Source organism: Molothrus aeneus, chromosome 2 (assembly GCF_037042795.1).
Source record: "Molothrus aeneus isolate 106 chromosome 2, BPBGC_Maene_1.0, whole genome shotgun sequence".
Lineage (NCBI taxonomy): Eukaryota > Metazoa > Chordata > Aves > Passeriformes > Icteridae > Molothrus > Molothrus aeneus.
In genome coordinates this window covers 19,745,261-19,889,439 of record NC_089647.1, presented here as the reverse complement: position 1 = coordinate 19,889,439, position 144,179 = coordinate 19,745,261, and the positions used below count along the sequence as shown (strand labels likewise).

The 144,179-nt window shown below is 39.4% G+C and overlaps 1 protein-coding gene across 2 annotated transcripts; it reads right to left on the bottom strand.

The window, feature by feature from the left end:
* Positions 1-70,485: 70,485 nt before the first annotated feature.
* On the bottom strand, positions 70,486-132,070 carry NECTIN3 (nectin cell adhesion molecule 3). Of its 2 annotated transcripts, XM_066572036.1 has the most exons (10): positions 131,821-132,070; positions 108,005-108,343; positions 100,740-101,036; positions 98,914-99,031; positions 96,675-96,826; positions 88,322-88,459; positions 82,592-82,730; positions 81,158-81,239; positions 73,964-74,026; positions 70,486-73,465 (listed from the first exon to the last, which is right to left on the bottom strand). In XM_066572036.1, the coding sequence occupies exons 1-10, from the start codon at positions 132,020-132,022 to the stop codon at positions 73,289-73,291; spliced, it is 1,707 nt and encodes a 568-aa protein (XP_066428133.1). In that variant the 5' UTR covers positions 132,023-132,070; the 3' UTR covers positions 70,486-73,288. The 2 variants fall into 2 exon arrangements, with proteins under 2 accessions (XP_066428133.1, XP_066428132.1); XM_066572035.1 differs by lacking the exon at positions 88,322-88,459.
* Positions 132,071-144,179: the final 12,109 nt, after the last annotated feature.

The following is a 144,179-nucleotide window of genomic DNA, read 5'->3' as shown; positions in this document are numbered from 1 at the left end:
TTTATGTTTGCCAAAAGCTGCTTAACATTAGCTTCGGTTTTTAATCCTTTGCCACATGAAGGTGCAAATCAAAAGTACTGAACAATTACTAACATTTTACAAAGCATCTTAAGTTGGATGCTTAACTGTCAAGACATTACCAATAATTTCTTCTGATGTTTTCGCATCAGAAAAACCCGTTAACTTTATTTTTATCCACCAACCTATTAAAAACAGCTACTAATGTTACAAAAGCTCCAGTGTCATAAGTAACAAGACATGAAAGGTGAAGTAGCTACAATTAAGTTTAAAGCTTATAACTGGAATATGTTGTTGCTATAACTTAATTAACTGTGAAATTCAACCCACAGCTTAAGAAGGAGCTGTCTTTTCAATTTACACGGGTATGAGAACACTGCTTTGTGCAACAGTATTGTGCATGCAGATATACTGAACTTCAGTTTTGTGGTGCAAATGACTTATTTTAGCTAGTGATGATAGAAATGAGGGAGTTCCTGATGCGTGAGCTTGGAAGCATCTACCATTTCCTGGGGCATCAGCAAGAATGGAAAAACACCTTGGAAATTACTGTTATGTGTATTGTGTGGCAAGAGCCATAGTATTTAATTTAGTTGTGAGTGATGAGAAAGAAACTCAAGTTTGTTATATAATTATAATTGTGGCATAATCAAATCTGTTCCTGCTTGTATGTCCTGTGTCTTTATGTCCTTAATTCCTTGGGTTCCAGGATTTTAACAGATTCATGTTAACAGAACAGGTTAGTTTCTGCACAGAAAAAACAGTGAACTGGTAAGAGAAAAGTGGATCTGAGGTATGGTGTTGACCCAACTCCTAGTCTGTATCACAGCAACACAACTAACTGTCTCAGGAGCTATTCAGGAAGGAATTCTGGAAAATGTTATATTCCCCCAGGTAGATCCCTGCTATGGGTAGGGCAATGTCTGTGCTTCGATGTGCTGATAAATACCCGAGGTGGGAATCTGGCTGTCCCAGGGACTCTCCAGGCAGCTCCTGCTGCATAATTGAACAATTTCTTCATAGGTGAGACTCTTGGAAATAGTAGAAATGTTTTCTGCTAGTGCAGAAATGGTCACCATTGCTTGAACAGATCGGTGCTTTGAGTGTAGTTTAGATAATAGCAATGGATAAAATGCTGATACAAAGGCCCTCCAGTGGAGAGCCCTGTTGCCATACAGACTACAAGCAACCATCCTATTCAAGAGATTTGAGTCCTCCACAGCCATTACCTTTACTCAAAGGATACTCACACCTATCAATGCCATAAGTTTTCAAAATTGGTTTTGTTTTGGTCTGGTTTTTTAAGCACTCCATCCACATCTGCATCACCTGAGTGCAATAGAATTGAACATACTTCTCTCCTCTAGATGGTTCCTCCACTGGATCAGAAAGTCTGAGCATATGCCACAAGTCTCATATTAAACAGAGTTTTCTATTAGCCAGACAAGTCCAACAGATCGTGAAAAACCACAATTTTTTTAATAAAACAAAACTGAAAAACGTGAAGCAACAAGTTTGTTGAACCAGGACATCCCAGAAAGGTCCTTTATTTCATAACCTCTGTATCATCAACATCTACATATCATACTCCAGAGCAAGCTATGGCCAACAAGGCAATGTCAAAAATCACAAATAGAAACATTCCTATTAATTTAAACTTAAAAATAATCTCCATAGCCTGAAATTGATCACTCTTGACATTGAATCAGCTGCTAAACATTAGGCACCAGATCTTCATGATCAGCTTCATGAGTAGAAGCCCAGAGAATAGTCCCTTTCAAAGACAATCCCCACTTTCCTAATTGTTTAATAACTGATGTGGAACAAAATGATCCCTGTAGAGCTGAACACTGTTACCTTTCTTAACCCTAAAATAAACTTTGAGGTTCTTGAAGTGATTTCATTCTCATTGAGACAAAATTAATTGTTAATGTTATGACCCTCAGTGGGATCTGAGACACAGCTTTCTATTATGAAAATTTTTAACTGAGCAAAATAAACTCTAAACCACAAATACAACAAAGTTGTTCAGAAATTAAATAATTCAACAATTTTGTCTGAAAAATGCATTCTCAAATACCGAATTATTTGTATATGTGCCCATCCACACACTGTTTTAATTTTTTTTTATTTACTTGATGCTCTCTGAGTACTTTCTGCTGTAAAATAATTGGGAAAAGCCAATAAAGGAAAATTCAGAAGAAATGAACAAGTATTGTTGCATATAAGGATTTCCAATTAAACATTCTACTAATTAACACATTGCGGCAAAAACTGACAATGAAATTGGCAATTAAATATCATATGCCATTTCTGTTTCTAAATGTATGTAATAATTGTGTTTTTCCTCCCCAGTTCTGCAGTCTGTGCTATAAATATTAGAAATGCATACTCATCCCAAGACACTTGCCAGATATCACTGGATATCTCCGATGGGCATTATGAGCATCAAATCTATTGCACATACACACCAGATGCATTCTCAAAACAGGAGTGTGTGTAAGCACACATCCTGATGGGCTCTGCTGACCCAGCTTCCCTTGGTGAAATGCAGCCAGAATCTCTGCCGTTTACCTTCCCTATCTGAACTCCTTCCCTACAGGGACACCTTAAGTGAGAGTTACCCCTTTAATAACTGGTTCCTTACAGCCATCACCTTAACCTGAACACAGTGAATGGAACACAGCCATCACCACAGACTTTTCTGAGAGAGGCAGAGCATGATCTCTGACCAGCATCTCAGGAAGACTAACCCAAAAATCCATTAAAAGAAGCTACAACATTAAGTTATTGCTGGGGCTGATCACAGAGCCCCTCCTCCTTCTACCTACCCTGGGGCAAGATCTCAGGTTTGCTGTGGTGGTTCTCATGCACATGCCCTGCTTTCCCTGCACAAGTGCCTCCTGGCAACCAATTCACAGGCTGCTGAAAAATAGTTATTTGATTATATGATTGATTAGTTATATGAAAAATAGTTATTTGATTATATTGATTATTATACAACAATCGCTCATTCTCCTTGGAGAAATGCATTTGAATGTACACTGCATCTGACATCATAACACCAATTCACAGGGAAGAATTTCCACTGGAGTTATCCACCTCTGGTAGAGTTAATTTAACTTGTGGTGTGATCCTCTCGAGACACCATTTCCTGCTATCTACTTATGAGTGTATTTTTCAAAGGTACAAAAGGAAAAGTGCAAAGGTATCATTGAAGGGACTTATGATGAATATGAGGTCATGAGCAATCACTGTGTCCTGCTCCTGAACTTTCTGATAATTTACCACTTCATAACTCAGAGATATTTATGACATCCCCATTGCCTAAGCCCATTTTCCCACTTCTAATTTGTATAAATCAGAATGACTGTTATGCATCTGTCCTTCCATAGACATTATGACATTACTTCTAAAATGTGTTAAATTAGGTAGCTAACAAATAACAAGCTCAATCTTTAACAAGTTCAGCTGCAAATCATTGTTGTATCTTCCATGCTTCAGAAAACAGTTTGTCCTGCCTCAAGCAAGCCAGGGAGCTTGTGTTCCGGAAAGAAATCTGTTATTCTGTGTATATAAGAAGAAACACATAAACTTTTCAGATTCCAAACACCCCAACTCTGTTCTCAGCTCCTGCAGGCTTGGTAAGCCTGGTGAACCAGCTTCACCTCTCCATCCTTAAGCTTTCTACTTAGTCGCTATTCCCCCTCCATTTTTCTTCAGGACAGGATCCCTTAATCTTAGCCACCAACTCTGACATAACTGGTTACTTTAGCTATTGATATCCCACACAAGCTTCATGTTGAAGCTACAACAAATAAAAGTGCCAGTTTCAAAGCCAGCTTGGCTTCAAGCCAGCATTTCTCCTGTGGGGTCTGACACAGAGCCACAGGATAAATCAGGCTAGAGGGGAGCCCAGGTGTTTCCAGTCCAGCCTCCTGCCTGAAGTGGTGTATGTCATGGAGGGTTCAAATCCTGAACAAAAGTGAAGGAGATGCTGCAGCACTGCTGTGTGCTGGGAGAAAAAATATATGATCCTAGTGCACAGGCAACAACTTTTAACAGAGATGGATGTTTTGGTCAACTCACCCTTGACCCAACCCCTTCTGAGGCTCTGAAACAGACTTTGCATGGAGGTGCAGCTCTGGCTGAAAAGTAAATTGCTGATAGGAAATACTGTGGGCTTCAGGCTGCTGATCTGGGGAGACTTTCAGAAATTGGCTTCATGCACCTTTGAGTGGTTTTCACCACAGTTATTCATTTGGAAATTTGTGTAACAACTGCAACACTATGCTTTTGCTATAGGTTGTCTTCTGTCACTCTTTTGTCATAAAAAATGTTGGCTCTACCATCTGACCTCACCTTTCTCTGGCTGCTGCTTGAACCTTCACTGGTACAGAGCCTTAAGGACACAATGGCTTGCCTAAAACAGCTTCTTTCCTACAGAGGCACATTAAAAAGCTCATGCATTTTACTGGGTCCTTATCATGTCCTCATGATATATTTCTCATTATTGTAACCTGAAATCTCATTTCCATGTCAATGGCTTTCAGATCTGTCTTAGTTATGAAAAAGCCATAAACTGCTCTGTGATTCCAAGTGCCTTTAGGAAACATAAAGACCGAATCAGTCCAGGCTTTCATTCTCAAATGTGTCCTGCTGAGGCTTCAAATGAGTGCTGTGTGTTCTCAGACTTGGTCCTTGACCACTGCCTACATATTCTGATGCTTCAAAAGCATCACTTGATGTCTGAGCAAAGATCATGTCTGCAGGGAGAAAGCTCATACTGAGCTGATATTCAATTAGCTTTTTAATTAGGCAGACCATCAGAAAGACAAGGCCATCTTTCAGATCACTGTGCTTTTCCAACCAGGTCTGTTGGCAGCTTCCATAAAATCCAGCCTTTGGACATGATAAAAGCAAGACTCATATGGAACACCAGCTCCACGTAAAATGAATTCTCTTCTTTCATCATTATCTTTGCAGCATGGCTGCGACAGAGCATTGGTATGAAAGATGGTTCAGCAAAAGCAGCAACTTTATTTGCAATAGAGAATGTGAAAGGAAGAAAGATTCATTTCAACGTTATGGCGCTAATGTGCAAAATATTTTTAAGGGATAAACACTGATTGTATTTGCAATTTCATATTTGAGTGCAATTTACTTCTGTTATTAATGGTCTAGGTAGTCACTCCTCCTGAGTCTTGACAACCATGTGTCTTAGCAACTATGACTTGCTAGATTTGTGTTCTGTACATAAAAATCTCCCCTGGGAGTCTAAACCTCTGAATACACTCTTTTACTTTTGACTCCTGAATTTTCTCTTTCTATTTATCTTTTTTCCCCTTTTGGAATGGTTGCATTTGGGAGATGCAAGTGCAAATCAGGCTTGCACCAAGCAGGTGTCATGCACTGAAGTAATCAGTTTGGTAAGACTGAACAGTGAGGTTAATAAAATTAATTAATAGCACTGAAGCAAAGGAAAATGTAAAACAAGAAAAACCCATAAACCCACATAGCCATTATGTCTATGTATCCCATTTTAGACTTATTTCTTGCCTTTGCAATTAGTACTGGATTTGCACACCTTGGTCAGATATGGTTGTGGAGAAAGAAAGAACTGAAGTTTGCATGGCAATAAGGACAGGGTAAACACAGGATTCTGAATAGAGTTGGAAACACTTGCCAAACTCCAGCACAGTGCCTCTTTCTACTAGGAAATTAGGTCCAGCATGCAGTGCAATGTCTCCATTGGAAAAATATGTTTAGTCCAAACAAAAAAAAAAACCCAAACTAACCAAATTTGATTAAATTTTATTTGAGTTCAGGTTTCTACTTACTCTGTGGCCAGAACTGAAGTGCTGTGTAATTTACATGATTTACATTAGAGAGAACTTGGTGAAATGCTGGCCAAGAAAGTTTGCAGTCATGCAAAGAAAGGCTTTTTTTTCAAGCCTCTGTGTTTTCAGTTGAGCTTATTATTAGGTGCTGCAAAGAAAGGGGTTTTCCTTCTTTATCAAACACATTAAGTGAGACTGGGAGAATCCTTCTCTTGTTCTTGTTTTGCTTCACACATACCCCGTAAGTCAGATCAAGAGAGCAAACAGCCCACATTGTTTCTAATGAATCCATGTGAATTTTATAATGGAACAGAAAAACTTGATTTATTAATCAGGATAAAATCCAGACAAGGGTCTGAAGGCTTGAAGAAAATCACTCCTGAATGCTGCCATCTGCCTAGGGGCTACACAGGACCATGGATTTCACCTAAACCAAGGCATTTCAAGTCACAGTAGTGCAGGTCGAGAGGGTCATAATATACAGCAAAATGTGAGCAAAGACAACTCCTCACACACTCAGATTGTCCCAATTCCCTCACATGTTTAACCTGAGACAGGGGTCAGCCTCTGCTGAGCACAGGCTGCTTGGTGGGGAACAACTGCTTCGGGTGAAGCAAAGAGGGTAATGCAAGAGTTGCTACAGCAGCAAAGACTGAAATTCTGTGCAAAACATGACACAGGAATAGAGTGCCTTTCCTAATGACAGGTCAGTGGTTCCCACCATGTGTCCAAGCTGTCCGTCTGTTGACAGTAGTAGCCTGCACATGTATTGGGCTCCATAAGCTGAAGGCTCTCCCATCCTACCAAAGGAAAGCTCATCTATCTCTCTGGTCCTACTGCTGAGGTTTACCTGCCTGACTCCAAGTGCTTTCCTGGTTACATGGTACGTAATTCAGATTTGCTTCACTGCTTTGTGCCATGGATGATGATTAAAAGAGCAAGCCATCCTCTTCTTTTCTCAGCATCCTCTTCATTTGTCAGCATTTCATCTCCCATTATCTCAAAAAGTGACAGTTTGATTATAATGTAATTCCTTTTTTTAGTGAACCTAGAGCATAATTTTATTTCCAGATGGATTTATGCTTCTTATATTTAAGCTCATTAGGAACAAGTAGGCTGCACAGGAAAAATACAAAGTAAGCTACCTCTTTTCTTTAAAAGGTGTACATTTTGAAAGACCTACATTGTGAGGGTAAAGATACCAATGTCACATAGTAGAAAAGATTAATTTCAAACATGAGAGCACAAATGAGCTTGAGAGCCCTTTAAGGCATTTACATAGAAATTGAAAGAATAAATGTTTGATTTTCATTGCTTGGAATTTGGTAAAAGCTAACAGGCTGAATAGCTTCAATATCCAAGAATCAAGAGTAGGGATCAGCAAGCGGCTGCAGACAACCATGGCAGGGACAGTGCCAGTTCAGAAATTAGTGAAATGAAAGCCTTTTTATACAGTCAAGTCTCCAAGCCTCCTGTGGCTGGGTACTTGCCAAGGAGCTTGTTTGCAAGTCAAGTATTATTTGTTGATGCTAAGAAGCACAAGCTGATACATTTTGCCAAAACATGTGACAAGAAAATCCATGTAAATCAGTGGTGCTTTGCTGCAGAAAGTGTGGTTCCTCTCTGAAAGCTGTCTTAGTAAAATGGCACCTTGGGGCTTCCTGTTTATTGCATCCCAATAACATCCAAATCAAACATGATTAGCTCAGATGCATGCGATAATGATTTTTTTAACTGCTGCTTCTATGAAAATGGAAATAAAATTGTACAGTCAAGATATGCTATTTGGCTTACACATTGGCAGCGTAGATCCTACAACTTCTATTTTGTCAATAATCCTATTTATGACTCACAATACAGTTTCTTTTCTATCATCCTATTTGCAGTTTATTGGTAGTTATGGGAAAAAATACATCCAGAAGAAAAAAAAAAGTAATGCCAAAGCAAACACATTTACTTATCCCAAAATTGAAATCACATCCTCATAAGGGCCCATTTATTTAGCAATGCTTTTACATCTGCCCAGGCATTTGCTGATGCATCTCTTCTGTCCCAGCTAAGGGGCAAGGCAGTTGCACTTTGTTGATAAAACATTTTCTTCTTCTGAAGTGGGAAATGACTTAAATAAGAACCAATAGAATCGAACGTTTTACAGTATGGATGTAAGACAGGAGCAAGTGATACCTTGAATATAAACACTTCTCATTGTCACTTTGCCATGTGAGACCCTGCAGATGTGGCTGGATAATAGTGACATTTTAAATGTGACTTGTGTAATTGTTGGCACCACTGACCAGACTGCAACCTTGGAGCAAGGGTCCTGCTGCTGAAAACACTATTTCGCTCCTTGCAACACCTCAAGCCTCTTCTTCTTTGAGCAGAGGTTGCTTCAAAACATATTTGCTGAAAATAAGCAGATTATTGCTTTAGAAATATATATATATTTTTTTTCCAAATATATATTTGGAAACAGGCTCCTTTTTCCAAAGTGTTCTGGCCTCATTTCCCCATATTTCCAAGTTTTAGGCTGCTGATAATCCACCTAATCTGTTGAAACAAGAATATCATCTGCTTTTCACGTAATATCTGTCCAGCAGTTCTCCTGGGCATGTAAGATTTTGATATTCCAGGCACGTATTCTACCTTATTCCATTGCTTTGCCACAGACCTCAGTATACCAGCTTAATTGTCCATTTGTCTGGGCCTGTCAATTCCTCCATTTCTGCACTCCCACTTCAGTATGAGCCTTCTGTCAGGTGGTGGGAAAACTCAGAGATTATCACATAGCACAACATCATTTATTTAGTCTATCAAACAGGAACTATTGATTGAATGAGCTTGTTCACCAGCAAACCTGCACCATTATTATAGAAAGAAATGGCTTAGCTCTGCATAAGAACTGGACCCTAGGAATTTAGATAAAAGGTTTGAAACACTACTGCTTTGCTCTTACCTTTGAAGTGAAAAAATTAATACTATAATAACAAAACCTAGACAAGTTAAAAAAACAAAAGGGGAAATAATCTGAGAGAAAAATTAGATATAAAACCAGATTATATTAAAGCCTAACAGTCCCTGAGGGTGTCATGAAAGCTTTTGAATAGATGAAGCATTTCTAGTAATTACAGTGAATTGAACAAATACTGCCAACTTCAGGTTTGCCACAAGATATCTTTTTCTAAAGAAAGGACAACTGAATTTTTTTTTTAAACCAAATCATTGTTATGTTTAAAAGACCAGTATCTGCATACCAGAAAAGCTTTTTTTATGGTATTTTCAACACTTAAGATATAAACAAAAATAATTTTTTAATGTTTTGTAATAGCCCCCCCCCCCCAAAAAAAACCTATTCCCTTCCTCCTCAACCACTGAGATGAGCAGTGTTTGTAGATGAGCCAAAGACCATCAGAAAGCCAGTATCACTATTGAAATTACCTTCTTTAAAAGCAAAGCAACTGGAGGAGGTCAAAGTTTAAATACTCACCATACTTGTGGACAATTAAATTTCATTTTAAAGTCCACAGGAAGACTTAAAACCCTATCCCTGGAGAGACATTCAGACTCCACTTTCCTTTTGTTTCTCTTTTGCCACATATTTTGGCTATTAATCGATGATGAGGCATCAGACCTTTACCTGTTCTCCCATAAGAGGTCACTGAACAGCCCAGCGACAGGAGGCTATGGCTGTAGAGTTCCCAAATCCACAAAACAAAGATTTTGCAGAGGAAAGCCATAGATGGGAATGGAGTGATGAAGTTGGGATCCTCCTCTTTATCCAACACCACAGAGCAGCTCTTGAATTCAACTTGTCTGACTTTTGCCCACCTTCCAGAAATATGAGTCATAGCTGAAGTTGTCTCCTCATGTATTTAACTATTTATTTCTTTGGTTTTGTTCCAGGCTAAAAAAAGAACTGAACTAAGAATTATAATTATCAAGGCAAAAAGAACATTTGAAAGAAGAACTTAGAAAAATATCTGTTTTGAAAATGAAAATGATGCATTTTAAATAAGGCCACAACATTAGTCCTTCAGAAGATAATCTAAAGCAGCTTTCAGCTTCTTCATGTTAATGTAATATGAGAAACTTATTCACAAGTGGCAAAGAAGTAGATAATTTCGCCCTTGTGTTTTCTCCAAACCCAGAATTGGTCCAGAGGTCACAGTCTTATACAACTGAGAAGCCATCAAGATGGAGACAGTTTTACAAAACAAAATGCTGAAGTTTCTGTAAAAAACAGCTCTGTCAAAACAGAAAAAAAAAAGTCCACAATTTTATAGTATGACTACATTAAGAAGATTTTTTAAATCAATACATGGTATACAGCCTACTTAATTCAATTTGAGAAAATTTTAACTGGATTGTACCTTGGCATGATGACCTGTTAGGTAATTTCTAACTCAATTTTTATCTCTCCAAACAATGAACTCTAGAAGGTTAAGAAGTTAGCACTTTAGAGTATGTTTTAGTACAATCAAAGACTTCCTGAGAGGAGACTACTGTACTGAAATTGTCAAAATCCTGTCTGGATAATCATATAGACAAGAACAACCCTAAGAATTGCTATCTATCTGCTAGTTTTCTCTGATAAGATAAAATAAGGCACAGACAAGGTGCTAAAAGAAATGCAGACAGTCATTGCCATTAATGAAAAAGCTTATCCCAAAATGGTTGAAGGAATCTAGGAAAAAAGTAAAGTAATTATTTCCCCTACAAACAACTATAAAGCAAAGAAAATAGAAATCTGTAAGATGTCATTTAAAATATAGGTAAATACCTTTTTTCCACAAGCAATCATTGACTGTTCCTTATTTTTAGTCATAAATGATTGATGTCTTTGAATTGTACTCTTTTCTGTGTGTGTCAAAACCTTTATTCCCTGTTTTTGTTTTGATTTTTAGGGGAGATGTATGTGCAAATCCCAGCATATCTGTTCCCTCTGGCTTGCTTCCACAGACAGAGAGCAGAGGGGAAAGATAATTAAGAGCCAGCCTGACCCATCCTGTTGGAAGGGAGAAGCCCATCATACACGTGTCAGATTCCACAGGCTCATGTTTCAGGCACTCCTTTGAAACCACCAGCAGCTGAAATGCCACCAGGTCCCCAGGTCCTCTGCTCCCAAGCTTCAGCCTCTTTCCTCACCAGGAATTAAATTCTTAGTTCCAGCCCAGAGGAACCCACTTCATTTTGTCCTGTCCAAGAGGACAGGGAGAGTGGAACTCTTTCTGCACCACCACAGTCCTTTATTTACCAACAGGCCACCATGTCCCCAATTTCAGTGATCTATACTGAGCTGCTCACTTCTTCCAGCCCTTCCTGCTGCTGTCCCATCTCCCAGCACCTCATGTCCACAGGAGAAGCTGCCTTGGAAACTGCTGCCCTACCTCTGAGGTCCCATGCCTGTGGTGAGGCCCAGGGGCATGAGTGGGGGCCTGGCTGCCAGCTCCAATGAGTATTTTGGGTAAAGAGCAGATGCTGCAGCAGAACCAATGGTGCCTTGTTCCAGTGGCGCACAGGGTGTGCCGGGTGAATGAGAACTGCATGAGAACTGGGTAGTGCTGCAGCCCATGATTGTGACCCCAGAGGACACTGCTGCCACTGTTGCAAAATGCCATCACTCAGCAGTGCTGCCCCTCAGAGACAATGAAGGCTGATGGATACACAGCTGCCACAGAACAGGGCTCCTCAGGCTCCTCAGGGAGCCATAGCCCAGTGACTTCTGCTCATCTCAGCCAGAACTGCAATCCAAGGGCTTCTTACAGACATAAAATACCACCCATTAACGGTTTGGCATTTCCTGGCTTTTGATATACTCCAGAGCTGATATACATCAAATAGGAAAAGCCTCTGGGAGCTCAGGGAGAAGGATGGCTGTGTTTCTGCAGAGACCCTCAATGGAAACCCCAAAAAGCATTAAAAAGAAGAAATTGGGGCATAATCCCTCCATGGTATGGAAACCACTACAGCCTGCATTTATTATGAATGCTGTATCAGGCTCCAATAAATCTTTTGCTGGTGCCAAAAGACAGGCTATCCATCATCTCTGGCCATCAGCCTCATAACTGTTTCTGGACAGTCTATTTTCCTACTGCCTGATGCAGTTGCATGTGACTTATTTACTCTCTGAGATGAATGGGTAACTTTGGTTATCCAGAAGAAAGGCAATTAAAAATAACATGAGGCCAACCAGACAGAGATAAGTGAACATTAAAGCATCTGGGCAGGCCAGGTGCTTGAAGATACCACTGAAAATGTCTTCAGAAAAAAAAAAAAAAGAAAAAAAAGAAAAAAGGAAAAAAGAAAGAAAAGGAAAAAAAAGACAACAAATTACCACCTTGATAGATTATTAAATGTTTAAAGCTTCTGGCAATAAAAGTTGCTAATAAAGAAGCAGTGTAAACCAGAAGACAGTGGCAGCAACAGTAATTATACAGCAGAATGATTAAAAAGCACACAGCTATAATGACTTTAATCTACTTTATGAGAGAATCTCAAACATTCAGCATTCAAAAAAAAATCAATTAGGGAGCAAGAGAGACGGAAAAAAATCTATTTAAACTGAATTCCTACAATCAAGTGATAAATCAGTCATGAGTAATTGTAGGAATTACTGCAATTCACTACGTTTCGATAACACTGGCTGCTCCACCACAGACTGAAGTTTCTCAGCACCCAAAGGGACTCCATAGAGCAATTTCTGAAAAATTGTTGCGCTCAACAACTTCTGCTGCTTAGCTGGAAGAATATCCAGCATGTCCAAAGTTAAGATCTCAGTGTGGACAACTTTACCTATTTTCATAGCAGGAGAGTAATTTCAGCTCAGTGACACGTAACAGGTAGGCTCCTTGACTCTTAACCACTTGGAGATGTGTTCCAGGCTCTCCCTACCCTCAGCCACCTCAGTCCCCTGTAGCCTCACTGCAGTGACAGCTCCCTGCCCTCAGAATTGCCCTGGGAAAGGAATTCTGTTCACTGCACTCTCACTGGGACCTATACCTGCCAGCAGGGAAGGGGCAGGAAAGAGACACAGGGACTGGTGTGGACAGAAGCCTGGACTTGTGTCATATTCAGCATGCAAAGAAAAAATCTTGTATTGAAATGTTTCTACAGCTGAGTAAAGATCTGTATTATTCTGAAGATAAAAATATGTTACTCGGTTCCCCCCCATGTTACTCTGTTCCCCTCCTTCTCATTCTAGTGAGCTTATTTTGTATATTAAAAATCAGGGCCTTTATAAAGCCTCTGATTTTATTCCTGTAGCTCTTTCCCTCCCATTTGGCAAAAAAAGTTTTGTGACGTAGAAAAGTTGACACTATCAGATACCTGCTTTAGAAATATCACAAAAAAAAATCCAACAGCTCCTACGCTACAAATCAATATAGACATCAATATGTCTGTATGGGAAAGATCTTTACATGGGCTCTTTTTATCATGGTGGTGGTGTTGGTCTGACCTGTCTTGTTTGCTATCATCCTCTTCAAGGTCTGTATGTGCCAGGATGAGATCCCTGTTCCTTCACCTTCAAAAAATGCTTCTGAGAGTAGGGAATTGGATTGGATTAAATGCACCAGATGCAAGGCCTAAATATGAAATATAAATAGCAAGAACATGGATCAGATCACATGAAAAAGCAGTCTGTGTGTTGAGATAAAAACTTAATTTCTCATTTGCTGCTTTCCTGTGTATTTGCTGTTTCCTTCTTTTTGTATTTTAAATAAATACATTAAAGGAATTTTTAATATTATGGCTGAGCACCTCAACTTTCTGTAAAGTAAGCATTACACCATTAACTATCAAATATTTAAAAATTCGATTTCAGAAGAAGGGAGAGATAAATCAACTCGGTTAGTATTTAGCTATGTCAAAGCTGCTCTGCTTCTCAACATCTCCCAGGAAAAAGTAAGCATTGATCATTATCACCATACCATCCCTCCTAGTTTGCTTGATGTTCAGATTTCAGAATGGGATGCAATTAATTAATATGGGCTTACACGTGCTACGTTTTCAGACCTAGTATCTATTGACAGCCACTTGACATTAATTATTTGTATTATTGACCTCTTTGCATCCTAGAAAGCTCTCCAGAGAAGAGCTTGGGAACATGCCAGAGGTGGAGAGGCACAGTTGCCAAAGGCTGGCAGGGAGATGATGCAGTTGCACTTCTGTGGACTGGGAATGCAGGTGTTGCAACTGAGCTCAGGGTGCTTACAACAGGGTGCCATTGTTTTCATCAGTTGTTTTCATCAGTGTTTTCATTCTCAAACCAGGAAAAAGGCAGTCTCCTTGCGTTCAAATCCTTGCATAGTGTGGCCCTACCTGGCCTGGAGATGTGCCTGTGGCACTAAAGACAGTGAGACCCTTCCCTTGCCATGTACACATGAAAAAGCAGCCTAGCCCTCCCCAGCTAGGTGCTCTTGGGCAGGTGAGCTCAAAGTTAGGCAAGTCCCTGAGGTTTCCAATAGAGATGCATACGCACAAAGTTAGCAAATAAATGAGTCAAGCAATGAGCAGAACATTAAACTTCAGAAACAGTACCAGTGAGAAGTTCTAATTTTAGGGACACAATAACAACATAGAAATCAGAAGAATCCAAGCACCAGAGCCACAGGCAGAGCAGCATAGCTCCAATGACAGAAATAGGGCAGGGACCAGTCTGAGGGCAGGTGTGGGGAATCCACACAGACCCACAGTGATTCCTGGAAAACAGTAGCCAGGAGGAGAGCAACACTGACATAACTTGGGGCAGTGTAAGGCCTGCAGCTGTCTGAGAAGGCATCACCCAAAAGCTCACAGTGCTGGGAGGAAATTATCAATGACTAATCTGCCTTAGGTTGATTGCCAGCCTGGTTATGCAGCAAGCAAGGGACTGCTAAGAGACCTTGAGAGCAGGAATCAACTTGAAAAAATAAGAAGGTACAAAAATTTGTGACTGTGGAGAAAAACATTGAAATAGGAGAGTGGTGGTAAAAACCCAGTTAGAAATCCAGCAAGCCATAGTAATTTGATAATGTTTGCATGTCTACTATTGTATTTCAGAGTTGATATTGATCCAGAATGTTTCATTAATTGTTCTTCACTTACTTTTCATTAAAAAAAAAGCGGGTCAAAATGCTTAGATCCTGATTTGATTTAATGACATAAATTGTACAGTGCTTTTCCCGAGAAAGTAGGCAAAAACCACATTAGAAAGTAGGACACACATTACACAGTGAGGAATGTAGGTATCAAAGAAATTACCCAGAGGAACTATTTCCTGTTCACCTGTAGGTATTGAAGTTGGGGTGAGTACTCACCCAATGCTCACATGCCACTGAGAGGAAGTGAGCTGAAGGGAGGCAGGATGCCCACAGGTTTTTCCTTTGCCTTGTTCAGGTAATAGGCCAAAGACAGGAATCAAATAAGAGAAAATTAAGACTTTCCCACTCAGAGGAAAGTTCTCCCCTTAATAAGCAGTAATAAGAAATTCAGCTTTTCCCTCACCCTGTGCGTTAAGTTTTTAGGAAGGTGCAAACAGAGGACATTTAATACCAATACAGGATGCTGCTTCCCAGCCAACAACTTCTCCACAGAGATCACAAGCCACCACTGCAGGTACCACTGCTCTTCAGGTCAAGGGTGAACACACCCCTGCTTTTCATACTCAGGGCTTCTTCTGTGAGCCTACAGAAGAAATAGGAAGCAAAAGCAGGCCACAGAACTGTTTAATGGTGAAATACCTTGCTAATGACCACCAGAACAGATTTAAAAGCTTTAAGCTTTAACAGCTGTCCATATTATCCAATTTATCAGTTACACCCCAAGAAACCCAGAAGAAGAGCCTTTCTTTCCTTCCCACTAGATAAGTTTCCTTATCAGAGTCAGATCCTACACTCCCCATCCTCTCTCTTTGCTTTAAGCACATGATGGAGCTCCCAGAGGTCTGCTGTTATCCTTCACACCCCAAGTGCAAGGTGAATGCTCCCTTTAAGATTGAAATGCACGTTTGTCTCTGGTGGCCTCGCTCCATTTTGTGGCGTGCTTCGACTGCCAGAGCAACCAGCTGGGCCAGTAAGTTAAAGACATTGTTCCCATAGTAACTCATTTTCTCTACCGACTCATTAGATTAACACATTTCAGATCAAAGATAGACATGAAAATGTCTCAGAAATGATAGTCCAAGGCACTGTTAAATATGAACAAAATCCACCTCACTATCTCAAAAAGCACTCACTGCTTGATATCAGAGCATACATCTATAGCTGCTATGCTCATTGTGCTGTTCTGCCTGGAAGTTATCAAAAGCATCTTGGATAGATCCTTTTGTTGCTAGTTTGCAGACAATCTCTTAAGTACAGAAACAAACAGGTACTCCCCTCTATCAAATCAGAGCTAAAACCAAGAAAAGAAGTTCACTGTCTCTGTGCACTCACATTCAGATAATGTTTGCAACTTTGCTACAGAAAAGGTCTGATTCATACTCCCAGTAGCAGCAAATCTCTTATCAGTTTTGCCTTCCCCAAATTCAATTTTGTTACATTTTTAGTACTATAGCATAAGTTGACTTAATGGAAGTTCAAGCCCAAGGAACAGATTAATGTGCCGACACCATGTGCCCACATAATACAAAAAGCCTTTGGACTGCTCCTGCTCTATCATCATACAGCAACTCTGTCATGCACCAGAAAGAACAAGAAAAATCTTGATACTACAGACACCCTTTGCCACTGAAGATTTCCAATAACACCTTCTGGTAAAATACAAAGGACACAGAAGTAAGGAATAAGAAATCTTTAGATAGCTTATATAGTGTATATTTTTGTTTGTTTTTATTTCCTCCCCAGGTGCAACTCTTCAGGTGGAATATGAACAAATTCTTTTGATTGCCATTCATCTCTCCAAACAAATTTAATGGTTCTCAGGAGGCTTCAGCCCATATACATGTATTTATGTGTACTTACACAACAGCTTCAATGCATACTGCTTGCGAAAACTGCAGCTGGAATGATGGGTCCTGAACATGCCTTGTAATGCAAGCAGTAACCACGACCTTGCTAATACCCTGTCTTAACCCTTTGCCAAGACCCAGGTAAAAGACTATTTAGACCTAAAAACATAATTCAGAGACTGATTCACACTGGCATTTTAATGTCAATGTCCACTGTCCATTTGTGTCTGAAAACCAGGATTTCCCAATGACAGCCTCCAATTTCAGCAGTCTGGTCAAATCACCAGTCAAATTGAACTTGGTTCTTTTTTTTTTTTTCTTCCTACAGCTCTCCTTGTCAGAAATCTCATTTGTCAGCTGTGCAGCCTCGATGCACCAGCTCACACCACTGACATCTCACCTTCCTTTTTCTCAGTATTGCTCCTCACAAAAGTGCAATTTACAGGTGACAAAAAATAATTCTCATCTCAGAAAACGGCCCCATAATTCTGGCAAAATTTTATACAAAAGGTGTGATGTATATTAAGAACTCAGACAAGCTGATGCTGTTCATCATTTCTGATGCAAAGTCAGTGCAACCCTTTGCCTGGTGAGATGGGGGAAACTGTTATGCATGTCTTGATTTAGATCTCTCACAGCAGGTCCTGAACACTCTCACCTAATGTCTTCACAGTATAGACTGATTTTAATTTTTTCTCCATTTTCTTTTGTCTCATTGGCTCTCCATCTGTCCTGCCCTCGTCTGCTTTACTTCTACAAGGAAAGGTGTCACTGAATTCTTGGAAAATAGACTACAGGGCTGGATGGTGTATGGATGTCTGCTTTTGTACTGGGGACTCTGCTGTTTTCTGTCACCTGGGGAGATTGAAATTTGGTCCTACTTTTCAAGTAAACTGCAGAAGAAAGAGACTGCCTGCTTTGCTGTGCTGTAACCTTAGGCTAGAGCTTTAAAATATATATGATTTTGGTAATTAAAAAACCCTGCAGCCTATTTCCTGTCATTTATGTTCTCTATACTCTGTGCCTCATTAGAAACATGAGGGGCATACAGGCACTCCAACATGATGGAAATGTCAGCCAAAGCCACTACATTTTGAGTGTTAAAATGCACACAGTAAAGTGGTAACTGAACGTAAAGAACAACCCCATGTTCCTCTGAGCTTTATTATTTTCTGTGTTTAAAGTATAGTAGTCAGAAAAAAATCACAGACTTTTCAAATGATGAAAGGAAGGTGAGTAGGAAAGCTGGCCATGAATTTCATAAATTCCTGCTATTTAATAGCTGTAGCTCACCGGACCGTCACAAGAAAATACATGTCAGCCATGTCACCACCCAGGGAATAACCATCCTCTGACACTTATCTTCCTGCTTCTTTTCATTGGCAGAGGATAACTGGTTAAGCTGCCCTGTTTCTATTGGGAAAAGCTACATATCCTGCTCTCCCAAGGCAGGCAGGCAGCTCCTGATCTGTGTGGCAGCACAGGGAATGAAGGGACATTGCCTGTTCTGAGCTAAGGGCAGTTCCTCAGGAACAAGTGCTGCCATTCTCAGGGCACTGCAGGAAGGGGACATACCTTTGATCATCAGATACCAAGGTAACATTGACGGTTTTCCCTCTCTCCCTAGTCTGATACGTTGCTTTCCTCATTTAAAACATCCAAAATCAAGAGAAGAAAGAGAACAGTTTTCCCCAGAAGTCAGCAATTGCTTTTGCATGTGTGAACTCTTTCTCTTCCTTCTTTTTACAAAAGGCAATGGCCAGCAATTAGCAGGCAGGCAGCACTTTGGGAATAATTTTACTATTCTCTCTGTTTTGGTATTTCAGAAGCTTCCTCTCAGTTAAATTCCCATAAACATCAGATAAATGTCCTTTCAAGTCTGCCTCTGGACTAGATTTGGTGTCTTACATGCCTGTGAATAAGTGGTACTTTCTACTTTGCAGGTGGAAAGTAACCTACTACACAGATTTCAAGGTTAACAGAGCTCTTCAGAGACCCTGAGACTTTATTACAGAAGGGTAAACTCTACTACACAGCTTGTTATGGGCTGAGGAAGAGAATAACCTTCTCTGATGTTTCTGAGGTGGTAATTTTTCAACCCTTATTCAAAATATTGGTGCAATTACCTGGCACACCAACCCCAAAAGAGCTCAATTTTTCTCCCAACTCTTTACTATTGCAAATACTGAGGAAACTCCATCTACCTTTTTTTAAGTCTCTCTAACTCCTTGCCAGCCTCATCTCCTGCAGAACACCTTTTCATCCTCTGAGCCAAGTGATTTTACAGCTGGCAGACAGGAATGGCGCTGTGCTGAGCAGGCTTTGCTGCTTAGCCATGGCCTGTGCAGATGCACGTGCAAAAACCCTATTTCAGTGTCTTCACTTGTATCACTGATTTGCACTTAACTACAGCTTTACTTCAAAGTGCGCTTGGCCCTGGCACAACCTACTTATTTTTATTCTACATTGAACTGCACATAACCCTTAACCAGCATACACATTTTTTTTCCTTTGGAGCATTTTTTTTTTTTTAAGTAGACATTACCAGAGCTGCTCCCAGTGGTTAAACATGTCTCTGATTAAAATGTCATGCTCTGGTACATGATGTTCGTGTTCAGCCCCTGGGATCCCTCCACAAAGCCAATCAATACACCGTGCAGAACACAGATTACAAGAGGTGCCACCCAGACACCTCTGTGCATGCAGTTGCTCTCTCCCCCTGGCAGCATTCCAACAGTCATGCAGATGGCAGACACAGCATAAGGGGGAGCAAAAGTAGTTTATTGGCAGAGATGTGCACTGTCACACAGATTGCAGGCAGCTACCCTGACATATCCTGACAAGGAAGCTCTGATTGGGCTTGACACCTACATGATATACAACTCTGCAACTATACAGGTCCTAAGGGAGACCTTTTCCCTAGGAGAGAACATGCTTCCCAGGTTAACATGCCAAGAGTTAGTCAGCAGTGCTGGTCTCTTGGTAATATAAACAGCAACTTGCCTTAAAGAGGAAAGCACAAAGTGACTTTCACCGCCTGACAGTCAGCAGCCTTAAATCCAGCAACAAACACAACACAACGCCTTACAAGTCCCAGAATGGTTGTTAAAGAGAGCTGGAACATAATAGCCGCCTCCCCCACCGATATCTCAATTCAGCCTTCGACTTTGACTGTGGCGTGTTCTCCTGCTAAACCTTCAGTGGCGATTGCTCCAGCTGCCTGCTGCCTGAGGGCGGTGTCAGCCGCACAGCGAGTGCCCCGCAGGCACACACAGGCTGCGGGGAGCACCCGGGATGGGGCACAACAGCAGCGCCCTGGATGTGTGTGCGCTGCCCAGCGGAATGCATTCCCGAGCTTGCCAAGTGCTCCTGAGCCAAAGGGCTCGGCAAACTCTTCCTACCGCGGGAGAGCAGCCAAGCCCGACGTGAGGAGCCGCCCTGCAGAGACCGGGCACAAAGATGCTGGCGACTTCAGCGCGGCAAGGCTTTCAGCAGAGCAGGTGGCACTGGTGGGAGGAAACGCCTGCCTGACGCAGCCTGCCAGAGTGCGAGCTGCTCTCCAGGCAGCTCCCCGAAGGAGGGAAGCAATCCTGGGAGAAGAACCTCCCAGTGAAGTCAGACAGTGAGCCACTTCTCTGAAGCCAAGAGGCTTTATAAAGGCAGTGCTTGAATTTTAGTCACCTGTTTACTAAAAGCAGTTTGAGTGGGGCTGAGCGATTTCAGGAGGTTTCTCGTAGTTGCAGCACCCAAAAGTGTTTTAGACCCTGATGCTGCTTCCCTCCCCTTTCATGACACAGAGCATTTTCTCTGTAATTGTTGCCTGTATCCTCACAAGCTGGTTTTCATCTTTGTCTCCTAGCATGTCTTCATGACGTAAGAAAACATATTCATAGGTTGTGACACTTTTTCTCTGAACTGCCAACTGCTGACCCATCCCTGTTCCTCCATAAGTTTTTAGGATGAGATTGGGCTTCTCAGAATGACACAGATCATCAGCTTTATCAGCTGATATCAGCCTTTTCAAGCAATAACAATTTTTTAAAGCTGTAAATCAGTAGTGCACAATGTCTGACAGAGACATACATTGTAATATTGTGCTAATATTGTAATAACTCTCCAAACTGCTCTTCTATCTTAGAGAATGTTTTTGAGTTGGCCAGTGACAAGTGTCACATTAGGAACCTTGACCACTGCAGTGGACTGCAAAGCTCAGTTCTGATCACATCTCCTCAGAGGAGGCTGGTCCGCGTCCACCACAGAAGATCACCACACTGTGACCCAGCTTCTGGCAGTGAAATGCCTTAATCATACTTCTTGAGCTCAGCCTGACAGCTGGTAACACACTCAGGCACACTTGGCATTACCTTCCACTTAGCACCATGAAGAGCCTGATGTTTGATAAGATTACAGGTGCCACCAATATGAGCCATCAGTTGAACAGCATTTTTATTCCAATTTACCCAACATGCAGCACCCTAGGAAAAGTCTCTGGCTTAGGTCTACAGAAAAGCATTTTAGGCAAGCATCTCATTGGGGTTTGGTTTAGTTTAATTTTGGTTTTTGGATGAATGGAGGGTAAGGGGATAGACAGGCACATGCAAAAAGAACATTAGAGAGCTGTCAGCTTCCCTTCACTATGATTCATGTGGTCCTGAGACACAGGGTAAAATCTTATGCTGAAGAGTAATACAGCACACCAAAGTGTGCTGTACAAAGTCATCTATTTTTGCTCTTCTGCTGCTTCTCAAGTGACAGTCACTTAATAAAGAAAATCTACAGGAGCTCTCTGAACAAGTACACTAAATGCAGAATTACATACATTTTTATTTCCAGTCCCATCACATCTATGCCATTGCTCTTAAGCCTTCTCATCACAATGGGACCAAAGACATTCTGGTATGTTCTAATATGTTATCATTGGCTCCCTGGCAAATAAATCATGCATAGGAACGCAGCTGTTTTAGTCAGATTCTGTGCTAATGGTCATTCAACTTCAGAAGAGGAAATTCCATTAACTAAAACATATCTCAAGGTAAAGATCAGGTTGAAAAAATATAAATTATTTTGATGATCACTTGGCCAGATCTGAAGTACATTTTTAAATAAAATGCAGAGTACCTCTCAATCTTCATGATCTTCTTGTTTATCAGTCACCAGAAAAAATAAATATTTGATCTCAAAAGCACTTATTTGGCCTTAACCCTGTAGTTTGACATAATAAATCTTTTGTAATGCATCAGGAATAAACTACCCAGGATATCTGGGATACATATACAGGAACTCTCTGTAACCTTACTAAATGTTTTAAATCCTGATTTTTAATTGAGTACATCTAAATGGCATTTTACCTGGCTGAAAGAACAAATTTTATTTTGCTGCTGAAGACTTACATGCTTAGACTTTTGAAGTTCTCTACTATACTATGAACAATCCAGATAAACCATAGGGGAGAGCCAAAGTGTTCTTTTTTTTCCCCCCTACAAAATGTGCAAACACAAACACCAAGCATGCCCTTGCCCCTAACAAAAGACAAACAGGAACAAAAATCCTGTCTTTGCCCCTGGGGAAGTGGGGGACAGCTGCTTGTTGTCTGGGGCTTGGAGGCTGTGTATCTACATGTCACACCTCTGCCCCAGACCCTCTGGCTGGCCTGGGATACACACTTCTCATTCAACTGACAAATCAGTGCAGAAGTTGATGTCCCTTACTAGAGAAGCAACTTTTGATCAGTTCACAGTCTCTGTTTCAGCATATATGAAACAAGAGCTTACAGCACTGCTGGGCTGACAAGACCTGTGAGACCAAACTCCTGAAAAAACCTGAGGTACTGCCTGCAATACAGGCTGGAACCTGCATAAAAAGCCCCACTCGAGCATGAACTGCCTTTTCAGGGCCACCACACTGTGCTTGAGAAGCCCAGCTGCCACCTACCACTGCTTGAGCACAGTGCTAAGCCTGGACTTGCCTTCTGCTATGGAATACAGGGAAGTTGCAATCTCAGGCAGACACCAAAAGGTTATGGAGTTGTCACTGCTCCAAATCAACTCTTGCCCCATCTGCTTCCCTAGCATCTGTTCCCATAGTAGTTCCTGACTCCCCCCAGTGAAGGAAATTGATCTGCTGCACACTGTTGGTACGGAAAGGACAGGAAAGGAGGAAGCAGAACTGGTGCTGTACTAAGCTTGTAAGTATTTTGCAGGCCCTGTTGACAAATCTGTTCTGCGCAGGGAACAAATCACTGGCAGTGATGAAATTTTTACCTACCCCTGAGATCCCTGTGGAAGTGCCAAGCCTGATTTTCACTTTTCTGGTTCCTGGACAGTGGAGCAGAGAAGTGACTGCATTTGGAGAATAATCACCTAAAGTAATTTGTGAATACAGTCATATGTGACTTACTAAAAACTTGAGACATTTTGATTAGGTCCTCACACCTTAACAGCTGCCACAAGTGTGTCAGTAGGGAAAAAAAGCAGAAATGTAGGGATGTACATGAACAATGATGAAGGGCAGGGTGGAAAATGAAGGAAGAAGCAACTAATTTAATTTGAATGGATATCAGAGTAATAGGGAATCATTTGAAACATAGAATTAGACAACTTGATTGCAGTCACGAGCCAGATCATGTTTTATGAAGGTGAACTTACAAATGCAGACGTGGATTAATAGTGTCAAGACTGCATGATGAAAATGACTAGAAAGGGCAAAACAAAACCAAGGCCCCATACTTCAGTTTTGCTCACCAGAGTAAATATGATGTCCTGGCACTTGCTAGAAAACTATGGTGAGTGGGATCCTAGTGATGCCTTTGTAAAGCCAGGGGATCAACTGGAATATTTGGAGCAGCAGTAGCAGCAGCAGTGCTCAAATATCTGAATAAACCCTCTTTCTTACAAGTCTGCTAAAGATCTGTACCTGTAACTCCCCAGATTGTCATTAAATAATTTAGTCTTTCCTTTCAATACTGAACCAAGAGTACAGGCACAGCATTTTAATTAGTGTCTCAATTATCATTTAAAAGTTTGCCTATCAAGTTCAATAAAGATCAAGCGGCTGAATTTTGAGACAAGTGACCGTGTCATCAATGATCTCCCAAGTGGTGACTTATTTGAAGGTTGGAAATTCATGCAGGTGGCTCTCAAAAAGCAGTTAATCAGTATAAATTCTTTGGCTGCAGACCCTGCCTCTGTGAAAATTCATTTGACCTTTATGGACTAGAATGTATTTCACACATCACCAGAACAGACATCCTAAACTGCAGTCATGAGCTTCAGAGACATCATATCTCTAAAAATATGTTCTATCAAGCAATTGTATTGCAGAAAATTAGCAAGTGATTCACCAAAATAACTACATCAGCTACTGAAATAAAGATGTAGAAAGGTGTGCAGCTGCAACCAGCTGCAAATAAGTGTTCTAGTGGCTAGAAATCTGCTTCTCAAAAAAAAACAGTCTTAGATTTGGCTGGTCTCCTTCCAATCATCAGTCATCAGCCTATTTCATGAAACGCTTATTTCTAATCCCTGGAAGGGAAGAAAGACAACAATCCCCAAGCTTATCACATGTTATTGAGCAAAGATGCATTGTCTTTGCTTCTGTCTCTGCGCTGCCTACAAAGTCTGTTACTTGCAGAAATGCGTGAGTTTTCCTTCAGTTTAGAAAGTTGCAGGGACTTTGGAGATTAAGAGAGTGGAGTTCGAGTCTTGGGTGTTACAAGCAAGATACATAAGAAATTTTTCCCATAAAGCAGGCACATTATTTGGAAAGCAAATTAGTGCCAAGATATTCCTAAAGGTTGCCTGGAACTGAAAACTATAACTATCATCTGTTGTCTTCATCCCCCAACAAATACCGCTACAATAGTGACAGTTCAGTGAGCAAACACAGTTAAACTTCCCAGAATAATTTTCAATGTGAAGAGAGAAAGGGAGAACTAAAATCTTCATTCAGTCCCTAAGACTGAATTACTGGAGGTGGAAGGGCCAACAAGGACAAAGAGCTGGGCAGACCAAGCACACCCAGCTGATCCCAGTACAGCACACACACCACAGCTCACTGCCAGGGCAGCCTGGCAGGACACCTCCCACAACCCCATCGTCTCAATCTGATGCAATCCCTGAGCAGACACAAAGCTGCAGAACTGAAGGGAAGGGCTATTCTGCTTTTTGAGGCCACACAAGTGGACAATCTTGATTAGTACTTCCGCAACCTCGTATGTAATGTTTGGTACCCTGCCCCTTCCAAGTTGTATATTGCCTCAGATTTCCAATCATTGGCAAAAGGGCAGAAACATCCAGCAATTCTAAATCAGGAAAAAGCCATCACTATGAGCTCATGAACGACCTCCCATTGACAGGCTGAGGGATGCCAGTAACCATATGAGTTCTGAATTTATCCATTTTTTGGTAACACCTTGTATGATCTAACTAGGGTATTTTTGTTTTGGAGTTTTTATCCAAAGACAAAAATTAGATGTCATATAGCATTTGTAGCCAAATGTCGTGGAGAAATGCAAGTGAACTGTATCAACTCAATTTCTCTTGTTCATCAGATATGCAGTCCCACAGAACAATAAAACTAATTTTACCAAGGCCGTCAATGGACGATGCAGATTTATCATGATAGTTTTAGTCCAAGCTCTGTCTGAATTCTAAATTAACTATTTCATTAAACTGCTGAATTAGCCAATCTACAGTTCCTATTCACCATTTTACATTTATTTACTATCACAAGATTTACCTGTTTCAGGCAGAGATTTGTTTAGCTGTCTGCAAGCAATTATATTTCTTGGAAGCTTCTGTCATAGGTTTTTTCATCAGAATTTTGCAGATTACAAAAGAGGCTTGAAGACAGCAATCAAACTCCAGACTAACATGGCTATTATACTTTCTGCTAATGAAATTGAACTAAAACAGCTTGGCACCACCTGCAACAAGGATATGAAATTGGGCCACACAAATTGTTGATTTCTCAGATTGGTTGCTAACTCAACTTTTTTTTGCCCTAATGTGGTGGTTTGACAGGAAATATGTTTTCTGGGATGCTGTGGTCAGGCCAATGGGTGCTCAGATTTTAATATTGGCACCTAGTGTGGCCATTGGGACATTGGATATGCCTCTGAGAACAAGGGGTTAAAGCAGGGCTCTCGGCCTAGCAGGCTCTCTTGGGTTCCAGTCAGTGAAAGGTTCAGATCTCCCCTGCCTGGCTGCGGACTGGGCGGGGCAGGGGCAGCCATGTGAGGTAGGCTGGGCCCTGGACAGAAGGGAGGGGAAGGCCCCTGCAGGATGGAAGGGTGGAGGAGCACTGAGAGGCATCGGGCAGCCACCCCCCCCGTCCCCCTCCCGTCCCCAGGAGAGACAGAGAGAGAGCTGGTGCCTGTGCTTGTGCCACCTTGAAATTTAATAGTGGCTGGCCGAGAAGGAGAAGGGGGGTGTGGCAAGAAAGTGCCTGGCTGGGCAGCCGTGGGAGTTCTGGACAGACAGAGCCTCAGATTTTTAACCCTTTTCTTGGATGATGGAAACTTTGCAAATGCTAATCCTCCTGGAGCTGAATGAGGAGATAGAGATGAGATAAGAGGAAATGGGCCATGAGAGAAATAGAGAAGAACGCAGGTGGAAGAGATGATGGAGTAGCTTATGCTGGACTCTTTTTGTGTAGCCATGGACAGAGCCATATTTCCTTGTGATACAGGGACTGCATTCTAGGGGGAGGAAATGCCTCAGGACCAAGAGGGTTCAGTGTGGGTACCCCTCGGCCCCAGGGGTGAAAAATATGGGGGGGGAAAGATGTCCCAAAGTTGAGACTCTGCCTTTTTGGAGTGGGACAAAGCATCCTTAAAAGTCAACCCTAGAAGCAGCTCTGGTCTGTGTTCAGTGGTGAGAGCACTGGACATGAAAGGAAGGCACAAGGACTCCTTCTCCTCTTGATGAACTGAGGATTGAGTATTCTGAAGGATGGTGCCGGACCAAGAGTCGATGATTTGGGGGATGTATTGTATTGGGAATTTGGTGGGGAAGAGGAGGAGATGTATTTGTGCAGTTTTCATTTTCCTTGTGTGTTTCTTTTTCTTTCCCTTTCCCTTGTAATTTAGTTAACAATTTTTATTTTTTTTTAAGTGGGAGCCTGCTTTGCTTATTCCTGGTCACATCTCACAGCAGAAACCAGGGAGAGAGTATTCTCATGGGGGTACTGGCATTGTGCTAGTGTCAAACCATAACACCTAATTAGAAGGATTATACCTTTGTCTTTAAAAAAGTCCAATAAATTGAGAAAAGTAGGTTAGTTTTGTTGGTGCTGAAAGAAGCTGCTATGTTTCCATGCTTATGGTTTTAACCCCCACAATGCAATTGAGATTCCATAAGCATTAGTCACCAAAGAAAGGGCAGGAAAGAGCCTGATACCCTTTCTCCTTGATGCACTTTCTCCCCTCTGCAGTCAGGTTTCAGAGGACTCAGTGGAAAACAAGTGAGCCCTTTTGCTGCATGGTAAGGACATGCATTGAAGTCTCCCCATCACTAGGGAGCTGCGGCTGTCAGTCAATCCCCACAGATGTTCACAGCACCCTGATTCATTGGCTCTGCCTCCTCCTTCCACAATGCTCTGAGTTGGGAAGGGACATTTTGTTACTACAGTGCTCTGTTGCACTGTCTACTGTAATTTCTAGGACACTAAGCTAGGACACTATCTCTGAAATAGATGAAGGACCACGAGGTGCCAGCTTGTGGCACATCTCAAGCTCAGGCAATTACCAGCTGGCATAGGTGTGTACAGGTGAGGAGAGGAAGCATTCCCAAGGTGAAAAGCAGCACATCAATGCTTTCAAGAACTCCTCATAGGGAAGTCTGTATCTTTTGTTTGTTTGTTTGTTCAGTCATATGAGTGGTAAATCCATGAGTCAGTTCCCAAACATTTCATGGTAAGGTTATCATTGAATCACAGCCATTGCGAAATGCCCTGTCTCACTTTTCATGCAGCATTTTTCTTCCCTACTGTTTCTGTTGTTGCCTGAGCACTGCAAGCCAGCCTTACAATACAAGAACAGTGCAACTTCCCCACCTCCCATGCATAGAAATAATTTTGCTTCCTGCTAAAAATAGGTTAGAAATTGTTGTAAAATAGTCGATAATTGTTAAGCATGTACTGTTAGTTTGGTTGTTATATTGTAAAAGGGGTTAAAAGGGTTGTTTTAAGAATTAAGGTACTCAATGTACCGTATTACACCTAAGTAAAATGCACCTCTCCCCAAGCGAAACGAGCCAGCCTGGACAGAACTGTAATGGGCCAATCAAGCGCCTAAAACCTTCATGCAAATGAAGAATCCAAAAAGAAACCAATCCAAAGGGACAAAAAACAGTATAAAAATGGGCATCTGCCCCAGGAAGCCATGCCGCACCACCTGGAACATCGGGGACATCTCTGCTGAAGAACACCTAGTGCCGCCACTGCAGCATCCTTGATGGGAATGCTCCTGCTTGGCCAGCAAGCCTCCATGCTTTAGGCTTTTTCTATTAATTATAACAAATGCTGAAATCACTTTTAGTACCGGGAGTCTGGTACTAAAGTCCCATTTTTAACACTCGCCTCATCCCCATGCTGGATGCTCATTCAAAATGTCCCATTTTCAGGGGTCCCTGCCAGACAAATACCTGGGCATCACAATCTCTAATGCTGTTTTAGATGGCAGTTGAAAATTAAAGAACATAATTGTGGGAAGAAAATAGGGTGACACATTCTTTCTCTCTTCCCTGTGCTACTTTTTGCCCCTCAGCCTACCCCTCAAAAATGCTCTTACTTGGACAGAAATGCCACAAATAAACTTCCTGAAGCCCAAATCAATCTGCATTCCGAGGCAGCACACCTGTTTGGGTGCAGCCTGGCTCCTGTGGCTTATGAAAAGGTCTCTGCATAGTGTCCTCTCCCCACTTTTGTTTTGCCTCTGAGTAACTAAGCCTGTTACTTCCTTGTAATAATGCAAGGAAGGTATGCAAACTATCCAACACCTCTTTGGTAAGAGAACAGGCTTATCTGCTGAATTTGCCCTAAGGACAGGCAACACAGTTTCCATGCTAGCCAGGAGCAGGTATTTCCATCTTGTCTTGGTATCATCAACTGTGAGGTATTTTTGTTGACACAGTTCAGGGTTCGGGCCTTAAACATACTTTAAAGAAGGAAGATAAGAAACAGTGCAGCATCCACATCTGCAATCTGTGTAATTCAGCTGCTGTATGAATATGTGTGTTTGGGAATTGAACCCAGCACCAGGGAGAGTGAGCTCCTATGGGACTTTTAACACAGGGAGCTGGTATTTTGGGATAACAGGTTCTAAGCTCCCAAAGGAAAAGGCAAAGTGCAGTCATGCCAGCCCACAGCTGTTCATTCCAAACTGCTTTTTTACAGAAAGCTGACTGCCATGAAAATCTCACCCTAAATCAGAAGGAAAATAACTTGATTAGGCACTGTAGTATATGGTAGAGATAATTCAGGCTATTAATGTATAAAATATTGTAAGATCCAAACTATGTCCTTTGACCATCCTGGCCAGGAGCAGTGTCTTATTCATATACATCTAGTTCCCAGACTTCATTGGGACAACATCGGGGTTTGTAAAAACATAAGAATAGAAGCTTCCAGGCCGATAATCACTGGCTTCCCCGGGTTGCTGGGACCACTCAAGAGTGAGGGGCGCCACCCTGATACATGTGAATGCTGGTCTCCCCGAAGTCTTCTGACAAGATCGAAACACCTGGACTGAGTCCTTGTCTGCCTCTGCACATGTAAAGCCAGGGTTATGCATGTGAAGAGACACAAAGAACTTTTGGTCATCTCTGCCTTGGGCAGAATAAACTGTATAAAAACTCACTGTGCGAGGCAGCATTCATGAACAGGGGGAGACTGACATTCGGGAGGTCAGATCCATGTGTACACCCGGTGCCAATCCCGGGCTTGACGCCGACCCTTGGCTGTGGTGGTTTTTGAAGACCGAACTTAGGTCTCGCGGACAAATTAATAAATCTTTGCTAAATTTTCTTATAAGTTTGGCTTGTAGTAAACCCCATAGATTTAGGAAAAGCACCATGGAGGATATGAACAATAGGAATGCTGAAACAGCAAAAGAAAATTCCTGTTTTCTTGTCCTCCACCCCTTAACCTACCTCTGTAACCCTATAAGGCAATGTCATGTTAACCCCTTACCCATTGGTCAAGCTTGGATCCTTTCCAACCCTATAAAAGAAGCATACTGTACCCCATTAGTTGAGAAAGAAGAAGAGCAGAGACCCTTCACGGACCTCCCCAAATAAAGCCATCTTCGTGGAACAGCCTGCGCCTTCTCCTTCTCCTCTCTCTCCGTCTGCTGCAGCCTCAAGCCCAGGGCACCACTACCTAGCAAGCAGAGCTGAAATCCTGAGAGCTTGCAATCACTATAGAGCTGATAATCACCATGCTTGCTAGATGGTAGCCCTGCGGCCTTGGCATGAGCGAGCTAGCTTTGGGCACCCAGTCCCTACCCAGGGACTGAGCTCCTGAGCCCTAGTGCTCTGCATTATGATAAGGCCAAATAAGAGGCTTTATTATTGGCTCTCGATTTGATAATTTATAACAGCACTTACACTTACTAAGGGTGAATACTAATCTCTGGCTTTATGCATTCTCCTTGCTCTACTGAAACTTCCTTGGTCTTCTGTCTTTTATAGGTGCATGTCGTACTGATGAAAAGCTCTGCCACCAGCACTTTTCCTTCAATAGAGCTCAAAAATACTTGATCAAAATAGGTTGGTTCAGTATTCTTGTTTTAAGTGTAAGGAAACAGACAGAAGGAAGGGATTACATCCCAATCTCTGCAAATCAGCAGCAAATTGGGAAGAAGGCTCTGTCATGCAGCTCTGCCCCAACACTACAAGGAGGCCAACCCAGCACTGCCTCAGCCCCTGGTATGGAAAAAGACCTCTGTCTGTCCATCTATCTCCCTGTCTGTCTTGGGGCATCTGCCGGACAGGCGCTGCCCCACGAGCTGCAGTGAAGTCCTTTCCAAGACTCTCACCAACCTCACATATCAGCAGAAGCCCACAGCTGAAAAAGCCAAATATCAGACCTTATAAGCAATATCTTATAAAGGGTAGAGAGAACAGATGTCCATGTGTTACAGTGCTAATATAAATATCAAGTCCATTGCTTCTGTTACCAGGCATTCTGGTTGTGACTTCAGTTTCCCCACAAAGAGAGCACAGAAGCAAAGCACTGAAGGGAAAATATTAGTAGAATCATAAAAAATAAAAAAGTTATTGCTTTTTTTTTCTGTAAAAGAAAACAGCTTTTCTAGGAAATGGAAATGTAGTTCCAAGCTAAGTGGTTAATATTTTTTTCAAATTCAAATGGAGTGGTGGATCACATTGGTAATTAGGATTTTAAAGGATGCAAAGTCAAGGCAGCAATCCTTCTGGCTTCTGCAAGGGTAATTAATTATCTTTTAAAAAAATCAATATATACCTCTACATTTATAAATATGAGGTAAATTCTACAATAAGGGTTAAAATCTGGTCTTGCTTTTCTAGAAATATATATAACATTGCAGAATCATGTAGCATCATGTGTTTTTTAATTGTAATACATTTCAAGCAGTTTTGTAATCTTTCTTATTTTGTACTGTTACAGCATATTTTATTATTGATCGATTGTTCCTTTCCTCCCATGTTATTGGTTTTGCCCTAGCTGTCCATCTCTCCAAAGATCTGCCCCTCTGTTCCCTGTTCCTCCTCCTATTGAATGTCAATCCTTCCCCAAGCCTGCCCCTTTCTCTAGAAACTTCCCTATCAATCTTGTGTCCTTCAAAACCCCATTGGTTTATTTAAGTAATTCTCCACCCCTGCAGTTCCTTATTGGTTTAATCACTGTATTCCCTGCCTTGTGTTCCACCCCCAATTTCTCCCAATTGGTCAAAGATTGTATCCTTCCCTCGGACCTCCTCCCCCTTATAATCTGATGTATGGCGTTGCGTCTTCTTTTTCTGTTACTGAATCTCCGGGAGTAAACTTCTTTGGAAACCATACAGAAGGCCTCTCCCTGATCCTTGTCCCTACCCTCGGCACAGTCTGCAATCCACCTGAGCCATAGAGCTGCCGTACCCTGCAGCTGCACCCGGGATTGGACAGCTTTCTGGGGGTAGCCCACCCATGCTGTCGGTGTCGGGAGTTGGCCAAAGAAATCTGGCACCGTGGCAGAATCACTCTGATGAAATCTAAAAAAAGACTGATTTTTTTTATTCCATTCCATGTGATGCAAGCTATTTTCCAAGAGTGCTTAAGAGTAAAAATAGGATTTTACCTGGTATTTTTTTAAACTGGTTTTCTTTTTAACCTGAGAATAAATCCCTCAAAATATACAGTCTTCAAGGTAATCTACACATTGTTAATCTTCTGGTAATATATACAGTCACTTATAAAATGTTTAAAGGTACACCCCACAGTGTTAGTAATAATAAAAACAAAAATTTTCTCTAATCTGAAGAAAAGAATTGGACGGTCATATGCAAAGATCAAACTATAGGAGGGACTGAGAGACATTGTAAAGGAAAATAAAACAAAATAGGGAAAATAGCAGTACACTGGCAAAAAAGCAGCTTTGGTTAGAATGACCAAGGCTGCTATTTTTTACATGCTACCAACTCATTGCAGGACCCAGACCTTTGGTTCTGCTGCTTGTACATGGAAAAAGTATGCTTCAAGAGTTTCTGTTACCCTTTACCTCACAGGAGAAGAAATTACCCGCAAAACAAAGGAATTTTAAAGTTACATGACTGCAGCCTCAAAGAACAAGTTGAATCAATAAACCAAACAGTCAGATAAAAGGCTGAGAGTGTAAATAGAAAAGGAAAAATTTAGGGCCTAAGAAGAAAATAAAGTTAATGTCAGCAGATGTGTCCAAACTCAGAAGAAGTTTGTCATTATTTGTCAATAAGAGGCCGTGAGTACAAACTGAAGTGCAGGAGATTATACTTGAACAGAAAAAATAAAATCTCTTTACAGTGAGGGTGGTCAAGCGCTGGAACATGATGCCCAGAGAATCTGTCGTTGGAGTCCCAGTCCTGGACAACTTGCTCTGGCTGACCGCTCTTGAGCAGGGGAACAAAGCTAAATGGTCTCTAGAGGAGCCTTTCAACGTCAACCTTTTGCTGTGTGATTTCATCTAATGGGCAAAACCCTGTCAACGAGGCAGCACTTCCTGCAGGCTGCTTGCCTTAGTCCAGTGTGATCCAAACAAGAGACATCTCTAGCTTCCCAGGCTCTTTTGAACTACACTCCCTCCACCCCATCCCTTGAGATGGCAGGGAAGGAAAGTAATCCTTTTCCTCTCAGATTCTTTAGTAATGTCCTAGACAAACTGCCAAAGCCCTTAATTTTTTTTCTGAGTGAACCAAACAGATTTGCAACACTAACACTTCCCTGGTTATTGCCTGGGGCAATAAGCTTTAAAGTCATCAATGTGAAGTTAAGTTTATGCATTAAGTCTTTGTCTCTACTCTGTGAGGTTGCTCAGGAGATGATTTATTACCACAAAATGTGGCAATGTTAAAGGCTTTTTACATCATTCCTTAAAAACTAAGCTGGGGATAAAACAGACCACAGGACTCAAGTAGCAATAGCAATTAGTCTTTTTCTGCTGAGTTGAGCTAATTCTGGAACATTGTCTAAGTTGTAAGGTTTTCCTTTCACAAGAAATTAAAAAAAAAAAAAAAAGAAGTGAAAGGAATCAATCTAAAGGTGAAGATATATCCTGTACACCAAGTTTATTTGACTGTTAAAGATCAGACAGTGGCAGAGCATTTTGTACGTAGATTTGCTTCAAAAACTGCTCTCTATCTAAACATGTCCCTGATAACCTAGAAAAATCAACTGATAAGATTGACTGTCTCAGTGGGAAAAAAATAATGAAAATAAAATGTACCTTTTCTAATAATTAAATATCAAAGCCTACAAAGTCATGCAAGGTGTCTCTTGCCAGACATCTGGGAAGAAAATTTTGCTCCTTTAAATCTTGCTGCTTTTTCTGAAAAATAATTTAATGGGTGTGATTTCAAAACATACATTAATGTAACATACAATAATTTGCTCTTGCTGCAAATCTGTTTCTACAAGTATGAATTAGCAGAAAGGCAGCTCAAGAGATTTTAAGGGTAGGAGCTGAAAGCAGTGACAGCCCAGCATGTACTTGTGAATGGGAGCAATAGAAATCAAAGCCTTTGCCTTCTGCTTCATGGCTTGATTGACTTGGCAATTACACAGGCCATTGCTCTGATCTGCTACAAACTTTCTCTCACTGTATCAAGTCTCAGTTTTGAAGGGCTTACATTCCTGATCAGATTTATTTTTCAATAAGCACTCCTTTTCATCAAGGAATGCTTGACATATAGTAGAGTGAGGTAGAAGCAAAGAAAGAGAAATTATGTAGGAGCAAATTATAAGAGTCCAAGAACAAATTGGCAGTATTTGTTCAGGTGGAAGAAAATCATATAAAACACTCGCTGTGTTCCAGAACATCACAGAAGGGCACATTGCTGTGTTTTATCAAGGAATTGCATCCTTTTTAAAATCAAAGCCATTGACTTTCTGTTTTTCACAACCTCAACAGCCACACAAAGGCCACCACTTTGGATTTCCAAGCCTGTGAGTCATTTCTACTTGCTCTATCCATAGCCTGGTCTTGCCATCCCTTGGATGGCTATGGTTCCTTTCAATATAAAACTTCTGTACAGAACTTGGAGGTCACGTATTCAAATGACTATACTGCAAGTGAAAAAAGATATACAAAGATTTTATCAGCCTAGGTTTAAAAACAAAACAAAACAAAACAATCCAGTTTTAGAAACTGAGGAGTGTAGAAAAAGATTTTTCTTCCCCTTGTATTAATAAGGAAAAAAATTGTTTCTGAGATTCTCCAGTAAGAATTTGCTACAGAAATACTCCAACATTCTGTGATTGTCTACAAAGGAACACACATTTATTAATCAATCATACTCCCTCACAGACAAAATGAGTGCCAAAGGCTGATGTGCCTATCGACAAATGAAACAACAGCAGAGATAACTTTCATCTTCCTTTGTGGTCCATGTTGAAGCAATTAGACATTAATGCTTTCTAATGGTACCCACAATCTATATGCTGCTCTTGCATGCTTTGACAGCTTGGAATAGGCAGAGCTTAATTTTTTTCCTCATTGAGTGAACAAGAAAATTTTAACTTCTATGAATGAGATGCATACCCTTGTTTTAAAGAATAGAATAGAATTTAAATTCTGCTCTCAGGCAGAAGAAAAATTAGATACTACACTTTTACAATTACACCAAGTGAGGAAAAATGTTTCTCCTTTCAAATGAAGTGAAAGAAATTACTTTGAGTAGTTCATTAGCTAGACCAGGGATGTCTGTGCCCTGATTAGCCCTTGGCTGCACCAGTCTGGACATGATTTTCGAGGCCAGAACCAGGGTGTCTGCTGCCAGGTACTGCCAGATACAGGGTGACTCTCCAGCCTCTGGTGGCCACAGCACTCACACAGCACCAATGAGGACAGAGAAGGGCTGAACTACAAACAAGGCCTAGCTTGCAGTCCCTTATGTCCCTGTTCTCTGTATTCTGTTTGCTTTTTTAACCATCACACAAGACAAGCAAGATGGGCAAGAAGGGGGAACAGCCTTGATCCTTGGTTAGAACAAAACCACAGCACACACATGTCCCCAAGCCAGAAACAGCACCTGCTGACTCAAAGGTTGTGACAGTCAGTTCTTGCCTGAGAAGGCTGGAGACAAGGCAGAGCCCAGGGGTGAGCACACAGCTCCCGAGAGCTCCAGTGAACCCTGGTCTACATCTCCAATCCCTCTGGCTCAGGTGTCCTCACACCCAATTGTGCCCAGTCATGGCTGCGGCAGCAGCTGCAGGGCACAGCAGCATCAGCCTCTGGCACACACCTCACCCTGTACTGTTGTATCCATAACCATGTCCTGGAGTTGGCTTCTCAACATCACTGGTGTTTTAGGCAGTATCGGGGAGAAGTAGGGGAAGAGATAGCCTCAGGAAGAAAAGAAGACAAAATATGAGGCCACTGTGGGGTAACAGTTACCACTAAAAATCTCAGTGTCTTGTAATTCTTCCTGTTTGACTGCTTTGGAAAGCCCACACATTCCATTCCACTGTAGGATCATTACACCTTAGTGGAGATGACTTATTCCAGCTGGGATGGGCTGCCTACCCATGGAAAAACACTTTCTGCTCTGCTGTCACATGAGCTACCACTGGTATCACTCTCAGCACATGGCTTTGTTCTACTTCCAAAATATTCCCAATTGTCTGTCATTTCACACTCTCCTGCCTTCATTTTCCTCATCCTTCCTATTATTTCTTTTCCATCTGACACCTTGTCTTCTTCTTCTATAAAGAAGAACAGCCAAATTGCATAAACCTGTTGCATAAATCCCAACTGCGAACATCCCAAGATGGCTGTCATGATGCCTTGTTTCTGGTATTCTGTTCCTCACTACCCCGCCATCCGCCCCCAATCCCTAATGTTCTCCAGCTTTCTAAGTCTTCAGGCAAGAGCCTTACTATCATTTTTTCCCCCTGGTGTAATGTCAAAGGCCAACTACCTTGCCAGGTTATTAACAGCAATTACTGCAATTACTAATTCATGAATAATTATTTTGCAACTATATTAAATAGCTAAAGCAAGAGCAAGTACATGTGATGAATACCCAAGAGCTGTTAAATCTCTGTGATTAGTACCCTGTTCAGAGCTAAAGAAAAAGCCTTTGAAGCAGCACTGAATTACAGATTTTAAATTTTTTTTACTATATTTCATTGTGGAGTTGGAGAGAGGATAAATCACACAAACATTACAAACTCCAAGACATCTAGGTGCATTCATTACCCAAAATCTTAAACTTCAGAAAACTTATTGCATATTTACTGACCCCATTAGAAAACAGCAGTCAATTTTCATTTCCCTTTTGGTCAATTTGTGCAAAAAAACCAAAAGGAATAAAACCAGACAACTCTGCTGCAATCAAAACTACTTAACTTTTTTGATCTTCTGTTCCCTTCACCATGTTTAAAGCAAAAAGAAAAGGCTTCCAGTCAAGACTTCAGTATCATGCTCAACAATGAGAGACAAAACACTTATTTTATCAGCAATGTATTGACAAGCAATATTCTATTTCCCCTGCTAAGATGGAGTGAAAGCAGTGTATTCTGGTGAACTGCATACAGCCTCTAAACTGGCCGGGCAGTGGGATCAAAACAAGAAGACATGACTCTCCATCTTAGGGCATTTTTTCAAAATCATACTTTTTCTTTCCTTCATGGAGGACCTTGTTAAAAACCTGTTCCAGAGTTTGATCTTTGCCGAAGGTGCAGCATGACAAGTGAATTGTGCAACAACCAGGCTCCATGGGCAAAGTCATTTGTGCTAAACAGCCTCTACTGCCCTGTTTGACAGCTATGGCTGAGGAGCTGCTCCAGATGGGATGGAAATTTCCCCTCTGGGATCAGAGACATTTGTTCATCAGACACCTGCGCCAGCACAGAGGAAGCTGTGCCAGCTGAAGACACCATGGGCATTTGATTCTTGCTGCAGTGTTTATCTCCAGTGCAGGCTGTATTTCTTTATTCTCCCGTAAGGACTGTTTCAGCACCACTACAAGAGTTTGCAAATTAGGCAAATACCTCCTGTTAAATGTTGTCTCAGTTTTCACCCTCATCTTTCTGAGCTTGAATCTCAAGTAGTGAAAGAGCATTTAAGAGTAGGAGCTGTGAGCCCAGCTTTTAAGTGGTCACTCTTGTTAGCAATCTTTCTACATGGAAGATGAAATCATAAAATATTTAGTTAGAAGGGACCCATAAGGATCATCAAGTGCATTTGATATCTCCATTTGATGGATTCAAATCAAATAGTTGATACATGCATTGGTGTACAAAATATTAAACATGTAATAAAAAAACCTAAATGTTTTTCAGCCTGCAGGGAACACCTGTTGGCTGGAGTTGGGAAACCCACACCGGGAGTACATTAAACGAGTGTATTCAATTAAGAGCAATCTTAAAAGCAAAGCTTTCATAATTAAGATACTATAAAAGAGACCCAAATCCTTCAGAGATACCAAAAATGCTTAGCACTGCAGTGCCGTTTGTCTGCAGTCTGTTCTCTGTAGAGAATTTTCCTTTGAGCATTGTCTGCTCATAAAAGGAATATCCGTTCCATCAGAACTTTTTACCATTTGCTGAGCTTTGACAGGCTAGAGAATTATGTCCCCCACAGAGTCAAAATGTGTAAGAACAAAGCTCATATGGCTGTGTTGCATTGTTCTCCTTTCTCTCATCTCTCTCAACAGATAATTTCTGAACACAGATTTGCTAAGACTTTTGAGCTATAATCCGTTGCTAACCAGAAAGAAACCTGGTAAAACTTGCTATCTCCAGCCTCACTTAAAGTTCCTCAAAAAGCACATTGATACCTGGTTTCAAAAGACATCTTTCAGGTCACAGCTTTTTAAGGAAAACTTGACTTTTGCAAAAATTACTATATTCCATCTCATGCTTGCACCTGGTTATTATTCAAGCTGTAGCTTGTTAGCATGAGGACTTCCTACAGTCTTTTATGGTCTGATAAAGCTCCCGGTATGCATTATAGCCTTCACATTAGAGCTGCATAATATCATTAATAACAGAACATGGATGGGCAATTTACTGATCAATGACTGTAATTTAATACACACGATCCACTAAAAACATTTTAAGAGAAAAATACATTACTTATAACAGAAAAATATCATATCATGTTTTAAGAAGGGACTGAAGGCAGCAAGGCAGAGGTAAAAACACCTATTAATAATAGCTATTCCAGACAGTCTCTTTGCTGGCTTGTTTTTAACATTCATTAATGTAGACTCCACAGCCATGCCACTGCATGCCACTTTTGCTGAGGCTTTGCTGTCTTTATCATTAGCAAGCTTTGCTAAAGTCCATACTGAACCTCCTGTGCTGCAGAATGTCCTGTCCATCAAGGAAACAAATTTCCTATATATTGCAATAACTTTTTAAGCATTTGAAGACTACTATTGCGTGCCCTGTTAGTCTGTTCTTTGGGGTGTTTTTGAGTGACCCTAACCCTAACCCTAACCCCAACCCTAACCTTGCCCTCTCAGTTTCATCCTCAAGGCTTCCTCTGATTGATCCTTCTCTTCCTGAAAGTGTGATATTTAAATCTGGATATAGCACCTTTGTTGCAGAGTAAGAGGAGAGATGATCTGCTAGCCAACATCTTTACAAATAATATTTCTATACTTCCCTATTGACTATTGCATCTTCACTGCAGTTAGTGCAAGTGAAGACACAGCAGGTCTGTGTAACCTGAAATCAGATCTTCCACTATAAATTAAATTTAAAATCTCAGCCTCACACTTGAAAAGGATTCTCAGTATTTTGGCAAGCTGATTCATTAATGCTATCTCTTTCTGTTGGAAAGAGACGACTTCTAACTGTGGAGACTTCCCAAATGTTTTTCCCACAGGTTGTCATCTTATTAGGATGGAGTTCTAAGATGTAGGTCTGATCTCTGTTCAGCAACTATTTTCAATGGAAATCCCTGTCTTCAAGGATATTTCTGATCGAACATATCCTCAGAGGTCTGCAAGAATCATGACTATTGCTTATTTGGCATCTTTACCTCAAAAAATGAGGTGGAAAAGAGGACCAGTCACAGGGCTGCTAAGCTAAGTGGATTTTCTCACAACACAACAGTATTAGTGGAGGCACAGGAATTGGACTGCAAATACTAACTAAACTACCAGAAGAAATCAATCACAAAAAATGGATTCAGAGCAAACCAGTTACCTCACATGATCTAGCGCCTCAGCAAAAGGCCAGGAGGTATAAATACAACAAAACTATTTCCATAAAGAAGAATCAAAGCACTTCTGTTTATCTATTCCTACCCACCCCCTAGTTACAGTTTCCTTGGGGTTCATGGAGAGTCTGCTGCTAAAACCAAACAGGTGATGAAATTTCACAGTGATTACAGTAGCACAGTGTGCCAGTTTTCCCCTCTATCCCCTCACTGATGTGCCCAGTAACTGTCATCTCTTGGAATTCAGAGCCAAGAGTCATCCAAAAAGTGGAACACACTTCATTTCATGGCTTTCAAAACATCATTAGGACATGATCACTCATCATTTCCAAATAATCAATCATACCTCCAAGGCTGGATACTTAATGCCATACTTTATGCTTAACCACCTCCCTAAAATAGACTCTCTCCAACAAACTGTCTGCAGGTGGAATATATATCTATGTCAGACCAGCTTCCAAGTAGTACTAAATTCATTAATTCCTATTAAATTTTCCTTTTTTTTTTTAAGTGTTTCTCCATCATTTTAAACACCTTCCCCTTTCCTCAAATTCATTAGATAGATTGCCATGACCAAAAGCTCTAAGATATAACCCTCAAATAATTTTGAGAATATGTATTGGCTTTGCATTTTGGAGCAGTGTTGCCCTGTTCTTCTAAAGTTTTTCTAAGCCTTCTGATGTTTACATTTTTGTCATAGAGTTTCTCACACATTTTTCATGTAAATAATGATTGTTTGGCATTCCTTTCTAGAGAAGGAAAGAATTGATGGACTGTTGGTTTGACCAGTGTGGTTGGAAAAGTAGCAATTTCATCCTCCAATCCATGATCACCTTTGAAATTCTATAAATATTGAAATCGAGAAATAAACGTGCTCTTTTTAGCCTTAAACATCTCAGCATGTGAGTGTCATTCATTTCATGTCATATCGCAACAGAGCAGAGGCATGGTTTTTTGTTTAGTGTTTTTTTTGTGTTTATTCCAGTCATTCATTTCATCTGGGTATAGAAGAATCATTTAATGTCTACCTACAAATTCTAACAAATCTGTGAATAATTCATGCAGTGAAGGAGACCAAATTACTAACCACCTGTACCTGTGGATGTCGAGGGATTAATAATAATTTATAAATTCACTTTTCTCTTAAACTGTGTTCCTGTAGCACGAAACAACACACTTGATGAGCAGCACTGTCAACTTGGGAAAGCGAAACAGATGCATCACTGGAAGGCAAAAGTTCTTTTCTAGATTAAAGATAATTCATGAGGAAGAGACACTGTAAATCACCTCACCCCAGAATTTGAGGTTAACACCTTATTTCATAGCGGAAGAGCAGTATGTCCTTATGCCACAGCTTCAGCCTGGGAGTCCATCTATGCATGAGGGGGAAAAACAAACAGATAAAACCCACAACCCCTGTGTTGTGGAGCTCAGTATACGGCAAAAGGAAATCAATATTTTCCTTTTTTTGTTACCAGTCAGTGAAGCAGGTCTGTCTTGACCCTCTTCCACACACACTGAACAAAGACTTTTGCTGTTCTGCACAAGAAAGTACCAGCTCCCATTGCTAGATCAGATCAATTCCCTTGTGCCTGCTTTGTAAGCAAAGAGGAAAATCTTTTATTCTAGGAGACCTCCTGCTTCAAGAATAGAGCCTGAAGTGCTGTCTCTGTTGTGATGGTGGAGCTCAGGTCTCTCAAGCAGGGATGCTGCACAGTGCAGAGCTCTGTCACAACTCAAGGGTCTCTGCCAGGTTTTGTACCAACCACTGTTGATTGCCCCAGCCATGCCTATGGAGTATTTGATCCAGAGTTGCTTCCTTTTGTGCATTCAGCACACTGGGTTGCCTCCATCCCTCCTGGGGACACTGGCATCTCCCACCCTGGGAGAAGTGTTGCTCCAAGAGTCTTCCTGCCCTGCCCTGCCCTGAGCTTAGGGGTTGTCACTGCAGCCAGGAGAGACTCTCAGCCCTGCACCCTGTCCTGGCTATATGATGCTTGTATCCCCAGTCGTCTGTTGTGTTTATGCTGGATAATAACTTTTGCACCTTTAAGACCTGTTCTGAAAGCAAAGTGGGAAGAGAAGAAGTGCAGTTTGTTATTAGAAACTACTTGCTCCCTAGCATCCTGCTCCTGGACTGTGTTGTCTGTGGATGGACAGAGCTCTCCTTTGCTTTTAGTTAGTTTTTAACTAGTTGAGGCAGAGAGGTTCCCTGGACTGTGGTTTTTTCCTTTTTCTTTGGACCTGTTCAAACCTGCTCTGGACTGAGCACCCAGGGGAGCACCGGCAGCTCACACCTGTGGCCCACCGGGCTGGGCCTGGGCCGCGACATTTCCAGTGCTGGAGGGACTGATAAGAGACTGAGTGAGCTGAGCTACAGCCCATGAAAGGAACTTGCTGAGTTTGTCATCTCTTCGGAGCGGCAAGAGGTTTTATTGCTGAATATTGTTCATTTTTTTTGTGCTGGTGAATGTTTTGCCTGTTAAATAAATCGTTTTTTCTACTTTTCTCCAAGGAAATATTTTTCCTGAACCAGCTGGGAGAGGGGCCACTTGAATTTTTTTTCTAGAGGAAACGCCTTTAGTGGTTTTTCTCCCAAAATTGCCCTGAACCAGGACAACCCATCAGCCACCCACAGAGACACACCCAGCTGAGAACTTGGAGCTGCTGCACCAGTGCCATGTCCTCCACCTCCTCTCCCCATGTGCTAAGGGCCCCTGGCTGCAGAGGATACCATGGGACAAGCCCAGGGACACTACCTGAAGCCCCTCAGTCTGCCTCATGTCCTGAAGACAAGGCACCAAGGGTCACTCATGGTGCATGTGCAAGGGCAGAGCTCAGGCACTTGATGCCCTGCCCACTGCCCAGTTCAAGAGTGACCACTGACACCCCTGGCTGAGCCTGCCAGGCCAGCACAGCTCATGGGCCATGCCAGCTTCTCCTCCTCCCACACCGTGGAAGCACCACGTGAGGTTTCTGCACTATTTCCTGGGTTCATTTGTCTCTCCAGCTGGCAGCGGGCTCCCAGCTGGCTGCTATGCCACCCTTCAGTGAATGCTTGGATCTGGGACTGCCACTGCACTGCTGGCATGCCTCCTCTTGCTGGAAACATGGACAATATTTTCCTGGAGGTTAATGCAGAAAATGCAAATTAGGACAAATTGAATCATTTAGCAATTTTTCCCTTAAATTTGTTTCAAAAGAAACTTAAATTATTAAACATATGGAAAAAAGCTTTCTTCCTCCTTGTTACCAAGGGGCGGGATCTTAATTTCAGTTTAGTATTTTTTTTAAATCCTAAGATTTTTAGAGGTACTATGAAACATATTTTTTCACTACAAGCAGCAAGAAAGTATCCAAGCATGCAAGTTACACTACAGATTTACCTTTTCCACTTGCCTCAAACATATTGTCATTAGTCTGCAGTCATTTACTTTTGCCATGATTGTGGATTGGGGGTTGTTGTTTTTGGGGTTTTTGTTTGGGGGCAGTGTGTTTTATTTTTAAGGTATCTACCCTATGGATAAAACACTCCCCCATATTCATGATGATATATTGAGAATAAAAGGAATAATTTGTTTCCAAATTAAGGATAAACAAGGAACATTTCACCATCTATAGCCTTAAGTAACAATACTCAGTTTCTCTTAGGTGTCTCAGTAAAAGCCAGTAAAGCTCTAAAGCATAAAAGTACCTTTTTCAAGAAGTCTAAGGCCTTCTATTATATCCAAAAAACACATCAGGCTTTGTTTGCTGATTAGGAATAGTCACAATATGTAGCTATAAATTGTTTGACATATGTTGTATTGCACTAAATAGTTTATTTAGTAGTTGTTCTGCACTGGGTAACAGGAATTTTGTACTGAGTGTGGTATGCCATATAGATTATTCCCCCTTTCTCATCCCATGGTTTCTCCCCAGACCCCAGACACCTGGTGGTCTGCCCCATGGATAACCCTCCCCTCGCCCCTCCCCAGTGGCATCCCATTGGCCACGGTCCTCTTTCCCTGCCCCCTTTCCCCTGGGGGATAAAACCCCACTGCAGGTAAGGGTTCGGCCTCTTTTGCCACCTGGCTGGTTGCTGGGATCACCAGTGTCCCATCACAAGCCAATGAACAGGATACTCGTCCCCATGTGGTGGAAGAGCGCTCCTCATTTTTTATCTTCGGTCCATGCAGGTCCCTGTGGGCTTGGGTTCCAGCTAGCCAGATTGGACCCATACAAAGCCCAGAGGACCATGGATTACTGCAGACATAATCTTTTACTCAGTAATTTCAGGTACCAGCATCAGGTAAAGGCACATGTGTATGACTAAAATCACCCTAAAATACCATGGCTACTGGAAGCTATTTACAAACATTGCTTTCATGTGAAAAATGTCTGCTCTGGAACTGGAATATTTCTCAAGGAGGTCAGAATCTGCATGGACAGTGCTGGAGTGAGTCTCCTTCACATCTTCTTACTATCTTCTTACTGACTTATTACAGTTCTGCACCTAATCAGTCAGCTGGCTTTGCCTAAATTTGTGTCTGGTTCTAGTTGATGTCAGCTTCATGTGTATTCCCAATTCTATCACACGGCTGAAATTGCCCATCTGGAAAAAAACCAGACAAACAATAAAACTTATCCTAGGAACATCCAGTGCTTCCACTCCCTGCAAATGAAGCCAATCAACTGTGAGCTAAACTAAGAACAGAAATTGGCATTAACTACCAAGCTATCTCAGCTGAACATTTTTTTCCCATCATCATATCCCTGCTTTACCTAACACAGGAAAATTCTTTCAGACAGCTGTTATTTTTTCTGGCTTCTTTTATACATCACCAGGAACACCTCCCACTGGATTTCTCAGGAGTTGCTAAAATAACATAAGTAATACAGCACAAGTATTCTATCGTTAGTCATTGGGAAGAGGATCATTCTGGCTTTGTCTGCTTCTCTCTGTGATTTCTTTCACTGCATCAGTACAGTCCTTTGTTCTCTGTGAACACACTCATCATTCTTCAGTCCTTGTAGTACCCATGTGACAAGTTATTACACTCAAAGTCTTATTATTGGCAAAAGGGAAAATGCCTCATTTGGGAAGCCAGGAATTCTATATTAGACTAATTAAAATCTTAACAGCCTAACTAAAATTCAGTAAACTGTTATTACAGTGCAGCTGCAATGACACTAACCTTCGGAGTCCCAATTATCTAAACAGCACGATGCATAGCTCAGTAGTGCAAAGATCACTGTATAGGAGTGTTCCCTGATGTTCTGCTCTGCTCTCCCTTACCCTGCCCCTCAGGCTTTCAAGTGTGACATAAATCAGCCTCAAAGATCAGCTCATGGGGAAGGACAGGGGACAAAGGTTGAAACATTTTGTTAGCAGTCCCAGTCCTTTGCTAGAAGGATGTTCATGATGGGGTTTCTTCCTCTCCCTTGCCGGAGATTATGCCACCAATGGCTTCTTTCTTCTCCCTCCAGGGTGCCCATTTGAGTAATTTAATACATTTTCTAGGACAGTTCTACACTTAAATCTTTCTTGCACTGATGTGCAACATTCAGATTTGCTATAGGTAAGAAATTCTCTCCATAAATTGAACACCTCTTCCTTTTCTCTTTATTACGACTAAAACTGGCTTTGTCAAGCTCTACAATTTTTTAACTGAGTGTGTTTGGGCAGTTTTTTAACTGAGACTAGTCAGGCCATCAATAGTCTTAGAGCTTCCAGTATTATCCTTTGCCCCCTCCATTGCCCCATGTCTCTACTCCTTTGTACCATATCCTCTGATCCACTGGTGGCCTCTACTGTCTTACCACACCTACATTATCCCATGTTAATTTATGCTATGATAATAAGTGTTAAATTCAAATAACTGCTTCTTATAATTGCCAGTACAAAATTAAGCTAATTCCACATGCTTATACAAAATTAAGCAAGAGCAAAACAAATTAGTTAACAGCTTCCTTGTCATTAAAAAATAATAAAGAAATATTGCTGCTAAACAAAAAAGACCTAAAGCACTAGGATGGCTAGGATAAAATCAGGAAGAGCCTAACAAGAATCAGTCCTTACTAAGTAAACAGGTTGCAGGGCTATAACAACCAAGATATTCCACTCTTCCCAAAGCATCATTATTCATGTTTTGGTGTTCTGGAGCTTTGTGCACAGCTGCAGCCACTGAAAGGTAGAGTGAACTTGCCTGTGTGGCATCCACTCCCATGCAGCCAATTACATCCCTTCATAGGCAAAGAAAATGTTTCTGAAGTAACTAAAATGATTTAGGAAGAAACACCCCAAATCCAACCACGCAGATCCAGCTATAAATTGATGCAAATGCACCAGGTTCTTTAATTTGCAGCCTTTGCTCCAGATGGTTATTGGGTTTGCTTTGGCTGTTATGATTATGGATCAGGCTGACAGGGGTGGAGATCATGACATGAGCAGCTGGAAAGGTGGAAATCAAACATCTCCACAGTAGGTGGACTACAAGCACCCAGTACAGGTCAGTCACATGTAAGCTTCTCCTGCCTGTGCACCTATTACACTTGTTAGTCAGCCAGTTATGCTTTTTCTTTTTTGCTGGATACAAGATCTTTAACGTTTGTTGATGTGTTTATAATCTGTACTCATTGTGATGAGGTTTCATCCACATAAATTGTCATCTTGTTGCAGCCTCACTTTACACAAGTTTGGCACCAAATTTTAGTCAAACTTGTTGTCAATTCTGCTGAAATATACCATGCAAAAACAAACTGCAGCTTTAGGAGGGCACAAAACAAGCCCATGTCACTTGTCACGCATCCCCTCAATGTCCATCTCCAAGCAGCTGGGAGGGGAAGCTGCTGGTCTACTTTCCTCTCCTGAATACTTGGGCAACATCTAAAGTCTGCAAAGTACTTGCAGATTTTCTTCTCATTTGCCAAGACTAAGCAGCTTTCACAGAAACTAAATATAGTGGATCTTAATCTACAAGGCTGTGAAAAAGTCAGTCAGGTCCTGACACCATAAACCAAATGAAATAGATTTTTTTTTCAAGTATAATGTAGTTTAGAGAAGCAGATGTTACCACCTTCTGGCAGAGAAAAAACCCCACGTTTTCAGGCAAAACAGTGTCTTAATACATATTGAAGAGCCTGCACAGTGGAATACTTGTTGAAATCCAGAAAAGTCCAACTTGTGAAAGCAAGTAATTATCTACATCTCTCCTCTGAAACAAAGAAGAAAAGAAGAAAGCTAGTGAAGAACGTACCCTTCTATGCTCAGCAGTGCCTGCAGTGCTACATCCTCATTATGCCAGGCACCACACAGAGAGCAGCTTGTAAAAGACTGAAGACTGGAGAGAGGAGATCTACTGTTACATATATTCACAAAACCAGAATGGTTGCTCTGCTTTGAGCTAAACCTACTCACCTTATTCCAATTTATACTTAAATAAAGCTGTCCTCATTCAATCTCCAGTGTCACAGAATCCAACTGTATTTTCATAGAATTGTTGAGGTGGGAATGAGACTCTTGAGATCCTTTAGTTCAACCCCTGCTCGGGCAGGGTCAGCTGGAGTGGGTTGCAAAGGACTGCATCCAGTCAGGCTTTGAATATCCCCAAGAATCCAAAATGTCTCTGGACCACCCACACTGTAAAGCGGTGGTTTCTGATGGAATTTTCTGTTTCATTTGTGCACAATTCTTCTTATCCTGCCACAAATTATTATTGAGGATAGTCAGCCTCTGTCTTCTTCACTCCCTATCAGATACACATTGATGAGATCTTCCCAAGCTTCCTCTTCTGGCTGATAAGCCAAAGCTCTTTCACAGCCTTTTCTCATGTGAAAAAAGCTCTGACCCCTTAGTCATCTCTGTGGCCTTTATCTGGACTCTCCAGTATGTCCCTGTCTCTCTTCTTTTGGCCCATCACTGGACATCTCTCTCCAGATGCAGCTTTGCCAGTGCTGAGCAGAGGAGCACCCTGCTGTCCATGTGGACTCCCAGATCCTTGTCTGCAGAACTGTCTTCCAGCGTCATCTGTGATTTGAGCCCATGAACTCATACAAGTGCAGGATAGAGAGTCCTCATTTCTTGCAGAGACCACCCATGTCCACAAGATATGCCAATTGGGATAATGGCACAAGAAGGCTGGACTAGCAAGTACTGGCATTCATTCATTGTCCTTGAGATATTTAGTACAATTTACTTCCCACCAAGGAATGGCACGGAGCAGTTGGAAATCTTTTCAACTCAATTAAAACTGGCTGATGCTTTCTTAAAACACTGTTCCCATGGTCTTCTGTATAAACTACTCTTTCCAGGGAGTCAGAGAACACCTGGCTGTCCACAAGCTTGGTTTACATGCACTAATGTGAGTTCTTGATCCAGAAGCTGAGAAAATGCCTTGAAATTGCCAATTGCAAATTTCAAGCAATTGAAACCACCGACAATCTGAACCTGGTACCCTCAAAGGGCTTAATTTAAGCAAAAAAACTTCCTTGGTTGGTATGGCATTATGCCCACCCTGTGTTTATTTCATTTCCTGTGCTTCAGACTCAGAAGCAGCACCAGGCTGAAAACATCCATTGCTGACAAAGGACAAAAAGCAGGATTAGTCACATTAAAGCATCTGCTTCCATCCCTTCTTAAACCTGGAGAGCCTTTGAGTACTTGCCGAGTTGTTTCTCCTTTCATTTTTATACAAGTCATAGCTGATTCACAGAGGTGGCAGAGGCAAATAATGAGGGAAGCACACATGTTGCAATACTAAAAAAGACATTATTAGTGTAAACAGCCCAGCTGGAAAATGCAAACAACAGAAACATTATGAAACAGTTCGATCTTAAGTTTCCAGTGGAGCTATGTGGATCCTCCCACACACTTGCAGCACTCACCCTTCAGGACTGTTTAGAACTAATTTGCAATTCACCACATGCCATGAGGGCCCGAGTCCATGCTGCATGATCCATGTGAACAAAACTCAACAGCAACCCTTTTTTTCATTTTATTCAAGAGAAAAATCTGTTCTTTCTCTGCTCTGGTTGTGCTGAGCTGGAGACAAATAAAGTGGAGCATTTTAGAGTGGCTTCCTGCTAATGAGCTAATATTTCCAAAGTGGACTCAGGCAGATGCAGCTATAAAGTACTGTAATTCCAATTCATTGGCCTCTAGTAGAAATGAAGCAATGAATAAGACAGCTGCTTAAGAGTGATCCAAGAAAGAAAATTATGATTAATATTTGTCTTATTCCCTTAACATCTTCCTTTTTTTGTTATATGGGGCAACAGGTGTGTTCAATGTAGCATTCAAAGAGAATACTTCATTATTCATATTTCTTCAATCTACAAAGCTAAATATCATCTATATCAAACATGTTCCTGACCTACTGAGGCATGTGGATATGCAATGAGCATGTTTCCTTTCCCTCCAGTATAGCTCTAGTGTTGAAAAGATCACACTTTCCACACCCAAGCCCTTTGAACCTTTAACTTCATATGATATCCAAAGCAACTCCTGCATGATCTAAACTGAATTTGTAAAATGTGCCATCATTCTTTATTCCTCTCATGTAATGCAGTTGTTGTTTGATCAACATGCCATGAAACCGTAAATCATCAACCCACTTGGTACGTAACCAGTAGGCTAAGCAAGGAAAATTCTCACTGCCTTAGTGCCCAGTGACCTGCTTCACCTGCTGGTTACAGTAACATGTAGCAATTTTTCAATACATCAGCCATGATCTGTCCTGGGGCCACAGCCCCTTGAGGGAATTAGCTCTGCCTTTCAGGAGCAGCAGCCTCCGAGCACCAGCCAGCTTGTGGCTCTCCAAACCTCTGGAGCTCTGCAGCCACACAGCTCAGGCTCCCGTGCAGCAGCCAGTGCACAGACACACTCTTTCTAGAGACAACCTCACTTCAGCCTTCTCATTCATCTGGGATCCTTCTCAAATTCTGCTACAGCTGGGGGAAGAAAAGCACAGAAATGCCACCCTCCAGCAGTAGAAGTGGAGGCTGGCATTCAGGCAAGTCCCATTCTCTAAATGAAGCAGAGAGGGATGCAATCCTTTCTTCTAAAAGAATAGCTGCTCTATCAAACGCTTATTTGGGCTTATTTTCTTAAGGCAGAGAGGCTTCTTTGAGCCCTCTGAGACAAACTGCACACACCCTGGGCCCCTGCTAGATAATCTGAGTTAACACATACTCGCAGCAAAGCCTTTTCTGCAGCCACATATTTATTTCCCTTACACCCATATAAGCAAAAATGTGAGGCCACTGTTTGGAAACATTTTTACTTCCCAAGACAGCTTCAGATATAAACTCTAAAAAAAAACCATTATCATATTTTACCAAGTGTTTTAATATTTTCTCCCCTGCACTGGCATCAAAGGCATCACCTGAATCCACACAAGACCTTCATTTAATTTATCAGTAGATAAAACAAAGTGAAGAGATGCAGCACTTTTACATATATAGGTCCCCCTAATGTGCGGACAGGTTGGTAAATACTTGTTTTCTTAGAGGAAGCCATGCATTTCCATGTTCCAGCCCCTTACACCCACAAATATGCCATTATCACCAGAGTCTTTCTAGGCTCTCCCTTTCCTCTATATTTAGCAGGTGGACCAGCAGGTCACCTGCTTCTCTTCTTTTAACCAAATTACATTTGGTTTTTGTTTCTTCCAGGCCTCTTGCTTGAATTTTTGCAGCAGCCACTCCTTTAGTCTTCTATCCCTAGAGACTTTTGGGTGGTATGTAGCAGATCCATCCACAGACTCCATCACCTCCCTGTATCCCACAAGGGCTGACTGAGTCATCTGTATCCCTTGGCCATGTCCTCTGCTCCTCTAGAGAGCTGCTGTCCACATGCAGTCCCCCTCCTGAACACCTAAACAAAGCCAAAGCCAACGAGTCCTCCTACAACCTGCTCAGGACTCTACACCACATTTCATGATACGTGCTCTGAGGTTGAAAAGTCTCAGGAAGAGGCCTTCAATGCCCATTTATACAAATGGAAAAAATTGAATAGAAAAGGGAAAGGGGCATATGACAACAGATTTTGAAGAACCCAATCTGAGCATCTGCAGCAAAAATTAAACTTCATGTGCAATAAGCACCCTGGGACCAGTGTTTGAATTAGAAGTTTCTAAGTTATTTGTCAGATCAATCCCTGTAAGAAACACATTTTTACTGACATTTTTGTAATGCAAACAATTTTTATTACATTCCCCAATGTATTCCAACAGCTGTGCTAGCCATGCCCATGGTTATAGACTTCAGACTCTCCAGTTTGTTTGTATCTGCTATACTGAGGTTTGTTGTTCAAACCTCTTGATCTGACTATTGGCATGACTCATCAATTGTTGGCAGCATATTATTATAACCAATCAGCAACTTACAATTAGAGCCAATGGCTTCTGAATAAAATTGTTGACTGGAATCCTTTTTGAGCCTGTTAGCAGCGGCCATTAGAGAAAAAGCTTTACCATTTCTAATTTTGTGTTATTGATCCAAAAATGTTAGAGATAAAACACTGCTGGAAAACTTCCTGGAGATTATGTCAATACACACTAAGTATTAATACAATAACTTTTAAGTAGCCAGACATAATGATTCATCCCTTGTAACACAAGCCTGGGGTTTGTAATTACCTTTTATGATTTCCTTGTCATTATTTACAATAACAGAAAAACTTACCTTTCTGCCAAAATATTAATTTCAAGTTTTTACAGGAAAATCTATTCCAGACTGAGCAACAGTTTTCCAAGCAGCTTCTTTAAGCGTCCAGGTCTAATAGACTTTGCAACCACACAGGCAACTATGTGTATGTGTTCCATGACGGGCGATTTTGGCAAGTTCCCTGTGCTGCAATTTTCTCTTGATCCAGCTTCACAATGGAGATCAGTCAATGCAATCTCTCGATTTCATTGCCAGTGGAATGAATATCTGCCCAACAGAGCCTGTGAGGAGATTGGAGTGACATTCTACACTGGTGGAAGCCGTGATGCTTGGGGAGAGACAGCAGACTCCAGCTTTGGGCACACGCTGGAGCCAGGTTAGCCAGGAGCCCTGCCTTCTTTTAGGGAGAACACACTGTTTGTTGACTGCTGAGTGGCATCCAAGAGGCAATATTCCAGCTTCTAGCCCTGTTTGTGGGCATGTTTCACCTATAATTTGGCAAGGCAAATCATTATCTGGCACACCAAAAAGGTTACTGACTCCAGGTAGAAGCTATTTTAGAATGCTTTTATGGCAGAATACTTTTTCCTCATTTCCATTATCCAGGGAATAATTTATTGCAAAGAAAAATATATTGCCCTACTATCTTTCCAGAAGAATTCAAATGGGGATTAAGTCAGCATCTTCACAAACAAATCTTTGTTTGCAAGCCAGCATACCAGCACTATCTTCAGAGTGCTAATGAAGTTAATTGATGGCATCGCCCTCCCCAACAAGGCAGGAAACCTTCAAAAAACCCTGTAGAAATTCTGTGAAATCTAGTTTTTTCAACTGTATTGATTATTAATTATTTTAGCTCATGGTCATACAGAATTTGCTGTTTGCCAGCTCACATGGTATTGACTTCATCTACAAGCATTTCTGGCACCCTATGATACCATAACAAGCCAGGGCTACCTGCACAATTCACAACATCTGCAGATCAGCCTCCCCAGACCACTGTCCTGAGCACACGAGTTTTAAATGCTGTCAATCATCACTCCTACTCAAATGATAGCACAAAACCAGTAAGAACACAGAGCTTGGTGCTTTTTTTCTTCCCCTCCCCATCCTTCAAACGATGTCATTTAAGCTCTGTTTTTACTCCAATCCTTGCTGGTGGTACAAAAGTCAGCAGGAGGGTGATGAAAAAAGGTGCAGATCAATCCTGGACCTGCAAAACACAGGAGCACAGATTATGACACATTTCTCAGTAGATCATCTTCTTGAGGGCCTCACATTCCAGCATCACTCCTGTGAGAGTCTGAACATCTTAATTGAGACATTCAAGAGCCTCTGGGACACATCTATACACTATGGAAAATTTGTCCCTCCTTCCCACATGTTGAGTTAGGGAAAGGAAACAAAATGGACATGCTTCATGTGCAGAGGAAATACATCATGTTAGTCTGCACAAGTGGCAGATTCTAGAACACACACTTGGGCTGTTAATATAGGGTTTAAAAGAGCTAATTTAAAAATCACCCAGGATTAAACTGAATGGACTTATTTTAAGTCCTAAAAAAGCGGAAAACTAGTAAACAGGTTCAAACTTCAGTCCAAAAATTGCTGGAAGAAGCTCACATTGACAGAACACTGGACAGCAGGATTTGCAGCAGCACCATCAATTTTATCCTGAAAGGCTTTCCTGCTACTCATTTACCAGAACAATAAGCCAGATCCCAAGCTATAATTTCAAATTGAATTTTCATATGTTAGATTTCATCTTTCACAGATGCTTCTTCTTTGGCTTTTCTATGCAGCCATCACAATCACCTCATGAGAACAGTAACACACACAGGTTTATCAGTTCCTCAGCCTTTTGCAGGATCCAACATTTGTACAGTTGTTATTTCCATTCCAAGCCCAAACCCGTCAGTTCTCCACACCATATTTTCTTCTTGCTTTTCTCCTGAGTTCCAAAGGAGATGGGAAGAAGGAAGACCTCCTCTTCCAAAACATCCTCTTTCCAAGGAAAGCTAAACTGGGTGTGGGCAGCCTGAGCAGTTCCTCAGACTGAACAGTTTCCTTGATGCATACATGTCAGGACAGGATTTCAAATGAGCAGCTAAGTGCTGGAAGTGAACAAATAATTCAGGAGGAGAGATGGCAAGTGTGCCATTCACTAAGATTAATTTATTATGAAAGAAAAAGTTCACAGGAGAAAACTTCTTGGACAATAGATTTTCTATCAGACAGTGATTTGTGCAAGGACTGCATTGGTTAACTTGCATTTTAGAGCTCTTTACAAAAGTGGCTCTTTAATGTGCCTGGTTGCACGTTCACATTTCTGAAATGCTGCACTGCTACAACATGAGCCACACACCAGACTGCCTTGAGCTCAGAGATCATTCTGCTAAGCTTAAGGAGAATAGCTGTTACAGATTCAAGCCTAAACAAATCAAGTTAAGAGATTTTTTTCCTTGGTAAATAAGGAGATTTTAAATCAAACTTTTACAGGTAGCAACCTTATGTTCAAACCTAACATCTATGCATCAGAGAACATCACCTCATTACAGTATTGGCCTCTAAAGAAGTTTTCTGTAATTTCCAGTGAGCTTTAAAATTTTCATGGGGAATAAATCTCAGCCACTGACACATGCTTCACTTTTCTGCTACTGACTCCATGAGAAACTGCAACAGAACATCTGAAAGGGTTCAGAACTGCACATGGAAAATTCATTTTCTTCCCATTTCCACCTGTCTGTGCAGTGTGCAGTCTCTTCTAACTGCACTTGATACAAGGCATTGCACATTCTGTCTAGATTTTCACCTTGGGAACAGCAACATGAATCTGAACTATTATATCAATGAAGTTGGTTTACTTTGAGAAGCAGGTCCACTTTTAGCCCTCTAAAGAATTACCAAAGTATGGAGATATTTTCAATTTCTAGCAGTTTACATAGATTAATGTGCTCAAGATCCTCCTCTATTTCTTTCTTTCAGTAATTACTGGTCACCCTGGAAGAAAGATTTTGAGGGCCAATAATTCCAACGAGGTTAATTAATTTTTGTCTGGTCTTTATCAAAAAGCAGCAACAAAGTCTCTGGATTTACACTGCTGAAATTTTACTTATTATATCTTTTCAGTTTTAGGTGAATACAAGGTGTTAAATTTTAGTGGTTAGAGCTTTCACACTGAACATGCCTAATCCATCCAAACAGGAGGCTACAGCCAAAGGGGAGGTCTGGCTACCCAAATGTACCTCTTGCTGCCTAAATATTCGCCCTGTTTCCCATTGACTGGATTGAACAGTAAGGTGGCTGCAGCGCAAACCTTTGATCCAGCCAGAAAAATAATACCTCCCTAAACTACTGATTAGATTGAAGTGAACTAAGCTGTCAGCTTCCTGACAGGCAGACAAGATGAATGTTGGATTTGATGCCCAGTGCAAGGAAGCAGCTGGGAGACTGGTACAGCCTCTTTCAAAAATCAGTCACTACACAGTTGAGTATAAACTACTGTTTCGTGTTGTGGCAAGTCACAACATGGAGAGGCAGTGGGAGGGAGCAGGCAAAGCAGGAGGATGAGGAAATCTTGATGAGCTGCTTAGTACAGGGAGAGATGAACCTGCTCAGTAAAAAAGTGTCCCAGAGTTTGGTCTTTGCTGTAGGTGAAGCAAGGCAAGTAAACTGAGCAACCAGAAAGCTGGGCAAAGTTCTTGCTCAGCAACATTTACTCTGCGGTTCCTTTGGCCTAAGCAATTTAAATGAAATAAAAACACTGGAGAATACACCTACATCTTGAGTATTACCATGGAGTAGATCGCAATGGCACTTTATGTGTTAGAAATTCTAAATTAGAAGAAACTCCAGCATTTTTAAAATGAAAAAAAAGCAACTCTTTGTCTTGGTTTGGAAAAACAGGTGTCTGCTAAGGAAGGCAGGAGCTTCTCCTGAAATGGAAAAATGTAAGCCCCCTCCCTCCAAATTGTTATAAATTTGAAATTAAGGGGTGGTCTCAGGCAAAAAATACGGGAGCAGGTATAACAGCTCTTTATTAGGGAAGAAAATTAAAAGATAAAAATAAACAATGCAGTAAACTAAAACAACACTGACAGAGTCAGAGCACAACCTGACACCCTGTTGGTCAGAGTGTTGGTAGCAGTCCAATTGGAAATGTGGCTGTAGCCCTCCTGGAGTGTCAGGTGTGGTTCTGTTGGAGCAGGGATCCTGTAGAAGGGTGTAGTCTTCCTCTGAAGATTCAGTGGAAGAGGCAGCTATTCCTCTGGGAAATCCAGTGGAGAAAGCTGTGCTGGTGTTCCAGAAACTCAAGATTATAACTGTGTAGCAATGCTTGGCTCCTCCCTCTGGGCAGAGCATCTCACAATGGGATACTATAGCTCTTATCAGTCATGCAGTAATATTCAATAGCTTATTATAAGCAGATGTTTCCCTGGAGGGAGGAGTGGGTGTGGAAGAGATAAGAAAAACTGCTCACGTAACAGAAGACAACTGCCATACAGATGGCAAATAGAATACAATTTGTTTGGCAATCCAGGACACTTCTGTATCACACAATCAAGTGAAATGGGGTATCTTATAAAAATGCAGAATTTTGAAACAGGACAGATATTCTCCTAGGTGAACATCAGAACTGAAAAGCCATCACCTGATCACAGAGACAAATACCCCAGTGCTTCAAATTCAAGCTTATTCACACTCCACCTAAGTAACTTTTTCTTCTCCATCAAAAAAGCCTTTTTTGCTTTTCATGAAAAGATGTGAGGAGAGGTCGATTATAAGTGAATTAAAGGTGATACTTGACAATGAAAATTAAGTCAAGAACCAAAAGAAATCACCTGTTAAGAGGGAAAAAAATGCCACTACATCTGTACCTTAACATTTTAATGACTTCACCTGTTCCTCTAAAGAATTTATTTCTGCTAATACAAAGTAGCCCAAGGCTCTCTTCAGCTTTCCTTACCTGCTGGTACAAATGTATCCTGTGCAGAGAACAGTCTTTGGAAAACATATATGATGTAAGGCCGGATCTTAACATTCTGGAGGACTTCCAGTTCCTGAAGAAGGCTTTTTTGAGCCTGCTAGCTGCTTGGACTGCTTTGAGACATGGTGTGATACAGGACAGGAGAGGGTAGGTCTTCAAGAGATCACTCTGGTGTGCAGCAAGACAGTGATGAAGTCGTTTTAGCCTCTGGAACTCAGTGTGATGCAAACCCCTCAGTCTAATCAGGCAAGACAACTGCAGTGACTGTTACCTGCCTTTGTTACTGTTTTATCATGTGGCATTGTATGACTTTTGAATTCAGCATTTCTATCAATGTTCTCTATAAGCAGCTCATCTAGGGCATCTAATTCCCAGCTTTGAATCCAACAGAGTTGTTCTGGCAGCACAAAGGCTGTATTAGCCTCTAGGTAAGTGCTTTCCAACATGACCTTGGTTGGACCTCCTATTTATTTATTTATTTCACAGTCAGTAGAAACACTCTCTCCTACCAATTCAGTTTACTACAGGTGCAACTTTAGTTTCCTCATTCCTCTAATCTATGCATATCCATTTCTATGCTAATTTGACTTTTCACTGTTCCTTAACCACAAGCAGCAGCCTCTCATAAATTTCTTGTTCTGTTATTTACTCATCTGCATTCAAATGTTGTCTTGTGACCAGAATACCCTCAAAGTGTTTCAATGATTTCAAGTCTCTCCATTTGTTTACAAGCACTACCCTTCTCAGAGTTATTCCAGGAAGGGATACGTTAATGTATGAGCTCATTGCTACAGAGGATAAGGAAGAGGAATCCTGTGCAAATGCACTTCCATTCAGCCCTACTGCAATAACTGGGCAAAATGAGCAGACAACTATGAGAAAGGCACCTACTGATCTTTTTTTTAATGTAAAAACATGTTTTACAAACAGATCTCCAGGTAGGGAGGTCTGCTGCAAACGCCTGCTCTCTTAGCTTTCCTTCACTACAAATGGACTAGTTTTCCAAACACTGGTATGACAGTTGGTCCTGAGAAAGGACCATTTACTTCAGCAATTCAAACCATTGGTTAATTCAGCCCAGTAGCTTCACAGCAACAACAGCCAGCTCTTCCTGCTGCAGACACATGCAGAACAGAACAGGTTTGCCACCTAATGTCAACCAGTCCTCATGCATTCCCTCCAGGGCTCACAGCTACAGCCTCACAGTGTCCACAGAGCAGCACTACCCTCCCTGCTGAACATACTCCCCCAAAATCAATAGTCTAAGCAAGGCACAGAGGTGTTAGTCAGGAGGTCACCCTCCTCCCTGCATTCCAAGGTCACCCTTCTCCATGTGCCTTTAGCCAACACCAACCCATAGCACTCAGCTCCCCTCCTTGCCCAGCCAGGCAGCCCCTAATTGCAGAAGGGGGGCAGGAAACACAGCCAAGCCCCCTCATTAGTGCACTGCTTTCCTACTTAGAGCCACCAGAGAACTGGGACAGGCCAGCACTGTTTACAATATCACATGCAATCACATACAATATCTGGAGCTCAGACAGACCTCATTAGGCATTGACAGATCCACCTTTAGAGCCAAAAGTGAACCTCAAACATTAAAGCAGCTGCAGAAATGCATCTTCAGACTCTCTGGGCAAATTCTCAACTAACCTAACATTTTAAAGAGCCTTACAAGCATCCTACTCAACATGCCATGGCACTGTGAAGGATTTCTTGTGGACCGTTTGATTAGTTGAAACTTTATCATTCAGTAAAAGATCCCAATGTTGGTTTTCCAGACTTGCCACTGTAATTACAGATTGAATCTGCTTACTGAGGTGCAGAAGGAGACATGCAAGGGATATAACCACACCACGACAAAGATGACACGTACCACTTCAGATTTATCTCCAGAAAGGATGCATCCCTTCTTTCTTCTAAAAAAGCCTCAGTCTTCACTTCAGAGGCATTTCTGAATGTTAGGTAAAGAAATGCTCTCTGCCCTTTTCTGCAGTGACTGAGGAGCCTGCATGTTCTGAGCTGCAGAATATACTGAAAGGGCATCCCAGCTCCATCTGACACACCAGCCCATATGGTGCTTGTGGCATCTTTCATTTTCCTCTTCCCATAGCCATTGCAAAGGCAGGTTCCCTTCCATGCTTAACCTGCTTTCCATAGCAACTAAAAATTCCTTTTCGAATTGCAAGCAACTTGATATTTTACCTCTTTCTCCAGTTGTTTGACATTCTTAATGTGCCTTTGATATAAAACTGATCAACGTTTTTATGCTAGCAAGATTTAAAATAGCACTACTATTTAAACCTGTTACATTCTTCTCCTTAATAATGCTCTTCAGCAAGCAACTTAGGACAGCAGAGACAAGGCAAAGGACTTTCCTAGACAAAAACCAAATTGGTAAGCAAGAAAAAAAGAGAGGGAGAACAGTTATGTAGAAATCCCACAGCAATCAGAAAGTTCCCTGCATCATGTTTTTGAGTATCATGTTTTTACCAATAATAAAATGTCAAAGGAAGGAAAAAAAATTATGTATCTTCTGTGTGTGCTCCAAATGTGCATAAGAGAACCTTTTCTTCATTTTTCTATATCCACATCTGTAGAAATGAAGGCATAAATCAGATGTATCTCTTCACTCCTAACTAGCTGAACATCCACATTTTAGTTACAAAGCCATCAGTGCCTATATTTTCATATCATAGTTGATTAGCCAACACTACATTATGTTGAAGGAAGTACTGCTTCCCTGAAAATGGCTATTTGAATTTAATGGTACCTGGTTTATATCTCAGGGGTATTATCACTATTGCAGTCAAATTTCTGCAGTTAATCAGTTCATCATCTGCCCTTGATGGTGAGGAGGCGCTTCTCCATGGCAACATTGATTTGTGAAGTTTAGTTTCAGAAAGAGAAGAAAGCCACAAACCCTGTGATTTCAGCTACACCAGCAGCAAGAGCTCTCAGGCTGCAAATTCTATGAGACAGGAGTTGCTTATCTAGCATGTGCTGTGCTTCAGTGTTTGGCAGCCTGAACACTGCTCAGTGACTCACTGGCCCTGTGCTAAGGTCTTGCAGCTCATTAGTGTTGACTAATTATTTCAGACGTGAGAAAACCAGCCGACAGCAAGGGACAGAACATATTGGGTTCCATCCTCATCTAAGCAGCTGAGCTACTGGGGAAGGGCCATTTATTTCTTGCCCCTCTACAGGAGGACTTGCTTTAAAACGTTTCCATTGTTTGGCTCAGCCATGCCCCTGGCATTTAATACTTTGCAGTAATAATAAGAAATAGCACCTAGGCTTTAGACTGTTTTCTATGTTCAAAGATCCTAAATAAAACAATCTGTACATTTGGTGAAACACACTCAAGACATCTAATAACTTTTCCAGCACTTAATTCCTCTGAGTTGCATAACAATAGAGGCTCAGCAGACATCAAAAGCTGCCACAAAGCATTAAACTCACATAGCAAAACCAGAATTACTATGACTCTCTCTGGGTTGTAAAGTTATTGATGTTGAAAAAGTCAAAAGTTGCAAATACTTCCTCATTACTTCAATAAATTGGGGACCTACTGCTATTTTATAAGAAGACACAAAACCTCAAGAGAATTAATAAGTAATATGAGAATACGTACTATGGAGTCAAAAAAGCCAATCCCAAATTTTTATTTTCCATACAACTCCATTGTTTGTGGTTGCTAAACTTCAGAATTAATAATCCCTACTCTGTTGTAGTCTGGCTCTGAACATCCCTTACTGAAGATTTTCTGTTTTGAAAATTAACTGTGGCAGGAACAAAAGCTTTATTTGTGCCCACCAAGTAGCTTAATGGAGGTGGTTAAATTCTCTTTTCTGTATAGCAAACACACCATTAATTGTACAAAATCACAGATCCCCACCAGAAGAACCTTCACATTTCAAAGGTGCTCCTTGTGGCTTGTCTCCTGCCCCTGCCAAGGGCAGCCACAGGAACCTCACAGTGTCTGGAAGCACTGCCTAACCCCTGGATCTTCACTGGATGTACCTCTACTGTGAAAAATGCTGGGGGTGGGAGGGTTATTTGGACCCCCTGTGCGCTGTTAACAGCAGGGCTTTCTAAGAGAGTTAAACAACACTGTTTCAGATCCTGCTGCATGCTCCTGGAGTCTCCTCCAAAGACGCCATTGCTGTTAGAACCACCAGCTTCCCATTCCTGTTGTTGGTGAACAAAGTATCTATACAGAACTGTGATCTATTCCAAATATAAAACCATCCAGGCTTTAAAAACAGCACAAATCACTGAGTAAGGCCTGGGCAGCAGTTGCCCTGCAGGCCACAGAAGAATGTTGGGTGGGGGCAAATAGGCAATTACAGTTCCAGCTATGCCTGATTTAAGGTGCTCTACTGAACCAACAGATTAGCAGGCAGTGACACAAGCAAGGCCCAGAGAGTTAAGGACACTAATTGGTAGGATTTCAAGTGCACTACAGCTCTGCTCTGCAGGATTTCCTGGCCACTCTGATGGAATTAATTTCATCCTAATGCCTCATTGTTCATATTATGTATCCTCCTCCTCCAAATATAGCATTTCAAATAATTAAAGCCAGGTTAATTACTCTGTCAGCCGCTGGGAACACTTACAATGCCACCATATGTGGCAAAAGAACCCCATGCAGCTTAAGAACCTCAAACTGTTTCCCATGTGTCTGGATGGGGAAAAAAACTCCCACCCTTTTCTGCATTTTAATAAATAACACTAACTAAAGCATGGATGCTATGTGTAAGATTTGATATCTGGTATGAGATTTAAAAACCAAAGTTACAAGTGCTCACAACAAAGCAGGCCAGCCAAAGGCTCAGGAACTATTTGTCTTTTAGGGGGTTACATGCAATAGTCTGGTGTTGCCAAGAGAGAGCTGAACTTCCTTAACCCAGCCCCGTGAAGGGCAAGGGTGAAACATAGCTGCTGGCTACAGAGGCCATAACACCAGGAAGGAAGAATTCAAACTGAAGAAAATTCATCGTAAGAGGAAATAGTATGGATTTACCAAATGCACCTATAAGCTGGAAATCAGGATGTCCCAGAACCATCACGTTTAAACAGCCTTCCACGAAACAACAGATTTACACACGAAGCAATGCCAGTCAGTGAAAGTGAATATATGAGCAACTAGAAGTGACAGTAGATAAGCTTATTTTCACAGCCTGAGATATCTCCCTAGACTTAAAGTTCTTAAGTACTCCATATGTCCCAGCAGATTTACTGGGACATTTCTCACATAACTACCCCAGACACCAATGTCTCGGAGCTCAAGCATGTAACAACAGGGAAGCAGTTCACTCTGTAGGCTTTTGACGTACCCACCATCTAAACCAGAGAGATGAAAGCATTTCTGCTCTCTGGGAAGCACAGATACTACTTACTTAGGATTTCCACAGATAAAATATCTGGAACTACACAAAAAAATTTCAAAGTCACAGTAAGCACTTTGTAAGGCTGGAGAGGTACATAGTGCAACATCTGTTACACCCAAAGCAACAAGTACTCTATGTTCTCTCTGATTTCTTTTATAGCTTGGGCAATTCAGCAGCCATGCTTTCATTTGCTGCTGTCAGTTCAGACAGCTTTTGTCCCCAGGTTCATAAATGTTACCTAAGTAAGTTTCCAATATAGGTCTGCTTGGACATTTAACTAGCAATTTAAAACTAATCCTTGTCCCTCTTTCCCTGTTCATCACATTATTCAGAAGCTTGTTTGCACTGTCACTTTCAGGCAGTCTTAGTAAAGTCTGGGAACAGCCATCTTCCACAGCTAGCATTACAATTGAGATGAAAACATCTCCTTAGACTGAGCCACTCACCCAAAGTAACAAACTGCACCTTTTACTCTTTCCTTGCTGGCCAAAACTCATGTTTTCAGAAACTGCAGAATGGATCAACAGTTAAGAAAAGAATAAAGAGCATAGTTTAAAATTCTACTCTTTTGTAGTGGACCATTCCTCCCCCATGACATAATTATTAATGAAGCCCAATAATAGACATTTTGCTCCCCAACTCCATCATGCTGCTTTCAGGAGTTGTTTCCTGGGACTTGGGGTGTATATATACCACATAGCTATTTGGTTTTTGTTATTTTTTTAATCAGATTTTCCAAGAGGTACATCATTCTTTATTCTGAGAAAGAGTGAGCCATGTCCTTTTCCACTCATAACCATTGGACTTCCTTTTCCATAAACCCTGAATCTGAGTGTTGAAGTGACTCTGAGAGCAAAATCCACCAATGACTTAACCTAAATCAGATAATATGCGGGTTCTGCCAATAGAGAAGGAAACACACAGGACAGCAGAATTCAATTGATTAGGCTGCTGTGCCTTTCAGGTACCTCCACCTTCTAGATCTGACCACAATAATCAGGCAGATTCCGGGATAGTAAAGATGTGAAAGATGATTTTATTGTGCAAGGAGTTTTATAAGCCTCCAAGTCAGAGACAGCTTCCTGAACACTAGGAAAAGTTGGGTACAATGTCTAAGTTAAAAATTAATTAATCAAGATGTGTGAGAAAGGTAAAAGACCATATACTCTTCAATACATATATTTACTAGAAGCTATCCCAGTTATGAAGCTACATGTTGCAATAAGCCAGGCTACGTGATCTTTTGCTAAAGTGATTCTGTCCTTACAATAGAATGATGAAGAAATAGGGGCAGCAAATGGCACCATTGCTCCTTTTTCTATCTACAAATAATGATTTATTTTTATTGTTTTGAAATACAATATTTTTATTGTATTGAAATACAATCTCCAGATCAAGTCTCTGGAGATATTTAAGTGATATTAAAGGCACTATAAGAGACTGAGCTTGTAGTGGACCTACACAACTGCTGTGTTGCTGATAACTTTGATTCATTACCATGGCAGCAAAGAATGAACCATTCCCCTTGCAGTGTGACAAGTAAACCACAAACCCACAGTGTGACCAAACACACAAAGAAAATTTTCCCTTTTTAAGAGAGTCAACATTTTTATCAATGTTGAAGTTCAGTGACCACTACCCGTCAAAACTATTATGCGCAGCACACGTGTATCAAACCAGGTGTATGCCAGGATTCAGTTCCTCAGTTATAGAAGCTCAGGTTGATCCATACAATAAGAAATGCAGTAACTGGGAAAGAACAGAGCAAGTGTTGGCCTCTGCAGGAAGACATCTGGGTGCACTGGTGAACTCCACCTTGCAGCAGTGTGCCCTGGTCAGCAGGCCAAGGGAAAAGGCCAGTTCCCCTCTCTGTTTGTGAAGTCCCCTGTGGAGCACTCTGTCTATCTCGATCCTTCCAATACAAGACAGAAATTGGCAAGTCTCTTATAGTGACTATGACTGACAAAAAAATCCCAGACTTCCAAAATGAAGGAAATGTGCAGTTGAAGCTAAAGTAGGACACTTCCTTTTCAGAAAACCTCCTCATTTGTAAATTTAGACCATCAGTTCAGTATCAGGAGGCTATTCTGACATCATACATGATTCTATCTGAAAGAAGCATCCCACCAGTTTCTCCTGTGTTCATTAAGATGATCATCATTATATTTTAAGCAATTCCTTAGGTACTCAGGGCATCTTTAGTCATTTGGAACTGCAAGCAAGTGCAAAAGCGGTAGTGCCTTAATTGCACTCACACTCCATACAGTTTCACTTCAAATGCACAGGAGCAGCCTGCCAGGGCTGACAGCTCATCCTGGCATTCAGCAGGGATGTGTGGGGTGCACAGGGCACATTCAGTGTGGCTCACACTGGTGACACACTAACCGAAATCACCTGCTAAGCCATCAGCTTCAGACAGACCCCCTGTACTGTCTCACAGCTTCTATCTGCTGTCTCACTCTCTTCTACCTGTGACAGACCACACCAAACCAAGGAACACATTTCTGGGCACAGAGAGTCCCTTGCAGTACCTTTTACAGCTGCTGAATTGGTCTCATCCTGATGGAATAGGATTTTCTTTGCTCAGTTCACTCTTGCATCCCAAGGTGCATTCATGCAAATGGGGAGAAGTGGCATTATCAACAAATATGTAAGTAAAGGGAGATCTATTCTTTGGCTACACTGTAACTTTCATTTACCAGAAAAAAACCAAGGAACATTTCAGAAAAAAATCCTTAATTATTAGGAAGCATTATAGCTGAATAAATTTCTGAGAGACAGCTATTAAGGGCAAAGACATGTGTGATGGAGGATACTGATGAAGAACACAAACTTGATACAGCACAGAAATAAACCTAAAACTTACTTGTGTTGCAGGACGTTTTTTTCCTTTTAATCTGATACACAGAATTTGCAGAAGACTGCAGAATACAACTAGGTTTCACTTCACAATAAAACCACATATCTTCAGGTTTCACAAAGGCTGAATGGAAGTGTAGGCTCTCTTGAAAAATTTCAGTATCAGCTCAAATTAGAACTTCACCTATGTTTTTTCCAAGGTTTGCAATTTGGGAAATAAAGAAGTGTTTCAGTTTGCACTAAGCAACATCACTGTACATACTGTGCTTTCTCAAATAGGAAAAAACAGGAAAAATCTATGTTTCAAAAGAGAAAATTCACTTGAAGGGGCACAGCAGCATTGTATCATGAGGGTCACACCATTTTATATTTCTCTGTATTTTCAGCTGATTGCACAAATGTTAAGCTGCAGAATAATTACACCAGGCAATCACAGACCTAATGAGGGCAGCAGCACTGACCACCTACCTGGCAGTAACCACCAGCTTTCTTTGGTAACCAACTGTACAGGCCTAAGGGGAAGCAAAATCACTTTGTCCTGACATTTATTGCTTTAATTGGAGATACATAAAACCTATTACAGGCAGTCCCATGTGTTCACTGAATATATTTTTTGAACAGCAAGCATTTCAATAACAGTGGAGCAATTCAGAGGGAAACATACCAAAAAGTACCTTTGATACTTTTTTATCTAAGAAAGGACTTCAGTTTGGGCACTTGCCTAAGCCAGGGGGAGATCCAAACAGCAGGACAAGCAGCTTACCAGTATTAATGTACCAATGGCTCAGGGTTAAATACATTTTACACCTAGGCTGAACTCCATCTTTATCCCTTCACCAGCTGACTTGAAATGGTGACTTTCTGAAATCTCAGCCTCATGGAAGAGCTGTCCCTGCTAGCTTGAGTCTGTGTAACTATCCAAAATGCTTTAGTCTTCTGTATTTACAAAACCAATGTATGCTTATCCTGGTATTAGAGCCAAACATGCATAAAAAAAAATCAGTCACAACATTTTTCTTTTACTTTATTTATAGGAACATTCAGTTTTGAAAACAGTTATTTGACAGTTTTCAAAGTATTCAAGAACATTTCTAATGAAGAGAGCCTGATTATATTTTAATTATTTCCTTTGCTAATCAGGGTGAGATACAAGCTCTTAATATAACAGAAGCCATCTTGAGATAGGGTGAGTGCTATCCAGATGCACAGTAGTCCTCAACAATCACTATTCCCTTCAGCTTTATTTGTTTAGTTCTCCAGTAAACAAGTGGGACTTCAGTGGCAGCTCTTAAAATGGTCTTTTGGCACTTAGGTGGTAGAATATACCAGCAGCCAGTTCGGTAATTTTTTTATGTGTTTTTTTTTTCCCCTTCTTTTCAGTTTCATCTTCAAAAATGTCAGGCATGTAAGTCTAAATTAACTGTAATTCAAAGCAAATACATGTGCTAAATGCACAGACTTACAGAAAATACAAAGCTCAGTAAAAAGATTTCAGATTCCAAGTCTCAAAGGGAAGGGGGCAGGTTAATCAAAAGCCCCACATACAGGGGTCTCTTTTAGAACTTGTTAGTTATGTCTGTCAAGCATGGGCAACAGTGACCTTATATTTCAAAATTAAATTTCTGTCTCCAAGTAAATAAAGCAATACTTAGTTAAATGCAGAGGAGCAGCAAACTATCTTTGTAAGAGAAAGTAGTAAATAGGCTTCAGAAGAAATACGAAAAATACTTAGATTTCCTAAAGAATTCCAAAATTCCATTTATAAAAGCCAGCAAACATTTGCTGTTGCAGTGTGCTATTATTGATACAATTAAACTTGTAAGAAATGGCAAGATGGAGTTTGTGACAGGGAACAGACAGTTTCCTGAACTGCATCAATCAACATGTATCTCATCATATACATATTGTGTGTAGGAACCCTACAAGAATTTTCTTCTGCTTATTTTCCTGAATCTTAAAAAAGAAAAAAAGTATTACTGTGTGACATCAATGAAATATTTTTATTTACAGAAGCAGCAACTTGGCCAGCTGGAGTTAGGGGAAATTCAATGTAATTTAAAAAACTTTCTTCCCATTTTTTTTGCAAGGTTTGGCTTCTCTAGGGCTTGGCATTTAATGGTAAGTGCCTAGCTTGTCTGACTTTTCTCTAAACTATCAGTGAGCTCCCATAGAAACTGCTTAAGCATAGCCCTTAACATGCTCATTTCAGATTAAAGTTTACTTGCATATCACCTCAGTGGGTTTTTTTCCCCTTTACCAAATGTCTACTCAGGACAGAAGACATGAATTGTATGTGATCAAATTAAATGCCATCTGTCTATGAACATTATGCTGTGAGCTGTAATCAAACAAGAAGAAAATTAACAGCAGAAAAAAAGCACTACCACCTCTATGACTCTGTGGGATTTCCTAAGGAAGCTCTTCCTTTTAACGCATGTTAGAACTGTTTCACAGTACTTGTCAAATGGTGCCGGAGTAGGTCCAAAGCAGCTCCAAACATCTTAGGGCATCGTTTAGCCTACTACTAGATAATCATATACCATGGTCTGCAATAGTTTGTCTAAGTCACCAGCTCAGAAGCTCACCAAGATCAGCTCCTTTAACTCTAGAACATTAGGAAATAAAAAAAAAAAATCCCAAAATATTGCTAAAAGTGTCAGCAGAGGGGACAGGACAAGGCGAGGCAGAAAGCAGAAAGAGTTAAATCCAACTGCTGATGTCAAGAGAAGCTGAATTGCAGCAGAAGCCCTTCTGCCAAGGTTCCCAGCCACCCTCACAGACAGGGCAAGTGGAAGGGGAAGTCAAAGGTGCAGTGAGCACATGCAGCATCCAGGTGTATCCATCGTGCATCCCCAGCTTTGTCTTTAGACACCAAAGGCTGATGTCTTTTCCAAGCAAAGGCTTGCAAAGCTCTGATTCATCTTCTATTTTCCAAGAGGAACACTTACCTGAAAGCTGAAGCTTCCATTACAAGAGAAGCCAATGCCACTACTTGCTTGGCTATTCAGTTGCAGTTGAAGTTATTTTTGACTTTCAGCTGAGACTTTGTATTCTGGGGGGTTGACAGCAGCTTCTTCCACCCCCCTCCCTCAGCAGTCTTTAAAAGAATAGATTTTCTTAGTTAATTAGATTTTCTTCAGTTGAAAAGACTGAATTATTTCCCAATACAGTAACTCAAACTACTTACTGTATAATCAATGCTTTTAGATACAAGTATCCACTGGGCATTTTATTTCACATAGATACACATGGGGTCAATTACACTTGCTGTGCAAATCATGCACTTGAGTGTGATCAGTGACACTAAAAATCCAATTATCTTTGGCTTTCTAGATGAATCTTTGGACAGACTAGTACACAGCTATGTGGCTAATTAAGCTGTATACAAATCCCACATTAAGCAGATGGTGAAACTTGAATGTGATTTCATAGTAACACATTTGAAAGTGACAGTTCTAAATTTCTCACTTTGTCTACAAACTGGCTTTGGGATAACCTGCTATAACCTGCAACAATCAGCGAAGTAGCATCAACATCCAGAATAACCAGATTCTTCCTGCTATTAGGACACATCCGAAACTGAGGAGCTTTGTAGACAATGGTTACCTTTAGTTCATTTAAAATTGTTTCAGAAAACAGAGAGTCACTGCTTTGATAGAGAACAATATTTTTCTGTTTGCTGATTCCTAGCCATACTATTATGTTATCATTATACTACACTTTATTATGCTTTATTATCACCAGCTATTCTGTCTCAAGAAGGGAATAGGCAAGTAGCCTAAATGCCACCTTCCTGTATAAGCAGGAACTGTTTCCTCCAAGCTCCATTCCATGTTTGCCATTTTTCTTGCTTACTATTCATCACATATCACCTGAAAGACCCTATCTGGACAAAGGTCTGCCTCTCCGCTGACAAGCGAGGAGGCAACTGGCAGGGCTGAAGCATCTTCTGTGGGTACACTGCTGCACTGCACATCAGCAGGGAAAGAATAATTTTCTGGAATTTGTTATAAGCTGAACTGGGTAAACAATACTGGCCCAAAATACTTTGCTGTTCAAGCACAGAATATTAGAAGTCATACAAAGGACTGTAAAACTTCTTAATAGGACAGGCAAGATGAAGTGTCAGGGAAACTGAAGCTGCAGGCACACCTTCTTAAGGACAGGAACTAATGTGGCAACACTATTAGAGATCTCACTATTCAGAGATCCAAAACAGTATTAAACAAATAAAGTCTAACATTGGGAAAAGGACAAAAAAAACCCCAAAAAACCAACAACAACCAGAAAAGTCAGTGGAATCTTTTATAGCGTATCTTAAACTTATTCCTCTGACAATCAATATTAGAGAAATTATTTCCCATAAATCTCTGTTAGATAATAAGTCTAATTTAACCTAGTACACTTCAGATTGGAATATAATAAATCTGTGGCTAAACTCAGTCAAATTGCAATGATGTTTTAATATATTTAGCATACTCTATGAATTCTGTGTTTAGCCTTGCACAGATATGGAAATTTATCTCAGTTGATGAGGAAGTTCAAGTCTGCTTTATTTTGAGACCAAGTTGGAAATCAATTCTGATTTAAAGTCTTGAATACTAGTCCCACAAAGGGATAGAAGAGTCACAGTTTGACTTGTAGGCTTTTAAATACATTTATTTTCTAGTGACAATTGAAGGATCTAGATTTAGATATAGCATAAAATCAAGTAGAAACAAATATAGAAAAAAATTCACTGTGGGGTTGTCAGTGAAGATTAAAATATCTAACACATCCTATTTGGGTTTTTCACATTGTTTGAATAATTACTACTAAGATTCACAGTGTATTTTTTGTGCATTTGCAACATAATTCAGCTACAGGTATCAAGTTATTCACCAAGAACCATGTCATACCTTTTAATAAATGCAGAAATATCATATATTTACCTTCTGTCAGAAAGTCAAACCCAGTCTCCCAATACTCTGGACATGTACTACAGGTGGACAAAAAACCTCAGGCCACCTCCCACAGGGCAGTCAAGCAGGAAACTACACAGACATTTCTTTTTTCACCTGGAGCTTTACCTGTCCTCATCAGCAACCTCTGAAGTGGCCCAAGTTGTCAAAGCAATTTCATCTGCTCTGCAACTACTTGTTGGTAGAGCACTCACTCAGCCTTCACACAAAACAATGTTTCAGATAGAATGCTTTCAGGTTTGTGGCATTAAAAAGTTACTATAATAAATTTTAATCACCTATGTAACAACACAGCACCTGAACTTGCATCCCTCAGAGGACAAAAGAGCAGTAACGTTGCCAGAAAGAAGGCAAAGTAAACAAGTCAGAAGGTGAAAAGTCTCCCTTCACTCTTCATGAATTATCACACATCTTTATTGTGCTTTACTTGAGCTCAACACAAAATACATTAGATCATTTGTGACTGAACAGTGGGAGTCCTTAAATAATATTTTGTTAAGTATTTCCTTACTTTTAGTAGTACAATTTCTTAGACTGTGGATACAATACAATGAAAATTTGTATTGTATCCACAGTCATTCTGGACATACTCCAAACACTAAATCTTAGATTTTTTTATAATTAGACTACCTTGTAGAATTTAGAGATACTTGGGCAGAGGACAATTTACATTTACCAATGCTAGAGATGCAAATTACTAATCTTCCCCTCCTTCCCTACCTCCCTCACCAGAGATTCTGGGTGCTCAGTTCACCTCAGTACTGCATTTTCACACAGTACTATATGCTTCCAGTTATGTAAGATGAAAGTTAGAAGGATTTCAGCATGCAACACCACAATATCCCAAAGTGGTAGAGTTAGTAAAAAGAACACGTTCTGCATATACAACCACAGAAGAAACATAACACCAAAAAAGTGGATGCATTTTACCAGACTTTGCATTTTAAGTAATCTTAAATCTAAACAACAGAAGAAAATGTTATATTTTGAATGTTTTTATTCCAGTCAAATTACAAATACAAGCATTTTAAAATGTACAAAAATATAAAAGGACATTTCCTACATCTTACAAAAGCAGATCAAACTTACTTCTATATGTACAATCCTTTTAGTGAGAAAGCCTAATTAGCAGACATTTTTTCTGTTCTCTTCTGAGCATTCTTTGCCAAATCTCTCCCCCCAAATTCAGCCACACTTAAAACTAAAAGTAACATTTCAAAAACTTAATATACTAAATGTCCCTGAATAGATTACAAAGAAACCATTTCTCACAGATAACAAACCTGTCGGTGGTAATGTATTTCCTTAATAACTTTAGGGCAAACTACATCCTGATGGGTAGTTTGCAAATCAAGCTTTCTGTAGTTTGTTGATATGTAACTTGGAAAACACAGTTGGATTACAGTTTTATTTTTTAAGCTATTTTTACACATTAAAAGAAACAATGATAGCTTTGTTGATAGCATTCTTCCTTCCCCTAAAGTTTTATCTCTTTCAAAAAAACCAAAACAACAAAAACAAACAAACAAACAAAAAAAAAGGGAAGTATCTGCAAATAATTATAAAAAGCAGTAGAAGAATTTTTCCTGAATCCAAAATAATTGTTTTTTTGCAAAAGGGATTGAAGTGATCACCTGCTCAATACCACATTGTACTAATGAATGCAGAGGAAGCACTGCCACAGCAACAGTTTTGAGCCATTCTATAATGTCTATTCAAATATTTTTGGTATCAAGTTTTGCTCAGTAATATTGATCAAATTATCTTAAGCAGTATAGTTCCTCTCCATGTTCTGTCATTCATTTGGCCACAACACTGTTTTCTTTCAATGTTTTGACAGCTGATGCTTTTTGGAGCTGCAGTAATGTAAGGATAGGTGAGTCAATGCTCATGTAAAGAGGTAGCTACATAAACTAACATTATGGAAAAACAGTTTTGAGGGACATAAGCTATTTTTAGGTCTCAAATACAGCAGGAAACTTTAAAATTGAAAACAGTTGCTCAATTTACATGAATGTGCCCAGTTCCTAAGTGAAAAGCAAGGTGCCAATGCTTTAAAGATAGCTCCCAAAAAGCAGGTTCTGTCCAACCTTTTTTTTTGCCATTCCTTCAGCTATCAACTTGAACCACATCATTACATCATTTAACAGAAAGCTGCTTAGCAAGAGAACAGGTAATACCTACTTCTACAGGGTCCAGAATACAGGCACCCATGCCATAATCTTCTAGCTGCTACCTGTAACAAACTAGAAGAATTTAATTTACCTGGCCCAATTGTGGACAGAGATCTCATTAACTTGTGCTGTGATGGAGATGAATGCAGGTTGAATACAGGTTTAACAACAGCCCCCTGCCTGCAGCACACTCACCTATGCTAGCTTTCAATTCTGCTGCTTCTACAGCTTGACTCTGGCCTCTAAAAAAATTCAAACACCTGCAGAAAAACACACTAATATCCCAGAAGTAATGTTCAGTTCTGTACAACAGGTAGTTCAGCATGACACCAAGCCTTCTTAACATCTTGTCCTTCATGTCATCTGACCAAAAATCATCATTCTGTACTTATGTCCATAATGTACTTAAAGAATACTCAAGTCTCTTAAGTTTCTCTGGCAAATTTTAGACACAACCCATTTTTCTACTGTCTTAAAATATTTTAAGATTGTCCTATGAGCTCATTTCAGCACTAACACATTATATACATATTTTTACTTGCTAAATATTTACTTTTTAGTTCACAGGAAAACTTATTTTTCTAGAAAGATCATGAGCACATTTTTTAAGCATTACCACAGACACAAAAGATTTATGTGGGATACTTTTAGCACTGGTAATGTCAGGACATTCTCCAGTTACTTCACACTACTGGTTAAGATTAAAGGACAGTGCTAACAAGCATTTGAAGTTGACTGAAGCTTTTCTTTTCTTGCTAAGACATAAGAACACATCATAGGCAGTTTTGTTGTAAACTAAGAAAAAACAAGGAATGTATCTATTACCAAGGAAAATAAACTGCAGCATCTAAAATAGGAGTCATATTTGGGAGAACAGATGAAGCTTCACAAAAGACACTTAGAGAAAGTTCTGTCTGCCTAGTCATCTACCTCCTTCAACTAAGTTTCATGTAGACCTAACTGTAAAACCAAAGCCAGCAACAAGCAGAATCAATAGACAACAAAAAGCTTTTGATGTAAAGCAATTGCTTCACTTTTAACAAGGTGGGAAGACGAACAGTGTAGTTTATGGACCAGCCAGTCAGTATTTGAGAGGTAGTTCATTTGACTGAGAGAGGTAGAGCTGGTTGAGAAATCAATAGCTAAGGCCAGTCAAATTCATATCTCAAGCTAAGATGGCTCAGCCTGAGATTGCTAATGTCACAAGGGATTCAGCTGTCTTGCTCATATTTATTCACTTTTATATGGGTAAGGTTCTTGTAAAATATCCAGAGAGAATGCTCCCAGAGATAGCCAGCAAAAAAAGCTTAACTACATTTTGGCATGTGCCAACCAATTAATACAGGTTATACAGATTATGACTGTGAAGGTTAAAAAAGCTAAGTGGCTCTCCTCATTTGCCAGATTGATACTACTACAAAAACATAGACATACCAGGTACTAGAGGCAAGTTTTAAATTCCATATGGTTTACCTGTATAAAATTCTCCATCCATTTTTTTCACACATTAAAAAACCCCCAATTATTTTAGAGATGAAAGCCAAAAAGACATGAGGGTCATAGAGCCAACAGGTAATAAACCCTTGTTAAAGACATCTAGGTACAGAATCATACATAATGTTCCCTTGTATTGATGTAGGCTCTTCCAGGTCCTGAGCTTTGTGGGTATCTGTTGCTCCAATTTTTGTACTGAGTTTGCTGATACACAGGATACATAGGCTGAAGACCCTCTTGCTCCTGTAGCTCTTCAGCCCCACAAGTAAGTTGCCTTCCATTCACAGCTTTCTAAACACACATAAGAAGTAATAAGTTTCATAGTTCATGTATAGAACCTGCAATTCCTGTTCTTGGTAAAGCTTTAAGCAAAATCAAAGATACATTATCTCCAAGACAGCCCTATGAACAAAGAAACAGGAACTTAAAAATTTCCCTAACAGACAGATTTAACTTCAAATGCTTGTTTCAAATGAAGTTGGACTCTAAAGATCAATAAATCTAAAGAGCAAACCAGCAACAACAAAAATGTCTGTCAACACTCCTCTGCTTTATGTTACTCACCAAGAAATGAAAGCTGGAGTGTTTAAGTATTTAAATTAGTCATCAAACTACTATAGGATATTAAAATGGTACTGCTACTTTTCACTTAACTCACACAATCCAACAGTTATTGACCAGGATGGACAAATATTTTTTTGTTCATGAAAACCAACATTATAAGTTTATTTTATGGAATAAGATGAAATCAAAGCTTCAATCAGGAATTCAAGCCATCTTATTATTTACCATGTGCTGCAAGTTTCCAGCATCTCTCTCTCTGTACTGGCTCTGCAAAGTAAAATGTTCTTTCTGAAAGAAGAGAAGTTACAGGGGAAACAAGTCAAGATTCAAAACTGCAGAACAGCTTTGGTTAATAAAAAAACCACCAGTCATCCCAAAATACACTCTGCCTTAGTCTTAACTGGTTGTCATTTAGAATCCTTCTTACAATCCAATGGCTGGCGGAAAAAAGATGAGGATCAGTCAGGGTCACCTGTCCCAGCTGTGTTCCCTCTCCCAATATCTTGTCTCCCTCCCAATCTTCTGTGTACACCTCAAGTCCATCTGCTGGCAGGGCAGTACAAGAAGCTGAATAGGTCCCAATATGCTGTCCAGCAATAAAAAACTTTCCTGAGTTATCAACAGTATTTTCAGCACAAATCCCAAACACAGCCCCCTACCAGCTACTCAGCTACTGCAAAGAAAATTAGTTCCATCCCAGCCAAACTGCCAACCACAAGAGATGAGCTTCAAGATCATCTAAGGAATCTGGAGGTGAACAAGTTCAGGGGACAGATACATTTGCAAGTTCTGAAGACACTTTCACAGGAAGTGACTAACCCACTATCCATCTTGTATTTGAAGTAGTGGCAGGACTGTGGTTCCCACTGTCTGAGAAAGGGGAAATAAGACCCCCATGTCTAAAAACAGATGACCTGAGAAAATACAGGTCAGCCACACTTTAGTGCCCAGCAAGATGAAGGAGCAGAAACTATGCTAAGGCATATAGAAAATAAGGAGATGGTTGGTAACCATCATCATGGTTTCACTAAGGGCAAATTGAGCCTGACAAATTTAGTGGCTGTCTATGACAGGATCATAGTGTTGGTGGAAAAAGGAAGAGCAACTGATGTCACCTACCTGGACTTATACAAAGCATTTGATGCTGTCTCACATGACATCTCTAAACTGAGGAGACATGGATTTGATGGATGGACCACTCAGTGGATAAAAAACTGACTGGATGGTCACACTCAAAGAGATGGCTCATCGCTGGCTCAAAATCCAAGCAAGGACCAGTGACAAGTGACATTCCTCAGGGGTCCGTATCAGGACCAGCACTGTTTAACATCTCTTTGGCAATGTGACAGTGGGATCAAGGTACCCTCAGCAAGTTTGCCAATAAAACCAAGTTGTGTGGTGTGGTGACATGCTGGAGGCAAAGGGATGCCCTTCAGAGGGACCTTGGCAGGCTTGAGAGGTGGCTCTGTGTGAACCTTGTGAAGTTCAACAAGGCCAAGAGAAAAGTCCTGCACCTTTCAGTTGCAATCATAAACACAGGTAAGAACAATTATAACCATAAACACAAACACAAGCTGGGCAGAGAAGTGATTGAGAGCAGTCCTGAGGAGCAGGACTTGGGAATTTTGGTGGATGAGAAGTTCCTTCATGCAGAAGCATTGAAATCTCCCTTCTTTCACGTTTATTTTTTTCTTCACCATTATGATAGAAAAACTTCATTTGTGAAATGGGCTGTTTTCAAACATCCAGTTAATCACCAACTGCCTGAGTTAATGGCTGATTAAATCACACTGAGTAGTGCCATTTAAGAATTATGATTTAGGGTACAGTTTGTACTCTAGTATCATCACTCCTAGTAAAGTTCTTCCTTTATGCCACACTTAGTACAGGATCACAATAGGCTAAAGCAACACCTTCGCACAATTGTATTTAATTTTTGTTTTGCAATTCCATCTTTTCCTAACAGTATCACAGTGGCAGCAACAACACAAAGTAGGCTAGGTTGCTGATCTTTGTGCAGAAGTCCCTCCACAAGTATTCATACAGGTAGGTAACATTTCCAGTGGTCATACATCCGTATTCTTACTTTCAAGAATTATTTTGAAGAGAACCCAATCTCAGTGATATTTTGTTCTTACTTTCTCCTCCTTCCCCTTAACTTTTTACCTTTCTACATTTGTTTAGTAAAGTTTTGAAGCAATTTTGAGTTAAGTTTTAATATGCAAAATTTCTTCAAAAATCATCTAATATTTCCTAACCTTTTACACTCCTCCAACAGTTATTTTTCACCGGTCTATTTTTCAACTTTAGTTTGTCAAGCTTTTTGTCTTGTAATTCTATTTCAAAGTGTCCCCTCCTGTCCTTAAAGTCACCGTGCTTTTGCTTCTCAAGTCCTAAAATGCAGTCTGCATTTCTGAGAATATGTGATTTACTACTTAGCAGGCAGCGTTGCTCCTTCAAACCTGAGCTGAGAGCATGAGTTCACCACACAAGGAGACAAAACACACATGGGGAACAAAAAAAATCCCATCTCCACCAAAAGCTAATGTTCTTTAAACAAAAAACAAAACAAAACAACAACAAAAAATCTGCTTGCTTGAGGAATTCTACCAACAGTGGATGTGGACGTGAGTTAGAGACTCACGGAAACCAGAATAGCAAATTCCAGTTGGTTACTCAATTAAAACTGTAAGTCAAAGAAAATAATTTCACATGGCACGAAAAGACAACACCTTTGCAAGATAATGCAATTATACATTTTACAGGCATGGACCAAGTGACAACCAAAATTACAGGATTCTGTCAAACAAAACTGGTGCAGAGAAACATAGTCTGTGTCTTCTTGAATAGAAACAATCTGGGATTCTGTGCTTGGATGCCTAACAGAAGTTTGCATTGTCTTACCATTACATTTTGCAGAGTTTCATAAAACCTCTTTTAGTGGTTTTACTCTAAGAATTTCTTGAACAGTTCTTCAAAAGCCTAAAACCAATTATCTCGCTAAAAACTTCATCTTCCCTTTTCTGATCCTTTCCAATTTAGAAATTCCATTACAAAGGCATCCACTAACAAAAAAAAGCTTGTGCCTCATTCTAACCCCAATCTGGTAATTTTTTTTTTTCCTATTGCAAGATCCTTTATCAATGCAGATTATTTTATTGACGCACATTTTGTGCTCCCTTCCATTCAATCTTGTTTGTCTAAACAGTTCTTTGGTTTAAGGCAAATAATAACAATACTGCTTCCTTTTTCATCAAGGAAGAGATATTCCCACCTGTATAAAAAGCATTACGAAAAGAAATAGAAGAGTGCAAGAGAGCCATAATCTATAAATGAATGAGCATTATACTAGGTTTAAGGGTTCAGTGGCTGATGTCTTCAAATTTGATTCAGAAACATCATCATTTGATAAATGGTATTTGATACTTTTAATGGTGCTAAAGACAACTTCATCTTTTTCTTTCCTGTTTTGATCAGTAATACAAATATTACAGTTAAAGAACTTTGCTTGGCAAAATAGTGAGGCATTCTTCCAATGCCTCTTCTCATTCCCTTATCCACTCTTATTTCTGTTGTTACAGAAGAGCCTTGTAAATTCTGAATCCTTCAACAACTCTGAATGCTGCACTGCATTGTGCAAATCATGTTTTTGCCTTCCTTCAGAAGTACCTGTCAAATTAATAACTTCAGTTCTTTAACATTGTCAAAGACTGCCCATCTCAAGCATGTTTAGAGGAAAGTAAATAAGTTTTTGCTTCTTAGTAATATATTGTTTGAAACAACGAAGCTTACTCTAATGATGCCAAGGACTGCCAGAATTAGTGCACCCTCTTACACTCCTTTTTAAAATATTATGCAATAGAAAAACTCCTCTTTAAGCCACTGGAATTCTTCCATTGCTCAACTTCTTCCTTATTCACCTCAAAAACCACATTGTTAAGCAGAGATTCCTCTCTCAACAAGGACATAACCTTCAGGCTGCTCACCACTCTTTCACATTACAAGTAATAGATAGTTCTGAGCAACAGAATAGCATTTCCATGGCAATGATTATTAAAAGAATACCTGGCCAAAAGTAACAGTGATGTTGACAAAAGAGTTGACAAGTCTTCATAGTAAATAAAGCTATAATATCATTTTTCCATTGTATTTTTATGCTTTGGACTTTTGCCTTCCTTTTTTAGGGCCATAAGTGAACCAGTTTTTCTCAGTTCTGAAGTGACTCACAAGAACACATGAATTGGTACCTTCAAGTACCAGTACAGAGAAATTATGAGTACTCAGTTACATAGTACTTGTACATACTGGTAGCTCATTATTAACACTAGGAGGTAAATGAGAATGTATTTTTAAAGTAAACTACAAGTTTCCAAGTCTCAAGAAGTATCCATGAAAGATACTGGCTGTCCAGTACTATTCACAGGTCCAGTTAATTTATCTTCATTTTAATGCCATCACCTGCTAACTCAGATATGCATAAAATCAGTTAAATACTGATTGCTGGGATACAAAAAGGAGAATTTCAGCATCATGTACTGAATCTTAAATACTTTACAAGATAAAAAAAAAGCTACTGTCCATGATTTGAACAATAACAGCAGAGAGGATTGAAAAACTAGCACATTATTTATAACAACTTACCAGAATCAGCCTAAATTGAATAAATCCACTTTCAATTCTAAGTTATTGTGAGTATGCAGAAGGCACCATTTAAATTCACTCCTTTACTTTGCACCTTTGTGCAGCCTATCATTTCTACTCAGGCTGAACTGATCATCTGTTGTGGTTGACAAAGCAGTGACACTTCCCCTACAGTTCTTTTTAGCAGATCCAGAAGTTTACATCTTAACTACCCAGTGAGAGGCTCACCTGGCATCTCATTCTGGGTAGGCACGACAGCAATTGGAACACCAGGTAGTACAGCGGTGAGTACAGACATTTAGTCACACAGGATGAGACATCCTGACAGGCTGCTAACTTTTTTCTCTTGCCTCTTTACAGCTATCCAAATGTTGGCTTGGTACACCAAAACAATACAACCAATCACTTCTTGGCTAAAGCTAGTATTTTGACATTTATTTCTGTTAGATAAAATGAAGCTCTTGCCTCAAGCATAACAGAGTACATACTGATTAGAGGCAGTATCAGCTAAGAAGACAGCCTCCAGCTCCAGGTCTTTTCAGTTCTGGAGTTCCACAGACAGAAAAAGACAGGTACACTAACAGTGTTGTGGCAACATCCATTTCTTAAATAAAGTCAGGGTAACACCTAACCTGAAGGGGAATCTTTCTTCTCCCAAAACAACTTAAAACTCTGTTTATCTAATTTGTGGAAAACAAATATTCAATTCAGTCTCTTTACAATTTTTTCTCTATTTAAAAAATACATTTTCATAAAACATTTAATTGAACATTCCAAGACTACAGCCAGGTTCAGCATAAATTCTTTAGTACCCATTAACAGAAATCACAGTAAGCACAATGAGAAAAAATTCAAAGACAGCAAAGTTCTGAAGAGGAAAGCAATAAGGTACACATTCTCTTATGTCTACTTCAAGTTGCTCTGTAAAGGACAAATAATTGCATTTCCTAGTGTTGTAATTTTGCCATCTAGCAGCACTAAAGATGCACAAATACCACAATAGACCATATATTTTGATTCTATAAGCAAGAGAATATTTTTCAAATACTTTAAGCATAAATATTAGCAGAAGAGTGATTCATCAAAAATTGCAATTGTAAGTACTATAGTAATAGAAGAAATAGCTTTGATGCCCATCCTGAGCACAGAAAAGCACTGGTTCTTTTGTATCATCTTTGGTACTTTGGTACCACCTTTAAGGTAAGAAGATGAAGACCTATTATTCTTTATGCCAACAAAATGTTTTCTACCTTCACAATGTTGTAATCATCAGGCTGCTACTACTAGATCCACTACTACTGCAGCAGTGGATCTCAGAATATTTTCCTGCTTCACTCAGCAACAATATACACAAATATTACCCATTGTAATGTTTATGAAATAAGGAAAGCTTTTATCAGCAACTGCTATTTGGTGAGCTTTAGTAACCATCAATCACAAAGAAAATCTACAAGAATATTTTCAATGTTATTAAGAATTCCATGAAAATCCTTCTTAAAGGTAGGTGAAGATTTTTTTCCCCCTCTATGAGAAAGGACTTTTATAGGTCCTTAAAATTGCAAAGATACACCATAGTATTGGAAAAATGATATTTCTTAAAAACAAATTATTATTTTAATTAGCTCAGTGTTATGATTCAGCACATCAGTGGTTAGAATCATTATTTATGGTATGTACTGAGGATGGAACAAAAATTTTATTAAAAACAATTACAATCTAATTCTTACAAATACTGATAGATGACAGAAATTTTCTTCAATGTAAGCAGAAATCTAAAAAAATCTGACTGATTAATGTAATATAAACACACATACAGAAGAGACTTTAAGGGCCATGGCCAGGACCTATAACTGACATTAGCTTAAGTGACCTCTCAAGAACAGGTCTCCTCTATAATGCCTAGTGCAAGAGAACCCTGAATTCACCAGGGGTTTCCCAAGCACTCCAAGTCAACCTCAAAACCGTGCTGTAAGGAAGAACCTACCCTTCCTTGCTCCCCACTTACTCAAAGTGTTTCATTTGCTAGAATCAGCTTTCCAGTGTGACCCCTACAAATTGGTTTGATCAGACTACACCCACACAAACATTAAATGCTGGTAAAGAAGTTTCTTGCCTATTGTTGTCTTGCTTGGACAGCATTACTTTAGATGACAAGAAGCTACCCCTGAAAGCACACGAAAAATTCAACTGTTTGTCATGAAATTGGTATGGGGTCATTTGCTGCTGGTAAATGCAAGCAGAAAAGATAAAATTAGAAGTTACATAATTGCAAATATTTAAAAGTGATTTAGTAATCTTCAACGAGACTCAAACTCATACTTTGGTAGATTAGCCATGTCAAAGCCCAAATTCCAATCTATCCCCACCCATCAACCGTTAATAACTCAAAAGATTGGCAGTTGTTACCAGCAAGGGAGCTTTTGATCAGGTCAGTTTTTAAGTTTACAAGCATAATTTTTCTCTCTTATGAAGACTGCTTGTATATGGTTGAGAATATATGTATATTCTCTTACCACAGAATTTCAACTTTAGATTTTTCTAATTCAAAAGGAGCTGTGTCTGTCAAAGGCTGTTACAAGTTTCCACCTCTAAGGATGACTTTAACATTATAGATAACAGATCTGGATATCACATACGTAGAGAAACAGCTTGGTTGTGAAACCATTGAAAGGTTTCCATATATTACTTGGAAGGCAAAATCAGAACCAAGTTAACATAATAAAGCAAAGTTAACACTTTCCTGAAGTCAATTTAAGATACATATTAACACTTACTCACCTGAAGCATAGCTTCTTTCTGTGGCACTGACAACGTTCTCTCCTCAGATGAGGCTGGTTTATGAGTGGGCGGAAGATCAATCCTGTAGTAAAAGGGGGAATGAACTATAACACATCATGTTTGTCAAGTCCAATTGAATGGTCAGATAATAACTGCCAAATCACCCAGCATTCAGTACTCAGGGACAAACACCTTTCAGTCAGCAATGACTCAGATGTGATATATTGTAATGGAATATGTCTACCACTGGCTATTATTCAGGCAGACACTTTTTGTAGAAAAGCACTACCCAGAATTTGTTATTTATTGCATCCTGTGTTAAGCAGACTGAACTTCCCCCCAAACACTCCAACTAAGGAGGATTAGAAACTACTGGTATCTAACATAATTTTTAAGTTACGAGATACAGCTTGAACAACTTTTTAAATTATAGACTTCCCTTAGAAAGCCTTTGAGAAAGCCTTACTAGCAATTCTTACATGCAAGACTTTTTCAATTTTAACTTTCTCAGTGAAAGCAAGTGGTTATAAAATAATTTAAATATTTAAGATCATTCATAGAAATAAGCTTCAGATACAGAATTTAAGAGAAACCATGTTAAAAGTTGCTCAAAAGAAGACTCTTGATTCATCTTGCTAGCTCAATTCAAATGAGGAAACTTATTTTATGCTAAAGGCTCTTAGTTATTTTTCTTTAGTTCTCTTTAACTATATGAGCAACATTTCGAATTCAGTTTTAGTGTTAACTGTATATGGGATGTAAGAAACTGTATATGGGATGTAAAAAGACACATATTTACAAATATTCTAAGCCCCTGTCACTTTTTTATGCATGTTCCAAACAGAATCTAGACATCATCCCCTTCAACTGACAACGTCTTTTCAGATGTTTTTGTTTCCTTCTTTTTTGTTTGATCATATTGAACAAAGTAAACTGCAAGTCTGTGCCAGAGGCTTAAAGAAACAACCAACATTCCAGAAAGCACAAGAAATCAGTAAACATGTATCAGTGGAAGCTTGCTTAATTTTGCAAACATTTCAGGATTAATTTTAGGGGGCCTTCACATTTGCAAAGCATGGCAAATTTACCTTGCAAGTTAGATCTGCAGTTACAACAAACTAGCAGTCACTGGCACCAGTCAAGAGGGAACCCTTTTTTGCCCTCCAGTTAAATCCATTAATAGTTTTCTTTCAAAAAACCCCAAACTTCTCATGAGATAAAGCTCTTTATTACTTCCAAAGTAATTCTTACCTTCCTTATTTCTTTTTCGGAAATGTGTGATTTCACATTTGTGTACTCTGAAAATAGAGCCCTGAAACTAAAAAAGCTGAATAGCTGCTAAATTAAGTCAGACACTTAAATTACTGTACAGAACAAACTCTTTCTGCATATTGCTTTCAACTGAATAAGAAAAAAAGTCCAACACATACTCACACTTTGTCAAGATAGGCTGGCCTTTTTTTCCTTGGGGTCAGCAGCACTGTCACAAAGATGGTAATGATAAAAAGAGCAAGGACTGCTCCAATCACAGCCCCTGCTACAGCAACAGAAGATGTCTGCTTAAAGGGCACATCTGCAATGTGATAGCATAGGTTACAACTTTAAGAAGTTCATATACTTTTAATACTCAGATAAGCTACTTCAGCGTTGTTCTGAGAAATGCTTCTTCCTTCCACTGCCAAACAGAAAGCCTTGCCCTGCACTAGCACTTTTGTAGTATTGCTTCAACTTACCCAACTAAACAACTGGAGAAATTAAGAGAGTTCGTGAAATCAAAATTTTTGATTTAAAAAATTTTATGGACTACTTTAATTAAATATGAGCAGCATGCTTTCATTCTCAATTTCAAGGTAAGATGATATTACAAAACATATGATTTGCACTTAAATAAGCTAACAAGGTGTTAATTCAAAAACCTAGGCAACTATAGTTTATTGACAATCTTTCTTTAAAGGCACTTAAGTTTGCAGAAAGCAAAAAAGAAAAACTTAAAATCAGGGTAAAAAACCCCATATACTAACTACTAGGAGCAATGAATATGCAAACAAACGCTAAATACTTGGCTTACACTTATTAAAGCAAACCCTAAGACCACCTATCATCTTTAGGACTTCACACTTCAAGCTACAAGAAAGTAATATTTATAAATAAATTTTAATAAAGGGAGAGAAAAAGCTGTGGGGTTTTTTTTTCCTTTTACAGCATTTTTCTTTAGACCTTAGCATTGTGAAATCCAATGCTGAACAACTTCCATAATGAATTAGCATACTTGTCAGTCTTTAAAGACGACTCCTTTCACTATGCTTAGAAATCAAATTTTAAGTCTCAAAACTGAAAAAGCTGCTAACATACTTTAACTTAAAATCATCAGTGCTTTAAACTAGTGCCAACAGGCTCAACAAAAAGTTTCACAATTGGAATAATTCATGTCAGCTGCACTAAACACTTACCTATAAAATTTAGGCAGCATACATTAAATAATGCTCTCATTTACATTGAGTACTGAATCACAAAATTCAACAGTGAAGAAATTTAAAATTAACACAGTTACCTTCAATGTATTTCTAAAGCAGTCTATTATTATTCAAATGCAACACAACCATTCTCTATTTAATCTCTTACTGAAGGAAATTTTGAGAACCTCTTCAGCTGTATGTTCTATTCACAGATAAAAACCCTGAGACTATACAATATGATTTATCAATTACTCAGATTTCTTATGTTGTTCTGCCTGTATGCTGGAAAGCTGAGCAAAACCCCTCAATTAAAAAAAAAAGCAACCTAAAATACAACACTTGATTTGCACTCTAATAAACAATTCCTGTCCCCTCATTGCTTATCAAAGATCTGACATGAACATTCCCCTGGGATTGCACTCACAAAGTATATTTAAGTAACTTGAAAAAAACTGAAATAAGCTTTTTTTTTGACTTCCTTAATGTTAAAGAATAAAGTCCTAGAGTAAAAACTTGCAGAAGTTACTTTGCTCCTCAAAGATGAATGCAACATACCACCCTTGGTTTATATATCGGTTTTCCTGGAATAAGCTCCATGTGTCCATCAGATACCAGCCTGGACACTATAAACTGTCCTGGCTTTGGCTGGGATAGAGTTAACTTCTTCTCAGGAGCTTGTACAGTGGTTTGGATTCAGCATGAGAATAGTGCTGATAACTCACCCATGTTTTGATTTTTGCTAAGTCATGTTTATCCTAAGTCAAGGACTTTTATTTTGTGTGTGTGTGTCTCTCTCATGCTCTGCCAGTGAGGAGCTGCACAAAAGAAAACTAGGAGGGAGCACGGTTGGGACAGATCACCTGAAGAGGCCAAAGGGATATTCCACACCACAGAACACCATGCCAAGTATATAAACTGGGGAAATTACCCAGAAAGAAGTATTGTGCATCACTTGTTTGTTTCCCTCATTTCATTATCCATTACTATTATTATTATATTTTACTTTGTTTTCAATTATTAAACTGTTCCTATCTCAACCTACAAGTTTTGCTTTTGATTCTCCTCCCCATTCCACCAGGGTGCAAAGAAATGGGGGTGGGGAAAGCAAGTAGTTGTGTTGTGCTTAGCTGCAAGCTGGGCTTAAGCTACGACACAAGAATAATTCATAATTTTTCCTGAAGAATGGGCACATGAATCAGTGGAAGGGTTACCTAACCACTGCATTTTAACTGGCTCAAGTTTAGTTTACATTGGGTGCCCTCTTCTTGAAATGAGAAAGTCTCAACTAACTAATATAGATTCTTAGGTGTAGAATTCTTGAAGATGCTTTGGCCTTGTGATTATATCAGAAGAGTTCCTTGACTGCTTCATCTGAACTTCATGGTGCCTTTTCTTCTAGTAAATTCTGCTATCATGTTAAGACATCATAAAGTATTATAATTTCAATCAAAGCCCACCCATTGAGTCTGATTTTGGGTAAGATGACAAACACCCATTTACTTCTGAACATCAGGAAAAATAGTAACATCCCAGCACAGTGTCACACAAAAACTTAAATGCAATTACCACAGGGCACACTTCATTTGGTTTTTTGAATTGCTTTGGCAAAACATCGGTCTAACCAGGAGAATGGTCATAAACCCAGACCACCATGCCAAGCTGAACAAGCCAGAGAGTACCTAACATGTATGGTGCTACCTACTAAGCATTTTAACCACCAGATGGTCAGAAATAGATGGGAATTGATTAATTCCAAGAAATATAGTTAAAGCAAACAAAGACAATAGAATGAAAAAACAAGACTATTTTGAAGTATGCAATGCCTATTTTATCAGCTGTGCTTGAAAACAAATGTTTTGGATGGCAAACACCTCCATTTATCATTCTCTTAATCTTCTTAAAAGAGTTTCTGAAGACACTTGTTTTGTAAGTTTATGCTCTCTTAGGGGAATACTAAACAGCCCATCTCACACAGCTTAAACACTTTAGTTCATTCTATCCAGCCTCTGGGTTTATTGTGCTTTTCCATCTCCAATTTTTAAGAACAGACCTGTGCAACATTTTTGAACACTACCTATGTTCCAGAATGTAAGAAAAAGTTTATTCACACAACAGCCATTTGTACGTACAATCAATTCTTTTTACAGTAGACATAATGTACAAAACATTGCAACGCACATGAGCCCTATCCCTATTAATAACTTCAACTCCAGAACATTTCAACTTCTCAACCCATAGGAATTAAATATACATATTTTTTAAAAAATCAAAGCAAAAAATCCACAGAGACAAAAGCAAGATATCCCATGTGGAAAACTGGTTTATGGTTATGTTTATTTCCAAGTAAAACCATCTTTTAAAGATGATATATCAAGTTTTTTTTGAAGAGAGGTATAATCTCTTTATTCCAGAGATAATTTGGATCAGAACCCTCTGCTAGAAATTTCACTCCTTTTCTTGTGTTTGCACTCAAACTACAGATAACCACAATATCACTTGCTATTGTTTTAGAGACTGGTCAATCATGTATCAGTACTCCATTTATCCAAACCTAAACTTAAGTTGTTTAGGGATGCTTTTCCATTTGAATTTCAAATAAAGCTGTTGTCTTAATCTTTTTTAAAGACATGCAGTCATATGCAATCACAGTGTATTGTCTATAACACTCAATATAACTATTTTTGGGAAGCTCTAAATGCTGTGAGCTACCAAACATCATGAGGACAGAAAAGAACTTCCAGCATCAATGCTCATGGAGCAGCTGTAATTATGCAACCTATTTCACATCAACGGTAGCAGACTTCTCTCCTTTCAGTTTTCAAATACTAATAGAGCCATAGCAGGTGCAATTTCCTCAAGCTAAACACTTAAAAATGGCACTGCAAAAGATTTAATATTCTGCTTATGAATTCATTGTTGTTCTGCAATTCATCTAAAGTTGTTTCATTCCTCCTCACATAATGGGCAGATTTAGTTTGGTGAATCTGCTCAAGATAAAGTAGAACTATTTCACATGTCAGACAAGATTTCCTATGTATAATGGATACAATGTCATTTTAAAGAACATGTAAAATCAGTATGGATTATTTGCAGGGAAAACAAATCCACTGCGGTACAGAGACTGCACAGAGACTGAATTCCTGTTTCATAGACTCTAGTTGCACCACTAAAGAGTGTGTTTTCAATACCTAAAGTAGCAGTGCAAGTGTCTACTTCCCTACTAATAATCTTAAACTCTGGCTACCCTCTTCAAAGCAGGTATTGTTACTTAGTCCGAAGCAGCGTAAAACCGCTGTTTTAACTTCTGGTCATAGAAACTCTAATGCTTTTTGGCACCTGGGAAAATAAGCATATTCACATTAGCCTCCAGCTTTGGAATCTATAGGGGTGTTTTCTCCTTAGCTGTGTCCAATTAACCAGCTTTTAAATTCAATGGTAAGATTCCAACAACGCCTCCAAAACAGGTCTCAAAAATTGCACGCTGTAAAGTTGCAAAGAGCATCTTGTATGCATTAATGAGTTTTGATACCCTGCCAATTACAGGCCTAACAAAACACCTCACTGTATGTATATATACAGACACTAGAGTAAGCTTTAGAAATCAATGACTAAAAAAATAACTTTTCATATTGTTCAAATACAAGCCTTTGACCTGTTTAGAGTTACTCCTCAAAATGTTGCTCATAAGTTAATTTCAGTGCAATGACTTAACTTTTAAGTATATAGTTACAAGAAGGCTCATTAAAATGCTAAGAGGTATTCATTTTTATGCAGAAAAAACCCTAGAAAATAAAGCTTTAATTCTGCTGTAACTCATTTTAATTGGTAAAATATTTGCTATACAGAAGCATTAAGCTTACTGTGGATGGTACCTAGACTGGAGTAATTCAAAGCCCTCAAATTTGATCATTGCCTTGGGTAAACTTATTTTTAAATCAGAGAGCCAAGACAGCCATTTTTTATTCTTAAACAATATTGAACGGCAACTTCAATTTAGTCTTTTTTTTTTAACTCTGACGTAGACCAATATAAGCACTCTGCGTTAAAACTCAAATCTTAAACAGTAGTACAGCATTGGGAAAAAAAAGCAGCTCAAATACATCTTCCCCAGTTTCAGTATTTCCATTGTGTCAAGTCACAATATAAAAACCTTCAAAAAAAAGTTTCAAAAAGTTTATTCCTCCTCTTGTGTAAGTATAAACAATCTGAAAGTGACCAGCCAATGAAGTGAACTGCAGGTACATGTTAGTTTTCAGTGGTTATTACACATACCACTCCCTCCGAGATATTACCGCACCATCTAAGTGAGAAACAAAGTCATCATCCTCATAAAATTCACCATGCATAAAACCCATTCCAAATGTTCCACCTTCATGGTAATCCATTGGTCTTTCATAACGGTCCTGGTACCTGTTAGTATTGTCTACATTGTTCAACTCAGGTTTTCCAGGGTCTTCTAAATAATCTTTAGATATTAAGTTCATTGGGTGCTTTGTTTCTTTTTTTATACTGCCAGGGTAAGAACCCATATCATCTGACTGAAGAACATCTATTTGGGACTCTTTTTGCATATCTGATGGTGGAATGTAGTTCTTAGCAAAGTAGTCACCACGGAACGTCTTTCTTCTCTTATAGTAGACGGCTCCAACCAGAGTACCAAGAAGTAACAGCAAAAGAACCCCACCCACCACACAACCAACAACGATACCCCAAGTGTCGTCCTGCTTTGTTGGCAAGGTTGATGTTGGGAAATTTATTATTCTAGGTTCTGTTGCTAAACCTGTGGTGCCATCAGTCGAAGGATGCCAGGGAACCGTGGGCAGTCGAGTGGTAGTAGTAGGAGGATCTAATGGAAAGAGCAAAGAAGTAGACAAGACACAGAAAAGGCACAGAATGTCAATGCGAGCTAAATCAGTTAAGGGTTTATAAGAAAGCAAAGTTGATGGGTATGTTCTACAAGAATAGTTTTTCATTCTCAAGTTCATGGCACTATAGAAGTCTTAAATTACTCACAAGCTTTGAACTAGCTTCCTTACATATGGTTTGGAGTTAAGCTGCAGCAGTACAGAAAGTATGAAGAGCGAACAAAGTAAAAATAACCTTCAGGTACAAAATTTGCCCTCCTCAAAATAAGGAGATGGAGTTTTTCTACTCAGATGTTGACTGAACATCATTATTTACCTCCTCCAAGGAGGAAAAACTCAAGCAGTCCTCTAACCTTCCATCCAGCCATAGGGAATTCTGGATCAAATTAATTCATTATGCCACAGTGTCAACTATTCCACATTAAATTCCCCCTTTAGAAATAATTCAGGGCACTAAATATAAGAATGAAAAACCATGAGCTGCGTGCTCAGTCGCATGAACTACTGATTTTTAAGCTATTCTCTCCAAAAACATTTGTTTCATTAATAAAACTTACTCAGCCTCACCTTGGGATTAGTGAAAGAAGCATAGTTAAAAATGGTATGTATTAATCTCAAAGTAACATTTATGTTGAGCAAGGAGCCTTCAGGTTTTTAAAACATTAAAAAATTGAAACATTTGAACCAAAAATTATATCTATGCATTCCTTCTATAAGCCATTTAATCCTTCATGCACAAAGAATTTTCCATATTAATTCCTCATTATAAAATATAAACTGATTTCATGTCAGGTTATGCATGTAAACAAGAGACTGCCAGATACCAAGCTTCTCCAGCATGCAGCTTTTGCCTTTGTTCTTTAGGTCTATTGGAGATGTATGCATCTCTATTGCAGGCAAGGTTCCAAGTGATGGGCTGATGACACTGAGATGATACCAATCAACCACAATATTATATACAACTCTTATTTCTATGCCACACTGAAAAGAAGTTACTTTTTGCCTTGCCCATTACAAGCTAACTATTTTAAAATTAAAAAAGGAATTCTAAACATGTTATTATAGCTTGAACCTTTCAGAGAGACTATTGCATGGACAGCCTATTATATCATGTAATTTAATTAAATGCCCATAAGCAAGATCCATGAAAGCAGTACTACCACCACATTAGAAGTACCCTAAATTTACCACCATAAAGTAAACCAGATAGAACTATATCTTTGTCAAGCTTTCAGTTATTTGACAAATCACAATTAAATAGCCATAAATATGATTTTTAATCTCACCACTCAGAAACAGACATACAATTTTTTCATACTAGACAGAATTCTCATATTTGTCATGATTACTACACACCTTGCTGCTGAATGCAACATTTTAAGCATAAGTAAACTTTTACGCAGTTTTTCAAAGGGCATAATTTTATTCCTTAACAATGTGAAAAGTGATGGTTCGTTAGGGTACTATGCATAAATGGAATTAATTTGACAGAAGACAGGAAACTGAACAAGAAAGATGCACTACCAAAATGAATAAGAGGAATTCAGATTATGATTTTAGTAGAAATTGACTTAAAGTGAGTTTGGTAATTTAACAAAGAAGTAGAGATTAAAGAATCCAAGTTTACCAGGGTTCTCTGTCCCACACATCCCTAGGTCATGAAGTTCAAATCTCTCTTCCTTGAAAAGGTATTTGCTTAAGACACAAGATTTATGACCTTAAAACACTATTTCAAACAGTACCAGCAAAATCCTTCCAGGCTATATATACCTGTTTGGCTATAGTTATTTGGCTTTGTAATTGTTTTGCCTCTGACACTGAGGTCTTAAGTCTTATCTCTCCACAACCACAAGGATGTAGTATTTGCATCCTGGCAAATTTTACCATTACAAATGTGAAATAAGCACAGTGGCAATTACAATCTTATTAATATATTAGAAATTCAGTGTTTTACAAAGAGTTTTTCCTTCAAACCTTCCCATTCATCCACCAGTTGTCAGGCTGTCCAGCTGCATTACCAACAAGCACTAATTAACATATTATATCAATTGCAAACACAGGATCAATTAAGCATTTGTTCATATGTATTCCTGCAATACATAACCATGATAACTCTAAGATTTATTTATTTTGGTACTTTTTATTGTTGAAGAATGACAAAATTAAAACTGTACCTTCTTGTTTATAAGGTCAATTGCTACTAAGAATATGAGTTCACTTCTGACATCACCCAGAACTTTCTAAATGTAAAGCTAATTTTTTTTTCTTCCTGTACCAAGCAAGTTCCCCAAATGGAGAACAACGTTAAGATGAGGAATGCCAAAGTTTTATGTCCACCTCATAATATTTTGCTTGCAAATAACATCTCAGATGTCATCTCCAAATCAAGAAAATGCCACTCATATCTGTAGCTAAGAAAGATGGCATTATTTAATTTCAGCAAGTTCTTTAACTATAATATTTCAAATAATCACTGATAAATGTTTGACTTCTTAATGCTTTCCACTAAAACATTAAGGGCATAATTTAAATTTTGTTTCATATGGCACTTTATTCAAAAGCAACAATTTCCTACTGATGACTTCCTTTAACACTTTATTTCGTACCTGATGTTTAACAGCTCTTGTCTCTTTCACTGATGTAGGCTTCTGTTGTTGCACAAAGCACAACATATTAAAATATCCATGTGGGTCAGGGAGCTAAAAGTAGCAGAAATTCTGGAAAATACCTGGCTTTAGTTTAAATACATCTTGGTTTCAGTTTTTGTTTCTTACTATGTTCTGGGGCCTGTTCAAATCCTTATTACATGTACCCTGCAATAATGATGAGGACAAGCAAAGACCCCAACAAAATTTCTTCTACTCTTACATAGCTACCACCCCCATTAATATAAGAGACATAATTGAACAAAGCAAAACCCAATTTTCTGGTATGAATATAGCAAGTAAATTGTCTCCTTCCATTTCCTAGTTGGTTTCAAAGCCTTTGACACCATTTTCTGCCAATAAAAGCAAGATTTTTTCTTGACTTCAAATGAAGCTCTGATACCACCTCAAATTAAAGGACCATGGTCCCAGTGCACTGCTTAGTTTTCACACTCTTAATTGTTTTCCAGATGTTTCCCATCAAAGTCAGTACCAACTTTCAACAGTGTCAGCTTGATATTTTTATTTTTCCCTTAAATGACTATTCTTGATATAGTTTTCTCAGCTCTTACAATACCAACAACTTATCTTGGGCAGGGGAGTTTCTACTATTAAGTTTAGTAGAGGCATCCAACTAACATAACATGTTTCGCATCCCAAATACTACATCTCCCTGCTTCAGTCCTCCTGCTATACCACATCTTTCAAATTTCTGGGACTCACTTCTGCTTCTGTTGCCAATTCAAAGCCAACAATAAGCCAAATATCAGAGAGAAGAAAGTAGAAAGAGATGGATGAATCATCCCTAAAAACAGATCACTATCTTCAAAGTCTTATCATTGTTAAAAAAAAAAAAAAAGTCAACAAGAGAACACAATACTCTTAAACCATAAACCATTTTGGATTTAGCCTACTATGAAGTATTCGAGAGGTAAAGTGACCAGTTCTACAACAGGTAAGATAATTCAATACTGTCACAATTTACTTGGGTTAGAATTTGTCATATTACAGAAACAAAGTTTTGGAAATAAAGGTTCCTTGGAGAGTTGCTGTGTGTTAACATAGACAGTCAAAGTCTTTCTGGTTCCAAAAGCCACAACAGAGTGGCCAAAAATAGTTCTCTCTATTTGCAAAAAACAATCCCACACCATTCAAGATGCAAATGTCCCCTTTTTTTTGCCTCCTACAAGACAAGGATCTGCTATCAATTACATCTAATCCACAAGTGAGTTGGCTTTGACAAATTACAAGATCTCTCTTTGCATACGCCATTTTACTGAGTGGCAAGGACCTGCCTGTGTATGTATTGCTTGTATGTTTGCACAGATACATACATACTACTGTGTCTTAACTTGCTATTCTTGCTCAATTATCCTTAGATGTTAAGTACTTAGAATTGAATAATAATTCTGTGCAGTTAGGTCTTAAAAATCAGCTCTTTCAACTGCTGAAAAGCTTATGTAGCAACTGCTTTATGACAGTAGGGAAAGTCAGCTTTCCATGGAAGAAGACTCAAAGTCTGAGAGCAAATGATTTGGAAATTTATGATTCTTTCTTTCTCCAACCACTGCTGCTCTAATGTCAAGTAGTCAGTGAGGATACTGCATAACACTCTCCCCCACAGTGTCTTGCCTACAAAGGTTTCACACTGGAGCTAAACATTTTCCTTAGAATTATTTTCAGTGTGTGCTCCCCCACCTCTATTTTGGCAGCATAATACTAATATTGCTATCAACAGTTTCTCTCATCAATCATCCACTTTCAAAGTTCAGTGTGCTTTTGTGGTTTCTAGCTGGGATTTTCATGCACCAAATAAAAGACTTTGGTATTTTTTTGGGACACCAAGAAAAACTTATTATTATTGTAACCTCCAGCATGGAAGAATATTCAGGAAGACCACTGAAAATTCAAAGCCTACTAGACCAGGGAGCAAAAGCACCAAATAAAAGACTTTGGTATTTTTTTGGGGCACAAGAAAAACTTATTATTATTGTAACCTCCAGCATGGAAGAATATTCAGGAAGACCACTGAAAATTCAAAGCCTACTAGACCAGGGAGCAAAAGCCCTTTGCTAAAGAGCAGTTTGTCAACATCCCTCCAATATGTAATTTAGAAAATAAGAGAGTGCCTGTATTCACAAGGCGCTCTCAGAACAGAGGTTTATATATGAAGCAGCAAAACCTAAAACCAACTATCAGTCTCTGCTATGTGAATCCTCACAGTGTCCACTCTACAAGAAGGTGACCCCTGTGCTTACAAAAAACACCTTTCTAGGATTGCTGCCTAACAAAGGCTGGCTTTACTTTTAACAAAAGTAATCTCTTCCAAAGGCTGTCATGACAGAAGAAGTATGTTCCAACCTTAATGCAAGCCTCACAGGTCACCTCTCCTTTGCAAGGGGAGAAAGGGAAAGCCTCAGTAAACAGTATGAAGGTGAAAGAACACAGAGTCATGAAAACAAAATTCAATTCCTTGTGTAAGAAAACTGAGTAAATCAATACTGTACAAGGAAGTGCTTTATATATCAAACTGACAGCATGTTTTAGAAAACTTACCTCAATGCTTGAACTCCACTAGGAGCATGACTTGCTTTTGCTGGACAACTATGGAAAAAGTTTAGCTTTACATCATTGAATTAATAAAAACTGCAAAAATGACTAGGCCTTAAATGCCAAATAAAAACAAGTATCACACTTCAAAAACTATTTGAGTATTTCTCTATTCCTATAATGATGTAGAATCTCCTGAATCTGGAAGCTGAAGATACTATTTAGTTCCTGTCAACTACTTCTCTTTCATTTCTGTATTTCACTTCAAGAATATTAACAAGATTTAGGAGCACAACAGAACTTATTAAAAATAGAGCTTTGATTTTAACAATGAATATCAGGACCAAAACCAATCTTTTGCTCAGCTACATTCCAAACCTACAACACATTTCAACTTAATGGGTATTTTTTTCTAGCAGTTAAAAAGCTTAACAACTACGAGCATGGTGACTGTTCAGAAACATTAACTTCATAAATCCTTTTTGACAGCTTCATAATTAAAATTTGAAAGATGGTGTGGTCATACAGCTTTGTCTGTTAACTTCCAAGTTTCAGTTCACATTTTATGCCAAGTTCTATACAGTAGCTAAGAGCAAAGACAGAAAAATAAGCTAATTGATTATTTCAGCTTATTGCTCTACAGTACATCACTGCCATGTTTACTATTATTACCTGGTGAGTTAAGTCAAATATTACAGGTGGTAAGTGAATTGATTATTGGTCACTTGCCCATCCTGCATCACTTTAGGGCATTTCAATTAAAGAACCAATCACTTTGTAAAGTTATTCTTAAGAGTTACAATAGAATGTACTTAGTATTTGTTTCTGAAAACAATACAGGTGTTATACTAATAATTGCTTCACCTCTCCTTTTTTTAATCAAGTCTCCTATATACAAAAAGTTTATATACAGTGCTTTTAATCATTTTATCAGCATGATCAACATAACACTTTTAAAGACTGAAATTTACTGGCAGCTAAAACCTTTATTGTTACTGGTGGACCTATCTGGCAGAACCATGACACTGTATGATTCTGCACACCAAGTGAGGCTCAGTTTTGTTGCTCCCTGAAAACACCTAAGGTTTGCTAATTGCAGTTAAATTGCTACAGTAAAATCAATTTGCTGAGCACAGCTGAAAAGCAGCACACACAAACAGCATCCATCAATTCACAGCAAATGCCAACTGCTGCAGCTTAACTATCTCTGCACTGAGCTGTTTTAGACTCTGTAAGATTTGCATTAGGCTAGAACATAAACCATCACCACTGCCCAACTAGCCTGTATGCCTACCCTGCTTTTTAAAAACTTGATTCATTTTAGGAAATATCTAGGATTTTCTGGTTGGCCTGTTTTAGTCTGTTAGTTGAAAACATAATTTGAATGACAACCTTAAATTTTCATGTATGACAGTCATGGTAAAAAGCATGATGTCTGTTTAGGTCACGTAACATTTACAGACCTGACAACTTGAATAATAGTGGACTTGAAAAAACTTTTCCCCATTCCTTAGAATAGGGTTGAGAACAGAGCTATAAACTGCATTGTTATTTTTTGAGCAAGTGTATTTGAAAGTTATATTCGAGTCAAACATTTCACCCCAATTAATGATGATTTTCTAATTTTTTGAATTGCTATTTCTTACAATGTGCCAATTTTTGTAATTGTTTTGAGACTGCTATGCAGCCATGAAGTCTTCTCCATAGAAGCAACCTTAGAAACAAAACGCCCAAAAGTAACTCTCACAGAAATAACTTTCATAACAATTGGCAGCACTTGAAATATTTTAAATTATATAAAATTCTAGGTATTAAGTAGTTTACAAGTAATTCAACTGTCTCAAACTATAGTTTCCAGTTAACTAGCTCATTGACTAGACAGTTAATTAGAACTTACTAGCTTTCCACAGAGGCCTACAGTGACTGACTTCAACATTATCATTCATTCTAAAGATGCAGAGAACTGTCAAAGTGAATTCTGACTGATGTGGTCTCAAACATTTTGTACGTACAGTTTTAGTCTTATATTCTCATTCTCATTTTAACTCTTAAGTGTTCATATGGAATTTTAACAAAGAAGTCATCTATGTTTGTATCCACCATCTCTGCATTCTCTAATGGGCCAACATGTGCGTTGACACTTAATTTACTTAATGAAATAACTAATGTCAAGAACTTACTGGAAAGCAGCAACACAATACAACATAATGAAGTTTTAATTTTCATGTCTATTATCTTCCTTCAAAAGCCCTATAATATTAGCATTTATTCATCAAGCTAATTTACTTAATCCCTTATGAAAATCTGAACAGCTTTTCCACACGTGTATAGAAGTATTCATGCTTACTGTAAGTCATAGTGCTCTTTCACAAAAAAGATGTCACAGTAAAAAATTAATTACATTGTGTTAATGATGCAAGGATGTGTGTTCCAGCAGCAGTAGTGCTACACAGACACACAAATTGTCTACATGGTACTAAGTAGATCAGCAAAGGTTCTGCATGAGGTATTTAACTTGATGATTACTGGGTATCTGCACCCTGAGAAAATGACACAAGTAACTGGTGTAAAATGGACACAATTCAGAACATAACTAACTTCCTTAAAAGAGCATCTTTAACTTTTCTAAACATAACTGTTCTCCTTCCACTAACATCTGTTTTCTCAATTTATTAAAGACAAGGTACTACTTATTGCAGTCAATATGTCTTGTCAAACACAGGTTAACACTGCACAAAAAGTTAAATTACCAAAAGAAAATAATCATCTCAGAAGCACCTTAACCGTAAGAATTTCCACTATATGTTCCTATTCAAGAGTCAGTTCAATCCCAAATTGTGCTATAGCTTTTAAATCCACACTTTCAATGGCTTTTCACACAAAAAGCATATATTTTTCATATATTTCATGCAACAACTGGCTCTTCAGTTTGCTAATTTGATCACTGACAAAAAAAATGTTCCAAGTTAACAAACTGTCTTTGCTAAGAAGTAAAACTTACCTAATATGTAGATAGTCTTCTGATCACTTTTCTGACCAAGAGCATTAGTCACCTTACAGATGTAAGTCCCAGTGTAGTTATAAGTCAAAGGGCTGCTGAATTGCAGAGTATTGTTAACAGCCAACAATCCTTCAGGCCACTGTCCATCCAACCTAAAAGAACAGTTATATTTCAAATGTGTATATTTACAACTAGTTTAAACAGAAGGAGTTTAAAATAATATTGCCAATAATCTCTGGAATGACTTTTTCACTGTGCTCTGACACTTCCAGTGGGCTTCCCTTCAATACTCTCAGGGTACACCTGAAGGTTTACTCAGTATTTAATTTCTGGGCCAAATCCTTTAAATGTCAGATCCGCTGGAACTAGCAAGCTGTCTAAAATCAACACTACTACAGCTAAGCAAACAACATCTCAAAAGAACTTGGAGGAACAAGACAACCCAAGCTCTGAAAACTAACAGTTTAGAAGCACTTCTGCTGTCAGGATTAGCTGCCTGTTCATTTGCATCCAGTAGATATTTCTGTTCATACATACTTAATTTAGAGGACATTTTGACTAGAACTTCTGAGCAAGAATTCAAGCAGTTTCTCCTCTCCTGAACTGTCTTTTCTTACCTCCCATCACTCTTCTGTCTAAATTACAGCACTGAAATGGAATGTGGTACTTGGTGATACACCTGGGGAAACAACTGGCTGAAAAAATTATTTTTTATCAATTGACTTTTCTAAATCTATCATTTCCCTGTACAATTCTGTCTGACATTGCAGTAACAACTGTGTAAATGCAAGAGAAAAAGGGGAAAGGGCAAAGGCCCTGGAACTATTCTAACAGCGCTGCCAACTGTCCATTAAACACCTGTGTAATTCCATGCCATTGAAATCCATTTTGATTTATCTAAGTACCTATTAACAGCCAAGCAGGCCTAAATCAATATTCAAACTAGATCACTAGATGACAATATCTTGAAAGCATTTAGAAAGTGTGATTTTTTTAAAGTAGTATTGAAAAAAAAGGCAACCATCTATTTAAAACAGGTACTCAAGGGAAAAGAAACAAACACTTCACAGTTAACACTAAATACAATCTTCAGAAAATGTGGTTCAAGACAAGATCCCTAGTCCTTTGCTGTGATTATTGTATTGCCCAGAATTGCTGATAAAAGTCATCAGTCACATACATCATAATTCATAGTACCAGAAGTACTTATTTCAAGAAACGTTATAAAAAAACCAGTCAAGTGGTTTGAAAGCTCTATCCTAATAAAATTCTCATACATGCAACATTTAAAAATATTACTAACCATGAAAATCTCACTATCCCAGTAAATACAATGCCATCTTGGATTCCAAGGGACAAATCTGGTTGGTAAGGGAGTTCTACAACCTATTGTAATCTGACACCAGTCAAACAGTACACAGTTCAACACAGCACTTCTCCAAGCTCAAGCTACCCTTCTTTTCCATGGATTTCCTCCTTACACATGAACTTTCTTATTCACCAGTACTAGATTTTTGGATGGGTTTTGTTGTTGCTCCAAAAGGCATACCAGGTTTATTCCAGAAAACTTAGATTTCCTGTAAAAGTTTCTTCCATTTTAAGTTTAGGAAGTCTAACAGTGATCTCTGAAGCTCAAATGGCTTTGAATGTATTTAAATAGGTTCATTTCTTCTAGAATTGTGAACATTTGTAGTATTGATTAGCTCTTATGTATGTTTCAAATTCAAATGAGAGAACTAAGAACCTAGTGCATCTGAAGAAGCAAATGGTACAGCTGTTAGGGGCTTTTTTTAAACACAGGAATTTTTATGTGCTGAAATTTCTCATCACAGTGATTTTGAGCTAAGCCTGGGATGGTAGTCCACAGATTCATGAAATGTGGATGATATGTAAGCTTTTAAATTTTTTCATTAGAGGCATATGTAAATAATAATTGGATCCTTATTAGAGTTATTGGTCTTTGCTCTACGTGCTGCAACACAGAGAGCTCAGTATACCTTGAGTAACTAAAGACACTTTACCCTGAGAGTAATGACAAACTGTTTAGGCACATAAATTTACAAGATATCACCTGTATTCATACAAACAGATATCTTGTACTCCCCTTTTAAAAAGCTGGATGAAACCAATATGACCAATACAAGTCACATACTCTTTGTTTTCAAAACATGCATTGACTGTAAGCAAAGTGATTATACCACTTGAATCATGTGCCAAATCCCTTTTCATAAATATTTACCTGGTCCACATAAATTCCATAGGTAATGGATTTGCATCAGCATTACATTTGAGCTGAACATTTCCTCTTCCAATGAACCAGTTCCCATCATAGCCAGTTACTGAAACTTCTGGGGTATCTGACAAAAAAAAAATTAATCTATGAACAATCACAATTTTTACATTAAAAGTGAATCATGTGTAACATTGTTAGAACAAATAGGTATTTTTCTCCTGTTTTTTTTTTTTTTTTACTGTTTGCTTTAGTTGTTGGTTGCCTTTTTGTTTTTAATTTAAAGACCACCACCAAAATATACAGAGAGCACGATACAGTTCCAAGCTACGACATTAATATGCAGCAGTGAACAAATAGTTTCAATCAGTGCAATTTTCCCAGTGTGTTTTCAGCAACCACACAGCACCCTTAGAAGTGAGAGGACTTCAGAAAAAAAGAATCAGTTTCATGTTTTTGGGAAGGAGGAATGGTAACTTAGAACTACTTCTCACTAAAAAGATACAGCAAAGGATCAGAAACAACCTTGGGAAAAACCAGATAATTAAGAAATCACCAAAAAGTTCACAGATGCCAACTATAAAGATTAAATTATCCATTGGCATCAAAATGTAGAATTATGTTATGGCTCTAAAAAGCCAGGAGGTGATTTCAGAGAGGCATTGGAAAAATATTTACAAGCCAAGGAACAGACAAACTAGTATGATTTGGGATAAGCTCTGGAGCCAAAATGGAGATGCAGTTGCAAAAGCTAATAAGTGTTAGGGAAGACTGAAGAGCACACACTGCTTCTCACTTGCTGCTGTGTACCTTACTATACAACCTTGTTAGAAATTCTGAAACATGCATTAATGCTAATCTCAGATGAAAATATTGAAGACCAACTTGCACCCTCACTTCATTTTCAACAGGAAACAATTATTTTATTCACTGTTTGAGGCAATACAAATCCTCTTCAGTTTTATTTCTGTATCAATGACCCTCCAATCTAGAACTTTATTTCAAGACCAATAAAATAAAGCAGTGTTAATCACTATTTTATGCCAAAATAAGTGATTCTTTACCAAACAGAGCAAAACCAAGCCAAAATCAAATTCTAGTCAAATCAAAACAGCCAAGTCTACTTTTCCCAGCCGCTACATTTGTTCTACTTGAACTGACAGACTTCTGTGATTTAGGAACTTTAAAGCAGCACACAAGACAGGCCACCAAAGGACCAACACGAAAATAGTTGGTTTTGTTCATATATGCACTGTTTAACAAAAAGGGACCACATGCCTAAAGCTTACTTGTTTTAACTAGTTTTAACTAAGCAACATTGTAAGCCACCTTGTTTTGTATTCATGTCTTTTAAAAGCCATAAGTTTTTTAAAGAAGCCCAGTGCAGGTTTGAATTATATTATTATGTTCTTGTTTCCTTGGGCTAGTTAGAGTGGACAAAGCTTGGTGAATAATCTGAAAGTAACTTACTGACCACCACAAGACCTATTTTCAACTTAGCATCTCACACATGAATTTTCATTAGCATTCTTTTTTAATAATGCTGAAATTGTAAGACACTATAAACAGCTTTTCGATCAACCCTCATGTTTATCCATGATTCAATATCCAAAACAGTAGAAATGTAACAGTATTCTAGCTTCATGACTTTATTTTCAATTCAGAGACCCTAGGCTTTTACTCCTGCCTGACCTGCCTCTTATCACAGCTTTTCTATACAGTTTCCATTTTCCTGAAGCAGAAAGTGCTCATCTCCTTCCCGTGGAAGGTGTACACTGATTAAGGGGGAAGTTGCAAGGTACAAACCAGGAGTAATTACCTCACAGAATACTTACACTGTATATCCAACACGTAAGGGTATCGCATCTCCTTTTCAAAGGCAGGGTGCCTCACTACACAAGTTATGTGTCTTCCTCTTGCAAATCGTGTAGGGACAATCACATAGTGGCTTACAACTGTCACTGTTTCATTTGGAAACAAAGTAGAGGTGGATTCCATTTCACCAAGGCCTCCTTCCCAGTCAATCTGCGCAGCAGGTTTTCCAGTGGCTGCTGTACAAGTGGCTGCTACTGTCCTATTTGCACCATCTATTAGAGGGTTTGGTCCTTTCTTTAAGCTCACAACAGGTTCAACTAAGGAGGGGGGAAAAAAAGGAGATTTAAACAAGAACTCCACATCTTTGAAAGTGTCACTACTTAAGTTAAACAAGATCTAATCCGCTTGCAAATGCTCATGTTAATCAGACATCCTAGAAGGCTACGCATATCTCAAGAGATGACAGTTCTACAAGGCTTTGGTCTGCTGACACTACCCCGCTTTGTCCACTCACTCAAGTTCAGTGTTGTTCATTCAATACATTTAATGCACTGAAAGGGAATTCCAGAGTGGTTAGATCCAAAATGCCAATTGCAGTGCTTCAGTTGCAGTGTCTGACAACAGCGAACTTAAGGTATTAGGTTGAAACGACACTGCAGGGTTTTTTTCAAAAAGCTTAGATTCTGCTGCATTTTCAAGCATTTAAGAATTAACCTATACTGTCAGTTTGTGTCACTTGAAATCTACTTCAGTGTTCTAACATTAGGAGTTTAAGCTTTTCTTGATCACTATTATAGAAATGACTTCCAAGCTGCATCTTTATTATATATACAAACCACACACTGAATAAAGGATCTAATAAGTAAACAGAAATATGCAATTGTACATAAAATTTATCTAAGTTTTTAATATTCAAAGTAATCTATATGTAAATAAAATTTCAGTAACAAAATAAAATAAAAATAAAATTCATTGTTTTATATAAAAATAAAATTTTTGCCTATATATATATATATTTTGCCTACATGGAACTCAATACTAAGACTAAAGAAATCTGCATGTGGAAGGATGTGACTGCCTCGTAAAGTCCCTGCTCAACCCAAAATTTTAAAGACTTGGGGAACACAATTCTTTCTAAAGGGAAATTGAGCTCTTCATGGACAAGTCTGCTGCTGAGGACTATAGACTAAAAAGGTTTGAAAAAATTTCCTTTTGGTTTAGCAAATCTGTTTTGGCCCTGTACAAGCCACCCACCAGCTGCAGCCCAAGTCAGAAAAACTACCTGGTGCTCCAGATACAAACCATGGGTGGGGTGTTTTAGAACGGCCCGTTTGTGTCACCAGTTCTGTAAGGGACAGGTTTGCAGTAGTGTACCAGCCTGTTCCACAATCCTGGTCTTGCTCTAATCTGGCTACTGAAGTCCTCTGAAGGAAGGTCATTGCTACTCACCATAATAGTTCAGAATCCACCTCAGTGGATCAGCCCTCACTAATCACAAAGCAGAGATAAGTCTTGCAAGTTCTGTGCCTTTCAGTATCAGAAGGAAAAAAGTTAGTTCATGGAATTTCTTTCCAATAAATTGAAGCTGACCCACAGACACATCTTGGAACAGAACAGAGCAAAGTACCATACCTGGCAAGTTCTCCAACTACCTGTACCTTCCAAAGATAACAAATATTTTCAGTTATTTTCAGTGCCAGGATCAGTTTTTGACTGTTTTCTGCTCAGTCTAACACTCCTCATGTCTGAACAAGTTGGTTTATCATTTGCTCAATTATACTAAAAGAAAAGGCAACTATTAAATGGATAACCTTACAAAAATGTGTTTTCTGTTCTATGCATAGAAATGCTTGAAGAATACAAGTTGTTATGAAACTGAAGATTGTTTGGGTGGATACTAAGAGCAAATTATTTTCTACTTTGCTTCTCTGAATGCCCACCCTCTGAGATTTGTTAGTAACCCTACTGAAAATAAGCCAATAGCAGTTTTTTTTCTACCAAGTTGAACACTCACTCTTCTAGATCTGAAGTATTTTTAATACAGCTTCTTTCAAAATCTGATTCCCTGCTCTGCAACACCAGCAACAGCTAGAGCTTTGTGCAGTAAGCTTGCATATCTGAATTGATGTACACATGAAGCATTGTCTCATCCACAAAAAAAGCCTTTAAAACCTAGTATGGAGAACTTGATGTAACATAGTTTTGTTATTTGAACCACAATTTGGTTTTCCTGATTTAACATGAACACTACTGCCTTGTCCTCCCAAAATCACTGGTAGAGATTTCTTCAATAGCTTCTGTAGCATTACTAAAATGCAGAAGTATACACCCAAATTTATATTTAGAATTTTACATACATGAAAGTTCTAATTTTTGCTGTATCCCTCCCTTCCCAAGATTTCCATAATAGTAAAATAAATTAAATTAGCAGCTATCGTTAGCATTTCATGCCAAAACTCTAGACTCAAATAATTTCAGCTGGAAATAAAAGCTTGATATGTTCTATTCCTTTGATTTTTCTTCAAAACAAAGTATGTAACTGTGTAATTTTTTCTCCACCTCTGAAGGGATACGTAAGTAAACAAGAACTCTTAACTAAGTTGCATAGATGTCCAGACCCAAAGAGGACTACTCAGTACTGTACTTTGAGAAAAAGAAGCCTTCAAGTAGCATGATAGATCTAATTTTAAACACCTACTTTCTCAAATGATACCAGAGATTTGTCAGTTTGAGTTCATTGTGCAATACCTGGTTTTACACTTGTCAACTAGACACCAAAGGTAAACTATTCAAAACTACTCAGTGTCATAAAATATACTTATTCCCAGTCCTACCTGTTTCCATGTTTAGTTTTTTTTATACATCAGAAATGTTTAGGCTTCTATTGTCATATCTTCTCATAAATTGTGATTCTTGTACGACACATCAACTGCAAGGTAACTAAATAACCACATACTGAAAAATGGAAAGCAATCGCTGTTAGGATACTTATTTCTATAGTTTATCATTCAGGACTACTCTGTCCCAGCAACTGAAACAAAACAAGCAGAAGCCCAGATACTTATTCTATGGCCTTTCTAGATTTTCAGTCATGGATTAAGAAATATTTGGTTAATAAATCCATAACTACAAGGGGGCATTGACATCTCATCTCTCACAGTGCAAAACAGTTTTACCATTTTCAGTTTGGAAAATAGATTATCCAAAATAGGGTTTTGGAATTCTTTTTGGTTTAATTTTTTGTTTTGTGGAAGTGTAATTTCTATATGCAGTCCTCATCCCAGGACCATTCATTGCGCCACATGAGTGTGATTTTTAATTACTTTCTCTGCCCACAGTGGTGGTGGAGGCCACAAGAGGCAGCTGGGAGAACATTAGAGAAGCTGCTAGACCCACTCAGTAGAAACCTTATGCTCTATTTAGGCCAAATTAAAAAGATAGTGAGGACAATGCTTTGTGTGGAAAAGGAAGCCATCAATCCCCTAACATGCAAAAGCAAGACCTACTTCCACAGTGTGAAGTTCCATCTAAAGCAACATTATGGTGTGAATTATACTTGAGTATTAAAGACAGGATGGCTGAAGCATGGAAGATAGATGGGCAGTTGTTCAAAAGGTTTCAACTAATTTGCCCATCTGTGCTTGCCCTTTAACAGACTCACGACCACCACTAATTTAACCCAGTTTATTCAACCTTCACCTTACATTCAACATAGGCATACCAGAAATCTCTTGCTGCTCTGGTCCTTATAATTTTTTTACAGAAAATGAACATAAAATAGCATCCAGACATGAGCATTAAATCCTACTGCATCAAGTTTTGAGGCCAAAAAGCTGCTTCTTGGTTTTCCTGTACTTCATAAACCTTTTTCAATTGCTTCTGTTGGTTTTAAAACTAATTTTCTGCGCACACTGGGCACAGGTCTGGATGATATTGGCATGATTACAACACACACAGGATTATTTCCTCCCAACGTTAAATTCACTGATTCCTTGGCAATAGCACGACACTGGAAATTGTCATTTCCTTCATTGCATCTGACATGTACTTGATTAACTTCTTTCCAAAACAGTATTTCAAGTTTTAATTTTCTCTCACCTTGAAACCAGGAGCTTTATCTTTCTGTGTACTTTATCCTGTATGCTAATTAATACTTAATTATTAACTTATTAAGGTTTTCTTGTTTTAATAGTTTGGGGGGGAGGCAGTTTGCTTCTTTGTTTTAAGGCCAGTAAGTTCACTAATTTGCCATCTACTTGATACTTTTTCTTGGCCCTGAGTATTCTGTAGTACCCAATATCTATACTGCCTGACATACATAATCTTTTAATTTCTAATTGGAAGACTTTCTGCATTAGAGTGTCTAGGATCTAATTCATGACCTATGCCTTTGACACTCCTTTGTACAATTTATTCCTCACTTGTAGCATTGGGAAGAGCTAGGCTGCAAAGGAACAAGACCTACTTTATCAATACCCATGATAAGAAATCCAACTTAGCAAGACAGAGCTAAACCAAACCAGGTATTTTAAATAGTCATGGGCAGCACTCAAGTTAGTCACATAAAAATTATATCACCTCTGCAAGCTACCCAGCAACAAGTCCTTTCTTCTGCCCTGAGACACCAGTTTGCCTCATTTGGTCAGCATCATGGAATCTTGGGGAAACCAACAGCTTGCCACAAAAATTATTTGCCATTTTTTGCAAAGTTTAACAACTTAAGTTTGGCAAACCAAAGTTTCAGAAAAGTTCAATATATCTGTTTGACCCTAAAAGCATTTCCACTGTCTTAACCTCTTCTTTTACAGTGCATTTCCTTAAGACGACATGAAGCACTAAACAAAGCAAACTGGGAGTGGGCAAAGTCACCAAACATGGCTCATCTGTTAAACTTGGGGCACACAAGAAGTTTTAAATATGGTCTTAAGTGATCAGTGTGCTGTGGCAAAACACAGGGCATTTTATGTTGCAGTTATTTCTTTCTTCCATTTGTCTTCAGTGTGTCCACTTTATAGTGTAAAAGCATCTAGTACATGATTAAGTATGTCCGCTACACAGGGGAAGGAAACAAATTCTTTGCTGAATAAGAACACACAGGGACTAGGAAAAAAGGCAGTCCTGCTTCAACTGGAAACAGCCTCAGCCTTAGGACAGGAACTTTTTCCCTTACTTAAGGAAGAGTTTTTTAGACCAGTGGGAGAATGCAGCCAATGTATCACTGAAGATTATTTTAAGTTACATCAAGATTTAAATTACAGCAATTGCATGCCTTAAGATTCTGATGAGCTTGGAATTGCTGAGTTCAGGCCAGCAAAGTTCACAATTTTTTAATTTACAAACATATTCTGAACATCATTACTTCCCCAGTATTTTGACAGTTTAAGCCTACAAGTCAGTGTAGCAAAGAGTTTCTAAAAGGACAGAAAATACACAGCTGAGGCCATAGAACTTAAGTCCAACAGAGGGTTGGCTACCTAGTGGTACATGCAAGTGAAGCTGCTGGTAACTAGGATGGAAAAGCATCTTTGCAAATAACAGCTGGGTTTTGCCATTTAGAGAGTCCTGACAGACTTACAGCAACTGGCAATCATCTGCATCAAAGATGAAAAAAGCTATGATCAGAACCACTGTATGCCTGACTAATACTTCTTTGCCTATTTCAAATGCAATTTTGCATAACGTATATTCAATGAAACAAGTTGTGGTCCTTCTATTCTTCCAAATGTAGAATAATAAGCACATGAAACATAGATGTGCTTTCCAAGTTCTTCCAGAAACCTGATATTATGAGTGCAAAATGGACACAATAACTAATGTTACCTGAAAAAAAAACAATCTTAGAAAGAGGAACTGACTAGAAAAGGTGAGGGGAGGTAGTAAGAAATTCCCACGCTTACTGGTAAAGCACAATAGCTGAAACCTGAAGTGAAGAGACTGCTACAATAGCCACACACATAGCCACTTGCAGTACTGATGGAAGTCAGGTGAAAAAGAGAACCATAAGACCACATGCTTTGTGCATCACACAGAATTTTAGTTAAGTTACTGGTTTCAAATTGGATTAAGCCAGTTACTTTAATGCATTTATTTTGCCCCACCTTGTGGTGAAAACCAGTTTACATACGGTGCTACAGCCCTCTGATTAATCCCATTGAATATTCTACTACTATGAAAAGCTAGTATCAAAGACCAAGAGATGATCCTAAAAAGCACATCTGCTTGCAGAAATAGTCATTCACAACCATCTCAGCTACAGAAAATATTTTACTCCTGGCAAGAGATACAGAAGTACCTTACACTAGTACAAGAAGAATACTCTTGTAAGGAGAGGGCAGCTTAATAAGAGGCTTTCAAGTTTCAGGGTAATCATTTTACCTTACACTGCAGTAACACCTGAGTTACTTGCACTTCAGCACTAATTCCTTATGACAGCAATACACAGCCCTCAACAAGAGGGAGAAAATTAGTGTAAACAAACTCTCAAGTCTATCAAAGTTTCACATTATGACTATCCACAAACAGTCAAGAGCTTAAATTGACTCTTTCTTCCCACAACTCCCAGCAGTCATCTAGACAGTTTTGCTTTACATTTATATTGTGCAAAGAACAAGTTTGCATCACCAGACCTAAGCAGCTATATTAAATTATCATGTTAGCAGCATATTTATAAAATCATAGAATTGCATTGGAAGGGACTTTTTAAAGGTCATCCAGTCCAATCCCCTTGCAATTAGCAGGGGCATCTTGAACTACACCAGGCTGCTGCAAAGTCCCATCCAAATGTTTCCAGGCATGGGGCATTGACCCTTACTAGGTGCTCTCTAACCTCATTACAGATGATGGACTATTTCACTGAGACAAACCAACAAGGTTTAGAAATACCTGCTTTTTCTGAAGACCGGTGATTACCCACTACAAACTGAGGGCATTTAGCCAAGGCAGTAGCTAAACCCAAGTCCAGCAGCTTCCCAGCACATACACACAAGTCCCTGGTATCAGCATTGTCTGTCAAAGCTCTAAAACACTGCTAATACAAACTGAATGTTTGTTTTCAGCATAATTCCTAAATAGGAACTCATTTATTTTTAATAACTAGACAGTCAAATAACAAGTTCTAAAGGAGCAAGAACAAAAAGAAGTCTCCTCTATGACATTAGTAAAAATTGCACACCTGTAATCAAAGCCCAGCAAACACATATTTTACATTTTCTTTAGGTTAAATGGTAAAATTCAACTTATTTGTAAGTTATTTGCAGAATTTTGCTTTCAAAAAGAAGCTACTTACCTAATACTGTTACAGTTGTTGATGACTGTGTATTTCCAAGCGGGAATGTAACTGCCTTGCAAACATATTCTCCTGCATCAGAAAAGCTTACATTTTTTAAGATGATTGTTGCATCAGTAAGTGAGTAGTTTTTAAATGCCACTCTTCCTTGGTACTCTCCTTGAACAGATATTCCATATTCAGGGTGATGAACAGCAATAGTCTGTGAACTTTTACCATATATCTTCTCCCAAGAAACTTGTGTTATTGTTTCGTTTACATCAATTATGCATTTCAGTGCAACCTTCTTCCCCCAAACTGCTGTCACATGTGGATCAACAACTGGTCCAGCTAAGGCACCTAAAAACAAAGCAAGTGTTAGTTGCTACACAAGTAAGTTATGTTGCTTGGTTTTCACAGTAAGCCTTCTTCCATAATTAGCTTACCTTTTTAGAAGAGAATTCCTGCTTTTTTTCTGATTAACTGATTCACAACAGTGTGGAAATACTACAGAAACACATTTCAAGCAAAAACACCAAACCTAGGCACAGATCAATCATTTTTCAGAGGATACTACCACTAATACACAACTTCATATAAAAACAACCTGACAATTGTATAACTGGGCTAACAGTCTTTTGGGAATTTAACTGGATATGAACATTCTGTGAATTCAGATTTACCAAAAAAACAAGACATGGTACTTTGGTACTTTTTAGCAGTCTGATTACTGATCTAGAGCATCAAGCAAAAACTTAAGTTAAACTACTGCACTTACATGTTTCTCCTTAAACAATATTTATCAAGTCATATCTTTTATAAGTTGAAATAAGTGAAACTTCTAGCACTTACCATACCAGTAAATACTTAAACCGCAAAGCAACAATTAAAAAAACAAACAAAAAAGCCCCTATCAAAATCCCACAAACCACTCCATGTTTACAGTGACAGTCACTCAAAGACCTCAACTTGAGCTTTCCTACCCTACCTCCTAATGAAGACATTTACCATCATACATATGTAATTCTTCTGCTTCAGTGCAGTGGTATGTCTTCACACAAGACCTTGTCTCAGACAGTAAATATGCAAGAGTAGGCATAGGCAAGTGCTTGCTTAGGATTCAACATATTTCTGCTTAATACCTAAAATGTCTTCCACAGTAGCAACTACATTCTAAGCTCAGCACTTTACACCATCCTCCTTTCAAAAAAGGAAATCCACTAGGACAAAGCAGTTCAGTATACCACAGGTTCACAATTTCTTTTGCCAACAGATGCTCCAGCAACTTGACTCATTAGTTCTCTTGGAGCAAACTGACCTGATGAAAAAGAACCAAAGTCTTAGTCCACAGTGTATTTCTTTTTTCTGAGCTCAGATTTTAACAGAGCTATTTCAAATGCTCTGATTCTCTCTTCAGATACCAAGTCAGTGCTCAAGCTGTAACTAAAGAAGTTCACTGATGAAGCAAAAAGTCAAGTATAAATTTTATTAGCCCCATTCTCATACGCATGAAGAAGTCATCCATCTTGAGACATGAGCTAGCTGCCTTTTCACTCACCAAGCTCAAACAAAAGGCAAGCCATGTGTTCAGGAAATCAGTCCTTAAAAGCCTTTGTCTACAAATCCATTGTTAAAAGCTTTCTCCTTCCCACTGATTGATTTTTCATTGTTCAAACTATTTCTCAGTCAATGAAGTCACCCAAAAAAGTGATTTAGCTATGGATTTCTTCAGTATAAAACTACTGACTAACATCAACAGTATGAACACCTTTGACTTATTTGACAAATAAGTCAAACTAAGCCAAAAATTCAGACCAATATTGTTGATACATCAGTAGGTAAGTGGGGCTGGTGAAGGGACAAAAAATAACAAGAAAAGTAAAAAAAAAACCCATAACACATTTCAAATAGAGACTATCTGCCATGACAAGTAGCGCAAGAACATTCTGTCTATTCTCCTCATGCCTTTTATCTAACACATTAATGTAACAGACACTGGAAAGAGGGCAGCTATTTGCAAACTGGGATGCACAGAGTTCTGTCCAAAATTCATCTCCACTTGCCATTGCTACATTTAAACATAAGATGGAATGTTCCTTAAAAAGTATTTGATTATTGCTTTTTACCCTATAAATAAATTCACAAGTTACATTTGTGAAATGTATTTCAGAATGTATTGGATATAAATACTCTGTAATGTAATTTAAGCAAAGAAAAACACTTTCATTCAGGAATCTGCTTTCTGCTACAGTTAAATCTACTGTATCTTAACCTATACTTTATCATAGTGATTAGCTGTATATAACCCCAAAAAGCTTAGTACAGAAAAACCCCACAAGTGAACTTACAAAAACTGTTCACACTTCTGCAGAAGGTAACAAACTAAACTGAAAAAATATCCCAGTTAACAGAACACAGGTCTAACATGAGGTCTTTTGCTTCCTTTTACTTTTTTTTTTTTTGACAACTCTGCTCCCAGTTATTGGAGGCTTTAGCTACATAAAGATGACCATTGTACATTTAAAAAGTCAATACTCAACAATTTTCCCACCAAGGAATACCTCTAACAGCTCATTTGTGCTATGAGAACATTGTGTTCTCACATGAATGACATGAATATTTTCAGAAGTCAAACTTTTTCATTGCTGCTATTTTCAAGATTTACAGACTGAACTGAGCAGGACCTATATATATTTATAGACATAAACACACTTGCAGGCATAGAATGTTGATCAGTTAGATCTTTTTTTCTTCCCCTTCTCCAGCAAGGGAGGTAGAAAGCTAATATATCACTACTCCAAATTTTACATTTTTACATTTATCTCATCTTCTGACACATAGTCAGACTCAAAAGACAAAAAAAAACCCAAACCAACAAACAAACAAACTTATCTTCACAAATTATTTAACTTGAACTTACATACAGCTCATAAAACAGTATATAGACTCCAAAATGTTTAAAGTGCAGAAATAGCTTAAATTTGATGTGCCAATGCCACATACTTGATTTGGAACAGTATCTCCATCCAGTTATTATTTAACTAGCTGCAGTTGCAGAGCAATCAAGCTAATAGTTCAAACTAGCAAGCTAATTACCATGCAGATATTCAGGGCTCTCCAAGGCTCAGGATGCTCAAGATAAGTATTTCCTTTGACATAAAGACTTCCACTCAAGAGTCAGTATTCTGCTCACAGATTGTAATTGAATAACGAGCTACATGTCTCCCCCAAAATAACACACTTAGAGGCTCATAATGCACAAGGTTCTGAAGAACAAGCCACTTCAAGACCACACTATTCAGGTTCTTAACTGATCCAAATTTAGGACACACAGGCACATAGAATATGCATTTACTGTTTTAATGAGGCCTGGCCCTCCTCCTCTTGAAATCTGACCTTTTCTGCCTCACGTTCACAATATTGAAGTCTGTCATTCTCAACAAAACTTCTGGATACACTTTGTACTTACTTAGTAATCAAGATATTTTGTAAATTCTCAAGGTAAACACAGCAACATGAGGTTTTCTTACTTTTTTCTTTATATTTGCCCAAGCTTTTAGAGATCTGCCTTCCCTTTCCTTTTTGTTTCCTTGGAATACATAAAATTGTACTGTTTCACACAGTGCCTGATGAGATTGCCAACTCAAGCACTTTATCATGATTCAATTTCAGCTAAATCCCTATGCACTAAATGATTTTTGATCACAGTGATCCAATGCCATGCTTGGCAATAAAGTCAAGAATACTACCTGAAACAGCAAGGCAATGACTCTACTCATGCAACTTGACAGAATGTTTAAAGAGTAAACAAAACAAAAAGATCCCTTAGGCTCACTTGCAGCATTAAAAGCCACAGAACTAGGTGCTATCAAATACTGACCATGATAATATTTTCAACATCAATTCTGAATTAAGTTTCTACTACTAACTGAAAAAAAGATACTGAGGAATTATGACAACCTTCATAACACAACAAAGTATTCATGATTTGGAATGACAGAATACTTATCACATTTGCAGGCTTGTTATTTGTTGCAATAAACAGCAGATTTAGATTTTCTATATGAAGCAGCCATGCACAAGTCTAATTATAAAAGCAATGCATTTTTCTACCCACTTAACAGCACCCTTCTGGCAAGACAGGGTGACCATACTGACCATTTCTGGCCACGGATTTTCCACAACCTGCTGACTATTTCCACAAGACAAAGCCAAACTACAGAAGAGCATAAAACTTAATTTTTCCCCTCTATCAGCAAGTTATTCAGCTCATGGGTATACATGGCCTTAGCACAAACTAGTGGCAGGGAACTCAGAAGAGGTCCAATCATAAATGGAGCAAAACAACAAGAACATTCCATTTTGCAGACAGCAAGTTGCTATGTCAGCAGAACACTCTCAAAGTCAGGCTAAGCATTATTGTTTGGCCAGTTGAATTTCAGCTGACATCAAAAAGCTTATTCTTGCAGTCCTCCTCCTCCTGTGTCAGCATTCATCAGGTACCTAAAAGACCCCTACCTTCAAAAACTCACTTGTTCTCTTCCCGATTTAACCTTCTGAATTAGCTCAGCCAATCACAAGAGGCGATTGCAACCCAGGCAATGAGCACAGCTCCACAAATCCAGTGGCATTTTCAGATTTGTTTAACTGGAAAAACAAATCACTTAAAGACACTTCAGAAAACAAGCTGAAACCTCAACTTAAGGCTTTATAAAAATATATGCCTAAATGACTGGGAAGAAGTCAGTGTGTCTTTTGAGTACCAGGGCATGACCAAATTACTGTGTCAAAAAAAAGATCAGAACCAAGGAATGGAAGAGATTCAAGACTAAGTAGTACAAAATGCCTCAACATCAGCTTCCAATTAGAAGTGCTAACCAAGTACGTAGGAAAAAACTTCACTTAAATCAAAGAGAAAGTATTATAACCTAGTGTTACTTTCACCTAAGGATCTGCTTTATCGCAATCCCTGCTTGGAGTGTCAATCAGTTTTTTGAGGACAAGTGAGCTGAGATCAGGAACAGCACGAGATTAGCTTCTATAAGCATTGCATTTACAGGACTCAGCTCAAGTTCCTTTTTTTTTGTACAGAACTTGCCTTATTTTTTTAAAGAAGAAAACCAGGAATGTATTACTTCCATCTCAGGGAGCAAAACTTAAAACCTTGTTCCATGTTAAGCATACAGTATAATAGGCATACAGAAGCCTACCAGAATGCAAAAAGTTTCAGTGAAATGATGCATAGCAATTTGATAGTCTGAAGCCAAGACTACTGAAGGCTCTCAGGCTCTCTCAGGTTGCTTTTTCATTTTACTGAAGGTCAAGGGATTCTTGAATCTTGAACTTTACCTAATACCAACAGGAAACTAAAAACATGATGCAGTACATGCAAATCCACCACTTGCAAATGGTTAACTTCTGAATGTTAACTTCCTATGCCTGCAAACGGCCCAAAACAGGTTCAAGTCTTGAGTTGGTTTATGGCATGAGCAGCTCTCCTCTAGGTGACTATAGCCTGACTTCTTACAAAAACCATAGAAAGGGGAATATAACTTCTAGTTGAAAATTATAAAATAAAGTTGCACAAAGCCGTATCTTTTCCAAGCAACCGAAAATTCAAAGAGACTGGCAATGAGAACTGTGTGAAGAGGTCAGTCTCGATTTCAGTGCTGTCTCAAAAGTTAGCTGTTGCTGAAGGGTTTTACTAACATCAAGCTCCAGACTGATTGATTCTCAGTTAAGTGCTATCACAGGATGTTCTGCAGAATTCTGAAACACTCTGAACCACCATCTGGCTGCTCCTAAAAGTACAGCTGACAAGATATCACACCATTCAGCCAGGAGGCTTGTCTTACTCTGCTCCTTCATTCCCTGCAGCTGATGGAAGAGACTCTCAGTTATCTCCCTCTAGTTGCTGCATCAACATGTGTATCTTCATAGAGGGATAAAGGAATAGAAATAATTGTTGGGAAAGCTACAGCTACCATTCATAAGATAGCATCCAGAGCCCAGAGAGAGGACTCCCACTGCCTGTTAAAAGGCCAGGTAATGCAATACTGGACAAAGAACTGTCATCCTAGCACAAAGGAGTTAAAGATGACAACATATGCAAACCTCTTCAGCTCCACAATAAATTATATACAAGACTGACATTTGCAACACAGAAAGCAAAGAAAGAGATTTCAAAGACACTTTACTCCAATGCAACACAAAGTCAAAGAAAAAGTAGTTACAACTTAGAGTTTAACATTAGCTTGAGCCCAACTCATAGAGTCAGGAGTTGGAGCTTCAGAAAAACTCTGCCCCTGGAGTCAGGGTTGGCTGTTACCCACCATTCTTATTTCAGAATGCCATGTGAACCAGCGCTTCTGTTCTAGTTTATCTCCATGTAAGACAGCACTTGTGCCCCTGCATACTCTGCTTACCACCATGCTGCACAGACCTTTAGTATCAAGCAGCAGGACAATCTAAGACACTAGAGGAAATTAAAAAGTAATGTTAGGCTCACGATTCAAATGGAGTTGGGAAGGACACTCTTAGAAAGCCAATTTTATAAGGTCAAAACTTTGTAAACATTCTTAGTGAGTAGTTTGATTTAAAGTCCCATGAACTTTAAAACTTTGTGTGGAATTTTGACTTAGACGACATTAACATCAATGTCCATTTTACATGTTCTTACATTATAATCATTTATACATATTAACACACAGCAAATTAAGACATACATGTTTATCCTGACACTAAACTTTCAGATGTTTTAAAATATGTTGAACTAATAAGTAGGGCAGGCTATGAAGCAGCTGGAAGTTTTTCTGTAATTATTATTTCCAACTCTGTTTCACCAAGTCTTCCAATCCTATCTCCTTTAAAAGGAATAAGCAGGACAATGAGGTACTAGTTTTCCAATAAATAGGCCAGGCTCAAAAGCAGGACTGGAGGAAGACATCTCATTTCAAGTCCCACTCCCTCAAAAAAACTAGTAGTAAGAGTAAACAAGTAGTTCTAAAGTTATCCATATACACACCACTACTGCTTAACCACCACAAAATGCTTCACACCCCCATTTAAATACATTCAAATCCCTAAGTATCAGAGCAATAAGTATAAATACACAGAAGAGATTGAAACAAGCAGTCCTTAATGTAACTCAAACATCTTACTGGAAAGTTTGTTAAAGAGTGCCAGATGATCTTAGAAATCTTCTGAAACACAAAAGATGAGTCAATAGTTCTGACAAACTGATTTGGTGAGAAAGGCTGAAGTCCTCCTGTGTGGCATCCAGTTTAAACACATAACCAAAATATTTAACAGAAGATTCAAGGTCAAAAGGAGAATTGTACATCTGAATCTTGGTGGAGCTGATGACTAATGCATTATACACAAAGAAACAAGTGAAGCTACACTTAACAAACCTTTCCCAGTCAGGCAGAAAAATACCTTCAAGCTGCAGCGGGTCCAAATTAGACTAGCAGCCATCAGAAACAGGTCTAAGTAACACATCAAGAATGTTAAATAACTGGTTAGAGAGCAAAGTGTGTTCTGAAAGCTACAGCAAGTGCATGGTGATTACATACCAAGAATTGAAAGTGACACTATAGAATATGCTAATATAGAAGTATATGCTCTAGCCAACATCAGTGAGGCTCCATCTGGAGTTGTTCAGCTTGAACAGCACACATCATATATTAGCCATCTAGAGAGTCTGAAAGCAAAGTGCGCTCCAAGGCCCAGAAAACATGACCTACAGGAAAGGACTGGAAGAGCCCATTATTATTCTTATAAAAGGTAACCCGATAAAGGTCCAAAAGAACTTACACTGCAAAAAAGAGAATGCCTGTGGAGATTAGGAAGAAGATGAACTAGTAAAGCAGTAAAAAAAAGAACAAAAACAGAAGGGAAAAAACCCCCAAACAACCAAGCCCATTGAAATAAAGAAATCCTTTGAGGCTACAGAATATGAATTCCTCAAATAAACACCCTGACCAAAATGACAAACCTCCACACCCTTTACTTTAGAAAGGTTTGATATTTAGTAATAAAAAAAAAAAAAAAAAATCAAACTAACCTAGGATGATCCTACACATGATCAAGGATTTTATTTGCTTTGTTATTATAAGATTAATAGTTATTTTTACTGAAGTAATAAACTAGTCCTCCTTAAAATTCTTGTTAGCCAATATGACACACATGCTGATGGACTTAAATCACAATTTCTCACTTCAGGTACTTGGAACATTCCATCCCATAGACTTCTACCACTTGTTCTAGCATGATCGTTGGGGTCATCCAGATCTTGCTACTGTGAGAAGACTTCAAAATGCACTCCTTTTACAAGTCTCATTCCCAATCCTCTTCCCAGAAACCTGCTGTCTCTTCAACTGTGTTTAAGACTATCCTCCACCTGCTTTGCAAATCAAGAAACCAACCGAGATATACATGAACAAAATAGGGAAAACACAAAATAGAAATTAACACTGACAGTATCTAGAATGGCAAAATCATTTCATTTTTAATGTTCAGTAAGTAGAACTTCAAATACATTATGAAACAGAATGCCAGTACTTTCTGCTAACACATAATTACTTAGAGCACTTTCAGATACTTTTCTCATGCTCAGGTCAGCTTGCATTTGGTTTAACTTGAACATTGCAAGTTGATAAAATAGCTACTTTCCTATCGAACATATTTCTCATTTCCTTCTATTTGTATCCTTTAGTTATTTTTTCAATAAAGGTTCTCCTCTTCATCAGAGGGACAGCCAGCTCACAGCAGGTCACCAGTCTCCTCCATGACTAATGTTTTTTTATTCTGATCCACAAGCAGATATTAATCTTTTGTCACGTCTTTTGTTAAAAGCTTTTAACTCTTCAAAAGTTTAGGTTTGTTGTATATTTAGCTCCCCATGAAATCTGTTAGCCTCATTTTGTCCTCAGCTGAGTCACTGTGGCATCTGCAAATCACTCCTTACAAAGAAGTCTTATTCTCAGCAACAAGTAAGATTTAGGAGAAATGACAGCCTTCAGCTTTGAGAAAACTTAACTCATTCTCAGCATGTTTAATAATAAGTCAAGTTATAACCTTATGCTTAAATATAACTCTAATGTTGCTTGCTTAAAATTTATTTTAAAGCTCAATCTCTTAACTTATTTGCAGGGCTGTGAGTTCAAGATTATGAAAGAAATTCCATTCTGGAGATCTACAGGAACACCTAATCACAGTTTTAGTCAGCTAGTGCTTCAACTTTTCTGACTTCTATATATAAACTGCCTCTCATGATACATACAATGACATTACACAAAAATTGTCACTTTCTGAACATCAGTTTATTTTTAAAAGGTTTCAATTCTAGTATACTCTTCAGAGCTAAGAAATTTCAAAGCTGGCATTATTACACTTCAAAGAGGATGCCAATACAACATCATGACAGAGGACATGCTTCCCAACAGTGCACTGCCTAGTTCAGACCTTGTACAGGCAGCCCCTTCAAACCAGACCTCTGGCAAACCTCACAGAACTGACCACCACATACTCAAGGCCTTCTTTGCAATTATACAAATATTTAATATTTATAATAATTCATACACAAAGTTTAATACTCTCCTCCACAAAGGATGCCTCATGGGCATCACTGAACAACCATCTATACTTCAGCTTGCTTAACTATTCAATCCCTCAGTTTCTTAAGGTACTTCAAAATTCTGTAACTCATCTTTATTCCAATTTGCTATGAGTAACTAGCACTTATATATAATTAGGGCACCTCATACTCCAAGAAATGCAACAGACACAATCCTACTATCCTCCAGCATCACCGAAAACTATAGCTTCCAGCAAACAAATCCTTCCAGAAAAAACTTCCCAGACCACAGTGACTGCTAAATCTGGTCTGGTCAGATAAATACCCTGCCACTTCCTTCCAGACTCCATGCCTCTCCACTCCTTAGTTAGAAAGGCAATTTAATGCTATTACAATATCCACTTTTTTCTCTTCTTTTGGTTTTTGGGGGATTTTGTTTTTTTTTCTTTGAGGGGAAGAGAAATTGGGGGTAAGGGATTGACTGATTGACCACTAAAATATTACAGAAGTCTGAGGAGTTACTGTCTTCTGCCTAATTTCAAAATGTGGAAGTTACTAATGCCATAACAGCATATTCTCTTCCATCTAGCCACAAACTTGCAAACACACGGGTTGGTGCTCCAAATGCCAACCCAGTCCAAAAACCAGCTTTCTTCCAAGTTAAATGGTTGCTGTTTCAACACTACCATATAATAAACTTGCCATTTCACAGACTAACAGAAAAAAAAAAAGGCAACTCAATCAGAACCCAAAAATACAAAGTGTTCAGTATAGGATTCTTGTCACTGCTGTTTGTTCTTTCATTATAAAGCAGCAAGTCACTTTCCTGCTACACAGTGGTATTTACATAAGCTGCCATCCTAACCATGAGGGTAATTATAATGTGCATCTTGCTAGATTACCCAAAAAACTCATGTCTATCCCAGAGTCTAAATTATAAGTATTATTAAGATATTCTTGACTTAATCACTCTGACTTCATTTGTCAGACTGAAGCATTCAGACTCAAGTCACCGGAACCACTACTCATCAGTACAAGCCTGTAGAGGGGAGGGAAAAACCCAACCAACCAAACTTCCACAGAAATGCTCTGATAAAGTGTTCAGCAGGTCATGTTGTCAGATGTAAGCTATAGTGATCATTTCCAACCAGGTCACCTAGCAATTACCATAGACACAAGTGAACTCCTAGGCACAGCTTTCTTCATAATACATTTATCATTGGCAAAGTAAAACAAGCTCTAATACTGATGTAGAGAATAATGATTTCATGTAGGTAAAGAGGCAAGGGACCTCAAGAGGCCATTCAGTTCTGCTCAATGTAGGTCTAGTTATATCAGGCTGCTTAAAGATTGGTCCAGTCGGGTTTGGGATATCACCACCTGACATTGATTCCTCAAATATTTTGGACACCTTCTCTCTCACAGACAAGTTTTACTTCCTTACATTGGCTCAGGATTTTCCACACTCCAGCTTGTGTGGGGTGTCTGAAGAAAGTGTTGATCTACGTTCTTAATACGTTCTCATCAGGCAGCAAATAAGGGCTCCTTTTCTGCAGCTTTCCCGTTTCCAGGCTGATCAGGCCCAGCTCTTTTAGCCTCTGCTCACACACCTTGTGCTCCAGTCGACACAGTGACCCACTTCTGGGCTTGCTCTGGTAGCTCAGTGTCTCCCTGGTACCATGAGCCATAAATTGGATACAGTACTCTAGGGCAAAATATATCCCTTCCCTCAATCTGCTGTAATGCTTAGCAGAGCCCAAGATAAGGTCTCTCTTCCTTGCCGTGAGGACAAACTGCTGATACTGCTCAATTTGTTGTTCACCAGGGCTCTATACCTATGCCTGCCAAGCTGCCTTCTAGCCCCTTGGACCACAGCCTGTGCAGTTGAATGGAGTTATCTCAGTCCAGATGTGAGACTTAAAAATCACAGAACTGTTTAGGCTGGAAAGGACCTTTAAGATCACTGAGTCCAACCATAAAGCTACAACTGCCAAGTCCACCACTAAACTAAGTCCTTAAGTGCCACATCTACACATGCCGAGTGATGGCACTCAGTATGATCTGCTCCATAACCAACTCTGGCACTGAGGTCAGGCTGACAGGCTTGTAGTCTCCTTGATCCTCCTTCCAGTCCTTCTTGTAGCTGGACATCACATTTGCTAACTTCCAGTGAACTAGAACTAGGACTGCTGGTAAATCATTCAAAGTGGCTGGGTGAGCATTTCTGACAGCTTTGTCAGTATTCTTGGGTAGATGCAATCAGGCCCCAACGATTTGTGTGTGTCTAAGTGGCACAGCAGGTTACTGACCATTTATCCTCAGATTATGGGGGCTTCAACCTGCTCCCCATCCCTGTCTTCCAAGCTCAGAGGTCTGGGTACCCAGAGAACAACTAGTCTTAACTTTAAATACTGAGGCAAAAAATTCATTATGTACCTCACCCTTTGTCACTGTTTCACCCCACACTCAAAAAAGGATGGAGATTTTCCTTAGCCCTCCTTTTGTTGCTTGTGTATTTGTAAAAATATTTTTTTTACTTTCTTTTACAGCAGTAGCCAGATTAAATCACAGTTGGGCTTTGGTGCTTCTAATTTTCCATCTGCAAACATCACATCCTCCTGATTTGCCTGCTCCTTCTTCCAAAGCTCATGAACTCTCCTTTTCCTGAGTTCCAGCTCTCTGTTTAGCCATGCCAGTCTAGCTCCAAGCATTCTAGACACTCTTCTTCACCTTGCCAGCCTGCCTTTCCTGAAGGTACAAACAGAGCTAATTGCATGACTCCAGTCATGCAAGCTATTCCACAACATTGCTGCAATCCCAATGAGATCCTAAGTCTGCAATTGTGCTCATTTGTGCTGCCTTCACAAGGGAAGGGATAAAAACCAAATTCCATCATATCCCCGTCAGACACTTGTTGATTGCTCCTTGTATCTTTGCTTTTTTTTCAGATTAGTGAAAAATCAAAGGTCATCTCAACATGCATAGTTTAAAACCCTCCTCACAAGCTAGCAATGCTTTTGGATAAGAACCTTCCACCTTACTTCATCAGACAGACCCTGCCTCTGGTTCAGTAGTCCTTGTTCCTCAGGGAAAGTTCAGCAACTAGAGAAGTCCAAATAATTAATACCTGATCTTTCATGCATTTCACAGTATTTACACCAGGTAGCACAGGAGAGCTGCAATGGTCAGCCAGAATCTACATATTAATTGTAAGACTGCACAGCACACATGCTGAAATGATGGTCAATCCAGCTGGCTAGGAGAAGCAATGAAGATATAAATCAAGAATTACCATATTTCTGTGCCTGTATTTACTGACTTGTGCAGTGCTATATCAGTACTTAATTGTTTTGTTACTTAGTAAATTTATTTTCCATACTTTCTGTTCTTCCGATACTACACTACACTTCTCAGACTCCACCTCTACATTCATTATCAAGGCAAACTTAAGTCAACTCAGAGAACCAATTAACTGCCAATTTCTGAAATATACAATTATTGTTCAACTTAATGTTCAGACATAAGGTCTAACAAAAACGTGATCAAATTCAAGCTACACGTCCTAGAACTATGCCATATTTTACCTACTCAAAGGTAAGGGTGGAAAGGAGGATTTCTGAACTGCTCAGTTCAGATGAATGAAGCCAATGAAGTCAGAGTACACAGGTTGTTTTTCATTGTCTTAGTTAATCCAGTATAAACACAATGCAGTTTAACAAAATCAACAAAAAATCCCAATTAACTCTGACAGATACCACCAGAAACGCTGGCTGGTTTTGACAAGGCAAAACTATCGACATTTAGAGGTGTGCCATACTAAAAAGCAAGGTCTGTGAAACTCCTAACCTAACCAAGAAGTTTTAGGCACAAACCTCCTGACTTGGAATAACTTAAACAAATCACCACAAAACCAACTATCTAGCGCATTTCAGCCATTTTGGGGAGAACAAGGCAAATGAAAAAATACTGTTGTATTAACATCTTTGTCTTTAGTAGAATATTACTTTTATGTAGGAACCATAAAGTAAAAGTTCAAGTCACGCAGAACTGAATATTTCTTCAACTTCAGCTGGAGAAAGGGACATGGCATAATCAAAGACTGCCCACTGCATTTAGTGGTATGAGAGTACATGGTCCACATAACTACCAAACATTCCTGTACAAGCAATGTTTCTGAATTGCTTTAAATAAACACTCTGTTAGCAGGATTTTGGGTACTGGGGAGTTTCTGTTTTGGCTTTTCTGTGACATTAGTAAGTAGTACATGAAATTCTAAGCTTTCAGTAACATTCAATAACAGTTGTAAACATGCAGCATTTCCTGTCCCCTGCACTGTACTTCCTACACTGAAACCAGAAAGCCATTAGAAACTGGTCAGGAATACTGATGCACTGTGTGTCACACATACACTGATGTGTGTGACATCCTAGCAGAAGGAACAAGACCTTCAATCCCTAGGACAGCCCTGACGGCCTCAAGTAGACCACTCCTTGACTTTTTGTATGTTGTCTTTCCACACATCACCTACTCTGGGGAGAACTGAGGTCAGCAAGGAAGAGAAGGGAGGTTGTACTTTGCACTATGTAATGTTGCAAAGCCTCGAACAACTTCAGAAGGACAGCTAAATATTAACTTCACATTTTCAATTACCTGTAAGCTTTAGTCTTATCTGCCAGTATTGAACAACTGTGGTTATACAATGAGATATAGAACAAACTTATTTTGTCAGGAGCAGCAAATCTCAGCTGTCCGTAAAAAATCTGATGAGTTACCAGTTACATTACAAAGTTATGGGATGGCTGCTGCCCCCTGCATTGCTGACACTGCTGGCTTTTTTTTAGCTCTTAAGGCCAGCTCAATGCAGGCAGTTCCAGAAAGTTAACCCCTTTTTATCCAGGAACTGCACCACAACAGTAAGCCTAGGGAATGCTGTTTGATAGCTGCTCAATTTACTGCTAAGCTACATTTTCAGTATGTCTCACACTGTCACCCAGCTCTGTGCTGTACAGGATAGTTCTTACTGGCTACTTATTGAAGTAACAGAAAAGATGTAGCCAGATCTTTATTTAACAAATTCTCTAACATATATAACTTACATTAGGAAGTAACAATGGGATCCAATTTTGAAGTTTTTAGCAATCAAATTGATTTATAGGAAAAACTTGCCTCAGACTTTACTTTGACGTTTTAATCTAAACAGAAGACTTCCAACTTCTTCTACTTTCCTTCCAGGGCTAGCAACTAAGTATACTAGCTCATGCCTGCCCATGCACACTATGTGCTTCATTTAGACTGAAAGTGACTTCTGGAAATTATCCAATCCCATCCCCAACTGAAAGGGCCAACTTTGAAGTCAGATCAAATTGCTCAGGGGTCACACCATAGTCAGGTTCTGAATATTTTCAGGGACAGAGATTCCACAACCTATTTCAGCGCTTCATTGTCTGTATGGGAAAACATACTGCTAACACATTATAGTGATTTCCCTTGTTGTAGCTTGTGTCTGCTGCCTCTTAGCCTTTCCCTTTGCATAGCTAAGGAGAGTCTGTCATTATTTTCCCGCTCACTGCCTATTAAATAATGCCAGCAGCAATTAGGGTGCCCCACTTCAGACATTTCTCAAAGCTGGACAAACCCACTTCTCCAGCCCTCTTCATACATCATGTGGTGACTCCCTACCATAGTGGCCTTTCACCTTTGCACCTGCCGCACATTTGGGAGCACAAAACTGTGCACTGTACTTTTGATGTAGTCTCACAAGCTCCAAATAGTAGAAGTCCAAATTGCTTCATTGAACTGGCTGAGCATGCCCAGTGTGCTCTTTACCTTTTGCACGACAAAGGCACATACTGTCCCACAAGGACCTTTATGATCTTTCTTGTAAAGGCACCTGACACCAGTCTGCACCACATCTCTGCTGCTGCATGGGGTCATCCCCCCCAAGACAGATCTGCTTTTGAATTTCACAAGGTACCCAACAGTTATTTCTGACCTGTGGACATCCCACTCAATTAACCCCAGTTTTCAGCAGATAATTGACCCTCATAGTCATCCATAGTATCCATAAACTTGCTTGAAGTGCCTTACAACCTGGAATAGAGGTCAGAATGCTGCTGAACTGCCCCTGCACTGGTGCCACCAGTGACCAGCCTCCAGATGGACTCAGAATCTTCTCAGTTCAGCAGGACACAAAAATTTTCCCCCATCTAATAATCCACTTCCCAAAACATATCTCACCAGTTTAGCCACAAGGAAATATTAGGAAATCCTATTAAAAGCCCCTTAAGGGCTCACTATTCTTTTGCCCAGTATCTTCTCCCATGTACTTACAGCAATCAATTCAGGACCTCTTTTCACAGCAGTCTCAGATTGTGGAGACACCATCAAAACTGGTCTTCCTCACTTCATTTCAGTTTTCACCTATTTGTAGCCACATCAACTTATTACACCTAAGCCATGTCTCTTGAGACTGAGAATACGCAGCTGTAGAGTAGCTCTGGAGATTCATCACAAAAAGAACTTTCACTAACAATTCTGTAGAGTCACACAGTCCTCACCTCTTTCTGTAAAGTAGAACACTGCTGAATCATTTTAAGATTTTCCATAAAGCCTACACAAATCTGTTTCTCTACAAAAGATTACATTCTGATTTATCAGGAGGTAGTTTAAGTTATTAAATATTCAGGTGGAAACACTGATTTATCAATTGTGATAATCTGGTTATAGTAAAAAACCTTATTACTTACAGCTGTTGAACTTAACAGTTGTGTTATACTATATATATATACACTATATATATATACACACTATAGATGTACTATATATAGGTATATATATTCTATATATAGAATCACAGAATGGTTTGGATTGGAAGGGACTTTAAAGATTCGATGTAGAACATGTAAGACACATGCAGAAGCCTAAACCACCTGGGATACCTCAGACAGCTACACAGAACTTAGTATGCTTCTTCCTATAGATCCTATCCTGGATAAATGGCTATATTACACTTGCTAGTTACCAGAGGCAGATTATTTTTTGCTACCTCAGCTACCAGTAACACACTGAAACTTTCAACAGGATGCATTTAAATTTCCCAAAAAGTGATTCACAGTATGGTCACAACCATCAATTTCTCATAGTTGATTACTTTAGCACTACAGCGTCTTTTTAAATGGTACAGTGCCTTAATGAAGTCATAATAACATTATTTCTGTTTCAAGAAAGTTTATCTGTTGAAATCAAAAGTGCATTGAAGCGTTTAAAACACAGGAACAGCAGCATCGGTGAAGGGTTGACAAGTGGATTTTTATAATGCAATCTTTACAAATATATTAAAAAATCATATTAAGCTTAACAGCTCTTGACTTCTCTTCTCCAACTGTTAGCAATCAACCTTAGCAGAGTTAGTTATTAATTGTGGCAATGGTCAATAGTCAATGTTGGAGAAATTAAAGGAATTTGGGGAAAGAAATTACCCCCAAGTTATATGTGAGTCAGAAATCTTACTCCCTAAATTAATCTGTTGCTATGAAGAAGTTACATGGTATTTGATGTAATTTAACTTTTACGTGACTAAAGTTACTATTTTTCTACCAAATTATATATACTGAAAAGAAATTTAGTTACCCATCTTGAACATGTCAACTTCATATCCTTTCTCCAGCATCTCTTCATCCAATAGGCTGGTTTTGGTTATGATTGTCCCAGCAATAATTAGTTTTCAGCTTATACAAATACACCACATGCAGCAAAACTGGGTGGTATTTCAAGTAAAAAAGGCAACAGAAGTGGACAAAGAATATCCACACAATACAGGAGTATGAATATGTTAAATCCAACACTAATCTGTAGTCTTCCAACTGAGGGGCTAATAAAAATTACAAATCCAAAAGTAACCAATAAATTCATCAAGCTTGCTCAGCTGTTTTTTTCCACTCATTGGTACACATATCAGCAATGGAGACCTACTTGACTAGTCTTTATTCACCTTTAGCAGGAGATTGCCATTTGAATGACCCAATTTCAATTTTGCACATGCCACTGCATTACACTGAAGTATTCAAAACAACAGTCACTTTCAAAAGAACATTCAGCTCTGTACAAACTAATCCCAGAACTAGTTTAAGAGCTATCATGTTATACAAACCTTGACTAACAGAAAAGGAGAAAACAATGAATCCCTGTAGACATATAACATTATCTTAAATGCCACATAATGAAAATCTGATGTGGGAAGGGGGTTGGGGAAGAGAAATGGGCAAGAGCTGTCTACTGCTTGCAGATAATCTCAATATTCCTGTCAATTTGAGAGTTACACTCAACCAGCCTTCACACTGAAAATAAGATGGATGATATTTTACACTATTAAAAAATTAAAATTGCTCTTACTCCTGCACACTACTTGAAAAACAACTGAAAAGAAGCAGAAACACTGAATAAAAGTATGCAGCTATGATAAAAGAGGATTGTCTGGAAGCTTGTCACTGCTTTTCAATACCTGAACTAAAAGTCACCTTCTTGGTAACATGCTAAATTTTACCTACCTTTACCTTCCCATACACTTGGAAAAACCAAGGTAAAAGGATAGAGGACATCAACAGATGCTTTAAGACATTAAAGGGCTTTTTTCATTTCTGCTGCTAATTTTCTTCTATTGCTAACTTATGGACAGAAAGACGAATTTTTGGGTTCACAGTTGAAACAGTCCAAAGTCTGAAAGTTAACTACCTGAAAAGTAACTCCTGAAGCATTCATGTATTGGATAACACCAAAAAAATGGGTTTGGTGTTTTCACCATGACTTGGAAGTTGTGCTACACCTCGAAGCTCTTCATCACGAGCTTACGTACTAAGCAACCATGGGCCACCATTTTTAGAATCAAATGAATGCAAATATTGTCCATGAGGCCCCTCAGGAGCCTCACTCATACACACCTCCACCTCCTTTTAACACAGTGTTTTACACCTTCACCATCCAGGACATCCAGCGAGTAAAACAAGCTTTGACCCAACAGCTTTACCATCTGTCCCCATGACAGAGACAGAAACACAGTAATTATTTCCCCTGACACATCCTTTACTGCACAAGTCATTCTTTATTTGCTTCTCATATATTTCCTTGCATTTTTTCCACATTCAGCTATTCCCACCTCTTCTTTCTTAGCTTTTCTTGTGATTTCTCCCCATACTCAGATGATACTATTTTCTAGGCAATCCTTCTGCTTTCTAACCAGAAATAAAGAATAATACTAATGATCCCTTTAACAAGAAAACTTGATCAACCTATTTCATGCCTAATCAAAAATTCTTCATCTCCAACCTCTCAATAAAAATACATTACTGCATTTCAGACACCTATGGACTCTGAGGCATGGAATACAACTACCCTCCAAATAAGTACTGCTCAAAAATCTTGTTTCAGACAGGCTAACCCTACCAAAAACAAACCATAGAAACACAAAAGTGTTTTGGTTAAAGGCACCTTTAAAGACCATATATACCTCCACCTCTAACAACCACAAAATCCAAGAACATGTGACATAACAAAGTAATAATAATTAAATAATTGCACCTATACCTATTTTTCACTTAGCAAATCTGGTCACTCACTTCCCACTATCAGCTGCCTTAGAAAATTCCTGACAGAAACTTCTGCATAACAATCCACATACCATGCAAAACAGAAGTCATCAGGGTAAAAAAACCAACCAAAGTTCCAATAATTCTCATCCAATACAGCACATTCATTCCAAGCTGGAAACAAGCTTGAGGTACAAACACAAACAGCAAAGTAATCCGTCATCACAGAGCCACCTTTAAGTGGCAGTGTACAGGGGCTCCAGAGCAAGCAGACAACACACACAATCTCAGCATTCTCACTTCCTGGCACTCATATCCAAGCAGTCTGCAACCGTACCTTCTGATAAAGAGCTGTTTGGACAAAGCTGAATTCAGCCACACAGCAGTGGGGCAGGCCACCTCCACAGTGACAGGTTGGTGTAACAGCAGATGCAAATTTTATTGCTCTTCAACAGAAAACCAACACTAAAAAACAACATTTACCCACAGCACTGCAGGTAGCTGGCACTTAGCAAGATTATCTTCTGTGTACCAGGTTTTATTCTTCTCTTACCTTAATTTTATTCACTCTGGATTTGGTTTCTACAAATCAAAATTCAGACTTTTGATTCTAGATTTTCCAACTTATTTTTCCTTTGAGCTCCACAAATGCTCCACTCACTAGCCCCAGACACTGCTTTCTGAAGCAACACACTCCCAACTCCTTTTCCCTTCTCACATCAGATGCAATCTACATCAGATTGTGCCTCCCTTAAAAGCTCTACTACCAGCACCTGAAGGGTAATCAGCTGGTACAAGTAGTCTATAAAGTTTACATATTTTTGCTTCTCCTGCTACAGAACAGTCCTTTGTTTCTCAATATCACCCTGTCAGCAATACTACATAAAAGGGATCAGAAAGAAAACAAGCTAGATTTGACCACATTTCTAAACAGGATACTTGACTATCTCACAAAAAGTAAATCCTGCTAGAGCTACTTTTTCTTCCACTATCAAAGAGAATGCATATCCCATGACATCAAATTAAGTTGTTTAAGAAGGCAAGAGAGAAACACTGTTTAAATCAAGTAACTGTTCAACTGTTATGTAGCAGAAGTGGCTAAACAACCATCACAATTCCTTTATGATACTCCAGGTGTTCAGATCCTAACTCAAATAACATTGTACTTCATTTCTATATGTAAATGAGAGTTCTTGCACACCAAAAGCATCACAGTGTAACAGTAACATGGAAAAATAACAGACATACCACAATGAAACAGCTAAGAATTCTTTCAAAAGATCACACCTCATATTCTGAGTTATCCTCAAGTACAGTCTGGACAAACTTCTGCCAACGTTAAAAAAATTTTTGTTAATTATCAAACAATCCAGATTTAAACTCTCCTATCTGTTGTTCTTACCAGTGCAGCTGCTCTGTTTCTTCACACAGCAGCCTCATACACTGCCCAACCTACTACATGGTTCACCACTATTTCATTCCAACTTTTCAAACACCTTCTACAGTGTTCCTATTCCTTCTTTCACTGCTGTTGTACTGCTTCACCAAACACCTGTTCAAACAAGCATTCATTTCCATACCATTTTCAAAACATAAATACATATTTATATGCAGATTTCTTAACTATTAACATAAAATGAGGAAAAAGCACATTCTGTTGTCTTGCTGATAACTCTACTACACCTTCCCATTTCCAAGTTGGTAACCTGCTTTGCTTGACATTCGAATTTGCCATGACTTCACCTGAAAAATTAGTAAAAATGTTTCTAGCCAGATTGTTCTCATCAATAATTACTTGGGGATTTTCTTTTTTTTAAATTATTTTTGTATATGGTACACTGCACTCTACACCATTATCTACACCTTTATAACCCAATCCTTCCAGCTCTACTGCCAGTCTGGAGTTCTGCATTCCAGGCTCCTGTAAGAAAAAAAATTCACTGGGATCTTAGATGACATATGTATACTTCTTTGTCTAATCTTACTGAGAAGCTTAACATAACCAGCAATTTAAATTGAAAAAAATTATTTCTTCAACAAAATACCTGAAAAATGCATCTTGAACATCTTTCTATTCATCTCACTTTACAGTTCTGCTTATTTTTAATTCAAGCTTACATTTAAAAAATTTTTTGCACAAAATTTTTCACTGTGTGCAAACAAATGAGACACAGGAATTAGTTATTTAGTAGCACACAAGTCCTCATTTACAGCGTAGCTGAAAAGCATTTGCTGCAATGCAAAATAAGTTACTTTATAGATTAAAGGCTATGATGATGCTTCTATGGATGCCATACATGTCCCCTAGTTCAAGGTTACACTACTTTGATCATGTAAGTTTAGTACGCACTTCATGGCATCGTGCACTGTTTGACAGGGAAGTGGAAGAAGTACTTGTATGTATAACCTGAAGCCAGTAGTCTTACTTTTGTAAAAGAAGCAGCATTTATTAAAGCAGGTCTATATTCACTCAAAAAGAGAAAAGCTGCTATTTCAGATTCCTGATATATTTTCTCTTTCCCCCTTCAGTTTTTTGGTGTGAGTGTTGAGATGTTTTTGGCAATATTTCTCTGAGGAATTATAGCTCAAATAAATAATTTCTAACTGCCAATCAAAATGACTGGATAAAAATTTTTTTGGTTTTGTAGTGACTTTATTCTACTAGGATTGGGATCATTTATGGCAGCATTTTCAAATCTTTCTTTTGCTACCATTATCAAAATTAGCTGAATAGCAGGACAAAAGGCAACCAAAAGTAATAAGTAGTTTGGGGTGCCATCAACATGTAAACATGCTCAAAATATATTTAAGAGCACTTTTAAGAGCACAGTATTAATATTTTTCCTTCATAGTCACATGTTACAGTTACAAACACAATGAAAACAACTGTGGGAAATTTAAAGGTAAAAAGAAAACTAAAACCTAAGATATTGACAAAAAAACCTCTTCCCCTGCTGCTTACCTCCAAGTCCAAAAGTCTGTTACAGTTTTTCAAGTTTTCCCTTTTACCTAGAGATTATACTTCAAAACTTTGTGCTCGAAGAACAGAATTATTTTAACACAACATTGCCACTTCTGGCTGAAGTTCTGAAGAGTTATCACTTACGCAAAAAAAAAAAAAGAATCTGGGAAGACTGACAATCCGAATTACACTTATCAAGACTAAAATGGTTGAGTCGCTGTATGACACTAGGCACGGATGCTATTAACTTCATCGTTACTATTAACTTCACATTTAGATGTAAAAATAGCTTGTCAAGGTCATGTCAAGTCTGCAACTTCACTTTTTTAATTGCAAAAAAGCAGAAATAACACTGAACAAAGGGAGGGGAGAAAAGTGCTAGTGCAAAAAGTTTGCCAACCATATGAAAACTAAGTCTTTAAGCCTTTAAGTTTGAAATGAGATGCCTTCTAGATATTTACAAACTTAGTAACAATCACCTTTTTTGAAAGCTACATCATTGCCAGAGGGGGGAGACTACTACATGCACCAGCACAATCCTACAGCGCCTCAACTCCCTCCCTGAGAAAGCACTTCTCAGATACTACACAAATGTTTTACGGCGGCATGGCTTGCTCGCTCCTGGGTATTTTTATCACATGAACCTCCAGAGACTACCTCCTCTAACTTCTTCCTCCTTCATTAAAGAGGGAAGGGACACAGCGTCTCCTATAATAAAATATCCTTGCCAACTATTCCCTTGCATTGGGAATACAAGGGCAGGATGAGGGTTTTCGATTTGCTCTTGTCTAAGTCTACTTTTATCCCCTCTCATCTTCCACTGCTGTAAAAAAAAGAACACTTCACCGCATGCAGTATAAATAAATAAATTCATGCTCAGTTTCCAACTGCTACGTTGCTTGTTTGTTCCCCACAGGAAGATGAACGGGGAGGGTAGGTGATGGCATTTTCCCGCGGGCGGTCACGCCAAGCCCGGTGGGGCCCGCACCGCAGTGTCCCCGGCAGCAGCTGCTCAGGATGCGGGTGATGTAGAGCAAGCACACGATCCCACCTCAGCAGCAGCGGCGAGCGACCCCACACCGAAACCAGCACGGGTTTCACGCTCATTGAGAGGGAACAACGACACGAGCCCACTCCCCCTGAGGCAAAGCACGTACTATTCCTCCCCCCAGGCACACCCGGATAAAACACCAAGACCCTTCTGTCCTTCCTACGGGATGGGAAATAAGGGGGGGGGGGGGGGGGGGAAGCGCCCGTGAATTCTCGTAAATAAGCGAAATCCCGCCGCTCAGGACGGGAATTACAGCGGATAACCTGCCGTCCGCCGGGGGAAGCCCCAGGAGGAGAATAAACTTCCCCTACTGCCCCACCCGGGAGGCTGCCACCTCAGCCCATCTGCCAGGGATACTTGGCCTCCCGGGACACCCGCTCTCTCGACTGCGGTCGCAGCGGATGTTCCCGGAGGAAACAGTCCATAGGGCTCGGCGGCGCGGGCTCCGGTTCGGACCCGCCTCGCATACCTCCCTCCTTCACCATCCCAGCCACGTCCTGCCCGGTTCCCCCGCGCAGGGCGGCCGGCGGCCCCCGCCGCCGGGCGCCAGACAAAGTTTCCCTCAACTCGGCCGCGTCCCCCGGCGCTGCCGGGGCTCAGGTTTCTCTCCTCCTCTTCCTCCACCCGCCCCCTCGCCCGTCCGCCAAGGGGAAAAGTTCCACTTACTGCAGCAGAAACGAGAGAAAACCAGCCCCAGGAGCCCCAGCCCCGGCCCGGGAGGCACCGCCAAACGCAGCAGCCGCCGCCGCTGCCACCACCGGGGGGAGGCACCGCCACCAGCCGTTAGGAAAAGTTCCCGGCGGGCGCGAGGAGGCGGCGAAGGAGAGAAACCAGCAGCAGCCTCCGCAGCGGCTCCAACCCCTGCCATTCTCCGGGCTCGGCTCGCAGTCGCCGCCGCTACGACGCCCGGTCAGTCCCACCCGGTCCCGCAGACCGCGCCGCCGGCACCTCCCCACACGGAGCCTGTGTCACTGGAGCGGGGCGGGGCGCGGCGCTCCCGCCCTCTCAGAGCGGGCCGCACCACCCACCGCAGGGAGGGGGGAGCAGGGGAAAGCGGGACGCGTGTGCCAGGCGCCTCTACAGCGACCCTCACCACCCCTCACCCGCCCCGGGGCGCGTCTCCTCGCCCCCGCCTTTCCCGCCCCACACTGTGGGACTCGCAGATGTGCCTCGCGCATCGGGGGGGGGGGCGGTTCCCGTTGGTATCAAGAGTGCCGCGGGAGGCTGGTGGGAGGGGGCGTAACGGCGTCCTCCCCCGGGGGGCTCTTGGTACATCCCGCCACCGCCCGACCGCGATCGGGGGCGCCCGCCCGGCCGGACTCTGCACTCGCGACCAGCTCTCGCGCCGCCCCTTAGGTTCCTGCCCTCCCCGCCGCCGGGCCGGGGTGGCCTCGGCGGCCACTGCCCCACGGCCTGGGGATCGGCTAGTAGCGCTCGCCCTGGGCGGGGAGCGGCGGGGGACCGGCCGCAGCACTGGCCCTCTGCCAGATGCCGGGCGAGGGCATTCCCGAGAGCCTGGATATCCGGCCGGGGCCGCTCCCGGATGGTCGTGGAGGGGCGGTTCCTCCTCGGCGGCAGGCGGCTGGCAGCTGGGCTGGAACCCCGCACTGGGGCCGCTGGCGTGCAGCACGTGCCCACCGGTTTTGCCAACAATAAACTTTCCCGGCGTTGTCCTCACATCGCTTACGCTGCCCTTGGCAGAGCCCCGTGCGGGGCAGCGAGGGGCCGTGCAGGGGCTCCGTTGCCGCCGCTCTTCCCGACGGGGCTTGGGCCGACGTCTGGGCGGCACTCGGGGAGCGTGCAGCGAACGGCTCCGAGGCCATACCAAGTCCGTCAGAGATGGCAGGATCCGAAGGTCTGAAACCATCTGGGACCAGACCGAGCTCTGTGCAGAGTTCACCGAGGAATACCAAATACGGCCCTATGCAGCCCGCGCAGAGGGGCCGGCAGGGGTCCGGGGGCAGCAGGCAGCGTTTCTGTCACGCTAATGCCTTTAGGGATTCTTGGCTGTGGCACAGCACATAGCATTGCTCTGGGAAACGCTGCCACCGACGAGAGCAGAGCTGTCCCGCAGGGAGCGATGGTGTCCCAGCCACGGGCGGAGACCAATGATTCGAGTATTGTTCGGGCAAAGTGACTGCTCGAGGTGAAGAGGGAATTTGTGCCTCTGCCCAAGGTCCCTGGAGTCCAGCTAAGGGCTGTCTGAGAATTAGAGCAGTCTGTAACCAGGTCACAAAATTAAAGGTGACTTTTATGAGAAATGCAGTTTCTTTACTGCATCTTGGCGCTGTTCGTTTTGTGGGTATGGTGTCAATGGATGTATCCCCAGCTGAGATTTTTCAACAGCAAAATACAAAACCTTAAAAGAAGTGGCTTGAGAATCTTGCCTCTTTACAGTCTAGGTGTTCTTTTTCATTTCAGATGCACTGTCCTTGCAAAACGTAAAGGAAAAAACTGAATTGCTATAAATACCATACTTGCTGCTGAAACATCTGTGGCAAGTGGGTTTCACATAAGTACCACATATTCCCCAAAATATTTGCTGATTTCTTTCAATAGTGGACATAAAGAGCGGTTTCTCTGAAAGATATGTTTGGCTAAGTTTATCAGAAGCTCACAAGAGTATGTTCATTCCGTCTTCAGCCACGCTGCTTGCCAATTAACTGGCCTCATTTATTTGTAACTGTGAAACAAAACAGAATTCAGGCGAAGAGTTACTACAAGCAAATTGCTGGCTATGATGGATGTTGGACATTCCTCAACATTTTGCTGTGAAAACCAACATAACTGAAAGGACTTAAAGTTTTATGAAATCAGTGTAATTTTGCCAGTCTAATCCTCAGCTAGTGCAAAACTGTACTTGTCCCAATTTGCAGTAGGGACATGGAGTTGCTCAGGTGGTACACAGGATGCTGTCCAAAGGTTCACAGACATGTTCATACGGCAAACCTTTTTGTTTAAAAGATGGTTTCTCATTCTGCTGATACTTTTGATGCCTGGTCCTTTATTCTGCTGTTAGACTCTGCCTTTTGATTCCATGGTAACCAATGTATTCCCTCATGCCAATAAACCTGGATAAATATAATACTGAATTAATCATTAGAGACCCATTTTTATTTATGATAAGAGCCTTTTTACTGGGAAAACTAATGAGCATAATTGTAGCAGAATAATTTATACTGCTATGGCTTTGCTGATGTAACATCCCAGGTAGATGTTTTAATTGGGTGTAATTATTCCATTTCCCTGTATAGATGAGTCCTATACAGATAAATCCCATTTTATAGTTAGCAGTCAAAACAAATTACATTTCATAATTACATTTACACCAAGTTTAAGGCATTCCTAGGATGGGTAGGGAATATAATGAGGCCACAGTGTAATTGAGAGTGCAACCTTAAAATCCTGTTTTTGACAAGTATATTCAAATTGCCATCTGCTATATTTTTATTCCTTCTCATTCCAAAACAACAAAAAGCATTAAGTCTGTTTAAAATAAAATGTTTTGAAGCTCTAGCACCAAATTATGTACATCAATTCATGCAGGCTAAAGAAGCAAATGCAATTTGTCATATTTAAGCAGAACTGTGCCCAGTCTGTAGGTAACATCTTCCAGTGCCAGATTCAGCACTGTTGTAATCAGGCATCCTGGGGAGTTATGATACAAAAGGAAATTTGACTTCATGATACCAATTCTAAATTTGGCTCCCTGATGCTTAGAACACTCCTGAAAGCATGATGCTCCAAACAATTAATCTTGCATAATATGGAATAAATGCATATAGGACACACTGGCTCAGTTCTTGTAAATCCATTGTCACTGGCATATTTTTTCCATAAAAGATGCTTTTCCACAGTTGGCAGCAGTCCTGTTCAAAAGCATCTTTGAGCTGTAGAAATACAAAAGACTGTACTTTATTTCCAGTCCCCATTTCCCTCTCTTTCTGGCCATTGTTCACCCACCTGCCCTTCCCCCTAAGCAAAAAAAAAAAAACAAACAAAAAAACCCAACAAACAAACAAACAAAAAAAAACCAACAAAACCTCTTATGCTTAGTTTAGACCTGGGAGTTTGGCAAGTGTTTCCTTCTCAGTTCTTAACCCTTTTGGTAGTTTGAAAACAAAGTCCTGAAGCAGTGTGAAATTAATTTATATGCATAACATTTGAAGTGACGGCACAAATTCCCACTGGAATGAAGGGCTATTCATTTCAGTGAGAATGGGCAAATAGATTTGTTGCAGAACAATGTGCTTTTCTCAACACTCTCGCCTCCATTCCAATGGATGGGACCAGGGCCTCCCTGGCAATGCTTGCACACCACCACCCGTTATGACCCTTTAAAATAAAACTGCACCAAACCAACCCCAAACAAAACCTGCCTCTTTTTTTCATGTGCTTCCAGCTGGGTGAGGTATTTAGCCTGTTATTGCACGGAGTTTCTGTGATTTGCTAACAGGTGGTTGTGCTTCTGCATTGTCCCTCCAGCTGAAGTCAGACTAGTTGTCTCTGAGTATGCCTCAGCAAAACTGCTGCCTGAGGGGCTGTTTTCTGTGCTGTATGGAAATAGGTGCCTGTCCAATTCCGTGTCTAGAAAGCAATGGAAAAGCATCTCTGTAGGCTGTGTAGCAGGCGTGACTGACAGCAGTGCCAGCAAGACCAAAGGACATGGTCTGCATATTTATGTGTGTGCATTTCCTGACCCAGTGGTGGACTCCTTGCTCTGATCATCCATGGATATGTTTGGGAAGGGCTCAGACAACACCCCACAGTACACAGTTTGCCTTACCACTAGTAGAATGTGTTTTTAATACTGTTGGATACACTGAGAAATTTTTGAGGGAAGGATGCTCTATAATCATGTCTGCTATGCATAAATGATTAAAATTAGGAATATATTATAAAGATGGATTATTCTTATGTTTCCCACTCTTTGCATACAGTATAATGAAAACCAGTCTTTGTTGTCACCTCATAAAATATCTATCATAATATTTTGATTTAAATCATGAACAAGCTTAGCCAAGAATAATATACATGTAGTTGCATGGTATATGATATTTTTAAAATCTATTTGCCAATCCTATTAAAGATGACATACTTAAATCTTGTTTCAATCAAGGACTATCCCTTTAAGGATAAATATGAGTGTCTGACTCCTTCTGCATTGCAAAATACAACTAGAAAATTGTTTCTCTTGCTCACAGAGTGGTCAAGTTCTTAATGTATCTCAGAAAAGTTCCAGACCTCGGGCTTTTTGTCACAAAAGAGTAATGCAGTTACTGACAATAATCACTCTCCAGCATTGTGTTTCACACTGTGATCAGGAGTATGTATCATCCAATCTGCAGTGCAACTGTGATTCCTGTTGTCTCAGCCAAGAGATTTAAAACTCACAGCTGTCTAAGTAAATTCCTCATACATTTCTGGCAGACAAAAAATAATAGGTGAGGAAATGGTAGACTTTCCAGTTAGATCTGTCTCCACTTACCTCATTGACAAAGAGAACAGAAAACTTGATGGCTCCTCTCAGAAGCATATTTGCAAGGCAATGCTTCCCTGTTTTCTTTCTGCTCTGCTTCTCTTTACTGTAGTCTCTTGGTCTCCTTCTGCATGCTTGTTTTCTTGCCTTTCTTTCTTCTTCTTTATTTGCATTTTTATTGAAGTGTGATATTTTATACTAATAAATACAAAACTTACTTGATTCATACATATCTGTTTGGACAGATTCACAATTTGCATACTTTTTTCTAAAACTACAACCTTTCTAGGCACAAGCATTATATACCTAAGATGAGTAGAAGGAGCACAGGAAGGCAAGAAGGAGAAAAGTGAAGGGAATGGGTAGAGAAGACAGGTAAAAGAGAATAAGTGAGTGAGGCTTGTTATGGTACTATGACGTTTTAAAAGCAGGTGTCTGGGTATAAGGTAGAAAGAGGGGAAGAAAACCAAAGGACCATGCCCTGGTCTGTAGCTGTGGAGTAGCTGGTGCAGCAGAGGGAGAATGCTAAGTGATTCACTCACCCTGGGGCTGCTCCCTGGCTAAAACTATTAGCCAGAAGCTGAGGATGTTGCCAGTCTGCTTGGTGCCAGTTGGACATCCCTATAGGGCAGTTCCCTGCCCTTGGCACTGGTCTCTCCAGTGGTCAAACACGCCTCCAGGCACACCTCCACAGTCTGGCTGACTTCCTTGCAGCAGGGAGAGACCCTGACCTTCTGTTTCATCCAAACCCTGTGGTACAGTGGTGGAGGAGGGATGATTATGGAGGGATGGTCCAGCTCTGTAGGAGGATTATTGGTATCTTCACAGAGGTCTCTCTCACAACTAGAGATAACCAAAATCAGCCCTCTTTTCTACAGTGCCAAAAAGAAGAAAGATGACTTCCAAAAAAGAAATATATATCTCAATGAAGTCACAATTTTATAGTGCATACCTACATTTTGCAGTGATATTTTCATTATGCCAATTCACTGACATGATCTCAGCCCCAGCAGGAAGCTGGTTCCTGATTCAAGGAAAAGGAAAAGAGAGTTTTAACATTCATTTTAATGTGAACATTTATTAATTTTTAGTATCTGCACTGTTACACTAGCTTCACTTAATTATGAGAGTAGAGGCAGGTTTAGAATTCCCTGGAGGAGCTTGCTCTTTTTTCTTTTTAGACTTACTCTCTTCATCTTCTCAACTGCTCCTCCCTTAGTCTTTTCATTTTCCTTGAGAATGCTTATTCTTACCCTTAGAAATGAGCACAACTTGGCAAGGATTTAAGTACTAAAAATGGTGTAAACTTTGGGTTCTTTTCTTTTTCCTCATCTTTTCCTCTGTGGATTGATAGTTAAATGCAGCAGGTTTTCCACTGTGTGATGAGTGAAGTGCATGAACCAAAAGGTTATGCCTGCCTATGCCTTAGGGATACAGCTTGAAGATGTAGTGTATGAAAGATGCATCAAGGTAAAGTCACAAGATGACTGCAGTAACATGCTGTATTTGTGCTGCTTACATCCATGTTTCATTCTTGAAACCATCTTAACTTCTGTGAATTCAAAAACCAGCACAGGATTGAAACATAGCATGGTTCAGTAATAAAAGGTCACATTGTTATACCTGTAGGTTTCTACTTTATGAAGCCTGTGTACATTGCATTTTCTGTTCTGCCTTTTTTGAGTATCAACAAAAATTGATTTGGCCTGAAACTAAGTGAAGGTTTCAGTCTCTGAATGATTTTCGAGCACATTTTATCTCACAGATCAAGTATTTTAAAACTTTGAGTGGCAAAGAGGCGTGCATAATAATTTTAGACAGCTTTTACACTTTACTTTTATGATTTTACATATGTAATTGAATTCTGAATTTCCCCTTCTAGTTTCAGCCTGAAAAGGGTAGCCCAGAATGCACCTACACGCTTTTTGATCCTTTCAGAAAAAAAACCCAAAAACCTGAAGGAACCTTATGAAGCTTTAAAAACAGATCTCTGTGCACAAGAGTGCTTCATTTCGACACATCTTTTTTAATAGATGCTGTTACAGGCAGGCCAAAAGCCTCAAAAACGCTGTTTTCACACCAAGAAAAGCAACACTGGTACACACAAAGGCATCGCTGAGGCTGGAGTCTTCATCTATGTAAATATCTTGCCCCCCTTTAATTTTTCCCATATACAAGAGAAAGCTGCATTTATGAGGAAGCAAAAAGCCTTATACCTGCAAGGAAAAAAAAGTTCCTTTATTAATAATAACTACACCTAAATTGCAATTACATAACTATTTTATGAAGAAATCACCTCCTGATCAAAATCGTTATGTAACAAGCTCAAAATCTGAGTAGACTAAGAGCACATAATAGTGGATTTTTTTATTTGGTCATCCAGGGAAAAATGTAATTTCAGTTGTGCCAAAAAAAAAAAAAAAAAGCTTAATTTTTTGGCTTTTATGCACATTTCTGACCCCTTCAAATTAGGTCAGTTTTTTAACAAAATCATAATTTAGATGTGAAATATCAATGTTTCATTTCAGAAATATTTACTGTTTCCTTGTTGGAGTCCTCCAGAATGAGACATTCTGCAAGTTCCTGGAAGCTGTCCCAAATTCACAAATGTTTTCAGATTCTGCAAAAATGAGGTTTGGATTTGTAATATTTAACTAGTGGGGCTGGAGGGTGGAATAAGGGTACACCTACACCACCTTATTTAAGTGTTCATGAGGCCTGAGGTTTTTGTCCCTAATTTATAGCAATCTACTCAGAAAGGATTAAGTAATCCTTTCTATTACCCTGTAACAGAAATACCAAAGTCCTCTTTTCAACTGACATGAAATATATCAGTTTAAAGGAATATGCTACATGAGGTGTACAGTAACTGAAACACCTGACATTCCTCTAATGTCATCCTTTATCAGATACGGTCCGGGAGGAATAGAGGCTTGGCTGGTAGAACACGCTCCTGTGTGACTTTAGGAATGAGAGGAACCCACTTAAAAGAAAACTCACTCTAAGTGACATGTAGATGTAAATACCTTGAGAAACACAGGCTGTAAAACATATTTCTCCTGCCACAAACTCATACCTGCTAATGCCTCATAAAATTAGTTGCATCCTCAATACTATCTTTCAACGGCAAGTTTTAAGGCCTAATTATATATTTAATTATTTATGCTTTGTCAGTTCCTTTCCATCCAAGCACATTCAACAGCATGTCATATGGGAATAATTCTTCAACAGTGATTTTATTATAGTTTCTATATAATGTCACTTTGGTATATCCACCCTGTTCCCACCCCTGAGCATATGGTGTCTCTTTTTTTAATACATCTGAATTAGAGAAAAGTACCAACATTAAATATGAATCTCTTGGTTTTTGATGCTTGCCAGTCATAGGGTTGTTTGCAAATGTTTTTAATATCAATTTCACTTCTGTGCCACAAGTGCTTTGTTAACATCTGTCCTGCAGCAGATGATCAGTTTTATTTAGTGATTTATTTATGTATCTATATTTTGGCGTGAAAACATAGTAGTCACTCTTGGGCTTTAATCTGCAGAAGGGATGGAGAAGAATGAAATGCAGTCACACTTTGCACTTGAAAGGAACAACGCCATTTTTTGTGTGCTTTCTGCTGTAATCCTAAGTATAATGGGCAGAACGGCAAAAATAAATTTGGGTCTTTGTTGCAATTCTCCCTCTTTCAGCCAGAGCAATGCTTTCTCTCACGTACATCATCTATCAAATATTTAAGGATCTTTTTGCACCAGCTGCTATGCTGTTTCACTTTTTACTTCAGCTAAGCTCTCTAAACCGTTTCATGAGCATGAAAAACCATGCCAACCTGACAAATCCCATTCTTCAGATTTTTCTCCTGAAGTTAGTAGATTGTGAAACACCATGATGGTGGCCATATTCACTTTTGGGGAAATGGGATCTGTTAGCCCTCTTATCACTGAATCATGGAGTCATAGAATCATAGAAAGGTTGGGGTTGTAAAAAATCTTACAGATCATCTAGTTCCAATCCCCCTGCCATGGGCAGAGACACCTAGAATGACAAATCTTAGAAAAGCCATTACCTCATGACTTTGCGGGGCATGGAACTTCATGGAGTTTTTTTCTCATAGTTTCTTTATTTCTTACCTGTTTATGATAATATGATCACAAAAAACTTGTTAATATTTGCAGTTCTGTTGTGTAAATGATTTCATGTGGTTCAGGAAGAGCATCATCCAGTTAATGAACTGCATTTTGAGAGAAGATTGCATGTTCCACTACAGACTACTGCCTTGAGTAGGCTGGATATTTAACTTACACATTTTAAACTGCAAATATTATTTTATGTTATTTCTATTCTTTATTTTTAATCAGTTATATTCTTCTCAGTTGGCAATCAATTAAATGAAACTCACAGTAAATAAAATGGGAAATACAGAGAAGTAGCAGATAGTCCTGGTCATCCTGAATCCCTGTCACCCCAAATCTGACTTTTTTAAATATATCAGAAATGAATGGTTTGTCATGAGATGTATGATGGTGCAATGCCTTTTCAGCATGAGGTTTAAATAAACTGCATAAATACTTGTGGTTATATCAGTAACAGAGTGATTCTAACAGATCTTGTTGGGGAGAGGTGGTGTTCAGGCATAAATGCCAACAGCCCCCAAAACCATGTAGATATTCAATGAGAAACCAAGCACATTTTCCCCAGGACAGAAGAGTTTCACATTTTGATAGCACAAAATGTATAGCCAATTGTTATCAAATTTCCAAGGATTCTTGGCTGACTGATCTAAAATACTCATTCTAAACCCTGACAGCCATTTTTTGTTTGTTGCATTGTTTGTTGGTTGTATCACTTCCATTTTCCGTGAGGCACCTTCATCAAGGTCTTAAGTTCTCAGAAAGGCAAATGAATAAAAAAGCTTCTCCAAAGTCAGACTGACTTGATTGATAATATTCTTACTAATAATCTCAGAAACGACATTCATAGAATCATAGAACTCTGACTTGGAAGGGACATCAGGGATCATATGGTCCAATCTTTTCTGGCAAAAGCATGGTGTGGAAAAGATGGCCCAGCTGAATCTTAAAACTGTCCAGTGTTGGGGAGTCCCTGGCAGGATTCCAGTGGCTGATTATTCTCTTTCTGAAAAATTTTGATCTTGTGTCTAATTAGAATGTCCACAGGAGTAATTTGTAACCATAAGGAACCCATGAGGGAAGCAAATAACTCAAGTGAGGCACTAATAAATAACTTCATTTGTAAGGATATGAACCCTGCATGAGAACTGGGGTGTTAGAACTTTGGCCAAAAGGGTGATTTTGGTGCTCTGTTCAGTCAATAAACAGAAGACATTGTACCCTCCACTGTATGTGTGGAGAATAGGATAAATTATGTACTGCACAACTCCTTTCCAGAAGGAAAAATACTATAGTCCTTAATTTTGGTGTATTATGAGCAGAGCTCTATGCCATTAAATATTTATATGTCCCTGACCAGTAATACATAAGTACATCTTTTGAAATTTAAGGTCTCAGAGGTAGAAGACAGAGAGAAATTTATGGCTTTCTCGTTATATGCTACCAGAGGAACAATTCTTGTGTTCTACACAAAACAGAATTCTAGTGGCAACCCAGTCATCATTCTCATATCTTCTCTATCTTTAATCTTTCTACCTGTGTATGAATGTATTTATATAAATAGGTGTGTTAGATGCAACTTTTCTTACAAGTAACTTGATCCTGCAAAGACTTATGCACATGATTTATTTTATATGCTTGGTATGACCAAAACACTGTCTCTGGCACATGTAGAATTCAGCCTATGTGTTAATCTTAGCAGTACAGAAGCGCTGATCTGATTTGATTACAGTGAATTGGGAAATTACACCAAAATCTCCTGTTATAATAAGAAAATGTAGGTGAATTCAAATCAGATTTTCTCACAAGGGAGTATACACCATTTTCAAAAAAGCTGGAATTTCTGGTGAGTGAGAATCTCCAAGACTAAAAGTTATCTGAAATATGTAAACCCCTATTTACCAAATCACGTTTTTTACATTAAACATATTCAGTAGACAGTGTGGGCCCTGATAAAGAAAGAAGTCACAAAATTACTGATTCGGGGGTATGTATCTGAGACTCAAATGTAGACTCTAACTCAGGCAAGAGAGGAACCTCAGCCTGGGAGATGAAAAAATGTTTTACGTGAGGTGCTAGAAAGCTTTTAGATACAGCTGTAGACCACTCACAACTGTTAAATGCAGACAGGATGGAAAATGCCTACTGGATTACTTTCATGAAACAGAAATATTCTTTCTTATTCAGCTGTTATGACTGTTCCTGCTCCATTTTGCAGAGAATATTTTTACATCCTTTATTGTTATAACAGCAGGGAGAGGTGTTTTTTTTTCAGTTACTGTGAAAGTCACTGAAAGTACAGTTTTAAAGTGACCAAAATTGTTCACATCAATGAATGTAATTTGGCAAATAATTACAGCTGAAAAAATACGGAAGCAGTGTAAAAAGATCTGAAATGTTTCATTTTAAAATCACCAACTGCTTATTTTGACATATTTTAATGATTCATTTTGGGTTTCTTCTTTCAAACAACATTTTTTTATTGGCAAGTGGTCTATATTTTTTAAAGACAAAATAATTAGAGGCACATAATCTGGGAACAAAATGCAGCATTACAATGAAAAAACACAGAATAAGTCTATTTCTAATTCAATGTAGAAGATTTTTCTATATTTTTATTGTAATTATTGAACTAAATTGAATCATAATTTGCTCTGCTGTATTAATAATAATTGTAGGCATCAATAACCCAGTGTATGGCTATTAGTTTAGACCCAATTACATTTTGAATGAAAAAAAAAAACCACCTCATAAGAGTGTGACAATGAAATAAATTTGTTTTTCAATATTCACAGGTAACACAATGGGCTAAAGGTATCTAGACCATGTGTGAATGGATGAGCAGCAAAACTCCTCAGAGCTGAAGTATGTTAGAGCAAGGAATGAGGTCAGGATTGCAAATAGGCCTGGCTTAATTCAAACTGTCCTTTGAAAGATGTACAGGGTATGACCAGGCAGCTTTGCAGAAAAAACCTGCCATGATAAGAAGCTCATCTAGAGCCCACAGAGTTCATTGAAAAACTGTCTTAAGGCCATTCTGCATAGACAGATATTGGAGGAGGTGTAAGCTTGCTGTATTTCCTGAATTCATGGAGATCTGCTGAAGAAGCAGAATGAAATAGCTACACAAGCAGAAAGCTCATGGCACTCAGAAGTGAGTATCTAGAAGATGTGCTTGGAGCACACCAGACGCCAGCTTCAGAGAATTGGCATGGAAGTGGAACATGCAGGGCTCATAAAATGGGCAGAGAAGAGTTAGGATATGTGGCACAATTCCAGGGTGCACAAGTGTTAACTATTAAAAAAGCTGTGCTGATGCAAAAGACAAAAAACATTTGGACTATGTTCTTTCACTTTTTTTTTTCTGAACTAATGTAAAGCTGATCCAGTAAAACCCCACCAAGCATTTGTC

Bases quoted from the DNA above. Each gene is read 5' to 3' on its own strand.
- NECTIN3 (XM_066572036.1), bottom strand. From the start codon at position 132,022: ATGGCAGGGGTTGGAGCCGCTGCGGAGGCTGCTGCTGGTTTCTCTCCT. The intron at 108,344-131,820 runs GTAAGTGGAACT...CTTTGTTTTTAG, and splicing joins TTTCTCTCGTTTCTGCTGCA to GTGCCTTAGCTGGACCAGTT. The intron at 73,466-73,963 runs GTAAATAATAAG...ATGTGTGTTTAG, and splicing joins CTGGAAACTTGCAGCACATG to AAAGCTGTGAATGGAAGGCA.